This window comes from Topomyia yanbarensis, chromosome 2 (genome assembly GCF_030247195.1).
Source record: "Topomyia yanbarensis strain Yona2022 chromosome 2, ASM3024719v1, whole genome shotgun sequence".
NCBI lineage: Eukaryota > Metazoa > Arthropoda > Insecta > Diptera > Culicidae > Topomyia > Topomyia yanbarensis.
Genome location: NC_080671.1, coordinates 373,371,463 through 373,515,641, shown reverse-complemented (window position 1 = coordinate 373,515,641; position 144,179 = coordinate 373,371,463). Strand labels below are relative to the sequence as shown.

The 144,179-nt window shown below is 39.0% G+C and overlaps 1 protein-coding gene across 1 annotated transcript; it reads right to left on the bottom strand.

The window, feature by feature from the left end:
* Positions 1-49,253: 49,253 nt before the first annotated feature.
* On the bottom strand, positions 49,254-133,244 carry LOC131684570 (latrophilin Cirl). The gene is made up of 4 exons (XM_058967569.1): positions 132,536-133,244; positions 110,802-112,021; positions 49,465-52,647; positions 49,254-49,391 (listed from the first exon to the last, which is right to left on the bottom strand). The coding sequence occupies exons 3-4, from the start codon at positions 52,423-52,425 to the stop codon at positions 49,329-49,331; spliced, it is 3,024 nt and encodes a 1,007-aa protein (XP_058823552.1). The 5' UTR covers positions 52,426-52,647; positions 110,802-112,021; positions 132,536-133,244; the 3' UTR covers positions 49,254-49,328.
* Positions 133,245-144,179: the final 10,935 nt, after the last annotated feature.

The following is a 144,179-nucleotide window of genomic DNA, read 5'->3' as shown; positions in this document are numbered from 1 at the left end:
AGATTGCATAATTTGTTTGATGCTTCGCTTACGTTTCCAAGGCAACTTGTGTACGTTACGTTTCATATAGCAAGGTTAGTGGAAGTTATATTTCACACTCTTTTATATGGCTATCATGGTCACAAAAGCTCAATTTGGTTAATGGACGCAATCTAACGAAAAAATAATATGGGGGACTCAATCAAATCATTCTTGTCTTATAAGCTTGAGTTTGAGCTTGTGCGACCCTCCCTGGCTGCTACTCCGTTATCGATCTGGACTAGCTAAAATTGCACAGGGAATCAGTAGATAATTATGCTTGGGAATAGCGAAACATCCTTCAATGTACAACTCCTGGTAATCCTAAAGTGTCTTTTGATCAATACCGGCGCTGGCCAGGTCCGAACGTAGATCGCGGAAGGATAGGGAAGGAATGGTTAGTCCGATATACTGCTGCGCACTCCACAAGTATCACGGGAGGAGGATATTTGTTAGTAAGTATAGAAGTTGGATTCTACTTCTTCTTTACCGACGCCAGAGAGGTGACTTCATTTCTGGACTAGATATCGATCCATCAACTCATGGACCGGGGACCAACGGCATTACTTCCCTTGCGAAGGAAGACGTGACCACAGATTTTTTCACCTCTGAAAAATCTCAATGACCTTGGCTGGAATTGAACCCAGGCCACCTGGAATTAGTGGCGGTCACGCTTACCACTCAACCACCGGTGCCGTCTCAAATTATTTTTTTATATAATATCTTTCAAATGGCCCCAATACTGATTTTTTTAATTGTATTCTCTTAAATTTGAGCAAAAAACACGACATTTTAAAACAGCTGTAGAAAACCGAATGGGATTAATTGGGAATGTTTTCTTCGTGGAACAGTGAGAGGACACTCCAAATAATATTCTCCTTTTAACAGATTTACCCGACGTTGCCCGACAAGATACGTTTTCACTAACAAATATGTGGAAAATTGAAAAAAGTGAGCACTTTTTTAAAACCTACCCAAAAATGACAAAGAAAAGCTAAAATTGACCCCAATTGATTGCAGTTGCTGGAGTTTGAAATGAAAAGCACGATTTTGATTTATATATTGACTTTGGGTAATTAGATTTTGAGCAAATCTGAAAAATTGAAGGATAATGGCATTCAAGTTAATAAAATGTGTAAAAAAATTACCGATTTCAAATTATTGCATAAAAAATTATCAAACAAAAACAATTTTCTTTTTAAGCAAAACGTTAGAGTGTGTTTCGAAGAACAACTTAAGCTGAAAATATGGATAAATAAACAAAAACAATATTTTTTCTATTTTGGCCAGGATTTGAAGTTAGTTACGCCTCTACGCGTCGGTACCATCTGAAGGACAATATTTGTACTAGAACCCAAAATACTACCATGCAATTTTGGCCAAGTTTTTAAACAAATCCGCCACTGTGCACTGTGTAGTGTTCGTATCAGTCCAATGAATACTAGAAGACATCGTAGTCGAAATACTAGTATCTGTTTTGATGGTGAATTGCAAGTGCATTTTATTATTATTTTCATAGTTGAATTAAAAAAACATCTAACTTAAGTACATAAAAATCATTCGTTACCTATCATTAACGTACAATGTGGCTTAAAAACGTGCAATATAAATTTAAACATGAATTTCGTCTAGTTAGGGCGCTCAGGAATGGCGGATAACGTGGGTAGTACTACCCACACGAAAATAAGCGAGTTGGTTATTACCCACTCAAAACTTTTGACCAAACCTAAAATTTTAAATCTGCCGTGTACGTGTCTCGGGTACACAATGCGCGCGTTTGAGACGACGTATGACGAGGCGATGCCATTTGCAAGTAATGTGACGGTAATGCAAGCGTGTTTAATTTAAAAATGCGATAAATACCCAACAAGACATAAAATATGTGCTTATCTTACTACCAGCCTGGCCTGGTTACCCTACTGTCCACCGGAAAGGTAATAACCAATGCATGTCATCCAAAGTCGTTTGAAGTTGAAAATGTCAGATATTTTAATATCTTCCTTACAATCAGTTAAAAACTTTGAGATTTACTTCGAACCAATCAATTGCCTTCGAACCATTCAATTATATTCAAATACAGAATATGCTAGCAAAAAGCAACAATCCAAACACCGGTGTTATCGGCTTATATTGAAGGAATTGTATATGTCATGTAGCCAGTGATGTACCAAATCGGGTTTTTATAATTTTTGGGAAAAAACCCAAGGTTTTTTCCCGGTTAAAAGGGTTTTTTCGCGGGAAGATTGGGTTTTTTGCAATTTTGTGATATATTAGTAATTGAACATTAATGTATTGTTATCACTTTTATTTTATTTATGAGCATTGTTGTCATAAAGTTTTGCATGTATATGAATTCTGAATGGTTTTCCTCGATTGAATCATTGCTATAGCGGTGATCCAACATTTCTTTCCAAATATGGTGGTTGAATAAGTGTTAACACTTTTGAACACGTTTTGGGCTAAGTCGATTGCGTTTCTTACTGTGAATTCACCTAAACGTACTAAACATTTTTTTACTGTTGCTGATGTAGTTGATTCCGAAAGAATTCGGATTACGATTTGTGAGAGTTCTGATTATGGTTCATACTAATAACGACTGTCAAGGCCACTCGCTTTCTGCATATTACTCACTTTTACTTTTCACCGAACTAAATAGGTATTTTCTAAATTGTGTATGAATACCTACCTCATTTCGCTAAAAGTATAGCAACTCCTAAAATGAGTAACAAGCAGAATAAAAGTAGTTTGGGCATCACATGATTATTCTAATTTTCACTAGTTTGAGTTACAATGACTATTGTTTCCAGTATTATATGAAACAACTTGAAATATGGAATGGACCGAAATTAAAGTAACAGAAACAGAAAATGCTTCGTAAAACCCGTTATAAATATATTAGAATGTGAAAATTGGATTTAAACTTCAAGTTTGAAAATCGGCCAGGAGCTTTTCGATTATGTCCCACAGAATTAAAAACGATAAAAAAGTATATCCGGCTCTTAAAAAGGACTTTTCTTTATACAACTTTTAATCTTGAATGTAACGTTGTACGGAATTTCCCGTGAGCGAATTATACTGGATGTTCATCCTTGCCGACTTTTTCGGGTGAGAATATTCTAAGCGATTCTCATGCTCAAGGATCTCTGTCCGATTTGTACGCTTGATGTTTATATTCGATTTTTATATGCTAAGATATCTGGAGTGGGTTCTACAAAGTTATGTTTTATCCTTGCGACTTTTATTTTTGGTCTCTCAAATGTAAATGCAAGATTCTTTAACCTTTCGGAAGTCGCGCAAATGGCCCACTGAACGAGCAGCCGCTAGATTTTCAGAGCAGCGTGTACTCAGTGCACTAGCGCGACTGCCGAAAGGTTAAAAACATTAAATGAACATCATACATTCGATAAAACGAAAAAACCCATAATTCGTCCGGGTTAAAATGATTTGGAAAAAAACCCGGTTAAAACCCAAAAATAAAAACCCGGGAAGATGGAATTTTTCCCATCGGTACATCACTGCATGTAGCCTCATTCCGCATTACGACATACCACCTTTTCGAACGAATGTAATTTGCATTCTCATTAACGACAGCAAAATCAAATATAGCAGTGCGATTCGATTGTTAAGGGGTCGGTCAAAAAATCATCTGTCGTGATTCAGAAAAGCTTTTCAAATTTCGAGTCTAATGACGAGCTGTATTGCTAGCCGATGTAACTGTAATGTAATACATATTTCATTTCAGAGATCTGGAAGATAAATACTCTTTCTGAAAATTTAAACCTCTTGTTGAAGTTTTTCTGCAACCACAAAAAGTAAGAGAATTTATCTTACTTACTTTAACTTGTTCTGACAGCTGTTTACCGAACCATTTAGGATAATCATCACAGCGCACTTCTGGCACGCAAAAAACCGCACCCGGCCTCACTCAAAACACTTTACAAGTAATCTACCCCATCCTAACTTTTCTCTTTGTTTCTGTCCCATTCCGGGCGCAAACTTTATTATTCAAACCCGGAATGTGATCCCTCGGATGCGCGTATTACGAGACTCGCAGAAAGAAGGAATATCCTCCATCATCACCGATCGGGTAATTCCTCATTCATTTTACATTCACTGCCTTTACCATCAGGTAATATTTTTTTTATACCGGCAGTCGACCCTAAACCAACTAGAACTATAAACGCAGAAACCAGTCGTGAGTGCGGGAAACATTTCAAAATCAGACTACACCGAACGAATTTTCCCAGCCATTTCACGACTGGGGATAGTGACTAACCGACTGGTTTGTCACTGCTAAAATGCTCTGTTGACGGAGCTAAGACAGCTGAGACAGGTTGATAACAAGGTTCTGTGCTTAGCTAACATATCTGCTACCCAACGAAATTCAGACTGAAATGCGAAGCAATGGCAGATATTTTAGACATCCGCCAGTCTGACGATCTATCCGATTGTTGGCATCATGTCCATCTCTAAATAGAGTGATATAAGTTTGAAAATTAGGATTTCGTCCGCCGAAAACCATTCCAGCAAACTCGCCTTCTCACGGCCACCGCGTAGCATGCCATTTTTGTGGCCACAGGGGCGATAGATGAATAGGGATGTTCAAATCTAATTGAATTGGCTTCTAATCCTATCCCAGTGCGGTGCAGTCTATGAAATCCTCTAGAAACCAAATAACTATGGAATACTACATAAAAGTGTTAGCCAACAATAGATTCCATTGAAAAAATAAATTGTTTAAGTTAAGAATAATGTGAAAATGTGACAGAGAACTACCACAATTTCTCAAGTTTCGAATGCAATCGCAAAACATCTTCTTCGGTATAGATCAATAAGATGGCCTCAATTCCTTGAACTCAACCAAGAAATGTGAATTGAATTCAAAAATGATATGATTTAGTGGGCATCGCAGTGGCGTAGGGTCAACACTCCCCCACCCCTTACCAACTAATATAATTTAATATGCGGAAAAATTTAAACTTGCAGTGATAAAATAAAATTAAATATTATAACGATTGTTTTTCAAGAGTATTGTCTGATGAGCATTTTTGGAAAAAAATTCATTTGAACATCACAATGGCTTTCGGACACTGAAAGAATATATTCGTAAATTTGCCACGAATAGGTTTCGTTTAGAAAACTCTCATAAAATGTACTATAATTAAAATTAATATAATTTTCGTACGCATGATGAATAATTCGTAGTTCTACAGAAACTTTTATTTTCATTACGAGTTTTTCGTACAAAACACGAAACGACTTTCGTAGGTTTATTACGAATCTGTTTCATTAATCAAACGAATTTTAATTCACGAAAATCTTTATAATATTTACGAGCATCTTTCGTAATATGAGCGATTTTTCCGAGGAATCTCCAAAATAATTAGCGCTGAACGAATTTATCCGTAAATCTGCTAAAAATAGATATGATGCTTTCATTTCGTGAACTAAAAACCTGTAAGTGTACATTTCACGAATGCTTCGTTAGTCGTACGATTTCATTTTCGTTCACCGAACAAAACTTTCGTATATTTATCCATCAGATCTTTAAGGGTCGAAGTTTGACAATGCCGATTTTTTTTATATTAAAGAAATCGATCTGACAAAATAATTTGTTTCAAAAAACTCATCATTATGAAAGATGTCTATGGCAAATTGTTGCTATTAACGAATTAGATTCTTAATCAACCCAAGAAATTTGTTTGACACCAATCACGGATTTTGCTAAAGAATCCCCATAATATTAATAAAAAAAGTTTCTACGAGAGTGCATGTAACTTTCGCAAGCATTTTCCGTAAATATCACGAACAAAAAAATCGATTTTTTGCGCCTGGTAAAAAAAATCTGGAAGACACCGCAATGTGATTCTCAGGCGATGCAGCTTTCTTGCCTGTTTCACTCTACTTCTCCTGTTAGCTCTGGAAGAGAGCAATCCTTGTTCGGCTTATCCTGCACAGCGAGAGTGGCTGGTGCTTTCGGATTTTGTAGTTAGCCGGGGGAGTAAAATTTTCAAACCTATCAAAATCGACAAAACGGTTTACAATCGCGAAAAATTTACAGCTCAATGAGTAAAGCTCAGAACAGTGGTGTGCTTTATGCTTTGCCAAATCAAAGCACTAAACAGTGAATGTGAGTCAATTTTATTAATCGATACCTCGATGAGTTACAAAAAGAGGAGTTTATGCTTGTCCCATTTGAACTTAACAGGTATGTCTGGTTTGAACGTACACTCGTGTTTCAGTAAAAATTTCCGGGTGAAAGCCTCGATATACTGGCGATAGCAAAAGGAGTGCTTTAGCCAATGTGTGGCTTTGAGCCTAAGACTGAAAGACTTAAGAGACTAAAATATATCAGCGAACGGAGTATAATGGACTTTGCCCTTGCTGTGTCAAGCGAATCTGTGGCACAGTGGATATTTGTTTCTCCGCCAATTGTGGAATCCGAATGATGATCATGGTTCTAATTTGCTTAAGGTGATTAAGGGCCTAAGTTTTTGGAATCTTCTAATTGTTGTACAGTGAGTCCTAGAGATGAAAATCATAGCGCTCCAGTCGACAATAGTTAGAATAGTTAATCTCCACACGAGATAATTATTAGGGTGTCCCAAAATGACATCATGTTAAAAATGTCATCGAGTTCACTTCTTAAATGAAAGGTTAGGGTATTAGGACCACTTTCTTCTTCGGAGTGAGTTTGCTAAAACGCTTCCTACTGGTGGCGAATTTTGATTTTTTGAAAAATGGGCCGATTTTGGATAAAATTTCAAATTTATGCCTGTTGAAGTGGCCCTGAACTGTCTTAGATTTTTTTCAGAATTTTTTTTTTTTCTGGAGATCCAAACGGAGAAGTTTGGTTAGTTAGTTTGGACAAATTTTGAATTATAAGAGCGGCTTAAAACTTAGTAAAAAGTGAAATTATTGGTGTTTTTCAGTATTTTTTCTTGAAAATTGGGTATCTACAAAATTTTAAAAGTACAGAAAGCACTTTATATAGTTGAGCCGAATACAAGGGCGTAATTTTGCTGAAGAAAGTGTATAGCTACGGTCAATGGGGTATAACTTATTTAAGTACGCACCAGGGTTCGAGCCCCAACCCCGCACATAGGGTTAGAAATTTTCATAAGAGATTTTTCTAACCCGAAGAGGCGAATGACCTTAAGGTTAAAACCTCTATAATCGAAATAAAAAAAAGTATGGTGCTATTGACATTGACGTATGACTTATATCCAAGATAACATCTCGCGATATGTGTTGTCACACTCAATCTGACTGTTGGTTGCATAGGGAGGAAAAACGTCTATTCGACATATTTTAATGATTTTAAAAGAGTTCGTACAGGGACTTTCGAACCAATAAGGCGCTATAAAGTATAGTGCAAAGTTTGCTAATCCGCGTTTAAGGTTATCTTATGCGTTCTCCGCCTCTTCGAGGTTTTCGCTTTTTTTCTATTGTTTCGTGTGTGCGCAAAAACAACCGTTATTTGGCATATAGATCAGTAGAGAAGCAGTGTTTCTTTACTTGTGAGCTGCCAGGATACAGTTATACAAGTTAAGTAGTGCTATTATATTACATTACTCATTCTTGTCTCTCATACCATTCTGCACTGGGCAATAGACCCGGTCAAAAATGACTTCCCCTGACAATGACATCTAAAGGTGAGATGCGCGTCGAAAAAAATCGACTCTCCGACTGAGTTTATTCCCATGTCGAACCCTTCGTGATCTTCTTCCGGGTCAAAGACAAAAAAATTAAATCTATTGGAGAATCCTCGAGTTCTGATGGAACGATATTTGGCCGTTATAGAATTATCGAAAATTCACCCTGATAAGCTTCATGGCAATCTTACTGGCTATGGGTCTTTTACGAAGGAGTATAGAGTTTATATACCATGTTGGAATACATAGGGTCGTCTCCAATTCGAGATTGAATCCCGTGGATCCGTTGACACACGGAGTCGATTGATTTAAATAATTCATGCTTCAGCCGGTGAAGATACTGAACTACAAAAGATTGCAATCACCATCACTTGCAGCTGACGGGGAAAGGACATATGGTCGGTGTTAAATCAGACCGGACTAAGTGGCGTTGTATTGATTCCGAGAAAAACGAGTTTAATATCTGAATCGCAGCATCATTTACATTATAATTCGAAAATAAAATTGCCAACTTCATGCTAATTGTAACATATTACAATTCTGACAAATGTGGAACGTAGTTGAAAAAATTCTTTATCCAATGCTATTATTTTTTTACATCTTTATATTATGCAACTTAGTCCAGTCTAACTTAACACCGATCATATATGTACACTCGGACCTTCACCGCCTATCTCCTCTTAGACAAGGTACGTCTACCTGTTTGCCTTTTTGTGCCGCATGTCGTGAACTTTTCCAGATATGCTAGAGAGAAAGAGCTACACCACCGGCCACTACTAATATCTTCACCAGTTTGTCTATCGACAAATGCGACTCCGATGAACTCCAGGGGGAAACAACTTCTGCTGTGCTTAGAAACAATAAAAACCTGTTTTAATCCACCTAGTGGTGTAATTGTGCGTTTCTCATTTCTCTAAACTATGAGTCTATGGATGGTTATGTTCGTTTCAATTATGGAAATATCTAATACATTCTTAGTACACTTTACACCTACACACAACGGTTCGCCAGCCACGAACCTGATGAGCTAGGTGAAACACTTGAAACAAAAAATATGCTTTATTAGCCTAATCAGCATTAGTTCAGTGTGGTCTTCCTGCTAACTACGAACGAACCACTCCCCAGCTTAATTAGGGATGCCTTGTGTTGTAGCGGCGGTATAAAGATGATGGGGTTGAGAGGGGGAGAGGTATGAGTGATGGATGGGGTGGTGGTCTGAGGGGGGTGCAATGCAGGGTTGCCAAAATTAAATCTGTATTTTTGTCCTGAAAAATCTTTTCATCTGTATTTACTTTTCGAAAAATCCAATCAGCTTAGTCGTTTAACCTTTTGTTGGATTATCTATCGAAGATATTAATTCCTATGGTTTAAATCAGTTAAGCAAGGACTTGAACTTTATCGATGTGCACAATGGAAAAATAATTTTCTTCTTCCTTTAATATCTTTTGTTGATATAAAATTATGTACACTAAGTCGACCAATGTAGCTGTCGACTTTTCGTACAACAAATTGAGGATTAACAAAGTCACAGAGCATTACAATTAACGTTTGTGGGAGTAGAATGCAGCCACAGCCAGGCGTTTGCTGGTTGCTAACCTGAGTGTATTACATACCTTCACCTTTCTGAGTGTGCGACCAAAAGTGAAGATATATTTTAATATAGAGGGCTAAGCTGAGAGAGATAGAAAAGAAGTATTACTGAAACTGAAAATAATATTTCTAAAAATAGTTTTTGTTTTCATTTCTCAAAAATCTGTGTATCTGTACTTGCACACAAAAATCTGTGTATCTGTACATACAGATTCTTGACTGAAAAATCTGTAAAAATGCAGATTTTTCTTTGTATTTTTGGTAACCCTGATGCAATGAGGGATGATCTAAGGGGAATTTAAATTGATGGTGACCAATGAAGGGAGGGGGTGTAACCCTCTCTTGTTAACACTCAGAAACCTTATGTCAATCGAAAAAAAAAATTGGCCGGATTAGGTTGACGATTTTTAGAGTGATTGCATACCCTTTCTATATGAGAAAGGCAAAAATTGCTGTGTGGTCGCACTCTTAAACCTTTCTTAAACTTTCATAGCAGTTTACGGGAGCGTTATACCACCGACGAACCGACGTGCCACATGGAACAAAAAATTCGTCAGATGTTGTACTAATTGTTTAAACTAAAATACGTTATTACACTAGTGGCATCTGTATAATGGTTCGCGTGGTAGTCCTCGTCGATAACACAACAGTACGCAAAAACCAAGGTATATCGACGTTGTAACAGGTATGCTAGAACGAACAAACTTTCTTTTAGCATGTTGAAGATCGTTTTTCCAGCTTTTTATTATCCTATGTATGTACTATTTAACAGAACTGCCTGTTACAAGCAAAAATGTAACAGAATACATGCATTTTCAATCAGTTCTGAATACTATTTTGATGCATATTACCACTACATAGGTAGCTGAGGGAATCGCACACCTTCTGTAATATCAATATACTTATCGAGAAGCCTGCCTGGATTCAGACATGGCGGAGCGATCTGTCGTAATTTGAGAGTAGTGATCGCTTCGTTTCAAAACAATCGTTATTTTGTATGGGACACTTTTCGAATGCCTCTGCCATGTCGGTTCGTCGGTGGTTATACTGTTCATTTGAAACTAAGTTTGAGCGATTTGATTCAGCTAACTATGAGAAAAGTGAGTTTAGAAAATACATACACACACATAAAGACATTTGTCGATCTCGACGAACTGAGTCGAATGAGATATCACACACGGCCCTCCGGGCCGGGATTAGGTTGTCGAGTTTTAGAGTGATTGCATATACTTTCTATATGAGAAAAGCAAAAAGGAGAAACATTTCCTCTCCTACTCTTCATTGTAACAGGTGTCTCTTCAAGGTCCTCCAAGAATAACAGATTGAGGAAGTACTGGTGCAAAACCGAAACAAGTAGACCCAGAACCCGATCAGAACATCAGAACAGAAAGCTATCAAATTTATATCTCATGTAGATATTTATTAGCCACTGTGTTATCTTTATAATATCCCAATCAGCACGTTCGGTCGCAGTCGATGTAATGCACTTATTGTTTCTTATATTATGACACACAAGAACTGTATATCCTGGGACGCTATGACGTAGTACCTTTGCGTAAAAATATCCGAAACAATGAAAGCGTCATATTAGCCCAGACTTTATGACGCAAAACTTCTTTGACACATCTCAATATTAGTGTGCGTCATAAGATCCCGGACATTACGACGCAGGACTACTTTAGAACGTAGTGACACAAAAAAAGTCATAACGCATTCTTGCTTACGGATCTTATGATACACTCTTGTATGTACATCATAATGCCCCGCACGTTATGACGCTCACTGTTTTGGGACGTAAGGACGTATGACCTAGGACGTTATGACGCAGTATCTGTACGTCATAATATCCGAAACTACGTGTGCGTCACAGTGTTCAAGATATCCGTTGCGACATAAACTCCAAAAACGACAGTGTGCCATGACGTCCGCGACATTATGACGCACGACGGGAGTACCCTTATGCGATATAATGTCCCGGACTTTGTGATACACCACACTTCGGACGTTTAACCTCGGACATTATGACACGGTGCCTACAACCGCAGATCCAACCGGATCGTTACTAATGCCGCCTCCGTTCGAAATGAATCTGAGTCAGGCTCCAACTCAAACCGCTTTCCAAATGTATGAACTGACAGCGGTTTGTGCAAAAACCCCACCCAGTCTCAGGTTCAAGCGAAAACGGTATAAGATGGCTCGTACCCCGGTTGACACCACTGGGAGGAAACGGATAAGTTTTGTATCAGAGGTGAATGGCGACATAGTATGACCTCATGTTGCACAATAATACAGCTTTGTCAACCGAATAAAACGATACAAACAACCAAGTGAAAATAAGGACATATGACCAATACCAACCTGTTGAAATCTTTATCGATTGTCATCAAATAAACTGAAAGGAGGCATCCCTAACACAAGAGCCAATGCTAAATTCATCCAACAAAGAACAAATATAGGAAGGGTAGTGCGTTTGTTGTTCAGTCTCTACCACCCCAGGTTTGCTCAATTTCCTCGAATGACAATGATAAGGACACAAAGTTTATCCGTCTATAGCAAAACTGCGTTTTGCCCTTTATCCCACTCCCCCAAACGACAACGGAATGCTTTCTATCTTTCTAATAGAGACAGCGGTAGACACATTTCGGAGATGAAATTCAAACTTTCGGTCGACTGTGGTTTTGGTCGTTTTTCTCTATCTCTGTTTCAATTTTACAATAAATACATTCCGACCGGTTTCCGAAACGCTCTACTTTTGCCGGGAGGAAGAACTGCAAAAATTTGAATCTTTCCCATGGCGGTAAGCGCAGGGAGGGGGCAAATGCTTTCAGGAAGTCACAGATTAGACACCGCCCCCCCCCCTCCGCCTTGGCACAGGATAAAAAGAACAACACACTGCATCGACTGCTCCGGGGTACGTTGAAAGGGAACCGAGACCAGTACGATGGGAAAGCTCAGGTACACAGTCATGTATTGAGACATTTATTAGAGGGGCTGCAGAAGTAGCAATCCGAAACCCTCGGTATCAGCAGCACAATCAGGGTCATTATAATAAGAAGATATGTCAGAGGCATTTAGAGCGATTTCTTTAATGTCGTCCTTCTTGGTATCCGCTTTCGGCTTTAGGTTCTGCTTACCGCTTTCGTTGTTCGACACAAAAAAATAACATTTCACAATGTATATCTATACACAGTTTTTCGCTTACTTTATTTTGCTTTCTTAAGGTCTCTTCATTTTTTAATTACTTTACACAACGAACAATCATTAGTCAGGAATCTTTTGCCAATCAGTCTACCGCATGTGTGAGTTTTTGCGTGTGGTTTTTAGTGTGTCACTAGAAACAAAATTTCCCGTTCGCTGATTAGCAAAAACGTACGCATGGCTGTTAATCATTCCGGTGATGGTTAGCTGTCAATTTCCATAGTTAACTACAACTAGTATGTTACAAATAAAACTTGAGTGGTTTTTCTTCATTTTGCTTATTTCTCGGTTTAAAAAACAACAACATTTCGACTTCGCATCAATTTGTTCTCTTGCTTCTCGGCTTATCGGTAGGTTTTTATATTTAATACAATTAAAAGTCACTGTCTCACTACAATAAAGGAAGCTACTCATTAGTTTCATTTCTTGCCTATTCTACACGTTTTCGTATAAAAAAAACTAATTATAAAAACAAAAGAATCAATAAAATATAAATTCATATAAAATATATTCGTTAATAAAAATATAAAAACCCTATTTATGTAACACATATTAATAGTACAGAAGTGAGTTGTTCTTGCCTGTGTTTCTACGCGTGTGAGGAGGACTGTTTGTAAGCTTGTGTGTGTTCCGTGGAAAGTAGTACCCAATCGAGCGAGTCCCGATCGATTACACCACGTATAGCAGCCGTTTGTTGCTTTATTTGCTTCGTTTCCTATCATTTTTTGCGGTTTCTTTTCATATGACTTTTTACACTGCCGTGAATGTGATGCTTCTTGTTTATTTTACAATATACTCATATCCATGTCCTGCAGTTTTATTTTTTGTCTTTCGCTTTCCGGCTGAGAATATTAATCCTTTTTCATCTACCACGCCTGTGTGTGTACTTATATGGTTGTTTATTTGTTTGACTTCTAGAACGTGTACATATAAAAAAGTTGATTTCTCCCCCTATTACACATGTTCTTGTTGACTCATTTATGGCTTTCTTGTGATATTATGAGCATGTGGGTATACATACGAACGATTTTTCATTATTGTTTGCAAGTGGCATATTTCAATGGAACGCTCCTTGTTCATCAATCACAAATAAATTAACATTTTTTTGCCGTGCTTCTTCCCGCTTATAATTTGTTACTGCTGTCGCTGCTGGCTATCGGAGGATGTCTGGAGCCGGGGAAAAATGGGAAACAATTGTTTCATTAGTGATCACTCAATCATGCAGGTTATCTAGGCGTCTGTCTCCAGTCGCCCTTCCAGTCCTGTTTGACTGACGAACACTTTAGCTGTACACTACGCCAATTAGAAGACTGGTGGTGGAGAATCGGACAGGGAAATGTGATACTAACCCGCAACCAATAAACCAACATGTACCGTCAGAATGAATCGATATCATGACATAAATCCCACCCTGGCCCCAATCATGCTTGTGTATGTGTGACTGATTGTCCCCCGCTTGCCGCACTGAGCAATAGAGGGGCAATCCGCTATGACTGTGTGCGAAAGAATGTGGGGTTCGTATTGACTGTGCTGTGGCTTAGCACGGATGAATTATTAAACTTGGCTGGCTGGCACAAAAATCGTGTGGCTATCTATCCGTTTGTACACAACTGCGGCATTATTTGAATGCTGAAATTCGAACCCTTTGGTTTGGAAAACATGGCCTCCCCCACTATTCATCGGAGGCCAAAAAGCTGACAACCAGCCGCCGGATGGGACTCATGTGTGCTTAAGTTTTTGTTACTACAAAGTTTACGAGAAAGTTTTTGTTTGAAATGGTGAAAGGTCTGCTGTTGTGAGGAGCAAAAAGAACTACACAGGGTTTTTTTTGTTTGTTTTGTTGATACAAAGCTGAGTGGCCCACATCGAAGAGTCTCACCGTAAGAATATGAAACTTGGCAATCGATTCATCGACGTGCTCTGAATATGCCAACAAAAGACGTTGGGGACTGGTTCTATTTAGGAAAAATCAACGTTATTACAATTCCAAGTTTTGCTCAGGCATAAGACTAGCAAATCGTACATCTGCTAAGAATAAGAAATTTCCAGATAGGATTAAACGGACGTTTGCGGTTAAGTATCATCTTCTCCCAATAGAAAGTTAGCAAGACAGTTACTTTTCTACGATTATTGCAGTACTTTCCTTTATATTGAAATTATAAGTTTTAACAGTTCGAACGTTTCTTCATATATTTGCTTGTGCGAAGAAAGGTTTTAAGAGGAATTGGAATTTGCCGCAATACAATTCAAAATTTGTTTTTATGCTTTATTAAAATTCTCTCATTTCATATTTGATGGGTGGACTACACATGCTCTCATTTTATATTTGATGGGATTTTGTCCAGGGGTGCCAGGTAAAATATGTGCGCAGCGTACACTGCTGGCCAATAAAATAGGGGTCTTCTAGATTATTTTGTTTTTCTCTCAATTACACATACCAAGATACAGCAGTCTCAATCACACCTACCGCACACACAAGCCTTGATATCTGTCAAGTTACTAGTGGGTTGTTGGTGCTGATTATATTTGCAATCTTTGTCAAGACGCGAAACAAGACTGCCGCAGGCTTTTTTGTGTGGTCAATTAATAGGTCTGTGAAATATATTAACTGGTTATTATTTTACTCAACACCATTATATGTTTAATTTGGTGAAGTTTGTATTCTGCATGCTAATAAATGTATTTAAATGTTGAATAGGTCAAAGATTTGTTATAGAATGGGTCGAGCATCTCACTGTACTCGAGTGGATCGAGTTTTGCTAAGAAATTTTGTTGAAGAAGATAAGACGTACAAATAAATCGCGGATACACTTTGGTATTCCGAAAACTTCCTTACAAATGCCTTAAAACCTTTGAAAAAAGAAACACGCAAAAAACCCAAGAAAACATCTACAGCAGCTGACCATTGTATTGCATTATTGGCGAAATCTAATCCATTCGCGTCATCCAGGACTATTACAGCACAAATTGGAAATGTGGTAAGTCCGAGAACAGTTCGCCGTAGGCTGTAAAACTCCAATCTTCCAGAAAGAATTGCAAAAAAGGTTCCACTGTTGCGAAGCAAAAGACTTCGCAGAAATATGCAATTTACTTTTCAACACCGTTAATGGGCCTGGTTCAGAAGGAATCAAAAAATGGCGACATATTCTTCGGAGAGACGAATCAAAGATAAAACTGTTTTCCTCCGATGCACAACGAAACGTTAGACGTCCAAAGTGCAAAAAGTTTTATCTGCGACACACGCAAAACATGGTAAAGCACGGAGGCGAGAACAATGAGGTTTGGGGCTACTTTTCGTAGAATGACGCAGGTCCTATTTTTCGCAACACCACTATAATGGCAAGATACGAATGCAAGGGTAAAGGATGGACATCCTAAAGGATGTCATGCAGTGCTATGCCAAAGATAACGTGCCTTTATATTGCAGTTTCAGCAAGATATTGATCGAAAACACACCGAAATATGTAAAGGAATGATGTCGGGATAATAAAGTGACTATAATTTCGGACCCTACCAATCTCCTGTCATCAATCCCGTAGAAAATCTACGGAATGTACTTAAAAAGAAGTTATCCGGTCAAAATTTCAGAAATAAGGGTCGTTTGTGGGAAGCAGCGTAAAAGGAATGGTACACTATGCCAACGGAAACTTATCAGCGTTTGAATGGCTCAATGCCAAGGCGAATGGATTAAATTTGGTTGAATAAGGGAGGTTACACAGGCTACTAGTTGTTAAAAATATTAAAGTCTTAAAATCATTGGATTTGAAAATTTTCAATGCAATGGATTACAATACACCTACTTTATTGACCAGGTACTTTTTTGGATTTCATGGAGAAGAGAAAGTTTACAAATTAAAGTATTCTTTTTCATATTTACGACTGTGCCTAACTATAAAATATTGGAATAAAAAAATAGTTTTAGAGAAAACTCAAAATTTCATGTATTTTTATCTCACACCTATTTTATTGTCCAGCAGTGTATGTCAATGATTAGCACACGAGACATGCGAAGCTTGCCTTATATTCTCTTTTTGCGGTGAAGTAACCAAAAAACGGGGCCCAAAGTGCTGGACTTGAAACTTTTCCGATTTTTCTTCAGTGTTCGGTTAACCGGGCACACTAGACGTTTTTGCCAGAATTTTGGAGATTTGTTCAGACTGTCAGAGCTCGATGCTTCCGTGTAGCGTGGTATGCATCGAATTTACTCTATGAGAATCTGTCCTGAGTTTCGTTAAATTCGTTGATAAATATCAATTTCGAGTTTAGAACGAGCCTTCGACGGATCTGGCGAACAAGTAGAATAATTCAAAAATTGAGTTTTGAAACAAGGTACATAAATAGAATAAAAAAAGAAGAAGATTGTCAGAATTATGGTGATGATCTATTACAGGGTTGTTACGGAAGACGATTCGCGCGAGATTTTTCGCTGATCTCAAACCAAATAATTATTGCCTATACATCTTCCAACAGGTAATGATTTTTTTTTTGAAAACAACTATAAGAAAGTTCTTATGTTTTACACCAAGCGACATAACTCTACAAAATGAACCGGATGAGCTTTGTTTAACAATTCTCGGAGGTTTGTTTATATGGGAGATACGTAGGTTCGAATGCAACAGATGAACATCCGGTGCACTCAAACTCACGCAACTGACGAAGTAAACAAACCACCGAGAATTGGGTTCTTTACTGACACAGTTGAACGCGACTGTTCATTCTTGACAGTTCGCTTGTGCTGTTTACATGGACTTAAAAAATTCTATGCGATTTGCAAGCAAATCTACCCGGATGGAATTTTACAATAGCATTTACCCTACATACAATCATAAAACAATAGATATTATAGTTATTACTGTTTCAATATTGTTCGACGCAGAGTTCGCGCGGTAGATTTACAGTAAAATTTCATGTAACAATCAATTTTACTGTTCGGCAAGGAACTGATACAGAAAATTCACATTAAAATTTACTGTTTTCGAGGAAAAATGTTTGGAGAAAAATTGTTTTTTTTTTAATGTTAAGATACATAACCACTCCCCTTTTTATTGTAAAACTCGATTTTACATTGAAATTTGCTGTAGAAACGTTAAAGTTTATTGTTTTTGTATTGTAGCATAACACTAGAATATACTGTAAATTATTGTAAAATTACGTGCACAACATTTTTCTAAGTCCATATAAATGTATTAGTGAACTGCCAAGAAACGTGAAATTTACTGTGTTAGTAAAGAACACAGTTGAATACTTTACGCTGACGTCACAAATGAACTTGATTGTCCATTTTTGACAGTTCGCTTGCACTGTTAACATGTACACCAAAAAAATATGAATATCATCGTTGGCGTAATTGCAAACATGACACAATTTAATAAAATTTAAAACACGAAACGAAAACGTAAACGTTTACGTAAAACGTAAAACTATGTCATTTTTTATGCTCGCATATGTCAGGGTCAGGAAACGTAAATTTACTCGTTTTTCTAGGTGCGTGATTTTTTTTTGCGATTTGCTTCGAGCGAATCTAGTCGTCCACAAAAGTTTTCTAAGACCATGTAAACAGTACTAGTCAACTGTCAAGAAAAGTGAGGCTAACTGTGTCAATAAAGAACCTTATAAAGTTTAGTCTATTACTAAACCAATCGTGTCTTGTTACTTGAAAATATTTCGAACTTCAGAGTCATTTTGAAACATTTCAATCCCAAATATTTCGACAACATGTTATAATTGTTGCATTAACGAATATAATTTGGATCAAATCGGATACCCGTTTAATTTTGCTAAGTTATGTTGTTAATCTATGCAAATCGCATTCGATCCACCATAACACAGATTAAGAGTAATTAACAACAATAATATGCGCAACAATATATGGGCTACGCAAATTCTGATTGCCGCCTGCTTACACAGTAACCCTAACTAAAATGTTTTAATTATGTATTTTTTCAGCGACTTGAAGACTTTCTACGTCGAAAAATCTACAAAATTGTAACTGTAATGTTTATCAAAATACTAATTGATAATTCCAAGAAAATTGTAAGCTTTAGGTGCACTTTTAGTTTGAAATATGCAAAATAGGCCCGACAAATTCATGCATTGCGGTATTTTTAAGATCCAAGGGTAATCATATTCGACATCATAAATATTTCAAGACCGCTCCATATTAGAGGTCCCACAGATTTTGATAAACTTTTTGCAACTACAATTTTGTAAATTGAAGTCTCAGTTTATAAAATATGCGCTAAAAAAAGGTTGTTTCATTTTTCATAAAAACAAAAACTTACGTTAAAAATTTCAATTGTGAGGAACCCATTTTTTATTTTGTCAGCTAAAACATGAAGAAAGAAAACATTTTGAATGTTTTTGCATATCGGTAAAAAGTTTTCCTAACAATAACTTTATCCATGTTTTAATTCCACACTAATTGACTAACAGAATATGATTCTAAGAATCATTTTAAATCAAAATGCATTTAACAAATATCTTCCAAAATGCTATAGTTGTCGAGATGTTTGGAATTTTGCTCCAACAAAACCAATTAAACCGTGTAATTATGCCCTTTTTAAAAGTTATTCTCGTTACCCCATCATAAAATGTCAACAGTCTAATGTTCATCGTTTTAAAGACTTAAAAGAAACTTTTTCAGTGTATTTGTATTTGGATCATGCATTCGATAAAAAAGTTTTCCTAACAACGACTATTAACATATTTTTATATGACGTACTATTTGCAGTCAAAAATACAATTTTTTTTTAATATGATTCTAAACGCCATTTCAAATCAAAACGTACATAACAAAAAATTTCGGAAATGTTAGAGCTCTCGAGATATTTTAAATTTTGTTATAACAACACAATTATTTTGATTATTAGTACCTTTTCATAAGTTATTCGCGTTTCTCCACCAACAAAAGGTTTTTCAAAAGGCTCATGACATTTTCGGTAACTTTCCCTTTGACATCAAAGCGATATCGTAAACGATTTGAAAGCTACATGAAAACAACCTAAATATAATTGATCATCAGACCCTATGGCTGAATAATATTTTAATTGCTTTCGTGTAGCCTTCAAAATGGTTTACAATATCACCTGAAAAACCTATCGTTGTTGGTCGTAATAAAACAAAATAATTGTTTTGGTAAAACAAAATTTGAAATATCTCGAGAACTACTAAATTTCAGAAAAAAAATTTGCGAGCATTTTGATTCGAAATGGTGTTTAAAATTTCAAAAGATTGAATTGAATTTTTGAATGCAAATAGAATGAATTATAAAAATATGACAAGAGCTGTCGTTAGGAAAGCTTTTTTTTTATTGAAAGCTTATCCATGATACACTGAACAAGTTTCTTTAAAACGATAGATTGTAGATATTTTATGAGGGAAACGCGACTAACTTTTAAAAAGGGCATAATTACACGAATCAATTGTTTTTGTTGGATCAAAATTTCAAATATCTTGACAACTATCGCATTTTGGAAGATTTTTGTTAAATGCATTTTGATTCAAAATGATACTTAGAATCATATTCTGTAATAAAGTTACAGTTTTGAATGTCAATTGGTACATATAAAATTTAAAAAAGTTATCGTTAGAAAAAAATCTTTATCGATATGTTCTTTTCTCTTTAGATTTTTGTTGACAAAATAAAAAAAATTAAAAAATGGTGTTTACTACAAACTAAATATTTAAAATAAATTTTCGTTTCTGTGAAAAAGACACATTTTTCAGTGATTTTTTTTTGTACAAAAGTATTCATTCCCTGAAACTCGTTCTCAGATAGTTTTTCGGCTTAAAATACAATAATCGAACAAAAAAATGTTGATGAAATGTTGAAAGCAATGTACGCAGAATCGTCTGGGCCCTTTTGAAAAATTGCTCTTGTATCAAAATTCTGCAAGTACCAGAGAAAATCACGGAGATTCATAAACAGAACACAACTGCAAAGTTTCATTACCTCATTTCGTTGTGTAGTAGTATAGTAAAACATGCCATGAAGCTGGTTGAAGCCTTCTACATCCTTATATTTATTATCCATTATCACGCAGGAAATTGTGGTCAAATATCCACGAAAACATTTCCGAATAAGTGTTTAGCCCTCACATTCTGCTTATCACTATGATACGGAAACGTAACTAGTAACAGTGCGAACAGAAAGGTCTGGCCTTCTTCTGAATGTTTGTCTCACAATCGAATCCATTTGATCGTGTTTTTTGATTTCTTTGTATTTGCATTTCTTTGTATTTGTAGCTGCCGGCAATCGAGTATAGAGTACTTGATAATTTGTAACTGTATTAGTGTGTTCAACGATTTGTTTTCCTCCACCTGTCATAGGTGGAGAAAAACAATTCGAAAATAGCTTTTCGGAATAAGTTTTAGAGCGACATAGAACATTTCAACACCATTATAAATACTATAGACGAGCTACTTCAAACGCTTAAATTAGCTGACAGTTTTATATATGACAGCTGAAGGAAAACAAACTCTCAATTAGTGTGTGTGTGAAATAGAACTCCATTAGGGTGCTTACCAGCCCCCTGCTAGGCAGCCATTTTGTCCTGGCCAACATCTGCCTTTGTTCAAATCAAAACAACCCAATGCTATTGCACAGGCGACATGGGCCTAGATGCGGCTAGGCCCACATATGTTGACTACTGTCAAAGTCTGTATATCTCCATAGAGGATGACAGGAGTGACACCCTCCTGGTGCTTACAGAGAGGCGGCAAAAAGATGAGCTGGCGCTGGAACTGATATTAGAATGCGAGAAACCTGCTTGCTGCTAAGACAAGACGTAATAATCGGCTTCTTATTTTTTCCTTCGACATTCTTCTTTCCGCACATTTTCATCCTGCCAAAATCTTCTGAACAGTGTTGCTATTTTTATTAATAAAAAGGGAGTCTTGTTAATCTATTTTATGCCGACAATATTTTATATCATGAATCCACTATATTGATGAAGGGAACCGATTTTCCATGTCATGGGTGTTTAGTAAGGTTTGATGAAGCCATTTTCTGAATAATTTTAGATTCTAGTGTGGTTTCTGTCGTATTTTTTGTTAAAGTTAATTAACCACGTATACGGTAAATGCATGATAATCATTTGTTTCGCTTTACCGCACAATTTCAGTTCAATTTAGTCATTTTTACTTTTTTAACGATAATAATTTTATTTGTCAAAAGTAATGACAATCTTTACCTATAAATATAGCAACACTGCCAAACATAATTTGAATATCCCTGCAGTAACATTGCGTACGGTGCAAAAAGTCAGAATCAACCAATCAGGAGCTGGACCATTCTGACGTAAAATTGGAACAAAAACGCCCCCCCCCCCCCTATTGTCACGTCTTGTCTTAGGCTTGCTACAAATCAAAGGGATGATGTCAGAGTGAAATCTGAGCAGATCTGCACCGACTGCCTGCTTTTACTCTGACAGCCTCCATTTGATATGCTGCAAGCAGATTTCTCGCATTCTAATGTCAGTTCCAGCGCCAGCTCAGCTTCTCTGTAATTACCCTTAGACGATTTTGAAACGCTGTGAACAGAACTTGCAGATTAGCCAAGCTTTTTTAAAGCACAAAGTTGATAAGGGCTAAAACACCAAACTAGCCCCTAACTTCTTCGATTTGGCAATATAGAAATTCCGTGCTGAACTAAATCAAATGCGGCTCTCAAGCCGGTATATACTGTGTCTGTTTAGAGGTGTCGGTGCATTACCACGTAAACACAACGAGCTAAGCTCGAAGATGTTAGTGGATACAAAAAAAACAAAATACGAATTTAACTACTGCAATCAGTAATGCATGAAAAAATGGTTCCCATTTCGTGCCGTAAACTCATGTTTCCACGGTACCAAAACAGGGCCTTGAACGAAAATAATGTATTTTAGAATTGGGTTAAAATTTCTTTCTGTAACACCCGCATAACGCTTTTATTTGTGGAGTTATCTTTTTTGTGAACTTCAGTCCCGGTTTTCGGTGTGTCATTCATAGTAAAAACTCGCAACATAGTCAGCCGATCTTCGTAATATTTGAGAGATTAAAGCAGAATAGATAGAAGCATCAGTTGTCTTCTTTGGATTGTTTATACTATTAATAAGTTTCAAGATATTAAATCTCAAACTTTAAAAATCGTTTTTCTCGAAATGTACTAAATGGCGCTTGTCATAAGATAGCACAACAGCGACGATCTGTTATACTTTCATTATCCAGTTCCCATTAGCACGTTACTCCGCGTAAAAATCTGACAGTAAGGTCAATAATAACATACCACGATAACGCGAAGATAAATTACGAAATCAGAATAAAGCTGTTAATATCATGAAAACTAGTCCCCTTATTCCACGTGTCAATTTCGATAGTAAGCTCAAGAATAAAATATCAGGATACCGCACAAATAAATTACAAAAATCGTGACTTAAAGGGTGTCCCACATTAAATCGCATCACGGACAAAACGCTGTAGAAAATAACCCATTGAGTATTTTCTCTTAAAAATTTAAGTAGAAGCAGTTTAGAGTGTATTGTTTACATTGTATTTTTATCGCTGTCAGTTTTTCGAAAATTGGAAAAAATGGCATCACATGAAAAGCAACATTGCGAATTGATTTTGCGCAAGCACCTGGAAAATCCTCCACTTTCTCATCGGTACATCGGAAAACAGCTCGGAATCGCACAGTCAACGGTGAGTCGTGTGATTAAACATTACTACCAAACTCTGGCCATCGAACGGAAGGAGAATTCGGTCAGAATGGATGTTCTATTGGTAATCAGGATCACAAACGTTTAAGCGGAATCCCAATCTATACGCGAAGGGAGGTCTTAGCGGAATGAACTTTATATATGTTTTCTACCATTTAATTCCACTATGTTTGTTTATAATTAAATGCACTTGCATTTAACTATTTAACACATACCTGGTATTTCGATTACTACTTGTAATTTTCTTCAGTGTTTGTGTCAGTCTATAGGAAATAAGGGGTTGCTAAGTCTTTCATCTAGGAAAATAGGTAATATTTCGAAGAGCCATGGATATCCGTTACCTTGGTCTCGATTTAGCAAGATTTCTAGGCTTTCAGCTACGTCTAATTTGCAAGGATTGGAGATTTGACGTTGAATTTTAATATCTTCTATGGTTAGGTTATGTTTTTCTGAAAAAGCGTGTTGCGCTACCTTTGATTTGAAGTGAGATGGTGAATCTTTATCAGATTCCCTAGAAGCTTTTGCTATTTCTGCAATATGCTCCTTGAACCGTATTTCTAGTGTTCTTTTGGCTTGTCCAATATAAACTTTATCGCAATAGGAACATGATATTTTGTATACCCCCGATTTGCTCAGTGTTTCTATCGGATCCTTTGTGGATCCTAACATTGATTTTAGTTGGTAGTTTCGACTACTGAAAACTAGGTCTAAACCAAACAATCCCAATATTTTGGTCAGGGGCCAAAAAGTTGAATCTGTCTAAGTCTTTCGTTCGACTCGGAGAACTAAGGACCGGGAGGGACTGCATACGTACAAAGTGCAGAAGGCTCCAAACCGTGACGATGTTTAGGAAGCCTCATTGTCTCATCATGGATGACGTGACGTAAAGGCGGTCTTCCGACAGCTTCCGGGGCTACAGCTCTTCACCGCCCAGCACAGGTTTGATGTTCCGTAGGAAGTAAGGAAACAGAAATTTTCATAATTTACCAATAAATACATAATGTAGCAGCGATCTGCTTATGTCGCAAACGTTCGTGACTACTGAGACTGTAAACGGGAAGATCTACCTCAAGGAGTGTTTACAGAAGCGTCTGCTTTCTCTGTTGAAACGACACGAGGGCACTACGATCTTCTGGCCGGATCAAGCTTCGTGCAACTATTCAAATGTTGTCCTGAAGTGGAACGGAGTCACTTTCGTACTCAAGGACATGAGGCCCCCCACACCTTCAAAAAATACTGGCCAATTATGAAGCAGGCTCTAAGAAAGCATCCTAAGGAGGTGAAACCTGAGGAAGATATGAAGAAAAATTGGGATTCCGTACAGAAGAAGCTGTAGCCAGATGATGTACAGAACCTAATGAGTGAAGTTAAGCGTAAGGTGCGAGTGTACGGTTATGGTATTGAAGTTGAAATAAAAAAATATGCCAAATGCTTACTAAGACTATCAGCACCGGTGCGTAAGCAAATGCGTGTGTATTTTGATTACGCTAAACGATAATAATATATTTAGACACCCGTTTTCGCACCGGTCGTTGGTAAATGGGTTGCCAAAATAATAATCTGTTTTCACACCGGTAGCTGTTATTATAGTAACGTTACATTTTTTTGCAATCATGCAATAAAAAATCGTTCTTTTTTTTAATTATTTGGATTTAATTCAGTGAAAAAAAATTGACTAGAGAGAAAATATATTTATTTATTGAATTCAACAAAACCGTTTCAGTAACAAGTATCGTTCTCTTTTCCAAAAATTATTTTATTGAAATGGTTGCAAATTTATTCAAACTGGAAATGTTCATTGAAATTAAAAGTTAATTGTTGTTTCAATGCAAAAAATGTGTGTACCATTAATTTTGCCGTTTGAAGCAATAAACATTGTATAATTGAATTCAATAAGACATTTTTTTGTTCAAATATGCTAAAATTTTCTATGTAATAACAATTCTGAGAAATTTGATGGGTTCGAGACGGACGACGATTTCTGTGAACTAAGGTTTGCCCGGCAGTTATTGTCTGAAGCACATACTACGACGGCTCCTAATCAGGAGTGCAATGAAGAGGATCATGTGTATAATATGCAAACAGACTTGCGGTGGAATAAGTTTTTCGGCCATTCAACGATTGTTTTGCAGAACCAGTTTTATGTATTACGAAGGCTTTGAAGATGATAATACTATACTGAAAAGCCAGAGAGAAAGTTGGGTTTTACTAAATTTTGCGTAAGCCATCTGACATACATCTTTCGGACGCTACAGTCAAATTTATTCGCATGGGAGAAAATTTGCGCGTTATTCTATGTGAGAATCCACCATATCTCAGATAATAGATGTTTAGACAGATTTTGTAGATAGTATAGTTGGCCCTCTCGAAATGGAAACATTACTGTACAACTTGGGCAGAACAGTATACAGTAAAACAAAAATAATGAAGTGGTAGCATTTTAAGCGTGGCTTCAATAATGATATTAATTTGCTGAAGTAAACTGCGTTGTTTTTCGAGGTTGATACACGGAGCACGTTGATTCATCATATCATCTAATTTAGAACTAGAATCAAGAATCAGTAGCGACTGGCTCAAATAGCACGTTCCCCATGTTAATCGGAGATTTGTGGTTAAAAGACAATTATCAAAATACACGTTGAGGGGAAGTTCCAAACCAATATTCACCAAACACGGTGTGCTCGTGAACAAAAGGAGTTTCATCAACTCTTTCGTGACTGCTGTGAACTGCGCTGAACCAACAATAGTTTCTTAGGAATTTCTTCTCAATGTGGATTATGACCCATCCCAAAAGTTGTTTTTCTTTTACTATTAATATATGACATCCAAGTCAGATTGCATGTGTAAAAATATAACTATCATTTTTAAGCAAGCAACAACTAGCCGGCGCTACTATCGGCTATCGGTATATGGACTTTGCGTGCCGTGCACCCAGTAAAGTTCAATCGGAAATGAGCCGGAATTCTGTCTGGTTCTAATTCGTATTCCGGCTGCAGTGACACAACCGATTCTAACAAGAATCAGTTGTGTTTTGGGGGCAGATCACTCTAGTAATGTATAACGAATTTGCATCAAATTAGAAAAAAAATGCATTTAATTTCCATTTTTGCATCAACTTTGCACTCTCTCGCAGAAAAGTGTGTTTAACAAACGCTGATTCACTTTTTTCGACGTTTGTTGAATGTAAGGCTAATTTTTTGTACGGTTTTGACGTCTTACACGCAACGCAAAATACATTATGAATTTCTATTTCGATGGAAAGAAATGCATTTAATTTAGCTGATTTTTAAAAATGCATCATAAGTGATCTGCCCCTAGGTTGTGTTACTGGATCCGAACTGCAAATGAGAACTAGCCAACATTCCGACTGATTTTCCGACTAAGCTGAACTCCGTAGTATTCCGGCGCCAATAACACAACCAATTCTAATTAGAAACGGTTTTATTGCTGGAGGTAAAATACTAACTACAACTACATCTACTTCAAGACATAAACATTTAGTGCGTACCCCGTGGCAAATTGGTACACCCGAATTTGTGGCAATTTGATACAGTATATTAACTGAATTCAACATTTTGTTGTCGATACGGTAATTCCAAAGATGGAATCAAATAATGAGTTATTGTTTAAAATTATAAATTTGATTCCAATTTATCAGTATGGCAAAAGAAATAACACGGAATCTTTATTTCAAACAACGGTCCTGTGGGGTAGTGCAAAATTTCTAGCGCCACCGATAACAATTACACGGAATCTTTATTTCAAACAACGGTCCTGTGGGGTAGTGCAAAATTTCTACCGCCAGCGATAAGAATCTTTTTATAATTCGAGGTAGCGTACTGTATCATATGGTGAACACTTGTGTCTCCAATTTTAACTCAAACAATTTGAAATACTATTAGAGCTTCGTCTGTCAAATGCATGAGCATCACTTTTTACGATGCGATGAGCTGAAGCGACAATTATGTAATGTAATGTTCAGATTTGCTCTTTTGAATACCATCGATGTATTTCCCATATCAGTCTTCGAATTGTTATGTCTGTTTGTCTGTGCTGAGAACGAACCGAAGGATCTTCTGACGTTTGGCATGGCCAGACACGGGTCATAATCATAGGTAAATTAAACAGTCGAACGTTCGAACATTTTTGAACGTGACGTATGCTGCTTACCAACTTGGTCATCAAACCCACATCCATGCATCCACAGTTGGTATAAAATTCTCGGAGTAAGTCAAAAACTATGGTAACTAATAACGAAAGTGGTTATCCTTGAATTATAAGACATTTCTACATTGTTCGACGTAGAATACTTCTAGTAAATTTATAATAAACGTGTTGCAACAATCAATTTTATTTTCCAACAATTAACTATAAAGTTAATTAACATTTCGTGTTACTGTTACTAAGAGCAATATAAGAAATGTTAAAATGTATTTAAAATACCAACAACCGCCCAATCCCGTCCTCCCCTTATTTACAGACTAAGTGAATTGAATTTCATGTGCATTCACGTTCATGCATTTCACTATACTGCCTATGATCAGTCAGTCCTATTAAGATACGAAATCCCATAGAAAACGGGGCAAACATGCGATCATGGGTAGTATACCACAACATAATATTATCCCTCGAAAATATAATGAACCACCGGATGAAACTAGATGGTGATGATGTAACAGGTGTGATCTGTGTCCGGCCATGCGTACCTATTAGCCACTAAATCCAGCGTTTCTTTTTAGGTATCCTTTTCTGAACCAAGCCCTACAGAGTGTGTGGCAAACTATTATCGTCGTGATCTTTCATTTACTGCTGGTCCGGAATTAAAAACATTTGCGCGAGAACAAATCACGCTTTTTCTTTCTTGAATCTAAGTTTCCACAGTCCCCACAATCACCACCATTTGTTCGCAGCGATTTTCACGGGTTGGAATCACAGACAGAACATCAATTTAAAAGCCACCTTATCGCTACCACCTCCTATGAAACCATAGCCATCATGATTATTTTCATCGCATTCCTTTGTCTTGCTAATGTCCTAATAATCAACATAGCATCCGTTGATTTCACAGTGACAAAAGCCACTTCTTGGTGTATTCCTACTCATAAAATTAATTGGCAATATTTGTTTATCCGCAAAAATTGAACGAAATAATCGAAAGCTTGAAGGTCTCGTTGGATACTGTCATTAGCCTTCGTATTGGCCTCCAAAGATAAAAGATTCAAAACCAATGAAATTCCGCTTCTTGATAGCATCTTTGCCCCTGGGCTGAAATTTTCATTATTGGATAATCCTGCTGGTTCGACACGTCAATATCTTTAATTCCATTAGTTTAAGAGAGATTCAAGCTTCGCTACAAAAGCCTTTTGGCTTTTTGATTTGTCCCATCAATCGAATCCTGGGACACATCATGCCCAGCTTGACATAATGCTCCATCGTCCAGTTCAATCCAAGCTGCTTCGATGCACTCATTTTTACTTCCACGCAGGAAACATACAGCATAATCAAAAATATGTGTTATTGAATACAAACAAATACTGTTCATTGCTTCAAACAACAAAATAATTATTGTGAATCGAGGTTTGAAAATATATTTTCATTAAAACAACAATAAACTTTTAATTTCAAGAATTTTGTTTTAATTTCTGTAAACTTTAAAAAAATCTTATTGAATTCAATCAATTAATTTTCTTGTTTCACAACCAATAATTTTGTTTATTGAGCTCAATCCATAATTTTATTTAAAATAAAAATCTTCCGCAAGTCGAATCAAAATTTACGCAGAACACTTCTACATAACATTTATCGCGAGATCCTATTTTTTACATTTTCCTTTGTTTTGCCTCCTTTCTGCGAATAGCAACGTTGGCGCCGGTTGGAAGAAGTTACCAAATATAGACACTCGCTGTAAACCGAAACGATAAGTTTCCATTTCCCAACCTGTTTACCAACCGCCGATGCGGTGTCGTGTTATGATGACGGTTAGTAAATTGCTTATACCCACGCCCGGTGCTGATAGTCTAATGGGTTATATTTTATAGTCTGAAAGTTTTAAAAGGACCGTCCCACTAGGTAATTTTCAACAGTGTTTTTTTCCGTGATGCAATTTGATGTGGGACACCCCTTAGGTCCTGAAATCATGGACATGAATAACATTATTCTACACTTAAATAATATATCACGATAACATAGATAGAAATTACGAAAATCGTAACAAACATTCTCAAATCATGAACATTGCTTATTCTCGGCTCTTTTAGTCGATATAGCTAATACAAATCAGTGTATTTTCACATTATAAACCATAATCTAAAAAAATCTAAACATATGCAGGACACAACCACGGTAACCGTATCATACAATTGAGTGTAGCGCCAAGTGTTTTGGGCGTGAACACAAATAGTTTCTTGAATACGAGGTTTATTATTCGTGATTTCGGGAGCGTGGCCACTATATTCATAAACGGATCATTTTCCGTAATCGCGATATTTTCATGAATTTCATGAAACACTTTTTTCGTGTGAAAAATATTGAAAAAAGAATTTTCTACTTAATAGTAGTTCCATAAGAGGTATTTTTAACACCAGGAAAGTAATCGTATGCACCGCCGCAAAAGCTATGAAATCTAGGCGAATAAAATTTCATCTTTTTCAAACACGGTTCTGAAATATTAACCTTCAATATTCAGTTAAATATTCAGCTGCTGAGATCCATCCAGCTTCAATAATGAAATTAATTTTACAGCAATATCATGACGTATAGTCCGTTCGATCAGCAAGCAACGAATGCCAGTACTAGAAAAGAAATGTGTATAGCTTTTGAAATCGTGAACTACGAAGCCTATTCTACAAAATTTACTAAATTGCTCCGATGCCAAAAATAATTTTAAACTTTTTTTGGAATTTGTTTTATCAGTGTAGCTCCATCCAATTAGCTCGCTTTCTACAATCAAAATTGTTTCAAGTTGTAGTGAGAAATAAATATAATTATTGCATAACCAATTGGTAGTACTTGAAATGGCCGTAACAAAAACTACGGAAATTGCACAGATCATGTTTATAAAGAGAGTCATTTTGGCAAATTACGATTGATTTTTCTCGGTACAAAGTGGAATAAATTTGTCCTAAATCAGTAAATCTAGGAACCTTTTTGTAATAGTTCTGTGCCACAGAACTGTATACACGAGTATTGCAGATCCTACAGCTCACGGTATGTGTATACGAATATTGAAGCCCGAATTTCAGATGAAATAATCCTCAGCCCAAACTATAAGAAAATTCCATCCAAAAAGTTAATTGATCGAGCGTCAGCAACTAAACTGCCAGATCAAACTGAACCCGTTACGGAATAACAAAGAGATAAGAACTTTGTAACCATAATGATGTACCAATAATTGAATGTCAATACAAAAAGCAAACAACTCCAAAGGGAGTACGGTACGATCGAACCACATTCGATCGTTATGCAGAATATGGCTGATTGTATTACCCCCTCTGCCCGACAGTATACCAAAGGGCCCATATTCTAAAACTGTATCGAACGGTAATGAAATTTGCCCGAATTAAACAAAGATTTGCCAACTTTCGAACTACCTGAATGTAGAAGCATTCCACATTCGGCACCATACACAGCTAGCATCCAGTATACCGGTGTTTCTAACCACGAGTGTAATCGAAATCGTGTTTCCCACTTGAACCTGTCAATAAAATAGATGATCACGCAAGCGTAAATACAAACAACGGCTCAGGAATTTGGCTTCAGCAGAACGCAGTGCAGTACAGACAGTTTGTACCATCGCCAGACACCCCAGCAGCACAGCTCAGCACAGTCAGTGTGCCCCCAAATTTCCACCGATCCGAAAAATTACAACCGGTCACCGGTCGGTGTCGAGGCGAAGAACACCATGTTTCTACCGTTCGGTTGACACTCTCCCATCCTGCTTCAGCAGGACACGCGCCGAACGGCTGGCGGGAAAGGATATGTAGCTTGGTGCAACATTGTGTGTAGTTGCTTCACCACCGATAAAATTATGTTCCTCACGAGGTACATACCCAAAAAGTTGCAGCAACAGCAGCAGCGAGCAGTTCAGTTTCCCAACGACGGCGATGATGGTTACGATGAGGATAACGATGATGAAAAGAAGCAGGGAGCAAAATTGGCAAGAATACTGCGCGTTTCTTGTGCTCGGTTGAACAACCCCTCCCCGCAAGCGTATGAGCACATTTCACTTATATTGAGAAGCAGGAGCAAATTTCCATTATTATTAGTTAAATCATGTGTATAAATGTCATGTCCCTATAAATGCATTGCTTAAGTTCTGTTGCAGGTGTCCCTTCTTGTCGCTTGGCGAAAGAAGGGCACTTACAGCATTCTACCACCTCCCATGTTACAGCCTTCTGTTTCGGATGAGGGGGAGAAGGTGGTATATTCGCTATTCGCCTATTTCTCGTTTGAAACACATGTAGCTATTTTGTACCGGATATATCTCAAAGGGGAAGCGGGCCTGGTGCACTGGTGAGGTTCGTTATTGTTTCCTAGTAGAGTGGTGTGGTGTTCAGCTGGGTGAGTTGGTAAGTTTGATGCAATAAAAAATTGTTCCTGGGAAATGATACTCCGGGACGCGGCATAACGCTGTGGCCTTGATGAGAGATGTGGAGGAACTGGGAGAAAGTTAGGGATAGAAATCGCACTTTATACACACAGTACACAACACATACCGGTAAGTTGGGGGTAAAATGTATCCTGCTTGGGGGTTCTAGCCATTTCCGGAAATGAATTAAACGATTGACAATCACACAACACACACGTTCATCGCATGCACCCTCTATGGATTATTTTAAATACAGTAAAACCGTGAAAATCTTTGCAGAGAACCCCCTTGAGGAAAATTTATACGAAATAAATAGAAATGGTTGAGACGTTAAATTTAGAAACTAAAAAAGAGTATTTTACCTGCATTTATGTAAAAATAGAAAACAGTATTTTGCTAATGTCCCGATATGGTCAGCTCATAGCACACCAAGAGACTGATAAAATTTATTCAACACTGTGGCAGGCTACGGCATTCAAATAACAGTATTAGTGCAACTAGTGGAACTGTTTGTGGAACACCCTGTCTAGATGTTAGGCTGCTTCATTCCAAAAATATAAACCTTCTAGTGTAATTTATTTCGAATGATGGCAATAGCGATTTCGGGTACTTAATCTAAGTGATATGCCAAGGCAATGTTTTTGTTTGATGCGGAACGTTAGAAGCAAGCGATGGTTGAAGAGTTAGAGTCAATAAAGATCCAAAAAATCTGGACTCTACCCCCGGTTCGCAACAAAACGCTGCTTGAAACATCATGTTCGATATGGATAGAAACGTATTGTAGTTGAAGATCAGCCTTGAATGCGAAACCGACAAGCAGACAGTTTTTGCACAACAGGTGCAGGCAAACCACTGTTCGACGTAGCTATAAAGTAATGGAAAATCAAAAGCGCCTACCCATATTGCGATATACTTGCAGACATGTTGACTCAACGAGAACTAGTAGAAAATGGTTTACTCGGATTGAATCAGACAGCCAGTTACCGAATTCTTAATCTGCACTACAAACTGAACCAACCAGGATTTGACAGATGTGTAAAGGCATTGCAAAAGTGCTTAGATATAAGCATTCGAGAACTATCTAGATATATGGAGATTACGTATACGAAATGAGAACTAGTGCGAGATTATTTCACCAGATTTAATCTTCTTTTCCAAATACACCACGCGATTTAGTCAGTACTTTCTCATCTCGATCTGATCAGACGCTAAAATTAAGCTGCTTGTTAATAGTGCAATTGTTGCAAGCGAGCAAATCGTTCCTACCTACAGTTTACTGTCTACATTTATCGCGCAATTGATATAAGCAAGCAACGCTATGGAAAAACAGCAGTCGCCCCAAGCCAGCGTAAACAATAAAGCACCGATTCATGATGAGTGAAGGTCAACAGCAAAATCTTCGGTACAAATATTTTAAATATTGCCCAATTCGCTCCAGTGATCGCAGAAGTGGCCTAGATTTACGGAAGTCGTCGTCATCCAATTTCACCATACACGTAATGCTGTACTGATAACGTTCAAAATGCTGGCCCTGGCAGAAAGATTATGTCAAACGTCAAGAGTGACGTTTTTGGATTTTTGAAATTCTACTTGGTTACTGAGATATAACGAAAAATCTAATGATAAATTGTTAGTATTTTGTTTGAAATCGCTGTATCTTGGGATTGGCACAAGTTATATTGAAGTTTTAGATGCCTTTCTTTATGGAAATATTTGACAAACACAATGGCATAAAAAGTTTCACAATAAAAATATAAGTATAGCGAGAAAAATTAAGTTTTAGTTTTAAACTGGAATTGTTGCATATTTTATAGTACCGTCGTGCGGGGCTACTTTGGATATGGGGGGCTACTTTGCACACTTTAGTTTTTCAATATTTACTAACAGACGCGCTTTTATTAGTTTTATTATACCTTTGACATTTGTAGAGCCATGTCTTTTAAACATGTTGCATATGCCTTTTGTCATTTTTCTTAACACTGTTTACCAAAACAAACAAACCACTTCAAGGGTCCATAAAAGTGATTGGAGGCTCGTAAAATAAGACTGCTCAACAAAACAGAAAATCTTAAGTGTACCGAGACCACATACTGTTTTTCGGAAAGAAAAAAAAGATGAAAAATTGCGTTTTTCGTTTGTTTCTAGTGTGTAAGGATCGGTTTTTATGATCATTTGAAGATTTTTGCGTCTTTAAAAAAGTTGTTTTTAATATCATTATCAACAACTTTACCGAAGATACCAAGCCTCTAAATAATGTTTTGAGCACTTTAACAAAAGCACTGTTTTGAGCGACTTAGTGGAAATATTAAACACTTTTACCGTTGTCTTCCGTTTTAATTCCACTATGCTGAACAAAATGCAAAATTGCACTTTTCTGTTACAGATACGTATTTCGGCTACGACTTGCAGAACAGAACACGTAACAGAAAAGTGCAATTTTGCATTTTGTTCATCATAGTGGAATTAAAACGGAAGACAACGGTAAAAGTGTTTAATGTTTTGAGTTTGTTCTCCGTAATTACGTCCAAGAGAATTAATTACCAAAATTGTTTTTTTCAAGAGATGCTCTGTATTATGTTGTATAATTTCTTTGAAGACATTGAACCTCCAAAGTTGGTGGTTGCGAAATAATGTGATCTTGGCCGTGAAAAAACTGGTTTCGAACCTTTATTTCAGAATTCTTGACATAAAAAGTGCATAACTTGAGAACGTGGCCTTGTGTACTAATTACGCCATCAATTTAGCACTCAAATATACGTCATAAATAGCCCCTTATTTCACTTATTTTTATTTTGCGAAATTTTCAATCTTACCGTGTGGCTATTTTAATAATTGATAATTCAAAAAATCTTTAAATGCTCTTAAAAACCTATTCTGACATACTAGAAATAAACTGATATTGCCATTTTTCATCATTTTCCTCCTTTCTATACGAAAAACAAGTTTTTCTGACAAGTAACGTTGTAAATGTTAAATTAAAATGAATCCCTTATTTTAGAAAATGCGATAAATGCGTGATGCTTTATTGTTGAAAAAGCCTCTGATATCAGCATAAATTAATTATATTTCAATGAAAGTAAATAAAACTGGTTAATTTTTATTTTTTTTTTCGAATTCACGAAGTGTGCAAAGTAGCCCCCAGTTAGTCCACAAAAAATATTTTTGAGCGCTATACGAACAACTTTTTTATGTGTGAACCAATTCTGCTCATATTTGGCATAAATAATACATACACAATGACGATAAATCTGTGCTGATATGATACAAATCCATCGATTATTAAAGGAGTTATAATTTGTCAAAATTAAAAAAATTGATAAAAAGTGCGCAAAGAAACCCCGCACGACGGTACTCTAACCAATTTACTATTTTTTTATGGATTCCTAGACTGATTTCCTTCAAAATACATTTCACTAATCGTTTCTAGAACAAATTAGGCCGAATATATGAATAAAAGTAAATAATTGATGCATTATTTGTCTAGAAAATTTGCTATGCTCAAGCGTGACGCGCCATATATATTATGTCATCAATATACACTTATGACCCGTGTGAGTGTGAAATTTGTTTACATGTTCAGCGAAAACTCTCAATATAGTCAACCGATCTTCGCAATAATTCTCAAATCACGCAGTGTACATATAAAGTACAGACTTCCATGGGCCAGATCTTTAAGGGACCATTCATGAATTACGTAACGCGTTTAAGCGGGGGGAGTGTACGGGGTTTGACAATTAGTGACATATTGTGACAAATGGGGGAGGGGAGTAAACTAGAACGTTACGTAACATGTTTTTACCGAAGAAAAAAAAATTAAAAGGATTTGTTACGTGATAGGAAGAATTTGTTACGTAGTAGGGGAGAGGGGGATAGATAAATTTGTGACCATTTGTTACATGGGGGGAGGGGGGAGTTGATTTGGGAAATTTTTGCGTTACGTAATTTATGAATAGTCCCAAACAAGAAGACACAATACCGTCAATCATGTACCAAAACCTCCAACGAAACAACATCAACTGCAAGCAAACCCAACACACAGCCCTCATCAACATCAACTAAATCACAAACAACCGTAGTTGCTGCTCAGGACAATGAATTCCGGAGCAACAAAATCTAAGCATAGCATTTCAGACTATTGGGATGGATCTAATATCTGCAAATCAACAGTTAATATCACCAACGATGAAGTAAATGTCAAAAAACACGGATACACAACCGTAGGTCCCACAATTAATCTAAGCTAATCAATTGTGAGAACTTATACACATAAACGAAAACCATAAACCGAGAAAAATGGGACAAAGTGATCACCAAACAACAGCAGGCGATGCAGCAAATGGATCTCCGATAAGATGATTTTACGCGAACTAGCAAATCGCATACACATGAACCGAGGGACATACAATTAAATACAATTTATTTTTTTTATATATATGTAAGCACATATTAAAAGATCCACGGCTCAACTAAGCTAACGCATTGAACCCTGTCAAATAGGCAAAATAAAATAAATTCCAATTTTAGCGCAATTGAGTCATTAAGCTGTATATAGTTTTCCGTTTCATTCGATAAATTTTAGGTCCAATATACATAATATAACATTATTTAAAAAAAATCGTAATATGTAAAAACTTTTTTTTTGTTTTTTTTTTAAATGAACCTTATGTAAACATAGACAACCATATATAGTAAAACTGCGGTTGTTTTCATCTGGCCTATCAAGACAACACCCAAAATGAAAAAAAACCATACATTGAATGGAGTTTATGTCAAATAAAAATAACCCTGCGGGAAAACCGAGAAAACATGTATTCATTTTTTTTCTGACATTTCACTTGTCGTGAAATTCGACATGTCAAATGCTTCTGATAGTGTCAAATTAAGACTGTCAACATATTTCTTTATTTTAAATTTAAATTTTGTTTTCACGTTTCCTGAGTTGCAAAAAAAACATTGTTGAAATCACGAAAATCAGCTTTATCGATATATGTAATAAAAAACGCTTTTAATCCACCTAACAGTGTGATGGGACATTTCTTATAACTCTTATCACTCTCTTCGGATATTATATCATTTGAGAACATTTAGAACTTGATGCTTCGCGATGTTTTTGATAACACATACTACATGGGATAGTGGCAGGACTCAGAGAATCGCTCAAATCAGCATAGGACAACATCAGTGCTAGAAATCTCAAACCAAATCAATAGGAAAGCGAAAAAATGGCCCATAAAATAGACATACCATCGAATTATTGTTAATGCTCTGTTAATAAAATATCTAAATTGTGGTGGGAAAACAGAATTTTCCTAAAAAGGTTATTTATTAATCATTCGCATGTATGAAAAAAGCCTTATATTTACATTTGGGAGTATCGCCCTTTTCACAAAAAAGCGTTGAAATGAAATCGCAGCTCCTGATATCACGCTATCTCTGAAGTGCATGCGTGCATAGTTCCAAATTTTACTTCGACATCGACTTTTTCTAAAGGTGACTTGTCAGTAGTATCCTTGATTTGAATTATTATCGCTAATCCTAATGCCAAAGAACAAATAAAAACCTCTCGAAAACGAACCGTTTGGGAAAATCAACATCATTACTGAAATTTTCATTTTCACGAAACTTTTCGATAACCTTCCGTCACTTGCGTTAATGCACTGGGTGCACAGTGCTCTGAAAATCTAGCAAAATCGTCTTAGGGCACCAGCGGGTCTAATTCAGAGCTATCTGCGCGGCGAGTTAAATCTGTAAAGAACACTAAAAATTAATTTCTATTCCATAATTTTCAGTTCAGCAATTCGAGAGATCGTGCTCACCGCAAGCCATGAAAAATAGACTACGTTGTTAAGCGATGGTCACTATTTATTAAAAAATCACGGTTAAATAAAAAATTAAACTATTAAAATATTTCAAATAGTTTATAATTTTCACAAACATATTAGGAAAAATTGTTTAATAAGCTTTCGTAATATTGTGTAGGAAAAAAGCTGAAAACTTCAGTATTTTTCTATCTGCAACATATAAACCCTTAAGTATACCAATTAATTGGTATACGAATTGGAATAGGTTCGCCAAATTTTGGAAGAAGTCTATAAAATAACCCCTTGACAGCTACCTAAAAATTGTTGTAGTTCGATGCAATAAAAAAATCATATTTGGCAATTCATATTTGGCTGATAAAATTGGGGTGTCAATGTATTATAATAGATATTCAGCATTCGAAGAAGTTTCTTTCGAGTGTAGAACGACTTTGTTTCTACTTACTTGAAGTCGGCGGCGTAGCCAGAAATTCGGTTTGGTGGGGGTTTGGTGAAAATCGATCTTACTGTCCAAACGGCATAATTCCGAAACCATAAATTTTAAAGTTTTAAAATTATGCAGAATTATTTTCCAGAAAATAGTAACAAGGTTCGTGTCTTTAGCGAATTTGTTGAGACTTTATTGTAGTCATGAATATTAACCTGAGAAAATTCACCATAAATACTTCTTGGACGATATACCGTCAAAATTATTTTATCAAATGATGCGCTGTTTAAAGTTTATAAAACTCATTGAAGATACTAAACCTCCGAAATTGGCGGTTTCAAAATGATGCTATCTTGACCTTAAATTACTGTTTTTAAACATTTGACCTATACATATAATTGGTCATACAACAAAAATCAAATGCTCATCAAAATTGATCAGAACCTGCTAGAGTCGAATGGAAATCGTCATTTTTCATAAATTTCTCTCTACATTCGGAAAGTATTATCCTCGATCTTAATCATATTACGTTTTCGTCTCAACTCGACGCATTCCCAAAATATAAACCTGTTTTAATCCACCTAGTGGTGCAATTGTGCTTTTCTCATTTGTCCAGACTACGATTCCATGGCTGGTTATCTTCATTACAATGGTGGAAATGAATATTACATGTTCAGTACGATTTGCACATACATACAATCGATCGACAGCCACGATCTTGAGATACTATGTGATATTGAAACATCGCTTGAAACCAGCGGCGGATCATGGAGAAAGATCCGGGAGGTCCAGGTCTTGCCGAAAATTTTCAACTTGTTAAGAAATTTGAAACTAGTTTTAATTTTAAAGTAGCAACCCCTCACTGCATACCCCCCCCTCGGGCCGGTATAATTGAAGATTTTTAGAGTGATTGCATAACCTTTCTATATGAGAAAGGCAAAAATGTACCAAAGTCTAAAAAAGTCAATTTTTGTCAAACATCTCAATGTTTCATGCATTTTAAATTCATTTGGCATCAAAAATACAAATTTGATTTTGAATTTTTTTCATTTCAGTTTATATGGGAATTTGCTGCGTGATTGCACTCTTCAACTCGTAACCCCGGAACCGGAAGTCCAATCAATAAAAAAAATTCAATTGCAGCCGATGGGAAGGTTGTACCTTTCATTTGAGACTAACTTTGTGCAAATCGGTCCAGCCATCTCTGAGAAACAGAGGTCACATTTTTTTCCACATACACACATAGACACACATACATACACACACACAGACATTTTCCGATCTCGACGAACTTTAGAGTGAATGAGAAAGGCAAAAACATTTTTAGCAAATGTTGAAAGTTATGCATTTTTTTTGGTGAGCAGTTCTATGTTTCATTAAATCAATTTTAACTTCGCTTCCTACTAAATAAAGACCCTTATTACATTACATCTCTACAAAAACGAGCTCAATTTGAAAATAAATCTGAGGATTATGATTGATTACAGAACTCTGGAATTTTCTATTGGAATGTTTTCAGGCAGGAATTTGATATTGATGCAATTGGACAACTGTGAAATCAAAACCAATAGATCAGTTACATATCAGGACCCCATTCCGACAATTTATCAAACGTCCTCATGATGTCTACAACAACAGGTTATCAATCTACGGATCAGATAATTGTTATTGAAATATAGAATTAAATCAGTCAGAATCAATAGATTTTCAACTTCAATCCAATTTTTTTTGTTGGGTGTGGTGGAGGGGGGGGGCGTGTTGTATGGTGGTAAACCCCAAAACCTTCTCGTGGCTACGCCGTTGCTTGTAGTTATTTATTTCGCTTTTCATTTTCCGATATTTTTCAGATCGATCCGATGGTTATAACTTAGAAAAATTGCAGTCAGAAGGTTCGTACAAATGAACATTTTTGCACTGATAAGTTATCAAGTTCCTTCCAGACAACTTGGAAGTGTTCGGTGATTATTTCTAGCGGTTGTAGATAGAAAAATGAAATACAAAATTCGTTTTATTGAAATAATGTTTGGCTTATTTCAATGGATTATTACTATATTGAACAATAAATAGGCGACAAAGAGTAATCCACAAACAACAAGCCATAACTTTTAAAGTATTCAAAATAGATATTTGAAGTATTCAGTAAAGTTATTCGTAAAAGTAAGAGCTACACATTTGCTGAAGGCATCATTTCGATATACTCACTCCCAAGAAAATTTGTGAAAATATCTCACTCATAGGGGGATTAATCAGCAAAAGCACAATACTAAAAGAAAGGGCATATTGCCTCCATTAAATTCTCCGAAGATACTATTGACCTAGAATAAGCCGTTTTGGCGTTAATAATAGATTACATGTTTTTGGTCATATTTCTGGCAATGGGAAATGATAAAAATCTTTCGTCCGCATTTAATGTTAAATATCTCTTTTGATAATAGTCCGATTTCAACAATCTATAGCTTGTTCGAAAGGTATTCGTTAAAGTTGTCTAAAAACATATAAATTGTTAATCTATATTGTCAATTCCGGCAGATAATTAAAAAAAACTGCAAAAAACGCCATTTTTACGCATTCAAACATTCATATCTTGGAAACTAAACATCAGAATCAAAAACAAATTAATAGCGTTCATACTGTTTTTTAGTTCTTTCATTTAAAATTGGTTTGGATAAGATCGGTTCAGCCATTGCTGAGAAACACGAATGAGAATTTGTCCGTTACATACACACACACACAGACACACACACACACACACACACACACACACACAGACATTGTCCCAAATCGTCGAGCTGAGTCGATTGGTATATAAGACTCGGCCCTCCGGGCCTCGGAAAAAATCTTGAAAGTTTGAGCGAATTCTATACATTTCTTTTATAAGAAATGTAAAAAAGATTTTTTTCTCATTTAATAACCCAATTGTCACACCAACACAATCACACGTGTATTCCACCAATAGCACTAGCAAGAAAACGATTATAGTTATTGCAGTGTTGCTAAACGTCCATAAATGCACCCCTCGTAGGAACTGTCAAAGTTTTTAATAAAATTCGATTATTTATTCGTTCGTCATTCTCGAAGTAAGCGGCTGTTTTATTCGTGATCTACGAAACGGTGTCATACTAGTGATTCCGACGCGAAAAAACGGAGCTACTACAGAAATCGATCGTAATGCGGAAGTACCAGTTAACGCAACCCTTGCTGCCTGCGTTTCAGACAAGAATTCTGAAAAAAACGATTCGTTCGCGCAGGCGGAAGCTTAGTTTGTACCGGCGAACATTGATCAAGGACGCACCAGACTATAATCGACCAGACCGTCGTATACAACATTACGGATCTTGTTACAAACCCAACAGAAGAGCACGTATATAAAGCGGTCGAAGAGCCTTCAATTGCCCGTCTCCATTCTCGCCTCAAGGCAAGAAAGAGCGGTAACTCGGATCCTTGGTATTGACTTGGGATTATTTCTTTCCAGCGTTAACTTTAAACCTCATTTTTTGAAAACTATGCACGTGCACGATTACAAAACAAAAATAGGAAAGCTATGCAAAGAAGTAAAACAATGTTTTTCGATAAGTTAATTCTGCACGGGTTGAACTAAAAAAAATTATTGAAAAATCTCATTTTACCGCAGAAGTACTTTATTTAAAAAATAATGGCTAAAATACCTAAAATTTGAATTTTTTTTATCACCATAATAGTCTACACTGTACAGAAAAGCTTTCCGAATAAGGTATTTCAGTCTTTTTTTCCGGTAACATTACGGACTGAATCTTGCACGAAGTTTGTGTTGTCCGCGGTGAGCAACGTGAGATTGTTTATAAATCCGCAAATTTTATTTATTTTGCCAATCCAAAAAACTTTTTTTGTTGAATAAATATATGTTCAACAATACGCAAAAGATCGTTTCTCTTGTTGTTTTGATGTTCAAAAAATCCTTTAACCCTCAACAGGCAAGCTAAAATTGTGACTTCAAGAACCATCGCTCCTAAGATCCAATGAAATCAAATGCCTTTTTTGTCGTTTTATCAGACAGAAAATCGAAAGCCCGAAAACGCTCGATCATTTGTAATTCAAATTACGAGTCCATTGAAAGTAGAGAACTGTAAATAGCTTTTTAGCCTTTTTGAGGCTTTTCTATGCGCCACTGATAAGGATACCCCCTTAAATGCATTCTGACCATAAGAAACGGAATTGTTGGATAATTGACGGAAATAACACACAATATAGGGGAGTGGGCGTAGCGTATTGGTAAATCAATTGCCTTGTACGCAGCGCACCTGGGTTCGAGTCCCGACCCCGCACATAGGGTTAGAAATTTTTCCTAAGAGATTTTTCTAACCCGAAGAGGCGAATGACCTTAAGGTTAAAACCTCTATAATTGAAATAAAAAAAAACACACACACAATAACAGATGCATGTTGTGGTTGCATCCGAAACCGACCGAAGCACTTTAGAACTTCGAAGCTAAATATCTGCTCTAACCGCAGAAATTCGTCATTTCAAAACAAATCCTAATATTTCCCGGATCCGATCATAAACCAGAAGCAAACACAACGCAATGACGGAAAAAATAAGCTGTTGCCGTCACCAAAAGTTTGCGTGGCGATCTCTTAAATACCGTAACACATGTACTGCCGTTCGACGCATAATTGTCCCATATCAATTATTGTTAATTTTTACTTTTGTTGCATTAAACAGTCCTTTTTGAAGAATATTTTCAGAAAACACATCCAAATCATACAGTTTTTTCGATGACTCCGCGAAAAAATACCAAGTCTGTCCCATTGTTTAAATTCTATGCATAATTGTCCCACTTGTTAGTGGCCCATAAAAAGTATGCAATTAAAAAATAATTACGTAGCGTTTAGTTAAGAAGTACATTACGCTAGATGTCGGGTTCTGAAAAAATTGGTGGAATAATGTTCATTAAAAAAGAGATGGACGTGGTAATATTAATTACAGCAGTGACATCAATCCTCAAAAGCTATTCATAACTATCGACGCTTGCATAACATGGCGAACACATGTGTAAAATCTCCCGATCGTGATCGTGGTGGGACTGATATGCGTAGAATTTTCAGGTTTTTATTTGATTTCTCAGCATAACAGTCCCACTTAACATTTTTCATAAAAACTAACGTTAATTGGATTTTTTTAATAAAAAACTGAATCTACTATATTGGAAGCGATTGCTATGAACGTAATTCTAGACAATAACGCCTTATTTGTGGCGTCGCATCTCTCCAGATTTTGTAATACAATTTTCATCTTCAACCGCGTTTTTCTCAATTACCAGTTTTGCAACTGATGTCAGTGCAGCAACCATTGTGCAATTTTTCAGATTCAAGCAACCTTTACGAAGCTTGACTATCATTACTCCGCGCATGCAGTTCGGCATGTGACACGCCAGCCAAAGGACCGAAAGTATTCGGCGATAGGGAGTACGTAGCCTCTATTTGTCGGTCAGGGATTCTATTCTATTCTATTTTAACCCTTACACAGTCAATATTAAAAAGCATCCTGGAAAACAATGCAGATATTCTTTAGTGTTTTTCTTGTCAATATTAATATTTGAAGCATATTTTCATACGTCGCAAATATTAAAACGGCCAGACCTACTGTACAGAGTTGGGTTTGAAGAGGTTTCAAAAATAGACGGTAATTAAATTATTCATTTAATGAATAATTTAATTAACGAACTGTTTTGAATCTTAAAGGAGGAAGAAACGAGGACAACCGTACCAACCGTTTCAGTTTGAAGGGGATATAATAAATCGTTGGGAGTGACTTTGCTAAGGTTAATGTCACTCCTTTGGTCCTTTGGGATGGGAAAGAGGTATTTACACCTTGCCCTGGCTAATAACTCTAGGTTACTCGCTCCCAATGCTGCGGTCAGGGATGTGGCCAAAAAGTTGAATCTGTACAAGTTTTTTGATCAGAGAGCCAAGGCATGCGTATAAAGTGCAGAAGACTCCAAATCGTGACGAACCGGAAAATACGATGGAAAAGTCACAGGCCCGGAAACTGCATACCCAGATGCTGACGAAACCTCATTGTCTCATCATGGATGATGAGATTTACGTTAAGGCTGACTTCCGGCAGCTTCAGGGGCTACAATTCTTCATCGTCCAGCACAAGTTTGATGCTCCGGAGATATAAAGGAAGCAGAAACTATCCAAAAAGGCCAATAAATACATGATTTGGCAAACGATCTGCACATGTGGCAAACGAAGTGAGCAACTTGTGACTGTGGGGACTGTAAACGGGGAGATCTACTTCAAGGAGTGTCTACAGAAGCGTCTGCTTCGTCTATTGAAGTGACACGAGGGCTCTACGATCTTCCGCAGGATTTAGCTTTGTGCCACCATTCAAATGTTGTTCTGGAGTAGTACGACGCCAGCGGGGTTATTTTCATTTCCAAGAACATGAACCCTTACAACGCACCGGAACTAAAGTCCATCGAAAAATACTGGGCAATTATGAAGCGGGCATTACGGTAGCATCCCAAGGAGGTCAAATCTGAGGAATACATGAAGAAAAAGTAGGTTTCCGTACAGAAGAAGCTGCAGTCCGATGGAATTAAGCGAAAGATGCGAGCGTATGGTTATGATATTAAAGTTGAATGAAATAAATATACTAACAGCTTACTAATGGGTTATATAGCATTGTCTGAAAGTTTGAAAAGAATCGGTCTAATTTTCTACAGTGTTTTTTTTTCCATGATGCAATTTGATATGGCGTACCCTTTAAATCGGGGGCAAAGCTGTACACAATGTTTCCCACACATACTACCAAGCTTTCAATTCTTATACATGCTCAAATAAAGTTTCGTTAGTCTAAGGCATCAGTTATGCTTATTTGTGGCTATTGTGCGATAATAATACTGTGTACTGACAAGTATAAATAGTTTTATAAATACTAATATAAAACAGCTATCTATTCTCAATGCTAATTTTCATCAATTAAGCATTAAATATGCTAATATACAACAAAAAGCATCTGAAATGTCAATTTAAAGTTGCTTGACTGCAAATACTTATGCTTGATGGTTACTTCGGTGTGAATATGAATATCAAGAAGAAAATCCGGCGGAATGCCCTCTGTCATTTGAAGCCTGCATTCTATTGCAACCAAGACATATGTGAATGTTCCCAAGAAAACAAAAACCCTTCAGTCACACCATCATGTCACCGTGTAAGATTTTTAGTGTGACTGTGGTAGCACAAAGCGGCCATACACCCCCCCCCCCCCCCTCTACCTGCGGGAACTGTCAAAGTATGAAGAGAAACAATATCTTAATTAAAAAATGGTTGTTAATTCCTTCGGTATACTCAAAGCAACCGGTAATTTTTCTTTGTGATCTCAGAAACTCTCCTTGCAATATTTACTAATAGGTGAATAAGTTAAAATATCTAATCTAAATCGAAACTGGCACACCAAAATTTGAGAATCATTAATATGTAACATCTCAAACATATTTATATACTGAACCAAATCGCCTATCACCTTAGATGATTATCTATAACATTATATTATATCATCGTTATTTTTTAATGAATTGAACTTTAACACTGCTGGGAAATTGCCAAATCATAAACATTAACTGTTTTACACCTTTTCCCCCTTGCACCTTAAGCACAATAGCCGCGCGCGCTATTCAAACTGAAGAACAAAACTCCTCTTTGTACCAGCCACTCGCACCGCACTTGAAAAGGACGGATGCAGACCCTGGAAAAGTAAGGCGGGTTTATCCTTTGGACCGATTTGAAAGCTATTAGAGTGCTTGGCCCTATTCTGAGCTTAGACGAAAGACGTTTTCTGTTTCCTTCGGGATAAAGTATTTCGGATCTTTCCAACACGCTAGAGAACACTCGCACACACCCTACATGTTCAACATGTTACAGGTTTTATCACGCTGCAAGAGGGAAACGACGGAAGATGACAGTTTTTGCACGGCTAAGTGACAATAAAGAACCGGGGATAAAATTCTTGCTCCTCTGTCATTGTACCCTCGGAACTGAAACACCTTTCGGTATGCAACCGGAATAACAGGATTACGGTGCGGGCAAAGCATGCCTCGTCATGAGGGATGGGTTCGGTTTTGCGTCGCGTTCACCGAGGCGTGACATAGCACGGGTGGACGCCGCCGAATGGACGTTTATTATGCGAAAATACGATTATTATTAATCGGGGATGAAGATCTCCTGCCACGAGACTGCGTATATCCGGCTCTAAATCGCCCCTCTTTTTGTACGGTATGTGCAGTGCAATCACTCAGCTCAGCCTATGATGTCGATATGGATAATAACGATTCGAGTTTGCCTGCTTGCATGAAGCAGGATAAAACAATGAGATATTCCAAAGCGAACCGCATTCTTTGATCATTTACATAAACAGCCTCCGGAGAGAGGCTCCGATGGAGATTGCAATTTTCCAAGTATAAAGTTGCACCCGATAGCTAGCTGCAAGCTGTGGTGATTTTGATGTGAATGCAAACGTGCGGTTGTTGTCGAAGCTTCATACTGCCTTCAAGCTCAACAATAAAAAAGTGGGACTCGGAAACAACAAATTGAATAATTGATAACCCAATTGATTGGCTTACGTTTAGATATGTTGATAGTTCGCTGAGATGAATAACTATATTTGTTCTTGATTCTTCAACGTTGAAGGTTAACCTATGGAAATGGATTACACAAGCGAATATGAATAAGCTTTTATTATATTTTATATAGATTCGAGTAACAACACTGTGTTCAACCGAAATATAACAATCGATTATTCCCCTAAAACGGACGCATAACTTTAAGCTACAATCCCCTTAAACATTTCAAATGAAAAATTAAACGAGTCAGTTACTGTCGAAGCTGTTTAGCTGTACCCCTCGCATAGCAGCGAAGCATGGAAACATTCACTTAAAGGTCCCTGATAGCTACCTTCAGCACACGTTTCCGTCCTAAATTCTGAATGCGCTAGGGAGCTAGCCTGCAGGAAAAGCTTTCCACCCTATCCCGAAAAGGACAATTCGATTACGTTGATCCGCATCAAGCTTCCGCAGCGAGCGAAAAAAGGAGCAAACCGCTCGTTAAATTTGCGTCCTACTGAAAATCTGAACCTGGCCAAGCCTAGCCTAAATGTAATTCAGGGAAAAAAATTACCCCCGAACAGTTCCCCGCGGACTGGTGTGTTGGAGCTTTGTTCCTCTCCGCAAGCGGTATTTTCTTCTGACTACAGCCACGCTTCGCACAGTACGACGATGAATGAATCTTTGGCTGTACAATGTGTATGATGTGACAACCTGGAATTGTATTTTTGTAGTTACAAGGATTTCTCACGATACTACACAAAACCTTTCTGTCCCTTCCACTATAACAAACAACCAATAGCTAGTCATCGACCAGGTTGAGCAGGGGGCGCAGTCTTACCATAGGATCATTCCACGCGGGAGGTTTAACCAAGGCTACTACCATAAAAAATCAATCGCATGGAAAAATTTAATTTTCCTGCTGGGCGAATGTTTGTAATATCTTTCTCTCGGTTGCGCTGCTGCTCCCCGTTGTTGTAACACGGGCACGGTGGGATCAGCAGCAAAGCAGCTGGGAATGAAAGAATAATGTCCTGCTTCTGTGATGCTCGGTCAGAAGATGTGGTCCGTTACCGTCAATGTCTCATTTGCCATTGTCGAGTTTGAGCTTGGCATGTCCGAGCAATTTGTTATTGGTGGGGTTACTCCGGTGGGCAGACAATCGTAACGGCGGATACGAGTGCGTCTATATGTTTCTCATCCACTCCGAAGAGGGAGAAGCGGAAACTGCATGTGGGGGTTGGGGGATATTTTTTCCCTTATTTATTGGGGAAAAGTAATTTCTCATCATTATATATTTTCGACTCTCCAGCAGTGGCCATTGTCAAGAGCTGCTCGTACAGTGGAACTCGAGTACGCCAGTCTGTGTTTTTTACCATGACAAAGCAGTTAGATTTCCGCAGCTTTTGTTGGCAGCTATTGAAAGCGGCTGATTGAAATAAAGTGCTTGCGCTGGGGTAGGCTTTAGCCTGGCACATTCCATGCTTTCCAAGCGATTTGTCGAGCCTTCTGCGAGAAAATCACTGACTCATATAATTGATTGTTGAAGCAAGTAGCGGATGTGGAGCGGATCAAATTTTTTCGGCATTAAATCCTCAGTATTAAATCTGGCTATAGAAACTGGGCCCAGTTACGGCATCGACCGACACCAATAAAAATCGGCTTATGGCGCGGCGGAAAATATTTTTTACGATGATAGCAAAACATGTTGCGTCGATAATCGTTTGGATTATCCGCAGAAAGCACAATTTACGTATGTTGCAATTTTGATAGATGGATTTTCGAAATATGTCTTATTCAATTTCTTGTACACCTAGATGACGTCATTTGCAAAAAGAACCATCCCTACCTCCTCCTATTCGCACACGTATACCGTACTCAGGTAGGCATAAATCTTACATTCTGAAATCGCATTCAAATCACAACCCAGTAACATCAATCATTCTGTCAATTGCCATCCACCGCTGGTAAAACAAATCACATTCTCGCATAATCCACGTGAGATTTCCAGAAAGGAATTCGAAAGAAACCATTTCCCTAATTCAACAACTAAGGTATGAACGATATGGAAATATTACATAGCACACGACACACGTGTAAAGGAAGGATTCAGGCAAGAAGAAAATAACGGATAAGTTAAACCCTCATCTCTCATCAACAGTGGCCCAGTAGCACGTCACCGGAAACTCATGTCTTCCTATTATACTAAGTATTCTTCACGTTCCAATAGGAATTGTATCGTACACAATAACAACGTGAGTTACCACACTCTTATTTTTTTCGTTTCTCTCTTGAGCTTCAAACAGCAATCAATCCAGGGGATTTTGAGCATTCCCCCAATCTGTACACAATTTTTTTTTTCAACGGAAAATTCTATATAGTCTAAGCACATCCTAAACATCCTCTGACTCACGCTCGCTACAGATTCCTCTTACCGCTACTTCCGATGCTTACGCCACTGATACTGCCCCTACCGCCTGCGCCACCCATTCCGCCACCGCCTACACTACCACCATCGGCCAGGTGGTGATGCTGATGCAGATGATGGTGCAGGTGATGATGATGGTGGTGATGCAGCAGCGGTATACTGCTCGCACTGATGGCCGCACTGGACGAGGTGGACGTGGCGGTTCCCGTTTCGGTTAGACTGTACACGGCCATCTCGGCACCGCCGCTGCTGCCACTGCTGCTACCACCTATACTGGCACCGCCACCACCACCGATCCCGTGCCCAACGCCACTACCGGTGGTGGTCGCGATTATAGATGTTGATGATGTGGTTTGTAAGGTAGTAGCAGTAGCTTGCTGCGGCTGCTGATTTGCTGAACGTAATAAATTGATTTGATTATTATTATTAGCGCGATATGTCAAAGCGTGACTATTAGTGGCATTTACATTGTTATTGAGCCGCTCCTGTACGGCCAACCGATGGTGGGTGGCAGTTTCGTAGCCTACACCGAGTGGTCCACCAGGACCCCCGGCTGGTGCCAGATTGTTGAACGTAGTCGTAACCAAATTGTTATTGTTGTGATGATTGTGGTGCCCCGGACGCATCAGGTGACCACCATCAGCAGCCATCAGTCCGGCTGCACTGTTGTACTGCTGCTGCTGCTGCTGATGCTGGTGGATGTTCACATCCAGATGATCGGTAGCGCCACCAGCCCCCAGATGGTGATGCTGGTTCGAGCCGATAAGACCGTGGTGCTGCAGATGATTGGGCAAATGCAAATCGGCCGCATTGTTATTGGCCGGTTGGTGGTGTCTCCGACCGTTGCGGACTTTGGAAAACACTCCGTTAAACAATTTCAGCGCAAACAGTGCTATCACGACTATAACGACGCAGATTGCTATGCTGATGTAGATTAATATTTTGATATCGTCGTCGATGATGGACAGCAGCGAAAGTTGCGTTTCGTCTATGGCATCTATCAGCAGAGCGAAGTTAGTCAAGTGGTTGCACATACACACCGTGTGGGTGGTGTTGGTGTACTCAACGTAGCAGCCGTCCTCTGACCACGCGTGGTCGATATAGTTCCAGAAAACACACGCTGGATTGGAGACATTCTTTGTCCGCAAATGTTTCAAAATCATGCGTATAGGTTGGGAAAGTTGAATATGGCGTCCCTTGCCCAGGCTGGCAGAAATCACTTTACTGTTGAGCAGTCGTTGCCGAGGCGTCGGAGAAACATCATTCTTCCCGGAACCAGCAGCAGCAGTAGAGTCATCCTGTTCCAACTTGTTTTGGTCCACTCGCGGCTGCTGAATGTTGCTAAATTGTGGCCTCAGTATCTGCTCCAACCGATCGAAGGCTACAAACACTATCCGCACTAAGCCGCCTTCGCTATTCTCAATCAGTGCAGCTTTGGGCAACTCGATCAGATCGTCACTGACCTGCCACCGTTCTTGGCTAGAATCGGGGAAAACTTCGTTCTTGACAAAGTTGCGCGTCTCAAGGACCCGTATCGAAAGAAGGATGTTTTTTACTTTCTGAACTACGTGCCGCTCCCGCAAAATGGTGTCGGCCAATAGGAAGGCATTGTCCTCTAGGCCCGTTAGCAGTGACGTTGCCACACGCATTTGATCTTCCACACTTAAATCCAGCCAGCTGGCGTGTTGTGATTGATCCAACAGATTGCTTCCTGTCTTTACCACACTATTCAACAACTCGTACACTAGCGCTTCCCGCTGTCGCTGATCGGGGATTGTTTCGATGTCGAAATGCATCTTCTGAGACATCGTTTGAATGATCTTAGTTGCAACTAGCATATCTCCGCCGTACAACGTTTTACTACTCGTCACCTGCGATAAATCGTTCGCAATCGATATCAGCGACGAATCCTGCTGGTTGACTCGAATCTCTAGGTTGTTGAGCCACAGCGATCGACATTGTGTCAGATCCGGCTGATATGAGTACCATGTGGCCACAGCACCACCTGCACCATTCCTACCGCTAAGATTGCTATTAAAACTAATATCACTTTTGTTATTATCATCTAGAAATGATTGTTGCTGTTGCTGCTCGTGCTGCAAATGCAAACGCTGCTCAGGCGTCAGTGATCCTATTGCTACGCATCGCCACTTGGCGATACCAGTGGCCCCACCGGGACAGGGCTGAACGTTGGCCTCGCCAACACGTGTCACATTCCAAAACAAGTTGCGTGCCGTCGTTGGACCACACGCATGACTCACATCAAGCACATTGTTCACAGCATTGTTGCTATCGATGGTACCACTTATGCTATTACTATTACTATTGCTACCACTATTACTACTACCACTACTGCTGCTGCTGCTGCTGGGTGAGTCGTGATTATCATTCTTCTTACTGCTAGTGCTTCCACCTATTGAAACATTGCTTTCGCCGTAGCTCTTGCTACCGTCGCCACTATCTCTATCTCTATTAGCGTTGGATAATACTGCCGTTTGCGTCGGAAAATAGTCCTCATCCTCACCAAAATCTTCATCGTCTTCTGGAGCACCATCACTTTTATCAGCGGCAGTTTTCGGCTGCTTTTTGCTTCCACTACCACCGCCGCCGCCCCCGGCTGCATCGCTAATCTGCTTGATGATCGCCAGATCATCGTTCACACTTTTGTTGTCAAATCCTTTGTTGCGAAACGATGGTGGAGATTGCTGGTTAACTATCAGCGTCTGCTGCTTATACGGCGTCGTTGGTTTCACCTTCACTGTCGTCACCGAGCTGGTCGTTGCCACCGAGGTTGCCCCAAAGCCTGCTAGCGGATCGGAGAAATTCAGTTTACTGAGCACCGGATTCCGTACGGTCGATGTACTCCACACGATTGGCTGTGACGTCTTCAACCATGGTGGACTTGGCCGATTGGTGGTCGTAGATGACTGAGCCGCCGAGACACACTGATAATGCGCTTCCAGATACTTGTGCGTGCCGGGGCAAGGATCACCAAACATATTGGTCGAAGCAAGCACCGAACAATTCTGCTTCTGGGCACACTTTGAGTGCAGAACCCGTAAACTCTTCGGAGACATGCAATTCACGCTCCAATCCACGTTCCCGTGATCGTTGCAAATTGTGATAGAAAACCGCCCGTAGTTGGCACGGATCAAACTGATCAAATCCCCATTTTCGCACTCGATCATTAGCGTTTTGCCCTCGCATGCGTACGCCGTTTCGTATTTCGGAGCTGTGGCGAAATTGAGCGACGGGAGCGTGATCAAAAGTAACGCCACACTGCTCCAAACGCTCCAGTGGAAACAGCTGGCTGCCGGTGCCCGAAACCTTCGTCGTCTTCTGCTACGATTGCTATTACAACTACCTCTACTTCTAGTGCTGCTCTCCATCCTACCAAATACTGACTTTAGTTGCAGTGGTCGAATCATTGCTATCTGGCTGCTCGCGTAGATTCTTTCCACTTGTGCTGTTCTAGTTCTGCCCCCGCCGCTTGCGGATGCATATCATTCCCACTCGGTGCTAATCCGGTTCGGGATATTACAGTGCTGTCGTTTGCCCGACTGGGGCTTCTGCTGTTGTTTTTGTTGTAGGTTGTAGTAATGTTGCTGCTGCTGTCCTTGGCGCAAACTGTTTCGGTGATTGCAAATTATCTGTGAGAAGAGAAAGCAGAAAAAAGAATTTATTAATCTACGGCAAATGCTAGACAGTACAGTAGTTAAAATAGGATTCATTGGAATGTATAAAGAATCGTCGATTATGTGTTTTCTTTCCAAATATCATTCGACTGATTTGCAGGAAGTTTGCTGCGGATACTAAATGATAAAACCTCTATCGGAAACAATTATGGACGTAATTGAGGTTATTTTGTAGGGGAGTTACTTATGATAGCGTTTGGTGTTTACAAGTCCCTTTAGTATTTTAATCTATTATTGGCGAAGCAAAGATATGCATGCGAAAGAGTACTGTACGTTAAAAACAAACATCAGCAAATAAAATATAAATTCACCTAAAGTAAGTCTATTGTTTGATTGAATAGTTAAGCATGTTTTGTCTCGTGATTTTTCATTAAACCCGCCATGACAACTATGACGCGCACAATCACACTATCCTCAATCTAAATCTTTTATATGTTTCCAATCAAATTAGCCAAAGTTGGTTTTGCGAAAACTCGCAATAATCAGTCGAAATAGAAAAACTGACACTGGAGACGCATGGTAATTTTTATATCAAGGAGGCATGAGTTTTTTTTCGAGAGTTGTCGTACTGGAGCTACAGAGCTAAGGTCTCGGCAGGGCTCCACTTCAAAATCACTCACTACAATTGCAGAAGAGACGGGAAATGCCGCCATGGAACGTGTGAAACGAGCAGATCGGTGTAGAATCTGCCGTTTCAAAAATGTAGCGTTAGCAGTGTTTGCGCCTTAGCTAAAGGCAATATTAAAAGTGCTCGAATCATTTATCTAGTTCATGGGTGGTGGGTATTGAGGAGGAAAGTGGGTGAAACAGAGGTGAACAGGAAACCTAGTACAGAAGATAAATAATAACGGGAAAACTGTAAAAGGGAAAATAAAAATCAAGAGAGAACCGGAAACTCTGAAATTGAAAACCGGAAACCCTTGAGTGATAGAAGAAAGAAGAATTAGTTAAAAGGATAAGTTTCTTGGTCGGTCAGGAGAATCAACTCGATCTTTCCCTTTTGGACCGCCGAGTAGAAAAGTTAGATGAACAGTTGTAAAAAGCAGTGAGGAAAATCATAGTATAATTGAAGTACGTGTGCAGTTAAAAAGTGAAAAAGGAATATAATGTTTTAAAATTGGTTTGATTTCAGATTAAAAATATAATTAAAATGCTTTACAAAAAATCGTGAGTCATGCAGTGAAATGTATTTTAAAAAAAGTAAATATATTTAAAACTAATAAAACCTACGGATTAATTTAAATAAAATTATTCTAGAGAGCAGTAAGGTTAAAAAAGTGAGTCGTTAGAAAAAATAGACTGTGAAAGGAGTTGTGATAATAACAGGTAAATGTGTAGCAATGAAATCGTGTGTCAGGTTCTTATGCAGTTTGTATTTTATACAGCCACATTCCGGTGGCGAAGCCATCTTGGGGTTTTACCGCTGCGGGATCGAAACCCGGAAAATCGAGCGAGTGCGATTTTGATCATTTTCCGTCCATGCAGGATCAAATCGCCAGTGGTATCCGGCTTAGGTTGCCCTGGGTGTACCTATCGCCTCGTGGTTGCGTACCACTATAGGTATATTCGGAGAGCGTTGGTCATCGGTTAAAGTTACTCGGCCCACGGGCATCACACGCTACACGTGATAGCCAGATTCGTGGCATGGTCCTCTAGGGGAAAGACTACCAACGCCAGAGTAATCAGCCCGGCTCACGTCCCGAAATCGGAGGCCCTCCGTATGATACCACCCCGTTAGCTCAGCTCGGCAAGGAAATCACGCCGATAGGCATCGAGCGTTCGATCACAACCCAGAATACCCCACCGTAAGTGAATTTCCACCATCATCGCAACTCACTACCGTTTGCTACCTGTGGGCGAACATTGTCGACGCATCGTTAGCAGCAACTGTCGGTCTCGCAGAGATCGGCTTTCTCGTCGGCCAGCATCGTGGTAGCTAAACCACCCACAAGGGGGTGGTCGGCAGGCACCGAATCGTCGTCTTCAAATCCTGTAAGTACGCGAACCTTTGACATACACCATAACACCAGCTACGAGTAGGGAAATCTTGTTTGTTAACAAGTAGGGGAAGAGAAAAGGATTAGGGAAGTAGGAAGACTCACGTAGAACAAACACAAAAGGGGAGTGACGTCACGAGCAGGGACTGGGTAACAGTTAGCTCTTGCAGGAGGCAGAGCAGGGGATTGTAAATAACCTTTTCGAAAAAAAAAACAAACGAAGTCTCGCCAATTTTTAAATTTATTAAAACGTACTTTTCATTTTCATTAGTATTTAATTCTTTTTTTATTTACCTTCAATAAACTAGTATTTTCCTCTAAGTAATTTCTTTTAATTAAAATCAATTGGATGAACAACTAGAAAGATAGAATCAGTAAGTGATTGGGAGCATTTGGGAAGTTATTGGGATTCGACTTGGGAACATTGTTTGTGTCGTTGGGAAGGAAGTTGAGGTGGTTTTTTCGTTGGTGGGTCAAGACATCGCTAGCTGGGCATTTTTGACCGGAGTTCTTGGCAGACGACTCCGTCGTCTGGCGCGAAGCCGAGAATTTAAGGACCCCTAACCAGAGCCCCCTTACACGTGTTGACTAATTGATATGAGCGTCATTTTTTGTCCGAATGAAGGCATGGGCTTAGGCTGCTAAGACCGAAGGTAGATATTTCCGGACATGACTGATGCATTATCACACGAACATGAGTGTTTGTAGGTTCCCGCTCGAGACCGCTTTTATAAGTTAATAGTGCTAAAACATTCACTTAATCATCGGGGGGTTTTCATGTTTGCGAGACCGCGGGCTTCGGTGGGCGTTGATGATCGCGAAGTTCTAAAGCGTTTGTATTTTAACGTGCTGAACTCTAGAAGATAGTGAGATTCCCCATATCACTAGGGTTCCCAGTCATATCACCACGGAACGTGTTATCTAGTAGATATGGCCGTCATTTTTTATTCTAATTGGTCCACGTGAAGGCATGGACCTAGGCTGCTAGGACCGAGGGTAGGGACTTCCGGACATGACCTATTTATGATAGCGCGAGCACGGGCGTTAGTAGATCTGCGCTTAAGATCACGCTTATAACTTTATAAATCCTAAGACGATCACTTAATCACAGGGGTGTTATCATGTTTGCGAGATCGCGAGTGTAGATGGGCGAGGATGATCGCAAAGCGCTCAAGCGTTTTGATGTTAACGTATTTGTCGCGTGTGCTAGTGTGCATGAAACTTGGCGTGCATAAATTCAATTTTAAAATAGTTTCTCTATTTGCATATTCGTAATATCACAAAAGCTTCCGGTCATTTCGCCTTGAAGCTTGTTGTCTAGTGTATATGAGCTAATTTTTAGAATGGTACTACTGAAAGCATGGACCTAGGCCGCTAGCATCGACGCTAGGAGTCTTCCGAACGTGACAGATTCACGATTGCCCGTTTATATAACCGTATTTGAGTTTTTATGTTTGCGAGAACACGGGTGTTGGTTTGTCTGGCCGATCACAATTGTATGTTCGCGTTTGTGACCAATGTTGAATTATCGCGCAGAGCTTGAGCGTTTGAATGTTAACGAGTTTGGTCGCAGTCGTGCTACCGACCAGCGACCAGCTCAATCGTTCCGGCCCGGCGTTCGGAGGTCTGAACCCCCTTCTCAGGCGAGTACTTTCTTCCAATGATCGTCCGATCTCCGAAAAAAAAAATTAGCTTGCGGTGCGCCAGGTACGCGAACGATGAGTTCTTTGACCATTGGGTTGTTTGAACGAAGCTTCCATTCGTATACACCATTGCGGTTATCTCAAGCAATCTATGCTGCGCTGCCATTACCGGGACGAACGTTATACCACACTACAGAAGCCCCCGAGCACTCCAACACAGTCGTGCTAACAGTCAGCGACTAGCTTACTCGTCCCGGTCCTGGGCTTCCGACTCCATTATCAGGTGAATATTTTGCTTGAGATGATCATCCGCTCCCTGAAAACGATTTAGTTAGCAGCACATCGCCGGGTACAACACATGATTTTCTGTCAGTCTACTACCAGAACGTCCGTGGAATGAGAACAAAAATTCCAACATTCTTCCTCGTCCTCTCCTCCTGCGACTACGACATCATTGTCTTCGCCGAAACTTGGCTACGTGATGATATATTAAAGTCCGAGCTTACGACGAACTGCGCTATTTAAAGATGCGATCGTAGGTGGTGGTGGCCTTCCTATTGCGATAAAGAAACATCTAACTGGGACTGTACTAAAAATGCCTGAATATGAATGTTTGGAACAAGTTGTCGTACACGTTTCAGTGCCCGGTCGATCGTTATATGTTTGTTGCATTCATTTAACAGTGCAGTGCTCCTGACTTGTACAACGTTCATTCCTCTGCAGTCCAAAGCATTCTGGAAAAAGCTGTAGCTTATTATAGGTGATTACAATCTGGATTTTTGATGACGATTATAAATGCTACCTTCCTGAAAATGCAACATCGGAACAAGAGAGGACCATCACACAAAACTTTGGTCGCTGGTGGTTCTTAATTTTTTTACTCTCTTAGCAACGCATCCTCGATATAACTTTTGTCAACGATACGGCCTCCGACTTCTATACTCATGGTAGATCCTCACCATAAACCCTTCGTTTTAAGGAGACGCGCGTTTTGGCGACAACGATGCTTTTGATACTACTAATGACGACCTCAACTTTGAGTTTACACGATGAAATCCCGAGAAAATCTCAACGGCCATTGGTGCAATCAATTTGTGTGACAATGTGGACAGGAATGATTAAGATCAGGCAGTTGCTGCGTTGTACGAGGCCATATATGGGATCTTCGCCGAAATGTTCCCAAAAACGTGTCAGTAGAAAAGCTGATTAAAAGTTTCCGTTGTGAAACATCGAGCTTGGTCGCCTACACAACATTCTCTGGAACCATTGAAATCGGTAGCTGTTGCACAGAACCGACAAAAACAATCTCCGTGAAATGGAACTGCAATATGAAACAGCCCGGAACATTGCATACGGTGAGTACCTTGAGGAAGTTCAATGTAACCTCCGAAACACTTCCTCGACATTCTGGAAGTTTATGAAGAGCCGTTCCTGAGATATTCCAGAACAAACAAAAGCTTACAGTCTGTAGCCGAATCGGTGGATCTTTTTGCGGATCGCTTCCGAAATGTATTTACCAGGCTTTCTATCTATCCATCGCAACAGTACCTTGATACAATGCCAATGAATAATATCAGCGTCCACGATCTAACATAAGGGCTGTCGATGTATTAAGCGCTCGGTCTATCGTGAACCCCTTAAAACAACAGAATTGACGAATGTCAACACAATTTCGTATTGAGCGCTTCAAACTTGATGATGTACACAAGTTTTTTTTAGTTCCAGCTGTCGAGAAGCGCCAACAAGTGGGTTCAATACAGCTTGATTTCGCGAAAGCGTTCGACAAGGTGCCCCACAACATTGCTGCAGCGACTAGGATTTCCACCATGGATAATCAGATGGCTGCATTATTAGCTCTCCGAACGATCTGCTTTTGTTAGAATTGACACCACACGCTCAACCGCATTTGATATGCGAACCGGTGTCTCTCAAGGAAGTCGCCTAGGGCCACTTATTTTTCGCTTATTCATCAATGACCTCTGCACCCGCATCAATTCTGGACATCTACTCCGCGTTGAAAATATGAAAATCTTTCGTTCGATTGGCTCGGCACTCAACTTTGCTGATCCAAAATGATATAACCAATATTGAGGAGTGATGTCAATAGAACATGAGACACGTGTATTCTGCCCATACTCGCATAACAGTCCCATTTTCATAATTTTTTATTAGCTTCACGAATAACGTTTATTTTTACTATACTTCAAGAAATCACTATAGACATCGCGAGTATGTTCGGTGAAATACAAAAAAAAATACCAAACCATGTTTGTCCCATATGAAAAGTACCCGCATTCGCATATCGGTCCCATAGTTCTTTTGCAATGATGGCTGTAGTGTAGCTTAGTTATTTTTATGCCAACGGGATTTATTGTACGGTAAAAAAAACAAATTGAAATAATAATATATTACATAGCATTGCTGTTGAGAGATTTTCGACCATCTCAAACGGCTGATCCATAAATGACGTAGCTCTATATGCCCGATCAGAAACACATAACAAAAATATTTCAAGACTATATCTCGAGCTGTTACTTGTTATAATTTTCTGTTATTTTAACTACTAACGAGACCAGATTTATAACACAGCTTATTACGAAAATTGCATTCTGTTATAATCATGTTATTGCATTCTGATCGGGTGGGGGAGGGAGGGGTTTTGTATTTAGTGAAGATGTGTGACGACAGGGGGTAGGGGGTCATGTCATGCTACTTAGCTTTTTTAAAGGGGAAGGGGGGTTGACCTAATGTCACCACAATCTTACCCGTTTCATCTAACATAATCCTTTTTTTTTAATTTTTTACGGGGACAAGGTGGTTACCGTCAAGCTTCGTAATTACCGGGGGGTATTTAGAGGTTTGTGACGAAATTCTACGATGGGGGAGGGGGGTGTTAAAAATCACTCAAAAAATGCTACGTCATTTATGAATGGTCCCTCATCAGAAACGAAATGATCGCGGGGATTCGTAAGATCATGGTAGAATCTTCTTTTTATTCTAATGATTCCTACTCGATATATCTTTTCTTTTTTTTTAGAGTTGTCCTACTGGAGCTGTAGAGCTAGGTTCTCGGAAGGGCTCCCTGTCAGAATCACATACTACAATTTGCAGACGAGACAGGCAATGTCGCCCAGTAAAACACTGCTTTAGGCCAATTGTAGCGGGCCGTGCTTCTGAATGTGATAATCATTATACGGTTCAGGTATGTGCGGGCGCAGGGACTCGGGATCACGTGTATCATTGCGAAGGACTCGAACATTTGTACGTTAACGTGCTCGATCGCGTGTGCGTTTGTATGTCGCGTGTGCTAACGTGTATGTAACTTCGCATGTATAAATTCTATTTTATAACCGTGTGCTTTTCACATATTCGCGTGTGTTCTAGACGCGAACCATGAATCTGATACTTATTTTTTTGTGTACGGTTCAGATTCCAGAAGAAAGTGGGTTCTTCCATATCATTAGAGTTCCCAGACATGTCGCCGTAGAACGTGTGGTCTAGTGGATATGAGCTTTATTTTTTTGATTGGTCCAACTGAATGTATGGACCTAAATTGCTAGAATGAAGGCTAAAGATTTCCGGACGTAACCGATTCATGATCGCGCGCGTTTGCGGGTTCGCGTTTGAGACCGCGTTTGTAACTTCGTAAGTACTAAAGGATTCACATAATAACCGGAGTTTTATCAAGTTTGCGCGATTGCGGGCATAGGTGTGCGTGGATGATCGTGAAGGGCTTAAGCGTTCGTATGTTGACGTGTTTGTCGCGTGTATGTGCGTGTGCTTCGCGCGTATAAATTTGATTTTGAAACCCTGCGGCCATTCACATATTCGCGGACTGTCATTCATTTAGTTTTCGATGTACAGATCACATTCTGACCGGGAATGAGTTACCCCATATCACTAGAGTTCCCGGTCATGTCACCATGGAACGTTTTGTCTAGTGGATATGATAGTTATTTTATTCTTAATTTTTCAATTTCATTTTTTTTATTAATTAACATGGACCTAGACTGTTGGTACCAAGGATAGAGACTTCCGGACAATCCCGATTCATGATGGCGCGAGTACGGGAGTTTGTAGATTGAAGCTTGAGATCGCGTTGGTAAGTTTGTGAGTACTGAGACGTTCACCTTATCACCGGGGTATACTCATGTTCGTGACTTCGTAGGCGTAGGTTGCTTGGAAAATCGCGAGGGGCTCTAACGTTTGTACGCTGACGTGATTTTGTAATATATTTGCGTGTTCTTGAATGGTCGCGCGAACCGTGAGTCTGATATTAAATTTTCGGTGTGCCATTAGAATTCTGGCAGAGAGTGGGATCCCTTATATCGATAGGGTTCCCAGTCATGTCGCCATGAGACGTGTTGTCTAATAGGTATGGGCGTATTTTCTTGATTGGTCCAGCTGAAGGCATGGACCTAGGCTTCTAGGATCAAGGATAGACTTCCGGTCGTGACCGATTCGTAAACGCGTGCGCGAGGGCATTTTTGTAGTTTCCCGCTTGAGACCGCGTTTGAGAATGTGTGAGTGATTCGCGTGTGTTCTAGAATGATCGCGCGCGAACCGTGAATTTGATACTTAATTTTTCGTGTACGGTTCAGATTCTAGAAGAAAGTAGGTTCTTCCATATCACTAGAGTTCCCGGTCATATCGCCACGGAACGTGTTGTCCAGTGGATTATGAGAGCTTTCTTTTTAATTGATTCAATTGAAGACATGGACCTAGACTTTTGGATTCGATGATAGAGACTTCCGGACGTGATCGATTCCTGATCGCGCGAGTGCGGGATGTTATCATGTCTGCGAGAACGCGCGTGTAGGCTGCGTGAATGATCGTGAACGGCTCACGCATTTGTATGTTTGATTGTCGCGTGTATGTGATCTCGGGTGTATACATTCGAATTTTAAGTCGCCATGGAACGTGTAGTTTAGTGGATATGAGCATCATCTTTTTGATTGGTCCACCTGAAGGTATTGGACTTATGCTACTAGGACCGAGAATAGGGGTTTCAAGATGAAACCGATTCATGATCGCGCGAACACGGGCGGTGGTTCACTCTTGAGACAGCCTTTTTGAATTTATAAGTGCTAAACCGTTCACTTAGTCACCCGTGTGTTATCCTGTTTGCGAGATCGTGGGTGTGGTTGAACGTGGATGATCGCGAAAGACTCGAGCGTTTGTATGTTGACATTTTTGTATGTAACTTCACGTGGATACATTATTTTTATAAGCATATGGCCATTCGCATGTTCGCGTGTTATTCAATGGTCGCACGTGGACGTCTTGTCCAGTTTTTGTTTCTATTGGTCCAATTGAAAGGCTGCTTTTGGGTTTGGGCTGCTAGGATCAAGGGTAGAGACTTGCGGACGTGACCAATTCATGATTACGCGAGCGGTTGGTTGACGGTGGCGACCGCGTTGGCTAATTTTTAGGTACAAATGTTGACTTAATTACCGGGGTGTTTGAATGTTGGCGAGATCGCGGGTGTTCGCAGTTTTGACCAGGTTTGTGTTATCCTGAAGGCCACGCTGGTACTTTGGAATAAGAAATTGTGAGTGTATATGAGATAATAAGCAATTTGTGATAGTGAGTGTTAGCATGGATCTAATTGAGAATATAGCAATAAAAGAAGGGTGCCTCCAGAGAGAATTGGGCCCTAAACCCACATTGTATATTATGTGACGATGGCAGAGGATAATAAAGGTCGCCAAGTTAAGTACTAAAATTGATCACAATGTAACTTAACTAAAAAGAAAATAATCGTATCCCAAGTTTATGTGATATAATCACTGTAATACTGCTTTGGTGGAAAAGCCCCCGGACCACGTCAAGGTACAGGATCATGCCGAGGGTGATTCCTACTCGATATATCTTTTCGTAAAAATAATATATCTGTACGAAGAAATATCTTATCTACTTGAGGAGTGAAAATCTTTCATACTTGGAGTTTCGGAGGTGGTTCTAACAGCGGATTATCACCATCAGGAACATTTCAAATGGTTTGTCTGTTATCCACTTAACAAAAAGATGCAAAATATTTCAAAGTTTTCGGCTGGATAATTTTTTTTTTTTTGAGGTCGCTAGCCGTGCATTGAAGAATGCCTAAAACTCTGAACTAGGCCCCGTCGAGTCCAGTCCGTCATTTGTCCGTCTCGTCCTGTCGTGTCTGGGGCTTCCAGGTTACATGCATTCACCAGACGAGACTAGCTTATGTCAGCTTAATTGTGCACTGGTTTCGTAGAATCGAGGCGATCATCGAAATGATAGATCCTACGAGTGAATGCACTTGGCCCAGTCACCTGTCGAGCATTTGTATATTTGCGTGTGTGAATGTTTACGTGTGTATGGGAAGTGTTGCATGTTGAGATATGTGTGTTACCTGTAAATAATATGTTAATACAAATATGCATGATGTTAAAGTAAGACATGTGTAATATGCTACTTACAGTTTGTTGTTCGTTCCTACTTATCTGATTCAATTGAGTATGAAAGTACATCTCAATTTTTCTAAAACCTGGCGACGTCTGATGGCAGCGAATAGTCATTGTTGACAGCAATGTTGCCCTTTTATGTTAAATTATCTCGGAGAAGTCATCAGAGGAATATGACGCATGAGATCGAAAATAAATAAAATAAAATAAAGAGTAGAGTTAATACTGTTATTGAATATTAATTGAACAACACATGTACCATGCAATACTTGGAATCGTCCAAATGCCAGAAAATGATATATATTTACCATTAACGACAATTAACTCCGTTAGAAGTTTCTCATGCTATGCTGGACGGGAATGGATCATTGACGTGCATCGGTAAATCAGTCGTACCTTCATTTATCCAATCCGAATGAATCGAATCGAATGCACGAATTGAACACCAGTAAAAAATGACCAACGAATCCCAAGAAGGATCACCCACTATTCCATCATATAAGTCAGTTCTGCATCCATTCCCTGGTCCACATGTCACAAATACTCAGACGCCCACATACACAGATAGACACACGGCTAGCACACAACTGTACACTAGTACCAAAAACCACAATTATTACAACACAACTAATAGGGTTCTACTGTTATTTTTTTTATGCGCCTGTGCACGTTGCCGAGGTCGGCCGATAAATCGACACACAATGACTTCCACTGCGAGCCGTGCTCACAAAGACTGCCGTTAAGCTATTGAACAATGTCTGCAAACACAGCCCACAGAAAAAGTCAATCCACGGCGACCCGCCAATCGGCCACGCCAGTGTGCACAGGCTCTTAGTTGACTGTTAGTTTGGACTGGTGCAGAGTATGAAAAAACACAAAACATAAAAAAGGTCCATAAACCCTCTCGGTCTCCTCGATGCACCACTATCGAGGCGCAATGCAATAACCATCCGAAAGCAGGTGTCTGCTCAAATATGCTTGAAGATGTTTGCAATACCGTCAAACCCGTCAACCTAGGAGAGGGTTTTCGGCTAGATAAAATTCAAAGAAAATTATTCAACGCGAAAAAATTCCGGGATCGAACCAAATTCACAAAAATATTCACACTAACAGGAACACTATCCTACAGTTTATTTCATCAAGAGTAGTTAGAGTCAATGAACAGTAGTTACAACAGGAACACTTCTTTTATAATACGTCCATTCAAACTAAATCATATAATATCAATCAATAGATAAGAAAAACAAAACTAGTAGCAGGTGGGACTGATACGTGAGTAAATTGGAGTTTGTCGACAAAAGTACTCGCATATGAGTCCCATATAGCATTTTCCGTCAGTTTACACCAAAATAAAAAAAAAATCTCAACTTTATTATTTATGTGAAACAGAAATATTCATGTAGTATATTCAACAATACCGGTATTTACAATTCTTCCTAGCCGTGACATAGAAAGTAAACAAAAATATTTAATCATCTTATTCCCAACATGGTGATTTTTCATATGGAACTGATATGCGAGTACCGGCAGTGTAACGACAGTAAAAGTGTCCTTAGAAGGAGTGGTAAATGTTTTTTTACTTATCTACAGTTTACACTCGCGTTAGGGTAAATTAAATTAATTGGGGATTACACATAAACTGATCAAGATTGGAACTATTTGAAAAATATGCGACACGGCATATTAAAATTAAAACATCATAGATTGCAATATTTAACATATTTTAATCTAACTTCCGTTGTTACTTATAGCTAAAAGTATTTCTAAAACATTGAACGTCCCGAAACAAAACTATTTCTATTTGTGATACATTATGTCATCTCGAGTAAGCTTTTGCTGAACAATATATGGTCGGTGTTAAGTCAGACCGGACTAAGTCGTAAAAAATCAAAAAATGAGATAATGATAGCACTGGATGAAGAACTTCTTCATCTACATTAGACTTTTGCCAGATATGAAATATGTGACAGTAAGCAGGAGTTATGGCTAAAACTAATTTCCGGTTATAATGTAAAGGATGCTGCGATTCAAACTTTAAACTCGTTTTACTCGAAATTAATAAATTGTCACTTAGTCCGCTCTGACTTAACACCGACCATATTATGATAAAACGCTCGAAAATTACAGTTTCATATATCTCAATGTGAGCAAAAAACCTGTATATTTTCATTTAAATCGATTAGAAATAATACGGACAATATCATGAATTAGGTTTTAAACAAAATATGATCATACTTTATTGAAACGCACTACAAATGATCATGCTTGAGACTACAGTTTCTGCTATTCACCCCTAGAGGAGCTATTTTAGGTAGCATTTTGTTATGAAGAAAATCTGAATTCAGGAGTCATAGTTGTTTTGAGAAAAAAACCCTCTAGTTTGCTTATGGCACGTTTTGATCTCTCGATATATTTCATAGAGATTTAAGCATTATAATCTATTAAAACAGTTCCAAATGTATTTTCTACCCTTTTGGAATACAAGTCATATTCGATTATCCGCAGTCTCGATTATCCGTAACTCGATTATCCATAGAAAATGACTCGATTATCCGTAGTCCGAAGAAATTGTTTTAATTGTACGCATATTATTTTTTCTAAAGTTACATTACACATCTATAATTGTAATTGATACCAACTACAGTTTCTGAAAGAATATCTTCTAAAAAATTTTGAAATGTTCATAGAAATACAGACATTTTACTTAATTAGCATATAATTTTGAATTCGATGCGATGACTTACATATTTTCGTACACCAATCGACTACAATTGATACTAGCTACAGTTTTTGTAAAACCAGAATTTTGTGTTCTCACAAAATATTCACAAAATACGTAAAAATACAGAAATTTCGCATTACATTACAAAAAACTTTTTTTTCTATCCCAATATTTAAACACAAAAATCGATAAAAATTGATATCAGCTACATTTCCTGGAAGCACAAAATTTTAAACTCGAAGATTACAAAAATTTGGGAAAATAAAGAGATTTACTAGCTTGGCTACAAACTACATTTTCCTATAGATGCCTGATTTTCTCTCTAATTTTTAGAATGAATACAATAACTGATTTTGTGAGTCCCAAAAATATTCTTGGGAATCAGTCTATTATCGCATCAGTTTGAAAAAAAATTGAAACTTTTTAAATGCTTTAAGAACATCGACATTTTAATTGTTAACACACTTACGCAAAGGCTTTCGCTTCAATTCTATCGTGTAACATAGGGGAATTAAATCAGAAGACTGTCTTAATTCTTAAATGTGGCTAACAAAATTGGGTCAAAAAGCTGACAAACTCTGTTGTAGAAAAATTCGGAAGCGGACAAACAAGGGGACTAATAAAATAGGATCTTCACTGTAGTCAGTACTTCGCACCGCTCTGAAAAGAACAGCGCTAATAATTCTTTACGAAGTAGATGCACTGAACTCCCTTTAAGCGACTAGGTAGAACGCCGAACAATGAAGATCCTGGATGATGTTTCCACCAAGCAAACAAGAGAAAAAAGTTTACTGTGCGACGATGTATAACAAACTGAATCATTTGATACGTTTGAACAAGCATATTTATAGCTAAAAATATCCAAGAACCAAGATTCAACTAATTTCTGATTGGCTCACCAAACAATATCTTTAGAGCGCATGATGACAATGATGATACTGCTGCTGACGCACGCTTTTTGGTGTCGTGCGCATAAAAAGTTATGCATTTTTGATATTCGTAACGTATGCAAAATTCATCCCCCTAAGAAATCCATGTTTCAAAATCGTCCAATGCTAGTTCTTTGTTGGACCAACGTTGGGGGACGCCCAGCAGGCATCAATTACTGGACTTGTATTGGATGGTTTTGAAACAATTTTTTGGGCTTCTCAGTGGAATCTAGAGGATTCCCAAAGTTTTTTTGTTGTATACACACCAGTGGTGCGTAATATCAAATTCAATTGTTATTTCTGTCTGAATTTACCGAAACCAGTATTAAGTTGACTGAAGTTTCACGCAGAGAACTTAGTTGTATGCTTCTTGATTATTAGACCAAACATAAGCATATTAATCCAAATTAATCGAAAACAATACTTTAAAATAAAATTAGTTGGCCTAATAACTTATTACATGTCTTACTTTCACTTTATAGAGTATACCATAAGTCAAACATTGATGCATGTACCTTAGATACTGTTTTTCAACATATAACAAATATATTTCATGAAGAAAAAAACATTTTTTTTGATTCGATTATTCGAAGCGAAATTTTTCTGCACCCTACGGATAATCGAATCTGGCCTCTACCAATAATTCATTTGAAATATGGTGAAGCGTTTAAAGATAGCTGAAAGTATAGTTCTAATCAAAATACTTTTTATTTCCATTCATGATAAGCACATTCCTAGCCATGTTCAAATTACTTCAGTCAATCAAACTGTTATTCTGGTTCCAATCACCACAAAATTTAAATTGCACCCTACAAATTATCGTAAGTTAGTTTTACCTTTTATCTAATACGTACTTTATATAATATTTTTATAATGTTTTACCAAAATGGAGATATGTGTCGACGAAACTGCAGGGAAAAAACAACAAATAGAGTGAGACCAAGATGATTTACCCTATTGTTAAACTATAAAAACATTCACGGCCCTATTCTGCGCGGCGTGTGACGTGAGACGACAAATCTCACCTCACTCTGAGTGACTTTTCTCACCCAATTCTGAAGAGTCACTTCGGGTGACGTGAGACGCCCATTTAACCGCAATGGAAAATCTCACCTCACCCGAGTCGACTCTCAGAATCGGGTGAGAAAAGTCACGTAAAGTGAGGTGAGATTAGTCGTCTCACGTCACACGCCGCGCCTAATAGGGCCCTCAAACACAAGCCCTGGTGTGACTTTCATATTAGTCATATTGCATCGTCCAACACCAATCCTTTCGTCGGTAATCCCGAATTTAGCACGCTGCAAATTCTCGACTGACAAGCATGGAAGCTTTTCTTTTAAAACTATACTTACGGCTGCTATGAATTGATGCAAAAGGAAACGCTATGCTATACCCTCATGTCTATAGAACCAATCCGTTTTTGTCTCATTGCTTACAACCTTATTCAAGGGATTAGCTGACCATTGTAATTTGTAAGTTAGTTGCCTGCAATTGAACGACAGAGATTATGACTCAACCAAAAACGATCCCGCAATCGGAATCAATATGTATTGATTTCTTTTTCAGTCATTTAGATTAAGGTTAATTTCCAGAACAGTTTTTGGAGCCCTTTGTTAATATAGTGTCATCCTAGATTGTTCTATTTGTGGCATATATTTATTGGGAATATTTGTTTTCCAGCTCTTGAAATTATTCCTAAAAGATTGCAAAAAACGTTGACGCAGTCTACTTCCGCCCTGAAGGAAAGTAGGGTTGAAATAACCCTCACCAGATACACCACTGACTGATTGTACTTTCTAGTGGAATTGTCGAGCAGGGAAAACACAATACAGAATACCGAAACATGACACCCGAGAGTAGGGAAAACGATGGAAGCACATTCAAAAGCTTGTCCCAAGATTGGATCGATCCATAACATACATACCGTACTGGTATGACTGAACAAAGTGGTGATGGTGATGCTGGCTGTGTAGCAACGATAAAAGCAAATCCGAGGAGAATCTATACGACTCCCAGATAAAATTGTGCTATCTCGCAAGGTAATTGATAGTAAAAATTGCTGTTCGATATCAGCTTAAACCATTCAGATCTTAATTAATCTCCTAATTGGTCCTTGGCAGCAGCGAATCCAATACGGTTACACGATACATACCGTGCAGCAGACACTGGGGAGACGTTTCTTTGCATTGCATACGGAACAAACAAAATCCAATTCAGAAAGCGTTCAAAATAAACGACCGACTAACTTGTTTCGAGCTATCCTCCTATGCTATACCTGCAGTGTGTATGCGCTGTTGGTGTAGACCCACATTACCTATTCTGTGTCAATTTGCAAATATTTAGGAAGCATTAAGTATCATTACCAAACTTTGCCGAGCTGTTTAAGTCGGCCACAACAACACGTCTTTCAGAGGTTCCCATTATGGCCCCTTCTTTTGTTCGATTCCCATTCAGCTCGGGCGAACGTTATAATCCACTCTGGCGAAGAAAAGAAATCATCATACATGGTTGGATGGAATGGCAAAGGCCGTTGTACACTTCACTCATATTGGCTGCCACATACAAGGTATATCTATATCATATACAATCATCAGTCGAATCCCTAGCGGATACAAAAGCGCAACCCAACCGAATAGCAAAACGCTCGCATGCATACCGGTTAATGACAGTAACGGGTAAAGTGGGGCAAGATTGCCATTTTGGAGGCTTCAGGTAATGTTTATCGTTTAAAATTATTGGCGGTACTAATTTTCTTTACCATTATGAGAAACACCCTTTAGTGATCAAAAACATTTGGATATCAGCAACATTCTCTTTGACTTGGACCAATTAATTTTCAAAATACAAAATTTTCTTGTGTATCTGTTACTTTCTGAAAAATTCGTGAACTAGGCCACTTTTTCAGCAATAAAATTAAAATTTTCATTCAAAAATTTGCCTCCATCCCTCATCATTACGTTACTACTACTTACTGTTGCCTCTTCAGGCGCGCTGTGCCTACTCCACGTTAAATGTCGATTGAGTTAGAGAGTAATCGGGATGAATAATTTATCTGGTCGCTCCGCTGGCAGCCATAGATGAGCGCACGAGAGCTCTTCGTCATGGCAGGTACAAACAGACAATTAAGCCTAGCCTATTGAATAAGTGAAAGATTAACTTTTGGCGGACGTGAGAATATAAAATCGGAATTGCAGAGTGATCCCTTGTAGCAACAGATTCAATGGTCTGCTGGTTTGTGTGCAAAGTGCGCAAAATAATGGGTGATGAAGAGTTTGTAGAGAAGCCAATTTTGTGGTTAGATATTGATTCTTTTGTTCCTAGTTACTTGTTTGTACTACAGCGGACGAAGACAACGGTCTGTTACGACCAGGCACTGTGATACCGAACATCAAACAAAACGAGCAGAATAATCTGAACTGTCAGTGAAATCCATGATTTGAGTGCCACAGAAATGAGTCGTAGAGAAACAATTCAGATCGAATTTCATTTTTTCAAACTCGATTCGAACATAAGAATTTTAAAATTGAAAAAGCCGATCCCAAATTTAAAAAATTGAAAATCCCGAATCATTTTCGTCGTGACTACGACTTACTTCACAATATGGGGGCCCTCTTCTCAAAATCTTTATAAATACCAAAGTTTATACACGATAAATAATACTTGTATAACGAAATCTTCAATTACATAGCCATTACCATAGAATTTCGACAAATGATATTGTATTGTTTTTGGAATGTTTTGTTTCGTCGGAATCAAGAAACTAGGAATACAGTGAAAATCCGTTTTGTCAGCCTCTAATTTTGTCAGCTTTTCGAGCTTTGTAATAAAATCGAATACTGTTTGATTCAATTAAGGACATGCTGAACAGAGTCACAAGGTGAAAGCTAAAAAGGCTGCCTTCGTTTCAGCTTCTTTTTAATTCATCGTAAAAATCAAAAAAATGCATTAACGCGCAAGACAAAATCGTTTGCAACTTAAATGTTTTATCTCAGATTGCTTAGAAATTGTATCACTGTATGTAAGCATGTTAGCACATGCAGATTAATAGATTCTCCTCGCGAAATTTTGATTCGTTTGGGAAATTTGTACCTTTTTATTTTTCAAAACAAATGAAACACGTGGTACAAAAAACCGTCAGCTGATTGCTGAGCGATACGCTTGTGTGCGTGCCATCTCCTATCCGTATAGTACGTTGTAGCCGCACACAGATGCTGAACGTAACCCAAACATAACCGAACCTTTGTTGTGATTTTGACATCGTTTTACCTTAAATATAAGCAACATCCCCGACTGTCGGCAATCCGGAGCTGAAGTTGCTTGTTTTACAAACCGAGCATTTCCAAATTAATTCAACAAACGATAAATCTATCATAAATTCTGGGCAGCCAGCTGGCCAGAGCAATGAGCACTTCTGAGAGGTGCTAAAATCGTATTAGTTATCGTGTGTGAATCCAGATTTGCGAAACTTTTTACCCTATCCCACTAACAAGAACTCTTTCCCGTGGCAAACGTCGAGATGCAGAGGTATGCACGGTCTCCATAACAACGTTTGTTACACTAACATTCCTTTCCTTCCCAGATGACTGTAAGGACATGGCCAGCGCCGTTATTGTCATTTCAAAGCATAGAACTCTCGAAACGTGCACATTGATAATGGATAATTACTCCCAGGCCCCATTCGTTGAATTTCTGTGCAATTTCGCTTGTTAGGGTCAATCACGGCATAGCAAATACGAATTGTACGGTCATCATGCTTCAAAATTTTGAAACTAACAGGAAGTAGAGGTTTTAAACATTACTAACTTTCAGTAAGCTTAACGGCATTACACAATGCACTATGAAGTCCTTTCCCTACAAGTATTTTTTTTTAATTTACTTAAAAAAAATATAAAACAATGATTCCGACAGTTTGCACCAATTTTGCTTTAAATTTCCAAGTAGGGTGATGAGGCCATTTTCGCCATGTTTCTATTATCAACCTACCCTTTTGAACCCGTTAGTTAGAGCAGTGACTGCCATCTTTATTCAACGCATTGAGTCAAATAGTAGCGCAACAATAGGGCCACTCGATTCGAGTTTTCGAGAATTCCACTGTTTTCAGCGTATTTGTGTTATTATATTGGTTCTTAAGAACGAAGCAAAGCTGTTGATGTCAATTTTGACGCATTCCATTGATTGTAGGCCGAGAAATTAATGAATTAGTGAGGCACCCTTCTTAGTATGGTGAAAATATGCCCTTTACCCTATGTATGACTTCTATAAACAACGCAAAAACTGATTTTCAGACAAGGCTCGCATATATTTTTGTGCTTCATTCATCGTTCGCTAGTCGAATGAGAAGCATGTTGATGTGCTTACTTCAACTTGAGTATTTCCATAGAGGGCCGCCTTGGGGAGATCTAATTTTTCCAGCATTTGTTGTACTTTTCTTGCACTTTTATTTGTTTACCCAGTGGTTTGCCCGTTTTTGCCTGTTTTAAAATTATCGGCATTGGGAAAAAGAGCTACTTTCAACCAAAAAACGTAAATATCTCCACATACTAGCGCTAGCAAGTTTCCGTCTTCGGCAAAGTAATGCAGTTTAACAAACAATGTTCTAATACATTTTTATAATGGAAACAATCTAGAAGAAAACTTAGGATGAAAAAAATGTTTTTAAGGGGCATTTCACAAGTAATGCCCTATATCTCAAAAAGCTTAAAAGCTAGAGAGTTCAGGTGTTCAGATAAAATATTTGTAATGAGTTTCTCCACCGTCCCGTTTAATTGGATTTTGTTGCCATGTCGAACGGAGGTATATAACAAACTTTGGTCGATTCAGACCGTTGGCAGTAAATCAGCTCGAAATAACTTCTACTGTCTATCGGCCCCCAAAACAAATGGACCCTTCTTTCACAGATATATTACGAATTCTTACCGGCCTTATTTTTTAATTTGAACATGCCCAAATTTGATTCATTTCCTTGGTGTGTGAAATGTTTAATATGTGCTCTGACGCTGGTGTGCGGGTTTAACCGTTATGTGTCCGACGCGGTACCCGGGAACCTTTTTAGGATTCAATTAATGAAATTCCCATGTTTAATCCATAGCTGGAAATTGAAACTTTGTAACATCTTAGAACTTCACTAGGTCAAGCTTTTGGGTTAATAATATTAATGATATAGTAAGGGGGAGTGAGGAGGGGCTCCTGAATTTTTTTACTACGTAACAGGCCGACGTGGGCACCCGGGTACCCACAAAACCAAGTCTAAAAGTGGAACTTATCCACTTTTAGACTTGGTAAAAATGAATCGGGTTACTTCATTCGGTTCCCGGCAATCCGGATTTTCGGAAGCGTGTTCCAGTGCTGGGATACTATTTGTGGATTTCAATGGAATACTAGCAATGTGGGTATTAAAATTCTTGGAATTGCATCAGTAGGCTGTATCTCGTGGTTTTGGAGCCATTTGGTGATTTTACCCCGAAACAGACAATCCGGAGCAGGTTCCGGTAGGGCCGTGAGTGGCCATTCTATTTCAATTCCATTTTCCAAATTGCCATAGGGTACCGTAACAATAAATAACAGACTTCCGAGACAATTTGAAGAGTTTTGATACTCTTATTGCTAGGACATTACTAAAATTTACAAATCATACCCTAGTACTGGAACATTACTCCTGAAAATCCGGATTACCAAGAACCAGATCGATTCATCCGGTTCAATTATACAGAATCAAAAAGTGGACTAGTTTCTGAATCCAAAACATCTAAGTGTCCAAATCGATTAAAGGAAGCCATAGTTATAAGCATTTCAATTTGTGGGTATCCGGGTACCCTCGTTGGCCTGTTAAAGGTGTTTTTGCTGAACACATAAGGTTAAATTTTGCATGCGCAAATGAATGTGGGTAAATGGGCTTGAGTCCAACATGTGATATAAACACGATACCTTACGACTCATTCATTGGATTGGTTTTGGATTTATAGAACTTTTTTATCAATTTTTGCAATGCCGATCGAAATATTTGAAGTTAAATTTGAGGTTAAATGAGAAAAGTGCGGTCAGTCGGCAATTGATTCATTGGACTTTTGTACATAATAAATAAGACTTTTGGTTAGCCATTCACGTTCAACTGACTACTTGAGTTATGGGAAGAATGAGGGTACAAGGTGCACACAAGTTCCATGTGGTCATTCTAGCTATCTGTAAGCGATTCTCTGAACTTTCGTAAGTGAAACACACTACTTTTGATTAGCTACATTCAGTCTGTTCCCGAGATCTTGAGACAAGTTTCACTGAAAACCAAAGATAAAGAGCTGGGGTAAAACCGATTAAAACATTCCGTGTGATCATTCTAACTATCTGAAATCGATTCCCTGTACATTTATAAGAAACACTACTTTTGGTCCGCCGCATAGGATCTGCTTCTGATTTGTTGAGTCAAGTTTAACTAGAAAGTCGAGGAGTAACAAATCACCCCCAAACTTTACAACTCTTGGAGAATCCTGGTCGGCCACCAGGAGACTCATCAGGTGCCTAAAATACGTTTTAGGGATATCACAACTGTTAGGAGTAAGAAAAGCCCCAGTAAATTTCGGAAAGAAAATTAATTAAGCATGCGTTGCGTTGCGTTGCGAAGCACTTTGCTATTCGTAGACTGCATACTAACGATTATCATGTTGCCTATCTGTAATTTAACTCATCTTGCTTGTGAGATAAATGAACGGGAATGAGCTTTATCTCTTTTGAATCAGTAAACCAATAGCATGAGAATCGTTATTGCCGGCCACGACCATCTTCACCGATACTTAGGATAGAGTAGGAAATGTTGATGTAATATCTACTTAAGAAAGGCCACCGACTCAGCGACGCTTCCATAGGTATTACGGAGTTGGATTGAGGGACAGGTATAGGTCTAGGATTCGCCACAAGCAGGCAATGCGACCACGAAATGAATGTTTTTATGCTGTGAGATAATTAGTCTCAGAATATACGATTACTCAGAGCAAAAAGATATTTAGTTATGTTTTTCTTGTGTTTAAACTCTGGATAGCCGGCCATCGAGAGTGATTTACCTTTTCCCTAAACTACAGCAATTTGAACTCCAAACATCCGGCCGTTACTAAAATCTTGGGAGTATTGCTAAAACTGCGAGCTAATCTGATATCTCTAATCGACAATCGGTACGATCGCGCGTAATGTGGACAAAAACTGTGTATAGTGCAAAATGATCGCGATATAGTATCAAGAATACCACGCTTAGTTTCCTAGTTGGTCGACAAAGAAATTTGTTCTGAGAGTCCTAAAAACTGTCAGCCCGACCGGCATCAACCGGCGGACACGCGTTCCCCACAATGCCATCAAATCAAAAAGCATTTAAAATTACATGCAACAAAATATGTGCAATTGGGGGAAAGAAAATTAATTAAGCATGGAAGACAAACTGGGGCTACAACTAAAAACTAGATTATTTTCGCGATCACAATCTGAAATAATTTTGAGTGGCCCAAAATAAGCACTGTATAACTGTACTGAAAAATTTACTTTATAATACGGGCAGAGTAGCTATTTCACTTGCACGTATTTATTATTAACCCAACTACTAGATAGTGGAGCAAGCAGGTTTATCACCAATAGATAAAAAGAATGATATTAAATTATTTAATAATTTTGTTCAAAATACTAAAAATACGCTTAAAAGATGCAAAATATAGAGAGTTTCTGCCACATGGAAACAAATCCTTTGTCGTTTTCATGAATATGAAACTAAAAATTTAATCATCTATAGAGATCATGATAATGATTCATCATATCATGATGAAAAAGACGAGCATCATGAACAATTACTGATTACTGAACATGGCTGCTAGATGCGTAACACATACCTGCAATTTTTTACATGTGAGAACCTGGTTGCCGTTATTTAGGGGCATTTATTCAATTGTTTTCCTTCAGGACATCATATTCAATGAGTCAAATTGAACAAACGTAATCTGAGTCTGCGTGACGAATGGATTTTTTTTTTGTTAAAGTCACGTAAATCAAAATAAATCAAAAAAGTAGTCGAAGTCTAAAAACTATAATTGGTTTCTAGACCCAAATCTAAGTGAATGTTATTGTAATTGGTGTCCAATCCAGGCTAAGTTTATTTTGATACACACTTATACCATAATTTGACACGATCAATATTACAATTCTGTTCTGAAGCTCACAAAAAACTTGTTTTGAGCATGAGAAAATTATCGTGAATTTTGAGAACCAATTTACAGAAAAATTTGGTTTAAAAATTACGAAACTTTTCATGGTGTTTGTGGCATTTAGAAGTGAAAATTAGTTTAAATATCAAAGCCATAAGCCATAAGCTTCTGAACCAGTTAACGGAGAAAAAATAGCAACGGTATTCGGGTTATGGAGTTGAAATTGATCTCAAAAGCCGATTAATTTTAGTAAATAAATTGCAATTTGAATGATTTACACATAGTTCATTTTAAATTTCATGAAAAAAAAATTCAGAAATTTATTTCAAGTTACCTGGAATCATAATCGTCATGAAACGCCTTAAATTATGCTCGACGACGAAAACAGAGTAACGCATATACTGCCTTACAAAGCAATAGTTCATGATATGATGCACATAATTTATGGTGTATTTTCATAACATGAAAAAACACTATATTCCGAAATTCATAAGTCAATTTTCTCATTTAGGGGAAAGGGTTTGTACCCGTGCACTTCCTATAACACGAAAGCAGGAACTAATTGTATCAATTCAAGGGTTCTGCCACCGAATGCCTCACGGCCTCAAGGCTAATTTATTCGGAGCTAGATAATAGTAATATCAACCTCCTAGTGGATACCAGCGCCACGTGTTTTTCATACTAATTACTAGAACAAGATTACAGTCAATAAGAACGAAAAAACAATGTGCTAAAACCAGAAAATGCAAAAGATGCAAGAAATAGAGAAGAGACTTTTGGTTTTTTTCGCAATTAATAATATACTGCATGTACAGCTACATGACGATACTCAGTACAATAAGGGGAATTATTATGATGAATATGATTTAACATGCTGCAAATTGGTGATTTGTTTTCTATCCTTCTCGCGAATGGTAGCTCTCAGCCCTCATACACGATTCATCAGTCTTCAGTCAGCTCAGACAAGACCATGCGTACTCCCTACGCACATTTAATACCATGTGGATTAGTTCCATAGCTGGAAAAATAAACCCTAAATAAACAAAGAAATTAGTTTACTCAGCCCCAAAGTTCGTATATAGCAAGTTCCTAGCATGCTTCAAATCAAAAACTGCGTCTGTGCTTGTATATGTGACAGTTTCTACGGCAAATGGTAGCGTCTACGTCATCAATACCATGTTTTATAGGCTATCTCCTCACCAACAGCTTTGACGCATGCTAGGACCTTGTTTAGAGGGACTTTGACTCATTCCAAAGGAATGCCAGCTAGATTGACATCACCCGGCGGATACGTGTTCCCTTACAACACCATAAAATCAAAGATTTTTAATCGCATACAATAAACTATGTGCAATTTTGAAAAATAATAAAATGAAGACTACTACTCTTTTGCAATATATATATATATATATATATATATATATATATATATATATATATATATATATATATATATATATATATATATATATATATATATATATATATATATATATATATATATATATATATATATATATATATATATATATATATATATATATATATATATATATATATATATATATATATATATATATATATATATATATATATATATATATATATATATATATATATATATATATATATATATATATATATATATATATATATATATATATATATATATATATATATATATATATATATATATATATATATATATATATATATATATATATATATATATATATATATATATATATATATATATATATATATATATATATATATATATATATATATATATATATATATATATATATATATATATATATATATATATATATATATATATATATATATATATATATATCATCAAAATGCAGTGGACAGTTAAATTTGAAATACCAAAGCGTTGTGTCAATTGCGATGTCATTTATTCAACTTTATTCTTTGCACATAACAGCACATTTTTCTTGGCTCTGGCACTTATTTTTGATGGGTGACCACATTTATATTTTTGTTTTATCGGCTTTTTGCTAAGACAACAGTCCTTCACAACATTGCAAATAGTCGCACGCGAGATTGGTTTGTCATCGAACACTTGAAGAGTTTCTTTTGTCCCCCAAAAACTGCCTGGAATTCCGCACAATCGAAATATATTGGGATATCGCCAAAGCGAAACTGAAGAAGACTGGAAATTGGATAAGGAAGCTATTTCATGGCCTATGACAGCAGTTGGTTGAGGTTGATCACCAACTTGTGCAGAAGTTAGGGGTGCGTATCAAACCCAAATCTCGAATTTTCATTAGGATGACGTTTTATTCTGAATCAAACCGAGGCTGAGATGCTTCCGATTAAAAGCCTCCCAGTTCTAGATTGACAGGACATTCAATGGAAAGTTTTAGTACTACCAGGAAGATTCACAGTATCAGCGAATTTATGTTGTGGCCAATGTGCGAAAAAAGCAGAATCATTAATCAACTACTTTATGTAACCATTTTCATACTCATTCGTTAACAGGTCAGCATATTGTAACGCTTTTGATGCCATTCACAGTTCTTTGGGGAATCAGAATAAATAATAGATATTTTCATTTATGTCAACCTCCGTTATCTCTGAAGGATTGGGCTCATCCAGTGTAATGAGTGATTCCTGATAGAGTGATCCTTAGTAACTATTCTACTATTTATGATTCTACTAAACCAAACATCTGGCTCATATACCATGAGCAACATAATAAAAAATCAATTAAAAAAGCAATCGACACCCACCCAACCTCGGTTGCTTCCAGAAACTTTCCTGCTCGACGGCGTTAAATATTTAAAAATCTCCAAACAAAGTGCTTCACTTCGTTCCGATGCTAATTTATAACGCTCTAAGTGAAAATCAATAATTCTACTTTAAAATTCATCCTGAAATGGTCGAAAAGTTCCTACTTCACCCATCTTCAACCCGAGCCCAATCCGCTGCCGACGGAGAAACGAAGGTGTGAAGCAATCGAAGCGTGTCCATTTTTCATAAGATTTACTCCGGAACGCCCACAGCCCAACACCAAAATCCGAATATAGATATATATAATCGGGAACAACCCAACGAACGATGGGATGTGAGAGCAACCGTACCAAAATTTCCGCAATCAAACTTTACGGATGAACTGAAAAAGTGACGGAATACCGATATTAGTTTGCATATATCGACTCCTGTTTCGGTCGGTTTTTTTTTTTCATTTTCAATGCGGTCTTTTCAACTCGGACGAATAGATTCACGTTTGATAACGATATAAATATTGATTACAGCGAAGTAGTGCACGTTGAAAGATGACACCACAACCGGAATTGGATTTCGTTTTTTTTGTGTATAATTCGTGCCACCCGCCGTTGCATTCAAACGTCCAAACATATTGAGGGATTGCTGCACATAGGCGGGGTCAATTGGTTGTGTATTTCGCTGCTCATACCACACCACTGGATAGGTTGGCAATTGTCAGGTTCGGTTCGATCCGGGTTTATTTTAAATCGAGCACTTGTCGTTCCGGGTGATGCAGATACCCCCTTTATGAAGCTGTCATCAGTTCGGTTTTAGTGAACTGCAAAATTTGACTGGGAAACGATAAGCCCAAAATGATGGGATGTCGAATGGGTGGGTTTGAATTCAGTTTGAGGTGACAATCGGGGCAATAAAATACCGTGTATTTTATGATGTGTGCAAAAACTGCCAGTCTGAGCTATCGTCCGCTGTTCGTAAGTTGGGGATAATTGGTTGAAAGTTGACACATCATGCGGCCAAGTTACGAAAAATGGGATCCATATTGTGTAAAGCTACAAGAGCACTGTCATAAATTCTGTATGGCCTCTCAACTCTACATTTTCAATTTTCTTGCAAGATTTGAACATTCATTTACATTTGCTGACGGTTTCGTACATCATATAGTTATTTGCAACTGACATTAGTAATTTTGAACGATTGAATCATAGTCGACATGGAGTTAGTTAGGATTTTTCGAACAATGAAATATCTCCAAAAATAATAACTCGGTTAAATTTTTTTTTCTTTGAATGAGAACTTTGGACCGTAAAGATGCATTGAGAGGGTACTTTACTGATTCCTTATTTAGAAAGTTTTCCCAAAGCAATTTTGTCCGTTTTGCCGGAGGATTCATTAGTTTGTGCTAGTTCTCGAGTAATCAACGAAACAAAATAGCATGAGTTTGATGGGGAACGGCACTATAGATACAAGTACAATCATACTCAGTTCGTTTTGAGTCTGTGGACGTGACAAATGCTCGAAAGCAATCGGAAATACATAGCAATAGCTCGGTCATACTTTTGCTAGTGGTTGGAGATTGAAATGAAAGAATCTATTAAACAAATGCCTGTGGCTATGGCTCTAACGAGTACTAGCACAGTACTGTTCGCCGACTGTACACGTGAGTGACCGTTTAATGAAGCAGGATTTAATATAATTTATTAATGACAGAACGGTTCTCTTCTGAATTATAACTGTACTTTATTTTGATGAAACTAGGGCTCCAGTCTCGCTGGACGTTCACCGAATCTTCAAACAGACAGCTTGTGATGAGTTGACGGACTATTACAGGTTGTCCACCGAAAATCACTTTCGCTGAACTCTCTTCCGGTCCATGTTCAGCCCACTTCTTAAAGTCGGCATGTTGTATACTTGATATAACACCTTGCTGATTTAGACTCGATACTCTTTCAATCGGAAATAGCTCAGAATCTGTTTGGTTTAGAATGAAACGTTATGTATTTGTTGTAGTTTCAAGTTTCAATATGCTGCTGGTCAACCTCATCAGCTGCATTGGCTAGCACTGGTTATTGAAATAGCATTCTTAACAATTTTTCGGTTTCGCTTTGATAATACCCCAAACAGAGCCGCAGCGTGCGGTTAGTCAGGTTAGCCCACGCCAAGGGCACCAACCTTAGAGGGGCGCTAAAATCAGACAGCAAAAATGTGCACAACTCTGCCAAAGGCGCCTGAAGACTAGCTACGGTCCTGTTAGTCCAGAATAAACAACGAACTAGACAAAGACTTCAAATTTCAACAAAAAATAGTGAAAATTGTTGCAAACTTTTTCCGCTCATTTCTCAGTTTTATAGAAACAAGGAGAACGGAAATAAGTTGAATCTCTGGTTGACATGTCACACAAACAACCGATCATGTAGACGATCCTTGTCGAAGAGGACGTAAGGCAGTCTCGCCCGGTGCGATTGTCCCTTGAAATCTTCGCTCACTGGAGCAAGGGATTATTGTAACAGCCAATCCCGTCCTTCAGTAGATCCACGCATGCCAAGTTCAAATCGGTAACTACACCATTGATCTCAACTTTGTGAGCGGGTATGTAAACGCGTTAGTTTTTCATGAATTTTTTTTATCGCCAGTAACGTCATTTGTTTGCTGTAGACAAAATAGCACAATTCTGAGGTTATCTAGGCGAGTTTTCGAGATATCTGGCAGAGCTGAATATTTCTGTATCTTGCGGAATATTGGAATACTTAGCGGATTATCTTTGATCCGAAAAAGATCGAATATGGTCGAATCCAGTTCAATGTGTTTGATTTTAAATGAAAGCACGGAGTCTTTGGCAGCGAATCTTGTTCGAAATCCATTTTAGGATCATTTGGGTCAATTCAGAAGTTTATTTATGCACGGTCCTAGAGCCAGACCCAAAGTGAAATCTGAAGAATAACAAGGAAGAAACAGAAATCATAAGGGATATTATTTGAAGAACAATCTGAATTTGATAGAAAAGATATCACACGATGTATAGCTGGATGAAACCTATTTTTTACAAACTGGAACAAAGAATATGTGAAAAACTTAATCAGCAATAGATAAAAGCATCTTTGTTTCATTTGCTTGTGCAAAAAAAATGAGCGGTGCAGTCTGAAATATAACCGAAATGCTGTGATGGTAATTCAAATCTAATGATATGCACCGTAATCAACAATCCACCAATCAGTTCCTAAAATTGTCTCTTCAGTATACTTGATATACGGTAGAGCGCCAATATTTATGGTCTTCCTGAAATTTTGAACCGGACACACCTTAAAAGTTTTGGCACCGCGAAAAAAAAGTTCCACTGCAACATTTGAGTGCAATCGAAAAACAATGTAGTGAAGAGTCGAGATCTGGTGTAATGTTAAAAAACGCCTTTGTGGTACAAGGAAAATTCTTGAATTGAGATGAGACTTGAGTTTAAAAATGCAGCTTTTATTTTATTATATGCCAAATGTTTTAGAAATCCATGAAATGTCGAAATTTGGAGTCAATTCGTTATACCCGTCACGCGTTGCTGCGACTTTCAATGAAATAGGAGTAAAGCACAATTTGTTCCCACGTGCCATCTGGCGGGCAAATAATTCCCAACCAATAGAATACAAACAAGCTCCAAAACAAAGATCTACTACGTATCCATTTTTACGGCAATCAGTTAAGCCGTTTGGGAGTTTATAAATTACATACATACAAACATTGATTTTTATATAGGGGGAACTGGGCCAATTCGGACCTAGTATAGGTTTATGAGCTATAGAACTGGAACGTGTCAACCGATTCACAAATAAATAGCCTGAAAGCCTGGTCAATTGCGCACATTTCTTTCTAAGGCGACTTTTTCCGATCGTTTCCGTATTGTGTATAAACGGTTCTGCGCAAAAAACATGAAAGATCCGAATTGCCCTAACCCTGCACCCATTTATCGATTTTTTTTTTAATATAAATGAATTCCTATTTTGGACTAAGTTATTCCTATTTGATTTTCACTAGGTTTCGAATTGTGAAAAGAAAAGTTCTCTTTGATATAGAAGACTTTGTAGTAAATCTATATATATATATATATATATATATATATATATATATATATATATATATATATATATATATATATATATATATATATATATATATATATATATATATATATATATATATATATATATATATATATATATATATATATATATATATATATATATATATATATATATATATATATATATATATATATATATATATATATATATATATATATATATATATATATATATATATATATATATATATATATATATATATATATATATATATATATATATATATATATATATATATATATATATATATATATATATATATATATATATATATATATATATATATATATATATATATATATATATATATATATATATATATATATATATATATATATATATATATATATATATATATATATATATATATATATATATATATATATATATATATATATATATATATATATATATATATATATATATATATATATATATATATATATATATATATATATATATATATATATATATATATATATATATATATATATATATATATATATATATATATATATATATATATAAGTCAATGATTTATGGACTCCCAAACGGCTTAACCGATTGCCGTCAAAATTTATACATAGTAGGCATTTGTTCTGGAGCGTGTTTGTGTGCTATTGGTTAAGGATTATCTGCCCGCCAGATGGCGCTTCGAAACAAATTGTGTTTTCCTCCTATTTCGTTGAAAGTCGCAGAAATGCGCGATGGGTATTAGCTAGTATACAATAAAAGGTAAGAGCTGGGCCAAATTACCTAAAAATAGATTATGATTATCTATATAAGTCAATGATTTATGGACTCCCAAACGGCTTAACCGATTGCCGTCAAAATTTATACATAGTAGGCATTTGTTCTGGAGCGTGTTTGTGTGCTATTGGTTAAGGATTATCTGCCCGCCAGATGGCGCTTCGAAACAAATTGTGTTTTCCTCCTATTTCGTTGAAAGTCGCAGAAATGTGCGATGGGTATTAGCTAGTATACAATAAAAGGTAAGAGCTGGGCCAAATTACCTAAAAATAGATTATGATTATCTATAACGTCGAATCTGTCTACCGATTTGCGAAAACTTATGTTTTCCTGAAAAATCGACCGACTGCGCACACTTTCCACTTAAACAGTTTTTCGCGATCGCGTAACAGATCGAATATGCGGCAAAAGGTCCGAATTGGACTAACTCACAAAACAGTGGATAGTTTCGCCCAAAATAAGATATTGTATAAAAGATATTATACGGCGGATCCAAAATCACGAAAATGCACTTGATTTAATTGTTTGTGCAAACAAAATCCTTGTTTTTTCGGTTTACACATTTTTCAACAAACGCTCAGAAACAACATCCACCCCTAGCGCAAGCACACGAAAACTGGGAACCGCAAAAATTTGTGAGATAAAACAGAGCTACATGACAGCCATGAAAATGATATATAAATTTTTAATAATATTACCACAGCTGAGAAACAGCTGGGGGTCACGTTTTTCTAATCGCACTTGAGACCAGGTTTATAAATAGGAGGTGATCACTTGATCACGAAGGGTTTTTTAAGTGTGCCAGATCTCAGGCGTAGTTATGCGTGGATGATCGCAATTGCATGCTCGCTGTATTATCGCGCAGGACTCGAGCGTTTCAATGTAAATGGGTTTGAATCCGTGGGGGTACGTCGAATGTATGTAACGTAAATTCATTTGTGCACCCGTGTAATCGCTTACATATTCGTGTTGAATGTTCGGATTTGAGTGTAAGGTTCAGCTCTAGGGAAGGGAGTAATTTTCACCATATAATTAGAGTATCCAGCTGGCGCCCTGAGACTTCTAGTGTACATGAGGGCGTTTTTTTGAGACCAAATGTAGAAGCTTCCAGACGTGACCGATTTATGTTCGCGTGAGAACGGGCATTGGATTAATCACATTTCAAACGGTTTTTATAAATTCGTAAGTGCCAACATATTGACTTGATCGACGAAGTGTGTCTATGTATGCAAGATCGCTGGCGCTTCTACTACGATAAAAGACAAATGGTTTAGTCAGCCTTCTTCCATCCAGCGCGGATAACGATCAAGGACAGCTCACAAATTAAACGGGAGAAATATACAGCGAATCAGCCTAGTTAAGTATATTTGCACTGTGCTATAGAAATCCACAAAAAAGTACCGTTGAGGAGTTTTCTCTGCGAAGTATCTGCACTACAATTGTCTTCAGGAGCCGCAAAACTAGACCGCCTTATAAGAAAAGTAGAGCACTGATCGAAGATCAAATGCGAATCAACGAATATATAGTTTTGTTGAGGCAGAATAGTGATTACACGCGTTTGGAACTTTCGGGACTCACACACGGACGACTCGTGGTGGCACAATCGAAAACGGGACGCCGACGGAATAGGGCTCGCAAGGAATAACTACGCACTACTAGCACAGCGGAAAACTTTTATTCACGGTCTGTTCCTCTCGACGGTTCAATTGCGAAAAAGTATTAGTAAAGTAAACTATTATAACTACAATTTAAACCTACGCTGTTTCAATTCAAATTTCTTGCCTTCTAATTTAGTGGCAAGTTTACTAACAGAACTGACTGCATTCGGTGTAACCTTCTCTACCGACAGTGTTGAGGACTGTCATGTTTATATAATTCAATTCCACCATATGCGAAATGCTGTACTGATAGAATTCAAGATTACTCTCCAAACAGAAATCTAGTGCTTTTCATATAAACATGTGAGTGTGACATCGTTAAATTAAATATCACCGGTTCCTTGAGGATGATGCAGTCGAGGTACGACTGCACGATCTGTCTTTGGAGATACCCGATATTTGTAAAATTATGTTGCAATATGAAAAAGTTCACTCCGTCCCAGCCTTCTCAACGGAGATTTATAATAATAAATTCGTTCATTTCACTGATATTAGGTGACAAAAAATAAACGCAGGAAGCACGGTTTCTCGCCGGCTGTCAAACTTCATGATCTTGTAAAACAAGTGCACTGGAGAACATTTTGAGGTTGTTGGTCAAAATGATCACACCCCGGAGTAAACCTAGTAGCTCCGACAAAGAGGACACTCAAGGTGCTTAGAGTTCTAAGGTGATTCGTCTTTGGCAGTAACTAGGTGAGAAGTGAGGTAAGCGTGCAGCAGACTGCGGGGAAGAAAAATGACAGCGAACAACTTTGTTTGCCCACTGAAATCCAAGCAAACATATGGAGAGAACTAGTGAACAATGTTGTTAGCTGTCGTCTCTAAAAGCAACATGGCCGATTGGCGTTTTTGAGAATCGTATCACCTGAGGATAAAAACTCCTTGAGGACACTTTTCGACCAGCTTTAAAACCCGTCTTGCGACATGCCAAACTTCATGATTTTACAAAACAAATGCATTGGATGATTTTAAAGGTTTTGCTTGAATTGGTCTCACTTCGGCATATCCCCAAAATTGGGTTGCACTGGAAAGGAGGATATTTTTTGACTCCTTCTAGAATCCCTCTTGCGACATATCAAACTTCATGATTTTTTAAAACAGGACATTTTGAAGGTTTTTTGGAATTTGCCACATTCCAGGATATTCCTGTAATTTGGTACCATCGGAAAGAAGAATTTTTTTCGTTCCGTTCTACATCGCATTTTGCAGCAATTGATATTTCATGATTTTGCAAACACTGAATTATATTTCGAGATCTTTCGTTTTTTTCTCTTTTCAGTCGGTTTTGAAACCCGTTTTGCGTCACTTGGCAAATATCACGACCATTTGGAATGCCAAATGATATGTATCGCTTTCGACAGGCTCCCGGAATACTGCGGGTGTGGCCAATTTGACTAGAAACCCAGAAAATTTCCTCCAGTGCAATTGTTTCACAAAATCAAGAAGTTTAACATGCCGCAAGACCGGTTTTATTGCCGATCGAAAAGTGTCTTCTTTGCCGAAGGAACCAGATTCTCGGAACACCCCGGGGTATGGTCAATTCGATCAAAATCCTTAGAATGTTTTCTGATGCATTTGTTTTACAAAATCATAGGGGTTTATGCGTCGCAAGACTGGTTTGCAAACCGGTATGAAAGTTTTTCGCTTTTAGGAAAGGGAGGCAACCCCAGCACTCCAAACAATAGTACTACAGAACTACGGAAAAATTGCGACGGCACGTAAAACTAGACAAATTTTATTTTTTTTTTTTCAAAAACTGCATCAAGATCGGTAGGAACGTGGTTGGGTACCGTTGTTTTGAAATTCAATATTTTCAATGAAATGGGAGTTACGGACGTAATATATATAAAGTTTCGATTACATTTGCCCGCTTTGCCATTAGAGGGATTGAGAGCATGTCGACTCCAAGTATTCCAGTCTTTCGATATGATGTCTTGGCAGATAGTTAATTCTTTCGAAATGATGTTCTGCAAGGGAACACCAAAAATACCTGTAACATAACGTGAACCAGACTGGTAACTATCTTGATTGTTTTTAACAATAATAATTACGTTATACAAATTATAGACCATGAGTAGCGTTGACGAGAAATACAATTTCAATTTTAGATTTTCAGTCATGGTCCGATTTTATCAGTTTTTGGCAGCCTATTGATCAAATTCGACAAACTTGAATGTTCATGAACTACAGACAATTTATTTGATTCGATGTGACCTTCATTATTCAACTTATCCGGCAAAGACAGTGGTGAAAATCAAATAGGAACAGCATGTTGCGTAACTGGTGCCCTGTGCATCAAATTTCTTCGAAAGCTGCAGGCTGACAGAATCGGGACATTCAAATCGAATGACTCACCGATTATCTATTGCTTGCAAATCTCTCGATTATTATTGCATCCACTTAGTCACAAACATTCAATCGTCAAGGCAGTTCATCGACCCGGTTAGGCATTTTATTGAAGAGAGCTGAAAGATCCTGTAAAATCACACCCGCGTCTGTCATCTGTGTGTAACTTCACACAGCATTTAGCAGTTAGTTCTCAACAGACCGCACATATTATTTTAATGCCTTAGTTCTAAAACTTCTAATTTGGAGCTACATTTCACATAGCAGTAAATACGGCAAACCCTAATAATCCTTTCGATTGCGACCCGAGAATGATTACGCTAGGCTCCGGCTAGAACCGGAGCTCGACCAGGAACGGACGGATTAATTCTATAAAATTAATATTCATTGCAATTAGGGAATGCGAGAGCTAGGAAAAAGGCACCTCACACTTGCTGCTAATACATCGACTGTCATAAAGCCTGTAACAGGCCAGAGCAACACACTTCTGCACAACCACCAAAACGTTGAACGATGAAGGCTACAAGTCTTTTACGGCAGGTTTTACGGTCCATTCCACCACACACAAACAGCAAACAACGGCTTATGAATGAGTAAGCGCAACAGAAAACGGTCGAAGGCATTCACAGAGTTGCCTCTTCTCGGACTCGGAGGCAATCTCACTCTCGATAGGAATGAGTGGATGGAGTGCCACTCTCCACTTTGTATAGTGTGCAGTTAGTTGTAGGTATTATGGATGGAGTGGAGTACAAAAGCCGAACCCCGATGGCCGTGGCACGCCAATCCAGCCGTCAGCTATAGCCAGTCAGCCAGTCCAATGAGTAACCAACCGGAGGAGGTACCGGAAAAAATGCTAAAGAGATCCATTAGAGTGTCCATTAGAGTGTGTGCCTTCTTATGTTGGGCTGCAAGGCGATTTTAAGACGACAACGACTACCAAGACTTTACACACTCAGACATTCTTTCTGAAATTCCATTCCCACTGCCGCATATATACATATAGCAGCAGGCAGAGTACCTGTACCATGTACATTGGAGGCGTGCAGTCACTGGCTGACTCGGAGGGTAAACAAATTGTCTTTTCCAGTTTGTAGAATTTAAATTCAATTTGCCCGGCTTTGAATGTGATTAATCTAGTGCCATAGAGTGACACTTTGGTCAATGCCACCGGTTGTTTGTGTTGAACTAGAAAATAAATCAACGAACAAAAATCGCATTAATGAATGCGTGTCGATGTTGTACGTGGATTGTTGTTCCATTCGAGTGGCTTGCGGTGATTTAGAGGACAATCCCCGACAAGATTGATATTTTGTACGAAGCTCTTACAATTGCACTTGTTTGCTATTATAGCTTGATATACTAAGTAAACAAAACGTTGTTAAACAACGGCGATTAAGGCATCAATTCTGAATAAATTTGAGTTAAGTTGACCTCTATCGCAATGATAGAATAATAAGGTACTAATTAATGATCTGTACAGAACGTGGAACTGCAAGTCAATCAAGTAGTAGTAGTAATAAAAATAAAGAAAAATCGAAGCTGTACAGTGGTAAAAACAACAGATTTTTTACATAAACTCGAACCGCGCAAACGCAACTATTTCGCAACATGAAAATTCCGCCTAACGTTTCAAACCAAGCCGTTCCCCAGAAATTCTATCCTGTCTATAAAAAGTGAAGACGAAAGTATTATTAACTGTCTGTAACTTGGACAGGAGCTATCCCAACTCGGCACAGTTTCTCTTTGAAATGTTTAGTATACATCCTGTGAATTACGCCCTGTTACGCCAGAACAGATAAGCTGTAAGTGAATTACCGTTTCAAGAAAGAAGGAATTCTCTTTTGAATACCATATCTGGCACGAAATCTACACCTGCGGAAAGCGTAGTGAACTTTTCATCACATCAAGCACAAACGATGGTGAAATTAACAACACTGACTGACTTCCAACACGTCTTTGTCACTTTTAGAGCAGTACAATGAACAACCGCTATTTAAGCCACAGACTTAAGCAACTTCGCTAAGAGCACACTGAAATGGTATGAGACTAATTAGCCCTTAAATGCGCAATGTTGTTTTAAAACATTGCGAAAACCATCTCAAAATTATCATAGTAACGTATTAAAACTGTTAGACAATTTTCAGAAAATTTGAAAAAAAAAAATGCTTTGCGCCTTAAGGGTTAGGTACAAATTGCTCGTCCCACCCAGCTTCCCTGAACTACGCATATTCGTTACCTATCGGATCAGGATGCAGCGGAAGCTCAGAAACCAACCAAAAGTAGAGTGCTTATGATACACATAGAAAATGAATGAAAAAGGTTGGTTGTCAATTTTACTAGGCCAATTTGCTGAACGTTATTAGTACTATGTTGTCGATATGTTGAAATTGAGTATAGGTGACTAGCGTACCTAAGCTCCACTTTTATCGTTTGTAGTTGGTCCATATCTGGATACATTGGTCTAAAACGGAGAGACATGTAGTTAATGGCTAATATTTTTTTTCCTTTTTTATTTCGACTATGTTAGTCACATTTTCTTTTTTATATTTTAACGACATTCATAGAGATTACTGGGTAGGGAAAATTATGAAAATTAGAGCCATAGTACTCAAGTGAGAGCAAGGATGTGAAGTAAACAGATCGGAAAACTAGAAGTGGCAGGGTCATTATAACAGGCTTAATATCGTACGGGCTTAATTTTTGTCTTCTGCTAATGAGGGTCGAGCTGGACAAAAATTAAGTCCGTACGATATTAAGCCTGTTCTAATGACAATGCCACTTCTAGTTTTCCGATCTGTTTACTTCACATCCTTGCTCTCACTTGAGTATTATGGCTCTAATTTTCATAACTTTCCCTACCCAGTAATCTCTAGCTAATTGAATGTCGTTAAAATGTAAAAAACTAATATTTAATAGTTTGCCGGAGTACCACATCGTATTGCTTAGACTCACTCATCTCAATAGATCACCACAGAAAATACAACGGTTTGCTTTGTTCTTCAGACATTGCACACATGATAAAAGTAATTGTCTTTATTGTTCCAAAGAAGCGCTTGAAGTGAGGAAAGTTTAAGTTATATAAGAAGTTGAATGCTTGATGACTATAACATTGCCAACGAGTATTTGCTGAAAAATAATTATTTAAAAATTAGTCCAATCAAAATGTTTCAGTAATGTACCACAGTTTCAAATTGAACACTTTAAAAGCTTGCCTGCCGGAATGATAGAATGCATTTTTAAAAGCTTCGAGTATTTGGTCTGGATTTAATAAACACCAGGCATTTTCATCCCTAGCAAAAAATCCCTTACAGGGATCGTCAAACGATGAGATAACATAGTTCTCACAAGCCTCCTATAAGATGCCTCCACGCAAGTCAAAGGCGCCGCCTGGATGATATTAGCGAACGGATCTCGGCGTCAAAACACTACCGTGCAAATAAATAGTTGATCGAAGATACGTTCCAAGACGACTTAAACTGGATTATTTTCTTCAAGCTATAACATTTTGTGCTATCATTACTAGTTGTTCATATTACGTGATGATAAGCTCAGTGACTTCCATCCCAACATATATAAATAGAGCTAAAATAACGAATTATATCTAAATACTGTTGCAATGAATAGTGATCCGGTCAATAACGTAGATAAGATTAGCTTTTGTATGCAATATACTCATTGCCAGCTGTTTGGAGTTCAAGTTTGCTATGGGTACTCTCGCTAGTCGACTGCCAGAGTTCAAAATGAACATGATCACAAAGAATCAACGAATGGAGCCTGGGAGTAACTTTCCATCTACAATGTACACGTTCCGAGAGCTCTAAATTTTGAAGTGTCGGCGCCGGCCACATCCTTACAGTCATCGGGGAGAGAAAAGAATGTTAGTATGGCAACCGTTATTATGGAGACCGTGTATACCTCTGCATATCCATGGTTGTCACGGGAAGAAGTTGTTAGTGGGAAGGGATAGGTTACTAAAATATGGATTTACTATGCAACTCTCAGAAGTTTTATCATATGGTTTTTGCTCTGGGCAGCCGGTTTCCGAGAAAGCGCAAAAAAAATATCGTTTGTTGTAGTAATACGGACATACTTGGTGCTTGAAATAAAAACTTAAACTCCGGATAGCCAACTATTGTGATGGTGGCTATCGCCCCGTTGGAATTATTATATGGGTCGGATTGGGATTAACTGCTACTAACCATTTCCTAAACAACTCTTATTAGTTAATCATCAGTGAAACATGATGAAATCAGTGTGCAACCCGCCTAAATTATCGTTACAACTCAACGCAATGCAATTCAACGTAGCTACAAATTCCTTGCAAGATCATGAATTTCTGTGCAAATTTATCAGAGAGCTCCACTTAACATGCGGTTCTGAACAGAGTAAAAAATATACATATTGTGCGGTTATTTGATTTTAATTTGAAGGAGAACATCAGATTTTCTCTTCCAGAAAAAATCTCTATACAAAATAACTCACATCCCCAATATTCAGATGACCACACATCATTTTTTGAGTAATTCTACTGGAGCGGTAGAGCAGCGCGCAATGATTCTGATTGTAACAATGAGTGTACGGTTCAGATGTGCGGGCGTAGGAATGAGCGTTTATTTGTTTGCTTTTGAGACCGCATGGATCAGATTATAAGTGCTATATCGTTCACTAAATTATCGTGTTGCGTTTACGTGTTTGCGAAAACTTGGTATGTTCGTCTTTGTGTAGAATCGCGAAGAGCCCGAGCGATTGTATGTTAACTTGTTCGATTAAGTAGGCGTTTGCTTGTCGTACGTGCTAGCGAGTACATAGCTTCGCGTGTATAAATTCGATCTTATAACTGATACTGAAATTCTTATAAATTGATAGTTAATTTTCAGTGTGTGGTTCAGATGCTAGAAGTGATTCAGTTTCCCCATAACACTAGAGTTCTGGATCATGTCGCCATGGGATGTGTCGTCTGGTGGATATGAGCGTCATTTTACTGCTTGTTCAATTGAAGATACGGACCTAGGCTGCTAGGACCGAGGGCGAGAACTTCCGGACGTGACCTATTCATAATCACGCGAACATGAGCTTTTGTAGTTCGACGCTTGAAACTGTGTTTGTGAATTTATAAGTGATAAAACGTTCACTTAATCACCGGGTTGCTATCATATTTGCGAAATCGCGTGCATGAGTTCGACTTGATAACCATGAGTCCGAATAGCCGCGTGTGTTCGTGGATGATCGTGCGGACCATGAATCTGATGCTTAATTTGGGTGTACGGTTCAGATACCAGAAGAGAATGAGTTCCCTCATATCACTAGAGTTCCCGATCATGTACAGGGTCTGCTTGTCTGCTGTCTATGAGCGATTTTTTTTAGAATTGTCCTACTGAAAGGATAGACCTATGCCACTAGCACCGACGCTAGAGGCTTCTGGACGTGACGGATTCATGATTGCGTAGGATAATAAATATTTATAAGTTTATAAATTCATATGTGTTGAAAAGTTCACCTAATCACAGGTGCGTCTTTATGTTTGCGAGATCGCGGTGTTAGCATTAAACTTAACCTGCTAGACACCGTTGAAGGGCCAAAATGGAGGAAGGTGTCCGCAAGGCATTCCGATTACTCGGTATAAATCAGTTCCCCCTATGGTCTACGAAAGTATTTAAGAATCCTCTTCCAATGATTAGATCTCATGAGTCAATCGCAAAGTAAGCGACTGTAGCGTAGAACAATCCCCATAAAATTGATAGAAAAGCCCGACTTTCATCTACGAAGTGTTAACAATAGGAAGTTGTCATTTCCACCCTTCCTACCCAAATCGTATCAATTGAATGCACTGACGACCTCTGCCAGTTCCCATACTTCACATACTGTCAATGGTAAATATAAGTAGACAGTGCACTGTAATGTTTGAGAATTTTATGATTCAGTGAATTTTACGAAAATCGCCGTAGTAATGTAGAGTATTAGTACCAGTAAAATTCCGTTTCCAGTTCCATGTCATGGTGTCCGGGTGATTCCAATTCTCAATTCTGTTATGTTGTCTGTGGGATATACATTACATTTTGAGTTTTCAATTATTGAATTGTTTTGTCATGTGTTATTAAATAACAAGGCTGAAAATGATTAACTTTGAATTAAGGGGGCATAAGTTTTCTTTTCCTAAAAAATAGGTTTCTTTTAATTGTATTTTTTTAAGCAATTAGGCGATTTTTCCAAAAAAAGCATTTTTGCTCAAATGGCCACCATTAGGCAATCCATTAGACGTTTCTTTGACAATTCAGCGGTGGGTGCTGTCAACAGGTCTACTCCTGCGAACAGAAAAACTCGTCCGACAAACATCTTTCGTTAGTCCGATTCGTTTGATGTTGGATCGAATCAACAATATTGTTGGACGTCGCACCCCTCGGAGTAACGTCAGAAGAAGTAAACAAGCAATAATCAGCTGATCAGAAACGTCACATGGATTGCCTAATTTTGCTTATCCCTCCACAAGGTTGAGAGGTTTGACGGTATTGCAAACATCATCAAGCAAGTTGCCTGCAGCAGTGCTACAGAACCTCTGACAGACAATTGCTTTAAGATGGTTATTGCATTACGCCTCGATAGTGGTGCATCAAGGAGACCGAGAGGGCTTATGCGCCTTTTTATGTTTTGTGTTTTCCACATGTTACTCATGTATACCAAAATAGTATCGGTCAATTTATACACTTTTAATCAAGCTATTTGTATCTTCTTTTCTTTATTCGGCATGTTATGATTCGTTTTATTTATGTACAAACACTCGTGCCGTTCGCGATAACACAAACCTGGTTACAAACGCGACCATGCAATTGCAATCATCTATAAACTTCTCAGCGCGGTCTCAAGCATTAACCCGCCACTCGCGCGATCATGAAACGGTCATGTCCGGAAGTCTAACCTCGGTTCTAGCAGTCTAGACTAATACCTTCAGTTGAACCAATCAAAAAATGACGCTCATATTCGCTAGACAACACGTTCCATGGAACTCTAGTGATATGGAGAAACTGACTCTCTTCTACCATCTGTAATATACACTAAAAATGCGACAAACACGTTGACATACGAACGCTTAAGCCTTTCGCGATCAACAACGCACACCTACCCCTGCGATCGCGCAAGCTTGGTAACACCCCGGTAATATGGTGAACGTTTTAGCAGTTACGAAGTTTCAAACGCGAACCTACAAATGTCCGTATCCGCGCGATCATGAATCGCTAACGTCCGAAGACCATTACCCTCTGTCCTAGCAACTTGCGCCCATACATTCAGCCGGACCAATAAAAAAATAAGGCTCATATCCACTAGACAATACGTTCCATGGCGACAAGACTGGGAACTCTACTCAAATGGAAGATCTCACTTTCTTCTAGCATCTGTGCCGTACACCAAAAAATAAATATTAGATTCACGGTCCACGCGCGATCATCCAAGAACACACGCGAATATGCGAAAGACACGCGATTATAATATATACATGCGAAGTTACATACACGTTAGCACACGCGACATACAAACGCACACGCGATTGAACATTAGAGTGCCCAGAAAAATGATGAATTTTTGAAAACTCAATCGGCCCACCCCTGAGTCGATTCCTAGTCCCACCAGGAGTACTTGCTCCAAATTTGAAGCAAATCGGACAAGTCTAGCTACCGGACCAACGTGCCTGAAGTTTGTATGGGATTTTTCGACAATTTACATGAAGAAAACCCACTAACTCGCATTGTCGCCGCTAGGTGGCACCGTATGCATAGTATTGTCATTATAAGTGAAAATAAGAAAGATCATTTAATTGTGTACAACCTTGTTGAAGACTGCTAGTCAATCCGGCTTTGTTAAAATAAGTTATTAAACTTTTAACGAAGTGATGTCTGAGTCAGTTTTGCATAGGGCCTATCAGTGCACGGTTGTGTATTGGTACTCGATTCCCGCCAACTATACATTTTTGTGAGATAATGGTTAGATTTAGCTGAATAGTATGTTCAGAAGAATTGTAGTACATAATACAAGTTATATTTTGGTTAGAAAATTTTAGTTCCACCTGTGACCGCATAGAGGGCGCCAGCACTAACTTTTCATAGAAGTGAAATAGCATATCGAGATGTTCGGAAGAATTATTTTAGAATGCTTGTTCTACAACTTTGTAGAAGACACCTAATCTCTATCTCTTTCCGGTGAAAAGTTAGTGTTGGCGCCCTCTATGCGGTAAAATGAGGAACTAAAATTTTCTAACCAAAGCATGACTCGTATTATTTACTATAAATCTTCTGAACATACTATTGACTTAAACCTAACCATTATGTCACAAAAATGTTTAGTTCGTGTGGATCAAGTACTGATACACAACCATGCACTGCTAGGCCCCATGCAAAACTGACTCAGACATCACTTCGTTAAAAGTTTAATAACTTCTTTTAACAAAGCCGGATTCACTAGCAGCCTTAGACAAAGTGGTAGGCAATTGAATGATCTTTCTTATTTTCACTTACAGTGATAATACTATGCATACAGTGCCACCTAGCGACGAAAGTGCGAGTTAGTGGGTTTTCTCCATGTAAATTGTCGAAAAATCCCATACAAACTTCAGACACGTTGGTCCGGTGGCTAGACTTGTCCGATTTGCTTCAAATTTGGAGCAAGAACTCCTGGTGGGACTAGGAATCGAATCAGGGGTGGGCCGATAGGGGTCATTTTTTTCCTGTCACTCTATTGAACATGTTATCGTACAAATGCTCGAGTCCTTCGCGATGGGATCACATTCAGAATTACGGCCCTCTGCAATTGGCCTTAAGCAGTGTTTTAGTGGGCCACATTGCCTGTCTCGTCTGCAATTGTAGTATGTGATTCTGACGGAGCGCCCTTCCGAGAACCTAGCTCTACAGCTCCACTACGACATGTCTCGAAAAAATGCCCACCATTTTGCTTATAATTTGATTTTTTTAAGGAATGAGTCGAGGACTAGGTAGTCTAATGTGCTTTAAGATCTTTTCGATTATTTTCTATTTTCGATAAACATACGAGCGCCAATTAATGGTACCGATTTGCATCTATTTTTGGCATTGGCAACTTCAAATAGCCGGAGGGGAGTGGTGAAGGGATGTTCAAATGCAAAAATAGACATTTTGCTTATATTCCAAAATATCTTAATTGCATTGTTTCAGATTATAAATTGCCTTTAAGATGCCGCTATCTTAAATTTTGGTCCCGCATCTTAGATTTTAAAATGATCCAAAATTCAATTTTTTTTTTGCTGTTATTGCCCCAAGCATTGTTCTCGTATGAGTTCCCTATCTGAATTACTTATCACAGTTGCAGACAAGACGAAAAATGACACCCACTTAAACACTGCCTTACCTTCCGGCAGTCGCGCTAGTACACTGAGTGGGACGCTGCTCTGAAAATCTAGCGAAACTGTCTCAGGGCCCCGCTGGTGCTAGTTCAGTGAGCCATTTGCGCGACTTGCGCAGAATGCCGTAATTAAAATTGTGATACTGAGTGTACGTTTTAGATGTGGGGAGGAAGTATTATTGATCGCGTGGCAACGAGCGTTTATATGTTCACACTTGAGATCGTGTTTTTAAATTAATGAGTACCAAAACGTTCACTTAATCACCGACGATGATCGCGAATGATTCAGACGCTTGTATGTTCACGGGTTTGAGCGCGTTGGCGTATGTGTTGCGTGTACAAAATTGATTGTATAGCCGTGAGATCATTTGCATATTTGCGTGGGTGCTTAAATGTTCGCGCGGACCGCGAGTCTGATATTTAAATTTCAGTGTATGGTTCAGATGCTAAGCGAAAGTGATTCCCATAGCCTTAAAGATCCCGACAATGCCGCCTCAAAATTTGCCTAGTATATATGAGCTGATTATGATTTTTTTTCAGAATGGTTCATTCAAAGGCATGGACCTGGGCTGCTAGAACCGAAGATAAGTTTCCGGACGTGACCGACACATGATCGCGTGGGAGCGCGCGTTTGTATAATCGCATTTGAGACCGCACTTATAAATTCGAGCACACGGGGGTAAATTTGTGTGGATGATCACTATTGCAGGTTTGTGTCTGTGACCAAGGTAGCATTATCGCGGAGAGCTTAAGCGATTGTACGTTAACTGGTTTGATCGCGAGGTGTGTGTCGCAAGTATAACCGTGTCATCGCTTGCATATTCATGCGAGCTTTGGAATGTCCATGCAGACCGCGGTTTTGACTGAGTTCGAGTATGAGAGAGATCAGATCTAGAAGCGAGTGAGTTTCAATAAAGTAGTTTGTTAATTTTTTGAGACGAAAATTGACGGCTGGACTGCTAGAACCAAATGTAGGGCCTTTCTTATATATTCGCAAGATTTAACACTAGAAATTGGACGCTTTTTGGTACCTGGGCACTGCGGAAAACACCCTGATGTGGCATACAATAAATCAATAGATCAAAACACTGACTGTTCGTAGTGAAATATATACCCAACATATTCATATGTTTGTCGAGATTTCAATTGCAAGTACGCATATGTGACCACAATTGTATTATCGCGAAGGAAACAAGTGTTCTCCCATCTCACCAGAGTCTCCAACTATGGCGCCCTGAGACTTATCGTCTAGTGTATATAAGTCCCGTATTTTGGATTGGAAGCTCCTGGACGAGTATGATACATGATCGTGTGAGGGCAGGCGCGTTTGCATGTTGGCACGTGAGACAGCGTTTAAAAAATCGTAAGTGCTATCACGTTGACTTATTCGCCGGGCCGTTAATATGATTGCGAGATTGTGTGCATAGATATGCGTGAATTATCGCGTTTGTAAGCGGTTTTGTATTATCGTGAAAGGATTCAGCGTTTGTATGTTTTTGTACACGTTCCTTTTTCAAAAGGACATTTGTATGTTGTATACGCCAGCGCGATTATGAGTTCGCGTATACTGATGTGTGCCTATAACCGTGTGACCGTTAGCATATTCCCGAGTGCTTGTGAGTGTCGCCAAAGAAGAAACAACAAAAGAAGCAGAAAATTAATCAGACTTTGGTTCAGTAAAGGTAAGATGGACGTACGAAGATCATCCGCAGAACTGTATAAAAATAATTGAAATAAAAGTTAAGAAAGTCAAAAATATACAGCACATTAGTATTCCGAACATCATACAAATATTACACACTACTGGCTGAACGTTGGTTTGGTCAGATGAGAGTAAGAAAAAGCATGCAACATCAAAAAGACCTACACAGCAAAAAAAATCTTGTAACTTTACGTCTTGCCAGATGCACATAAAAGGAGCGTCCCAATTCACATAAATTTACATTTTATTACATGTAAAAATGTGAGATGTTCGGCTTTTTCTAGGTCATTCAGTCTGAGTTTTACATCTACAGAGTCACAATATTCAATTTTACATGTCATAGCATGTAAAATCCTATTATAGGACAAAAAAATACGTCGCTGCGTTTTTTACGTCAAATGTAATTTTCATTTTTTCTAAGAGTGTAAATAAGCCCCCCTGGCCATCTCACTGCACTACTATCGAAGCGAATGGCAACCAACATATTAAAGCAACATTCTGTTAAAGCGACAATTAGGTTCAAAAGAATATGAATGGCTATTTTCCTCGCTAACGCAATAAATGATGACTTACGATTAAAGTAGTACTACTTGCTGATAATTGATGCACGAAGTTTATTCTAACTGCCACATGTTATATTGCTTGAAGATGTTTTCAATTTTGTCAACCTATTGGGAGTGGAACAATTGGCATAAGATAAATACGAAGAATCAAAAAGTGGGTAAAACGGAACGGCACAAAAAAATTAAATTTCTGGGAAACTTGGCACAAAAAATCCAAAAAAGGCAGTGCCTTTCATACATGTTCTTTCTCAATCTGATGTTGGACATGCAGAACTATACGCGATCTTTTCTCGGAGTGACAGTAGTTAGTGCATTTGTTTCGTACCGCCGATTGGACTTTTTCGGAGTGTACATACAGCTTTATCTCTCAATTAAAACTAAAAGGAAATATGCAAAAGTCAGTGTGATAAAGCGTTTCGTAGAACACAGCGTTGCAAATAGTGGCTTCGATGGTACATCTAATGAGAGGTGTCAACCCAACAACGCTTCAAATTTCCAATCAGACGAAAGAAAAAAAAATCTATTCCCGAGCAGTCGCAAAGGACCGAGCAGCCAGGGCCCAGGAGGCGCACTCCGACGGACAATTATTACCGGTGGTAGGCGAGGGGGAAGACTGTGCACTTATACACACCAAGTCATCGACTCGACCAAAGTAACAAATCGTACAACCTCAGCTCAGCAAAGTACCTGGGATTTCGAAGCCAGCTACAAAAGTGTTCGTTCGAGAGATGCGAGTACAAAACGAACTAGCGAAAAAAAAAGTCTCGGTCGTGGAGACCTTTGAATGCCTCTTGCCTCACACTTTTGTGGCTGCTGCTGCTGCTGCCGCTGATGTAGGTGCTGATGCTGATGCAAGCTTTCTTGTTCCTTTTCCCACTGGCTTAGTCGCATGCAAAGGTATGTGTGAACAGAGAGCCACTCGAAGCAGAAGGAGAAACAACGACAAAAAAAAACGACCCGACCGACCGCAAGCCACAGTTGCGCGACTCGACTCCCCATCATCAATGGAGATCTGTGATCATTCAAATGCAGCAGTTCCGATTAAAAGGCACATACCATGTCATGCAAAATAGAAACGGGGACCGACGCGTCGGGGCGGCCGCACACGCCAGGAATATCACGACTAACGATGATTGTATGCGGCGCAACCACCGTGCTGACTGACTTCTCGAGAAGGTTTTGATCGAGCTAATCAGTTTTAGTTACCAGTGCAATGTTTGATTAGTTGGAATCGTTGCGGTTTGATTAGCATGGGTACCTGTGCGCTTTGAAGTAAACTTCGATAAAATAGTGATGCAGCAGCTGGCTGGCTGGTTGGTTGGTAGGTTGGGCACGGCTCGGTGCATAGTTGCACACACTTACTTTTGCAGTTGGCGACACACCACATAAGGAGCACGATAGATCTGTGCATGACCTTTTCGGATTCGCATATTGCTTGAGAATTCAAACACGATATCGCAGATTAAATGTCAAGCATTGATTGGTTTCAGAACGCAATCTCAAGAATCTTGACGATCGTCTGATGTTTTGGGCCGGTACATTTTTTCTCGGGAACCTTTAGAAAAGTATCATATAAAGAATCCAAAACTCGAAAATTTATGCTCTTGAACAATTCTACCAAGATTGATCAACAAGCTGTGTTAAATATCATGACCGACCATCTTCGAATCAGATCAAGCTTTTTCCACAGGCAATCAGACCATTTTGACTGTGGGATATTTTTTTAGAAGGGGGTTTTACGTGCTCTACTTACAAATAATATTGTTAAAAAAACAGTGATAGTACAACAAAATTAGCTGACGATAGGTCCAGGGGTTCGCATTTCGATTTCGTCTCTTCAGAACCATGGCACTTGACTACTGCACCAGCCTCTCGACTTACGACACATCGTAAGCTGAGAGTCGTTCCGTGTGTTCACAAATAGTATTTCCAATTTTGAACTAGCGGCAGCCTGGTGCAGTAGTCAAGTGCGATGGTACTGAAGAGACGAAGTCGAAACGCAAACGACTTATGTAGTTACGTTATGTGCCTTTAAGCAACTCCTAACAGAGGAATATTGCATACCTGATAATGGCTTCAGAAAATTAAAAGATTTTTCAAACAATCAAACATTTCTGTAAGAAAATTTAATTACGAAAAAACCATTAATACAACCCACATCTTGTAGACAAATAAATCATTTACTTGATCTTCATGTATGACGACCGTTTGAGTAAAAAAAAAATTCCAGTTTTCAAAATTATGTTCGGTATCGAGGTCCAGATTAATTGGCGATGATCAGCTAACTATTGTTATATAGTGCTCTGCCAGTAGTGTTATCTTTGAAAATAAACCACCTATCTCATTTTATTTCAAATAAACAGTAGTCCTAATTTGATTATTTTCAAAATTGCACATGTGCTAACATTGCTTTGAACTGAGTAAACTAGTTTCTTTGTCTAGCATTTGGCCGACTAGAGAACCAATACATAGGGCATTTAATGTGCGTGGATTACGCATGGTTTTGTATGAGTAGAATAATGGCAGAGGAATCATGTAGGAGGATTGATAATTGAATAATGGAATGAAGAAAAAAAAATAGTAACATAAATCATCAATTCGATCTATCTAAATGTAACAATATATGGACTATCCGTCAAAAGCTTGGAATAATCGCGTCAATAAGTATTGCAACACCCATACTGAATATTGCAACACTTGGCATCACCTTAATATTCAGTAAATTCAGGATGCTATATCTCGACGTCCTCCTTTTTTTGCAAAGCAATTCTCTTCAGCAAAGTTGTTCTAAACACCAAAAGGGTTCAAGAGGTGAACATTTTGAGTCAGAATTTTATCATGTGAAGTTAAGTATTTTAACTTTTTTCATCTCGTTTCCATATTGACCCTCATAGTTCGTGTCTTCAGCAAAGTTATTCAAAAGGAAATAGCCGAGTGGATGATAATCCTTTATGTTCGGTATACTGTTACCACGTGGTGATAGTGTATATGTGTAGTAATGCATTTTGAACTTTTGCAAACCAGTGCTCCTGACTACCTAGAAAGTTCGTTGTTTCAAATAAATTTATAACAAAGCAAATGACATGCGGCTAGTGATTAGTTTTTTTCGAAACTCTGCCACCATGGGGCGGTAGTGTACATGTAAAACAATAAATTTTTGAACTTGTTATACTCAATTAGCTAATTCAATTCAGTGATTCAACGATTTTCAGGTTTGGTTCACCTCATTTTCTGGTAATTAAACCTTTTACGTTTAACAGATTTAAAACCTTCAGCCTTAATAGCCTTAATTGAATAAACAATTAATTTTTTTATTGTTTTGGTTTTTGATGTAAGTGCCAAGACCTTATTTAAGACTTTTTTGGTGGTATCGAACAGGGAAAAGAAATCGAAATGGCGAGTTGAGCGAAAGCAACTATGTGAAAAAGTCCCCCGGAGGCAGGATTTTAACCTGCAACCCTTGGGACTCAGGCCCAATACACAAACCCGTTATTTTATTCCTGGGATATGATGAATTCCCAAAAGAATGCGATAATCATGTTTGCTTTCTGGGACGTCATTATATCTCAGAGTTAGCATAAGGGTTTGTGCAGTGGACCGAATCCTAAAGGTTGCCGGTTCGAATCCTGCCTCTAGGGGGGATTTTTTCACATAATTGCTTTCACTTAACTTACAATTTCTATATGTTTTCCCCTTTGAATATCACCAAAAGCCTTAAAATTTACGTGTACAATATAACAATGTCTTTCTATTTTACTTACCCAAAGGCACGAGTTTCACTAGACAAATTAAGTTGTGAACGGCAGTAGGGGAGCCCGGGGCTAGTTGGCGGTTGGGGTAAGTTGGCGGAATCCCTTTTTTCTGTTTCTATTAGGCCTTCTTGTGTACCGCAAGTTATGTGAAACCCGTTATCCAATGTGGTTTTATTGCAAAACAATTTGTTTGGTGGAAGTTGTGGGTGATATGGTGTTTCCGAGCATACCAGGTAAATTTTCTAAATTTTAAATACTTTGCGTTATTTAGCGTGATTTTCAAACTACTTCCTGAATGATTATATTTTTCGAGAGCGCGTGAAAAGAGCTTTCAGTATCCGTATAAATATTACAACTATCCACAAACAAGTTATTTTTTTAATAGTTTTTAATAAAATATGCGGTTGGGGTAAGTTGGTGGTGCTGCACGCGGGGCAAGTACTATTTACAGTGTAAAAATGTCATCAAAAATTTTATTTCCGGAATTCACTCCAAAGTAAGAAAATCTTTTTCTTTTGTATCTCGCCAATGTAGGAGACATTTATTCTGGCCAATTGAATGAAGAATTTCGAAAATTTGCTTTGAGGTATGCGTCAAAGTCAAAATGCTGGGGTATTGAATCTGAAATGTAATAGCAAATGTCGGTTAATACACAGTTTTCTCGAAAAGACATTCAGCACGTTCCAGAAGGACCCTTGAAGTAATTGAATTTCCATTTGATTGCTTAATTTTTGGCGTATCATCACATACCGCCAACTTACCCCGGGGCCGAGGTAAGTTGGCGGGTTTTCCGCGTCACATATTTTTGTCTCTAAAAATGGAGACAATACATCAAACACTTTAAAAAAACAGAGATGTTGCCAACAGTCTGCCCTTCCATTCCGCGTGTTCTATTTTGCAAGATCTAATTACATCAAAGCAGTAAAAATTGAAAACTGAAAACACCGCCAACTAGCCCCGATCTCCCTTTTTTACATATACAGTAGCGCACATATAATTGTAGTGCACGTGGCCACGACCTGATGAACAACATTGCTGAAGACACGAACTTTGAGTTAAACATAACAACTTAATATCTTACTAGCCACGTAATGACAGAGTTTCGAACCAAATACATCACTATCATCAAAGTATCCGCCTTCAAAACAACTTCGGTGAAGACGCGAACATTCCAGGTGGTCCGGTGATGAAATGCATAGCTGAAGACGCCAATTTTTTAGTCTGCCAGGATCAATTGATAATGGAAAATTCATTATGTATGAACACAAGTTCCAGGTAGTTATAGAGTTCCGAACCAAACAGAACAAATCCACACGGTATTGTCCTTCTACACTTCACTGAGGGCGCGAGTTTTGTAAGAAATTAGGGTTACCAGACAAAATTTGTCCAATTTAGTTCAAAACTTTTGAAATTGTTTTTTCTCGAAAATTTGAAGGCAAAATATACTGAAACTTTTTCCATATTTCAAACAAACCATAGTTTAAAAAACAATTTTTAGTGGCATGGTGGCGCATTGATGACAAAATTTGTCTGACCTGTCATGATAGCGCATGAAAAATTTGCAATGCAAATAAAGCATCAATTAAAAACTTTTATGCATATCTATGACTTAATTTGGTGTAGCAACAATCGATGAGAAGCATTTTAAAGGAAATTGGTCAGGAAATCTTGAAAAAATAGTAATTTTTGGTTACAGTGTTACCAAATATGCAATGATTTCAGCTTAAAGGAAAAATGCATTTTGTTGCACAATACATGTATTTGTATTTTGAAAACTCTTATGCTATTATATTCCGCAGACATTTTTACATAGAAATCAAAAACTTCAATATAACTTGAGCCAATACACTGTTATGACTGGAAATGTTAGTTTTGTAAAAAGTAATAAGCATGTACTTTTTACAAAACTAACATTAGCCAATGCCATAGCCAATGGTCCAATTCGTTCTGGAGGTTTTAAATCTTAAAAATTTGAGATATGAAAGTCTTCTTATATCCTAGTGTTTTAAGGTAATGAGGAAATAAATCATGAAAGAATTTAGTTCTTAAATTCTCATTCCATAAATCCCGACATCACATTTGTGGCGTGATCTTATATAAAAGAATAAAGGCATTCCCAGATAATTTTTGCGAGTTCTTAAAATATATAAGTCCTAGGCACATTAATCCTTTGGTGTAACTGATCTGCGGAGCCAGTACTCCCAAATTCTTCTACCTGCTCTAATCTCATTATTTTTTAATTTGGATTATAGAGGTTTTAACCTTAGGATCATTTGCCTCTTTTATCGGGTTAGAAAAATTTTATTGAAAAAATCTCCCACCCTATGTGCGGGGTTAGGAGTCGAACCCAGGTGAGTTGCGTACAAAGCCTCCGAATTTCTTAATTCCCTTGAATCCATTTCATCTGAATCCATTCCCTTGAATTAGTTAGCTACATATGTTCTTGCTCTCAGAGTTTCGACATCATCGGATCTCAGCGTAAATAAAGTTGCAGTTAGTTATACGAATTGGACAAACAGTTGATAAATTTGATCATTGTTGTACATACTTATGTCCAAATATAGGTTTCCATTTTTAATAAAATTTAGAATATTTGCAGTATTTCTATTATTTTTTAAATTTTAAATAGATTTATTTAGTTTATTTTACAAGGCTCAAGGAACTAGCTTCATGGAGCCTATGATCCTTTATATATTATAAGATGCAAAAGACGAAAATAACAAGCGTTAATAGTGAAAGTTTATCCGATCCCGTAAGCGCGACTTGCTCGGAGATGTTTTTCCGTGGCGAGAAAACATTTGCCTCCACGCCAACTGTATCTTTGGCAGTGCTGCGAAATTTCAAAATCAGTTATCCATTTCGGATTGTATTTACCGAAATCAACATTCAGATTCACCCCTCCCATTCATTTACTTCCAAACTGACTTAAACTTCATGCAGAATCGAATGATTGAGTGCAGAGGAAATATAAATTCCTTCATAAACCAAAACATTCATTTGTTATTATGTGGATGGTTTGAAGGCTAAAGTTGGCATCTTCTGCATTTTCGAGCATAAGTAACCTGCGTAATGTATATCTGGTGCACTTTTGCTTAATAGTCCCTCTCAGAGCATAGAAACAAAATTTAGTTTGCTTCTGAAACCGAACATGTCCGAACTTGAATGCGCTGCGTCGGGACAACGAATGACGAGGGAAACGAACCAAATATTTCATTCATCGCAGCGGGCATGAATTGAATTTCGTTTCCTTTCAAGTTCACGCAGGGATGTCAATTTTTTTGAGCTCTGATCTTGGGGGTCATTCATATCTCTCTCGTCGTTGCATACGTCAGTGTCATCATCGTAGTTATTGCCTTGATGTTCGTGATCAGACTAACTGTTTTCCCTTACGGATGACGAGCGTGAACGCTGCTTCATTGATAGTAGTTTCCTCATTGATGGCATTACCTGTTGTTTTTGTGGAACTTTACTTGGTTGGAAATAGACTAAGCCATGTGATAATTGAGTTTGCAATTTCCACGCTACGTCAATGGTTGACATGTTCGGATGCAGCTCAAGAGCGAATCATGTGCCTGATCCACATTTCCCTTAGAAACGAAGCAAATTGATCGATTCGTTTGTCATAACTCTACGAGAAAATGCGCAAGAATCGGAACTAGCTGAAAAGAACTCAGGGGAAGTCTTCGGTCATGGTTTTGTATAACCAAGGAAGTGTGTCGAAAAGACAATTGAGTTATTCATCTTTATCAGGCGAGTATCCACATAGCCTTTTCAGTCTAGCAAGGGTTTCCTCTAAAAGCACAAATACCTCTTGTATGCTGCTACCACGAGTTTTTTTTATCCATGACCGCATTTAGTCATTTGGAATTTAAATCGCTGGAAGCGCCCGTAAAATCTAGTTGCCAAGCTCTCTTGGGAGGGATCCCTGCTCTTAGATTTGGGGTTACGATTTGTAACGATATCCAGGTAGACGCTTAAATGAACAAAGACAAAGTATTTGAAGAGTTTTTTTCATTAGGTCCAATCTGCAAATGAGAACCCTCTTTTTTCGCTTTCTCTTTCGATTATTGACGCGAAACCATAAAACTTTTTAAACATTTATCAGTATGTTTCGAAAGACAAAGGTTTTTACTAGCTTATTATGCGTACAGTTGACGGGAAATCAGAAAGATGAGCGAGTAATTCGCGGAAGAGAATGTAAACAAAGAGAGGCTCTCTTTTGCAGATTGGATCTATTAAAAAAAATCTTCATTTATGATTAAATAACGACGGCTCAAATTCGTTTGCCGACTCAAGCGCAACACGGCAAGGGTAGAGCGTTACATCTAACACCTCTTCCCAGTCAGTCCGTGCAACTGTTGGGCGATTTTCTCTATCAAGTACATGCAGATTTGTATCGTTTAAGTATTCGATTAATTTAGTGCCTCTCAAATTGATGTGCGAACTGCCCTAAATCATGTGATGGACAGTTGCATCACTGTGGATTTTGAGTGTAAGCCCATTTCGGTCACAGTACGATACAACCCTTCTGAAATCACCAGAGAATGCATTATGCGGTTAACCCTTGTGAAGGCAAGCTAAAATCCTAACATTAAAGGGCAAGCCGGGCCTCTCAGGCCCGTCTAAATTCAAGCTCCTTTTTGCCGTTCTCATAGGTTATGCAATCGGTCGAAATTTCGACTTTTTAACCGAGACCCGCAGGGCCAAATCTCTTATACCATTCGACTCAGTTCGTTGAGATCGTAAAATATCTGTATGTGTGCGTATGTTTGTATGTATGTATGGATGTATGTATGTGGCAAACAATCTCACCGATTTTTCTCAGAGGTGGCTGGACCGATTTGTACAAATTTAGTCTCAAATGAAAGATACAGCCTTCCCATCGGTCGCCATTGATTTTTTTTTGTTGATCCGACTTTCAGTTCTGGAGTTACGTGTTGAAGAGTACAATCACACGGCAAATTTCCATAGAAACTGATACCACCATGATGTCCAAATGATGCAATATATATTAAAATATGTACAACATTACTTGGCTTTGCATGTCTAGATCATTAATGACCAACCGAAGGCATTTCGACCACATTGGCCAACTATGGCGGTTCTTGATGCCCCGGGGGAACTTACCAAGTTCCTAAGATAAAGTCATACCTATTTCTCAGCGAATTCTTTACAGATTTTTACAAAACTTGGTTTCAAATGAAAGGTACAGCGTTCCCATTGGCTACTGTTGAATTTCTAATTGATTCGACTTCCGGTTCCGGAATTACAGGATGATGAGTACGAACATGCAGCAAATCCCGATTTCAGCGTATAAGGCGATGGATGTAAAAAGGTCAAATTTTTTTCCAAAAGGTGAGTACTCGGAAGATCACGTCGAATGTCGATTGGTTCTGAGCTCCATTTCGTTTGAACACGACTAATAAATGTTTCTGGGTTGCTATTAATTTCTTCTGATGCATAACCGGAGTGCATATTCAGATTTTTCTTCCGAGTCTGCATCAGATTCATCGACGGAAGCAATATCATACACACATTCTTCCTCGCTTTGCAAATCAGTTTCGGAATCGTCTGTTGAATTTGCTCGAATTTCTTCCATTATTTCAGATTCTTTGAGACGACTGAAAGCATGTGCATATCGTCTTATAGCCATTTCAACTTTTTGTTGCTTTTAGATCCTACAATTTGAATAATTACGACAACTATAACACAAAGAATAGACAACAAAAATAAACAATAACGACAGAGTTAGGTTATGTTGTATCCAAATAATTGTCAAGTAGACTACAGTGGGTGAAATAAAAGTATTTACCCAAAAAAATATGACACACGTCATTATCGTATGCTATTTTTACATTTCCTATAAAAGAAATGTATAGAATTCGCTCAAACTTTCAAGATTTTTTTTCTTATAAGAAAAGGTAAAAAAGATAAAATCAATAAAAACATGAAAAAATTCCTGCTAATATGAAGCTGAACTCATCAAAATGTTTTTTCAGATTAATATTAATGTATAAAACCCGTGGTATTCCTAGTAAATATTGCATGCACACCGGGCGTGCCAGGCCCGGCTTGCCTTTTTTTGCATGTAAAAAATTCAAACATAGCTGCGCATCACTCCATAGATGAAAATTTCACAATTCTTTATTTTTGTTATAGATTTCAAAGCTACTTATCAAAATTTCCATGCCCACATACACATTTTTTTGTAACTAAAAAATTGTAACGTGCCGGGCCTCTGGGACCCGGTTGCCTTTTTGAGGGTTAATAAGCCGAGCAATGGACGTATTTTCTGTTTATGTTGTTAACTGTCCTATCATATCGCAAGTGGTGAACTTGAATATAAGACATGCGTCAATAGCATCATTCGTAAGTACACATATGCGAAGATTGAGCTACATAGCTTTCCAACATAGAAGCTTCCTTTATGGAAATATAGTCTTTGAACCAAACCTCTGGAAGCTTTTCCTTTCTGTGCAAGGTGAGATATATTCATAGTTGTACTTTTACGCTGAAGATTAATTTGTGCTAGTGTAACCATGGATGATCAGAGCACTAAACATTTCATCGCCTGCAAGAATTGTACACTAACTAGAAGATAGCAAACTCGTGTAATCGACCATTGGGAACACAGAAATGGGTATAATGAACATGATATTTGAATCCCGCGGGACATAACTACCATAAACATTGGTCGATTTTCAATACTTGGACTGATATTTATAAAGGACTCCTTAATACATCCACAGTCTGAAGCAATTTAAAATAATCAATATCTTATTTGAGATGTGGCAGATTGCGTGAATTGCGTGCAATCGGCATTTTTAGTTTGGTGGGGAGTTGTGAAAAAGTAGGAGAAATGGAATATTGCGGTGATTTATTTTTATTAGGCCTATTATAGACGATAAATTTTAAGATATTTCGAAGCTAAAGATGAGTTCGAAAAGTGGACTGATTCGCAATAGATAGGTGACAATTGATTCACGCCAAACCACCTGAATTCGTAGCTGCGGCACCGGGTGACTAAAATTGTGGTAGAATCCTGTTCTTCGGATAAAATTGCTAATGAGAACGTCATGACAATAGAAACATTTAACAGTAGTTACCACATTTTTATCACTTATAGCTTAGCGGAGTTCACAACTCCCCACCGTCACTTTTAAAGTTTTTTATATATTTGGCGCAAATATTGCCAAGATCTACCTAGTCCATGGCTATTGTAAGATCAAGCCATTGTAGTAAAACGGTTAGTTTTGCTTTGCACATTTGGGTATATTTAAATATCTCCATCTGAAGATAGTGGAAATAAATATGAGAATTGCAACAACCCTAATTTAAATAACTATACCTCACCGATATGTGCATCACTCTCTACTACAAAAGTAAAAAATCAATTAATAGAACAGTAAAACAATCAACGGAATAGCTTGGAGCACATATGTCACTAAAATAGAATAGAATATCAGAAATTGCTAGCAAATGGATGTGCATCCATTGTTGTAGATACAGAAGTTATTGTGGTGACGTGCTTTCGAACACGAAGAATATTCCATATTCAATATCTCTCTCGTTCTGAGCGCTCTTGGCAAATATTGAATACAGCCAATTATAAAGTTTTCTTGCTTCCCATCGCAAACAAAGCAAAACCCAATTCCAAAAAGCTATAGATTTGTGTGCAATGCATCGAGTTACGGCTTTCAATCAATGTTTTGGGATGAAATACATCTGACGAACCAATCAAGCAGCCTCGTCAATTCAATTTCGCGGATCAACCGACGAACTGTTTCACCTTGCCGTTCTCGAGAAATCCATTATACGTATTCATAACCAAACAAATTAAAAAGTTTGTACGTAAACTTTGCCGGCACTCTTTGTTGTTCATCACCGTCATCGTTGCTCTCGCGTGCCTTTCGAAAGCCCTGGCGCAACTTTTCCCCGTACGCGTACGGGTACGTGATTGTCCTGGCGGCCGTTGGATTCAATACCTGGAAATATCTAACCATACATACACGGCGATTCCCAAACGACTTATTCGCTTTCGCCTGGCGGACAACACCAACGGGTAACGAAAAAAAAACAGCGAATGTCGGCACTAAAGGCAAATTTAAAATAAAAAAAAACGACTATACACCATACACGCGGCATACGAAAAAGAGAAGGGATGAGTGACCTAAATTTACCAGAAAAAAACTGAAATACCTGTTCCGATCGTTGAATCTCCATCGTTGCTACTGCTAGTGGTACTGGTTCTAAAATGTTGGCGGCTTGCATCTATTAGAGAGCGCCAACTGAATGGCGAATTGCGTTCGCTCATCAATCACGGCATCGCGAAATCCATGCCGAAGGATTACATAATTTCGAACGCTACGTTCTAGCTCTGGCTCCAATTTTGGGGTGGTGTTCCTCGATGAAAAACGGCCTTCTGTATCGCTGTCAGAAAAGTAATCCTATACCGTGAAACCAAAGTCGCGAAGCGAGCAGTCGAGTTGGACACAACACCGCACAACAACAACGGCAATAACAACAAAAATCAACTTTCTTTTGAGGTTACTTCTCATCACCATATATTAGTATAGGTAGCGCTAGTAGTACTATCATTTTCTCTTCTTCTACTTGTGCTTTTTCATTCACTGTTCAATCCACAGAGCGGGGACCACTCTCATCGTTGAATCAGAATATAACCGACGATGACGACGACCGACCGACGGTTTGTGAGTGTCACTTTCACACACATAAACTTGCCAAATTGGCCTTCCGCCGGGGCACCTTTGTCCCGGATACCGAATCGAACCGACCGCGAGTTGATACCAGCTCGCTAGATGAATCCCGTTTATGCCCCTCGAGGGAAATATAATATCCTTTCACACCTTCAACAATCTGTCTTGCTCTTTGTGTCACGGTTGGCTAAACAACGCTAATTTCTTCGGTTCTTGACGCTGCTGGTGACACGAAGAAGTCGACGACCGTTCGTCACTGGGACCATTTTCTCTTTCACCGTCGTGCCCTTTGGTGGAAAACCCGCTTTGCGTTTTCCAAGAATTTTTAGCACCTTTTATGTGTTAATCCATCACTTTATGCTCTCCGCTGCTACCGACAATGATGCTGTTCACTCATTCACTCTCCGGTTGCCCGAACCAAGCACTGACTGGTTGGTGTTGGTTTCGCTGGCACGGAACGCCCGTGTTGGTGTTGGTAAATCGGTTCCTCGAGACCACTCACAACATCTCGCAGAATGGCAGCCAAAGGGCATAATCGGCTCTCGGAACACTGGATGGCACTGCACTGTTGTACACGGAACGGACGACGGTGGTCGTCGCTTCTCCGATGGCACACACGGCGGTGGACCTAACGGGAATCTCACTCACTTTTTTTTGCTGTTGTTTTTGTTTTTGCACTCTGCTTCACTGCGGGACCAAAGCCTGGAAGAAACGGAACGGACAGAGAAGAACATGATTCGGTATTAGTGTCTTGCAAAATCTCGCTGTAGTTATGCGATTCGCGACCGGATCGCATGCTGCTAGGAAGGTAAACCAATGCAGCTCGTAAACTGTATACGTTTCATTTGTGCTGTTTCAATATTGCAAAATACTTTTTAGTCAGATGATAATATAATACAATTCGATATATAACTACAAATTGACGAAAAAATACAATTTTAAATGCTTCTTTTCGCGGGAGTTTACCGTAACTAATATTCAATTTCAAAGCTATTAATTTTCTTTGAAGTTTTATTCATCAACAGCAATGGTTTTTGTTCAAAAAGTATGGTAAAAATAGTTGTAAAATCACGTTTTATACTTTGCTATGCGTTGCGTACGTCATACTTCATAGATCGCAGACTGATGACTCTCATTCCCACACAGATTACTTGAGAAACAATGTTTGGGAATAAAAATTGTCCCAGTCCAAGCGACTTTCTGACCTGAGAGTCACCATTGCGGGCGAAGACTATCTTAAATGGAACTTGGGATATTAAAAATTGTTGATGTGGCACTTACTTAACGGAAGGCCTCGACTCCGAGCTAACTTACGTTTTATACTTTGAACTACAAACTCGCAATATTGAGATGCATTATTTGTGTGTTTCCAATGCATGCATCTTTTTTCGGAAAGATGTAACCGTCGTTCCCGCTCCGCAAAATAAATCAGATAAGTAGTATGATACGCTTCACAATATGTATTTTAAGCTTCTTGGAGAATGATTGAAGTTTCAGCACGTAAAAAGCTTTTTTTAAACAACTTAGATTCGTTTTTTTAGTGTTCTAATAGGACTGCAATTTATAGCTTAGGACATTTTTTTTTCTTTTTTTATTAAGCCCGTCTCTCATCCCCACACCAAAAGGCAGCCCCCTGGACACATCAGTTCTCAGCGACAAAAAAGGCAACACAAGAAGAAAGAAAAACTATTCGCGAAGACGCTGATGACAAAAAAGACAAAAAATATACGTGAAAGTAACCGGCACCATAAAGATTATAGAGTTAGAATACAAAGAAAATAACTGCATCGAGCACCCAGTGGAACGATGTTCCTTTTAACCCATTCATGCCCATGTTGTTTGTGGACAACAACGTTTTTAAATAACTATAACTTTTGATTGAGGCAAGATTTGCTCACAAAAACAAGCAAGGCTAATGAATGTGACTATTGCCTTCCATTTGAGTAATAACAGTTACAAGGATCAACTCTAGAACTGAAGTTATTGCAATTAGGCTGATTGGACTCCGATAGAGCAGTGCTGCCAGGGACAGTTTACGTTTACAACGGTAAATGATTTTTTCATATGTCTTCGTTATGGTGCGATATTATTAAAAACTGATAAAACTCATCAATTTAGACTGTCGTTGGCTACGTTTTACATGTAATTGGACTATTGTAAATATTCTTGGAGAATTGTATTGAGCATTTGAAGATAAAAATTGAACAGTTTCTAGCACTGCAAGGGAAGCACCTATCTTTATGAAAATACTTTTCGTGTTTCTTGATCTCACCGTTTTCAAGAAAAAATAGTTTTGAAACCCTACAAGCACTAGAAAAAAGTTGGGCATGAAAGGGTTAAGGGGCTGCTGCAGTATTTATTATAGATACGGAAATAAAATGAAATCGGACGAAATGGCAACTGTCTGCCAAGTAAACACCGGTCCACGGGAGGAGGACTAAAATTTACACTTGTTTGTCTCGAAGTATGTAACGTCAAGTCTTCTATTTTGATTAGTCCAATATATCCTGCTCCTGTAAACGCGTGCTAAGTTGTCAGTGATACAATTAAAACTTTGCATTGCTTCCGCTTCTGTCTTTTTTCGGTTCTCCTCTTGAGTCCCCTAAGTCTGAATGGAATCAATCGACTATTAAGCAAATCAGAGAGCGCTGGTAACCGTAATGTCCACGATACTAATTTCCCTGCAACTATTCTACCAGTTATTATTCCTGTTCTAGTATGTTTTAATGATTGTTTTGTTTTGTTAAAATTTTTAAATATTACGATTAAGTCATAGAGCACAGACATCCAAAAAAAATACTTTTGCCATTTGAACAAATATCCGCTAGAACAGCGATTCTCAACCTTGGGTCCGCGGACTCCAGGGGGCCGTGAAGTAGTTACCAGGGGACCGAGAAGAAGATTATTTATCTCGGAAGGAGCTTTTTTGCAACAGACTGAAAATAATCTTGGGATAGTGCACAAAATGGATGTTAAGCTGTTGGGGTCCGCAACAACCCTGAGTGATTACGAAGGGGTCCGTGGAACGAAATAGGTTGAGAACCGCTGCATTAGAACATTACGGCCCCCATACTGGCATATTCCAATATAACTATGACGGTCATTTGGACATTGTGTGGTCCACTGTGAATTCAGTATAACTCACGCTCTACACAGAATAACCACAAAACATCACAATTGCCTTTGGATGTGCCGTAATTTTTTACTCAACTTTTACGCTTGGGATGAACTTCTATTCGTTGTACCCAAATTGATGATGCTTCTCAGTTTTGCACGACCCGGAGGGAACTTGGCCTTAATCCTACTGCTCTATTATCGTTGTTACGTGATATTTTGTTATGGAATATTGGTTGTTTGAGGGCCCTTCATAAACAATGTCTCGCAGAAAAAAGAAAACAGTCCAAAATACATTTCTCTTTCAAGCATATTGCAAATTGTTGTTGGTTTTATTACCCCCGTGTTAAAACCGGCCTAAAATATTTGGTAAGCTTTTCCCAAACAATGCTGTCATTTATATGACTGTGTTCTGAACTGCGATGCACGACAATGTTAAAAAACAACAAATTCAAGTTAAAGAAAATAAGTAAATTAGACAATATGGTGAATTATTTTTCATTCCGATATACAGGGTGTTTGGTTCATGGTTAAGAATCTCTCGGGGGGTGATAGACTGCCATATTTGGAGAAAAAAATTGTTCTACACATACCATCAAATCTCAACCGTTACAGAGTTATTGAACTTTTAGTGTAAAAAACTTATTTGTCTTAAAATACCTCTAACTTTAAAAGTATACTTTGTATTTTAAATGTTTTAGTTTCATTCGAAAGGTGAGAAAATTTCGCATTGAGTGATGCCCTCACATGTTTCAGTTAATGAGTTTAAATAGCCTTTTCAAAGTAATTTATTGAAAATTAAACAATTTCAGACGATTTTTCGTTCATTTCTTGAAAATCCTAATAGTTAACCTCACCATTTTAATAATTCAGATTGTTAGTCTTGATGAACTGCTTAATTCGTTCTTTGACATGATACACTTATCTTTTCTTATTTTCATGATTTTGGGTTATTCAACTTGGATATTTTTATCTCATTTTCACTAGTACCAGCTCTAATTGAAAAATTATGGCACTTATTGTACTTTTTTTCTTTTTATTCGATAGCCATGAAAATTTTACAGTGAAAAATGCATTAATACCTTTCAGTTAAGTGAATTTAGTATTCTTTTTAAAGTAAATTAGTTTAAAGTTAGTGCTATTATTAGCATTTTCATTAATTTTCTTTAAATAGTAAAAAATAAACATCACCATTATTATCATGGAAATAATGTATCTCAGCAAGTTCTACAGTTCTTTCTTTGACTCCATTCTATTATCTCTTTTGGTTTCGACGCAAAATCGTTTTTATCATATCGTTTCATGTGGAAAAATAACGATTTCGAACCCACTACATTTGTGGCGAGCTCATGCTGTGTTAACTATTAAATAGCAGCAAAATGAAAAGAGCTTTAGACAAAGTGTCAAATAAAAAGTTATAGAAAACATTAAGGGGCATCAAATGAACAATAGTAACGATAAATTTTGTTGATTAATAATTAGAATAATTAAAAAACTCTCCAAAAAACACAAATTTTGAGTTATTTCGTTAGTAAAAAATCATTTAGTACACTTAACTAAAAGATATTTGTACATACTCTGATAGCACATTTTCTCAGCTTTCCAATGAAATCTTGTAAATAACGATATAAAGCATATTTTTTAGATTAGAGTCTTTTAAGCACTTGCAAGTCGGTTACAGGAAAAGTATAGTAATGAAATTACAAAGAAATGAGAAGAGATAGAAATATCACGTCCAAGAACAAATGATAAATCGTGCTAAAACCCAACTTTTGGATAATGGATATTGCTATAATCATACTTCATTATTTCGAGAAAATTAGCAAAAACCTCCTCAAAAACACTAACTTTTAACTACTTTACAGCTAAAAGGTAATTAAAACTAATTACTTAAAAGATATGGGAACACCATTAAATAGGAAATTTTCTCATCTTTCGAATGGAATTGAAATATTTAAAATACAAAGTACACTTTTAAAGTTAGAGGTATTTTAAGACAAATAAGTTTTTTACACAAAAAGTTCAATAACTCTGTAACGGTTGAGATTTGGTGGTATGTGTAGAACAATTTTTTTCTCCAAATATGGCAATCTATCACCCCCCGAGAGATTCTTAACCATGAACCAAACACCCTGTATGATTGCAGTAAAATAGCTTTTCTTCGTCATATGTTTCGTTCCATAGCGTGTGAGAACAATTTTGTCAACTTGTAGCCGATATGTTTCTGAACTTAGAGCTGTAACATGTTGGATAGTTGATAATTCAAGAGTACTTATTCAAAAGGTCCTAAGGGACATTGAGCTCAAACTGAGAAAAACGAGGCTGAAGTTTCATGGACCTAAAACAAATCTCTATTAGAGAACAAATATGTGTTTTGATGGAACAATAATGCCAATATAGTCTAAGGACTATACTCTTTTTTCTTTTTTTTTTCGAGAGTTGTCCTACTGGAGCTGTAGAGCTAGGTTCTCGGAAGGGCTCCCCGTCAGAATCACATACTACAATTTGCAGACGAGACAGGCAATATCTCCCAATAAAACACTGCATTAGGCCAATTGTTGCGGGCCGTGATTCTGAATGTGATATTCATTGTACGGTTCAGGTATGTGCGGACGTAGGGACTCGCGATCGCATGTATCATCGCGAAGGGTTCGAGCATTTGTACGTTAACGTGTTCGATCGCGTGTGCGTTTGTCTGTCGCGTGTGCTAACGTGTATGTAACCTCGCGTATATAAAATCTATTTTATAACCGTGTGCATTTTGCATATTCGCGTGTGTTCTTTGGATAATCGTGCGCGGACCGTGAATCTAATACTTTATATTTGGTGTACGGCTCAGATGCTAAATGAAAGTGAGATCTTCCATATCACGAATTCCCGGCGATGTCGCCGTAGAGCGTGTGGTCTAGTGGATATGAGCTTTATTTTTTTGATTGGTCCAACTGAATGTATGGACCTAAATTACTAGAATGAAGGCTAAAGATTTCCGGACGTGACCGATTCATGATCGCGCGCGTTTGCGGATTCGCGTTCGTAACTTCGTAAGTCCTAAAACGTTCACATAATTACCGGAGTGTTATCAAGTTTGCGCGATAGCGGGCATAGGTGTGCGTAGATGATCGCGAAGGGCTTAAGCGTTCGTATGTTGACGTGTTTGTCGCGTGTGCTCGCGTGTATGTGACTTCGCGTGTATAAATTCGATTTTGAAACCCTGCGGCCATTCATATATTCGCGGACCGTCATTCTGATATTTAGTTTGGTGTACGGATCACATTCTGACAGGGAGTGAGTTATCCCATATCACTAGAGTTCCCGGTCATGTCACCATGGAACGTTTTGTCAAATGGATATGGGAGCAATTTTTTTTAATTCTTCAATTTTATTTATTTTTTTTTAAATTAACATGGACCTAGACTGTTGGTACCGAGGATAGAGACTTCCGGACGATTCCGATTCATGATGGCGCGAACGCGGGAGTTTGTAGATTAACGCTTGAGATCGCGTTGGTAAGTTTATGAGCGCTGAGACGTTAACCTTATCACCGGGGTATAATCATGCTTGCGAGTTGGTGGGCGTAGGTTGTTTAGAAAATCGCGAGGGGTTCTAACGTGATTTTCTAACATATTTGCGTGTGTTGTGTGTTCTTGAATGGTCGCGCGAACCATGAGTCTGATATTAAATTTTCGGTGTGCGGCCAGAATTCTGGCAGAGAGTGGGATCCCTTATATCGATAAGCTTCCCGGTTATGTCGCCATGAGACGTGCCGCCCAATTGGTCCAGCTGAAGGCATGGACCCAGGCTTCTGGGATCAAGGGTAGACCTCCGGACGTGACCGATTCGTAATAGCGCGCGAGGGCATTTTTGTAGGTTCCCGCTTGAGACCGCGTTTGAGAATGTGTGAGTGTTAAGATGTTGGCTATCACCATCTTTGCTGACCCAGCTGAAGGCGAGAGTAGAATGGCAGTATAGGATTCGAAAAGAAGAGATAAAAGACAATATATGAGAGACGCAATAAATAAAACAGGTACAAGATACAGCTAGTTTTTTTATCGAGAGTTGTCCTACTGGAGCTGTAGAGCTAGGTTCTCGGAAGGGCTCCCCGTCAGAATCACATACTACAATTTGCAGACGAGACAGGCAATGTCGCCCAATAAAACACTGCAATAGGCCAATTGTAGCGGGCCGTGATTCTGAATGTGATATTCATTGTACGGTTCAGGCATGTGCGGGCGTAGGGACTCGCGATCGCGTCTATCATTGCGAAGGGCTCGAATATTTGTACGTTAATGTGCTCGATCGCGTGTGCGTTTGTATGTCGCGTGTGCTAACGTGTAACTTCGCGTGCATAAATTCTAATTCATAACCGTGTGCCTTTCGCATATTCGCGTGTGTTCTAGAATGATCGCGCGCGGACCGTGAATCTGATACTTAATTTTTTGTGTACGGTTCAGATTCCAAAAGAAAGTGGGTTCTTACATATCATTAGAGATCCCAATCATGTCGTCGTAGAACGCGTGGTCTAGTGGATATGAGCTTTATTTTTTTTTGATTGGTCCAACTGAATGTATGGACCTAAATTGCTAGAATAAAGGTTAAAGATTTCCGGACGTGACCGCGCATTTGCGGGTTGGCGTTTGAGATCGCGTTTGTAACTTCGTAAGTACTAAAACGTTCACACAATTGCCGCAGTGTTATCAAGTTTACGCGATCGCAGGCATAGGTGTGCGTAGATGATCGCGAAGGGCTTAAGCGTTCGTATGTTGACGTGTTTGTCCCATGTGCTCGCGTGTATGTGACTTCGCGTGTATAAATTCGATTTTGAAACCCTGCGGCGATTTATATATTCCGTCATTCTGATCTTTAGCTTCCGGTGTACGGATCACATTCTGACAGGGAGAGAGTTACCCCATATCACTAGAGTTTCCGGTCATGTCGCCATGGAACGTTTTGTCTAGTGGATATGGTAGTTATTTTTCAATTTTATTATTTTTTTAATAATTAACAAGGACCTAGATTGTTTGTACCGAGGATAGATACTTCCGGACGATCCCGATTCATGATGGCGCGAGCGCGGGAGTTTGTAGGTTGACACTTGAGATCGTGTTGGTAAGTTTATGAGTGCTGAGATTTTCACCTTATCACCGAGGTGTAATCATGTTTGCGAGTTCGTAGGTTGCTTGGAAAATCGCGAGGGGCTCTAACGTTTGTGCGCTGACGTGATTTTGTAACGTGTGTTCTTGAATGGTTGCGCGAACCGTGAGTCTGATATTAAATTTTCAGTGCGCGGTTTGAATTCTGGCAGAGAGTGGGATCGTTTATATCGATAGGGTTCCCGGTCATGTCGCCATGAGACGTGTTGTCTAATAGGTATGGGCGTATTTTCTTAATTGGTCCAGCTGAAGGCATGGACCTAGGCTTCTAGGATCAAGGATAGACTTTCGGACGTGACCGATTCGTAATCGCGTGCACGATGGCATTTTTGTAGGTTCCCGCTGAGACCGCGTTTGAGAATGTGTGAGTGTTAAGACGTTCACTATCACCATCGTTGTTGATTCAGCTGAAGGCGGGTGTAGAATGGTAGTATAGGACTCGAAAAGAAGAAATAAAAGACAATATATGAGAGACGTAATAGATTAGATAGGTACAAGATACAGCTGAAATTATGATCATCACATGAGACATACATTAGTACTTCAAACACTACTAATACTTGAATAGCCAATCACCACACATAGCACATCCTTTCTCAATTATCTATTTGTTACTGGTTGATTGTTGGTTATGAGCTGGTGAATAGAGGAAAGGTATAGAACAGACAAAAGGCTCATATCAGCCCTCCCGGCCTCCTCGACACACCACTATCGAGGCGTATTGTAATCAACATCTTGAAGCGGGCTTCTTATATAAATCAAATCCTCAGTAGTCATAATGTTTGGTGGATTATTAACATGAGAACTAATTAACCTCTAGTAGTAGAACTTGGTGCAAATAAAAACTAAAAAGAGCGAAGGTCCTTATATTTAGATAACTCTATTGAATATATTGTGGCTTGATGATATTTACAATACCGTCAATCCCATCAACCTGCGAGAGGGAGGTACAAGATACAGCTAAAGTTATGATCATAACATGAAAGACATACATTAGTACTTCAAATACTACTAATACTTGAATACCTAACCACCACACATAGCACATCCTTTCTCAATTATCTATTTGTTACTAGTTGATTGTTGATTATGAGCGGGTGAATAGAAGAAAGGTAAAGAACAGAAAAAAGGCTCCTATCAGCCCTCCCGGCCTCCTCGATACACCACTATCGAGGCGTATTGTAATCAACATCTTGAAGCGGGCTTCTTATATAAATAAAATCTTGCGTCATAATGATTGGTGGATTATTGACATAAGAACTAATTAACCTCTAGTAGTAGCACTTGGTGCAAATAGAAACCAAAAAGAGCGAAGGGTCCTTATATTTAGATAATTCTATTTAGCCTATTGTGGCCTGATGATGTTTACAATACCGTCAATCCTCCTGCGAGAGGGATAAAGAAATAGATATTAATAGATAATATAATAGATAAGATAATAGATAACACAGAAATAGATATTACATGCATCTAAACTACTTTTAGGTGTTTGGTGATGTGGTTCACGTGGATTGGATTTCTTCAAAAACTACGTGTTTCAGTTTATTAAGTTGATCTAGTTGAGCATTAACTAGTGGCTGAACAGTATGTTTAAAGAAGGTTCCATGCATAAGAGATTGTCATCTCTGTTTCTGAAAACAGCGAATCCGATTCGTTATAAACGAGTGTTACTCGCCATCTTCACGAGCCAGAGCGACAGAGCGATTTAAGAGATAAAAACACCCACCTTCAGTCTGATCATCTCTTATAGATGGCAGTCCATCGATCCGAATCGAATGACTCGATCACTATGCTCAAGATCAAATGAGTCCCCGAACAACCGAACCAGCATGTTCCCCCATTTGAAAGTAGAAACATCCATATCAGCCGCCCGCCAAAACACTCGATCGAATGATTATTAGTCATGAGATTCAGAGGTCAATGAACCAGCACTCGCTGGGATCTCCCACTCTTATCGACCAAGCAAGAGTACGCGCCCATTAGGCTCATCACCCAAGCCCAGGGGCTAAGGGACCATTCATAAATTACGTAACGCAAAAATTGCCCAAAATTGACTCCCCCCTCCCCCCATGTAACAAATTGTCACAAATTTAGTTATCCCCACCTCCCCTATTACGTAACAAATTCCTTGAAAAAAAATTTTTCTTCGTTGAAAACATGTTACGTAACGATCTAGCTTACTCCTATGACTATGTCACAATATGTAACAACTTCTCGAACCCCCTCCCCCCTAAAAGCGTTACGTAATTTATGAATGGTCCCTAAGGACTATACTCTTTAAGTAAATAATGTTAAAAACATGAAATGTTTAGTCCTAATCTAGTTTTAAGCGCTTTAGAAAATTATAGGACCTTTCACATACGTCTTTTTTTCGGGCCCAAGAATCATGCGACGCTGCACATAAGGCTTTTTTCAGCAAAGGTAGCTCTTACAACGAATATTGAATTTCTTCAAAGTTGTCGACAAAATGAGCACGGAAATACGATATTCTTCATTACTATGGTAAATAGTTGCACTGGATATAAAAGTCTTGCAGAAAAAATTGCGGGAAACTTTAGTTTGTATTAACAAACCATTGGCTGGAAGTGGTTAAAACCAACGAATGGCACTTTAGAATAACTAAGCTTTCCAATTATCATTTAATTATATTATACTTTCTAAATTCAACTTCGAAAATAAGTCGCATGCACAGAAGAAAATAATTTCTTTTATTTTGATGCTTAGGACGTTCTTACTAGGTAGGGGAATTGTGGGAAAAACCGACACTGTGGGTAAAACCGACACTGTGGGTAAAACCGACACCCCACAACTTTTCCTAAAAATCAAATTTTTATTCATTTCATAATGATACAATATTATTAGTACGTTTATGTAGAGCATTTGAAGAAAAATTGGATTTACGTTAGTGCGCCGAATGTCATAAAAATAACAAAACATTCGACAGCAGCGTTCATACTCGTCTGGATGTAAAATTTCGTTGGTAGATTTTAAGGTTTTAACCGAACGAAAGCTTTTCAAATCACCCCATTTTTCAGTACCTATTATTATCGGCCTGTCCTATGATCAACTAGGTGCATTAAAGACGAGTTTGAAAAATTCAATATTTTTAATTGCTTTTATAAAAAAATGTGCGCTGTTGGGGTAAAACCGACACCCTATGGTTAGGGTAAAACCGACACCCTGTTAAGATGGTTGTGTATAGTTGCGATTCATTTCAAAATACTGGGGATCTTTGTGACACTTCAATTAGCCTATTAGAACACTATAGTATTTGCAGAAATACACAGAAATACTTTTATTGTGTTTATTTCTTGTAAGTCTCTTTAAAAATCAAAAATTGGAATTTTTGCTTATCTGATTCTAACGAAGCTTTTGCTATTTCTGCAAAAAGGTCATCAAACCGAATTTCTAGTGTTCTCTTGGTTTGTCATAGACGAATTTTATCACAATGAGACAATGATATTATGTATACTCCAATAGATCGTTGATGATCAGAGTCCGAAAAATCAAATCTGAAAAAGATAGTTTTACTAAGAAGTGTGTGTGTGTGTCACTTATAAGTGAATGAATCCAATTAGCAGAACGTAGAACGCTTGAAAATCTTCTCTTATGAAATAAAATGACACTGGAGGTTGCAATGATGTGCGCAAGGATTATTTCGAAATACTCATATCAATAAATAATCCTATAGCATAAAATACTCTTATTTATAGTACTACGCTTTCGAACTTTCTTCCCCTCACTACATGATGAAGCAATAAAAAGCACATATTTACATCATACATACTCGCACTTTATTAATCACGCTTATATCTCATTTTTAATAAAGATAAAGATTTTAATAAAGTGGAGAGAAAATAAATTAAAGGGGGTGTCGATCTTACCCCTATGGGGTGTCGGTTTTACCCGCAGTGCTTACAAAAAGTCACTTTGTTTTCCAAGTTTTACAACCAATATTTTTTAATGAAATTAATTTTTTCAAGCGCTGAAAAAATTAAGTCTTGTTAAGAATTTTCTGAAGAAGAATTCTGCATAAAAATTATAATTTTATTGGTTTTGTGGCAACTTAGAAAAAGTGTTAAGCTTAAGGTGTCGGTTTTAATCATAATTCCCCTACCTATGTGCAGTGGGAAAAACACAGAATGAAATGAATCTTGCGTCGTCTTTGCATGGCGCCTATGAACAGTTGCAGAGGTTTTGAAATATTTCTCGTATATGTCCTTTGACTTTAAAAGGTCTTCAGTGCAAAATTTCAAAATATGATTATGAAAACTTTGCGACTTTTTATATAATGCTTGTTACTAGGTATAATGAGTCCTGGTTTTCGGTATTCGTTAGCTATGTTGTAATCACATGCTGTGCTGCAAATAACTCAGTTTGTTTACATTTGTCACTAAAGACCATTTTCAGCATTCTTGAATTGGTCGATGATATACAGCATTTTGTAGTGACATAATATTCAATACACAAAACAAAATAAATTGGTAACATATGCATGTTTTCATTCAGTTTGAATACGCGCTCGTCGAGGTGGAGGTGGTTGAACTATCGATTGTAACTGGTGCCATGATAGTTATTTTAAACTTTGATTAAAAAATTGGTTGCAATATTTCAATTTGAATTCAAAATGAATTGTGAATGTCATTCTAGTTGAACACGATACCTGTCGACACGGAGGGGGGGAATATTTATATTCGTTTCAAGTGAATCTTATATCTGTTCAATTATTTCTAGAGTTATATTATATATTTCCTGATTGTACATCGTATTATCATGATTTAATCTGTTCCACAATATTCTGCCACGTCACTCGGTCAGTTGCTGCTTGTCGCCAACCTCTCAGGTGCCCGATACTCGCCAGGTTCTGCTCCACTTGGTCCAGCCACCGAGAACGCTGCGCTCCTCTTTTCTTGTACCTGTCGGGTTGGAGCCGGACTTGGTGGGGTTGTTTTCCGGCATCCTTACAACATGCCCCGCCCACCGTACCCTTCCAGCTTGATTTACTTTCCGGATACTTGGCTCACCATACAGTCGCGCAAGTTCGTGGTTCATCCTTCTCCTCCACACGCCATCCTCCTGCACACCACCGAAGATCGTTCTCAGCACTCTTCTTTCGAAGACTTCGAGTGCTTGCAGATCCTCCTCGAGCATTGTCCACGTTTCGTGCCCGTAGAGAACCACTGGTCTAATCAGTGTGTTGTACATGGCGACTTTCGTGCGGTGGTGAAGCTTCCTGGATCTCAAAGTTTTGTGGAGCCCATAGTAAGCACAACTTCCAGAGATATTACGCCTTCTGATCTCCCGGCTGGTGTTATTGTCCGCAGTCACCAATGAGCCTAGATAGATGAACTCGTCAACCACCTCGAACTCGTCGCCGTCGATCGTAATACTACTGCCCAAGCGTTCCCTATCGCGATCGGTTCCGCCAGCATGCATGTACTTCGTCTTAGGGCCGATTTCTTCACCCTCGCTTAACTTTTAAACCAGGTTCACCAGTACGTTTAAACCTGGCTAAGCGAGGGTGAAGAAAACGGCCCTTAGACACATTAATCTTCAGTCCTACTCGTGCTGCTTCGCGCTTCAGTCGGGTATACAGATCTGCTACCGTCTCCTTGTTTTTACCGATTATGTCCACGTCGTCAGCGAAGCACACGAACTGTCCGGACCTCGTGAAAATCGTGCACCGCATGTTGAACCCCGCACTTCGCATTACACCGTCCAGCGCTATATTGAACAGCAAGCAGAGCAGCCCATCGCATTGTCTTAGTCCCCTGCGTGTTTCAAACGGACCCGAGAGGCCGCCCGAAATTTTGACACAACACCTTACACCATCCATCGTAGCCTTAATCAGTCTTGTCAGCTTCCCAGGGAAGCCGTTCTCGTGCATCATTTTCCATAGCTCCTCACAAGGTCCATATGCGGCTTTAAAGTCGATGAACAGGTGATGTGTCGGGACCTGGTATTCACGGCATTTTTAGAGGATTTGCCGTATAGTAAGGATTTGGTCGTTTGTTAATCTGCCGTTGATGAAACCGGCCTGATAACTCCCGACAAATCCATTTACCAGCGGTGATAGGCGCCGGAACAGAATCTGGGATAGCACTTTGTAAGCAGCATTTGTCACCGTGATCGCTCTGTAGTTTTCACAGTCCAATTTGTCGCCTTCCTTGTATATCGGAGTGATGACCCCTTCCTTCAACTCCTCCGGTAGCTGTTCCCTGTGCCAGACTCTTTCGATTATTCAGTACATGCATTCCGTCAGTTTCACCGGAACCACCTTGAAGAGTCCCGCTCCTAGACCATCCTTACCAGCTGCCTTGTTGTTGTTGAGCGGTTGAATAGCCTCGTTAACCTCATTCATAGTGGGCGCCGGTACATCCCCGTCGGATGCAACACTGACTTAATCGTCCTCCTCGAACGCCCGATTGTCCGCCTGCGCACCATTCAGATCTTCATTGTAGTACTGCCTCCACCTTTCGACCACCTCACGTTCGTCCGTCAAGATGCCACCTTCCTTATCTCTACACATTTCGGCCCGCGGCACAAAACCGTTGCAAGAGTCATTCAGCTTTTTGAAGAACGCCCGCGTTTTCTGAGAGCGATACAGCAGCTCCATCTCCTCTCTCTCAGACTTTTCCAGGCGGCGCTTTTTGTCCTGAAAAAGATGAGTCTGCTGTTTTCGCTTCCGTCGATATGACTCCACGTTATGACGAGTGGCTTTTTTAGAGTTAATCAATATTTTAATCTGACGGGTTAGTATTCTAAATTTATGTCGTATTATATTCTGATTCGCGGCTCAATGTATATTTTGGAAAAGTAGATAAGCAGAGTAGATATATGTACCGGTTCAGAACTATTGAAACATATGCCAACAATCGAAACAAATATATTGATCACCGTTGCGTTCGCGATCAATTTCAAAATATTTTGATTTTCGATGTTTCATGTGAGTTTATTCTTATTGGAACAGTGCATTGTTAAAATTTAAAATCTGATATTTAATCTTAGCTTAGGGTATTCGCGGAGCTAATTTGTAAGCTTTTTTTTATATAACTGCGTTTATTTAGGACCAAATGCGGTAGCTTAACGAGGCCGATAATTCATTTTTTTTAAAGGTACATGGCACGTGTTAGTGGGGGAAGAGATAGCCGTATTTAGGGGCGGCTTGCTCCCTTCTTATGTTAGTAAAGGAAAAAGGTAGCAATTGGGATACATATTATAAAATTTTGTAAATTGACATTGTCGTTGGCTGGTTGGTGATTGTGGCGGATATGCACACTTTATTGTAGTGGTTTCCAGCTTGTAATCGCAGGGGCGAGGGGAGGGTCGATATCTCGGATGATTATTGGCACTCCGATAGATGGATGGTTATCAAGAAGGGTATGCATCGTAGACTCGTGAAGCAATGCCATATTGTAGATACAGGTAGAGGTTGACGAGGTTCTACTGTGAATGAGAGGGGAAAATGTATTAAACTTGGACATCAATAATTTTTAAAAGGATGTAGATAAGAAGAATGTAGGGGTGGTCGTGGCTTGCCAGGACGTCCCGGACTGGCACATAGGGTGATCTACCCGAAGGAAATCTATTAGTTGGGACCTGACAACACAGTACTCTGCGCACAACCAAACAACACGCTCGATGTCGTGATAGCCGTTCTCACAAACACAATGATTGCTGTCAGCAAGCCGTATACGACGGAGATGCGTATCAAACGTGTAATAGTTGGACATGAGCCTTGACATCGTACGAATAAAGTCCCGGTTGATGCCCATTGGTCCATTAAGTTTGCCAACTATCGAGCGTCCTCTGACGAGAGATACTGAAAAATTCATTGAAGCAAATTGGTCTTTCATAAGTGTCGCCTTGGCTGAAGAGTCCGCCTTCTCATTGCCCGCAATAGAACAATGTGACGGGACCCAAACCAAGGTAATCTGGTAAGATTTTTTAGATAAAGTCCCGTATTTTCCCCAGGAAATACGGTGAGTGCTTTCCAGGCATCGCCGCACGGATGGCCTCAATGGAGTTGGGACTGTCCGAAACGATGAAGTAATGGGCTGTGGGCAGGGTTTCAATGATCCCGAGAGTAAATGGCTGCTAATTCTGGACGTAATTTGAAGCAGGATCATTTAGTTTGAATGAGGCAGCAAGATGTGGACCCGTCGAGAATTGATCCGTCAGTGTAGAACATTTTGCCACAGTCGATTTGATGGTATTTATTATAGAAAATATTTGGGACCACTTGTGGGCGAATGTGATCCGGGATTCCACAAATCTCTTCATCATGGATGTGTCGAAAAATACAGTTGGATCAGAAGATTAGCGTTATACGAAGATGAATTGATGTTCTGTGCCATGTAATCGAAGTACAAGGCCATGACTCGGGTCTAAGAATTAAGCTCGACAAGCCTTTCGCAATTTGCAATCACCAATGGGTTCAAAATATCGCATCGAATGAACAATCTATATGAGAGGTCCCAAAATCGATTTTTAGTGGAAGCCCGCCAGCACTTCTAAACTCATCGTATGGGTCGAGTGCATGCAACCCAAGGTAATACGCAAACAGCGATACTGGATTCCCTTTAGTTTGACGAAATGTATGCTCGCAGCGGAGCGAAAGCAGAAACATCCGTACTCCATCGCTGATAGTATCGTTGTTTGGTAGAGCCTGATTAGGTCTCCTGGGTGCCCACCATGTTCCGGTTACTGTTCGGAGAAAGTTGATCCTTTGTTGGCAGTTCTGTTTCAGATACCTAATGTGACATCCCCAGGTACCTTTAGAGTCAAACCAGAACCCGAGATATTTGAATGTTGAAGCCTGAGCAATAGTATTATCCATTACCTGAAGCTGAAGTTTCGTTGGTTCACGCTTCCTAGAAAATACCACTAGCTCAGTTTTTTTCGTAGAGAACTCGATACCCAGTTGGAGAGCCCAAACAGACAAACTGTCCAAGGGATCTTGCAGTGATCCTTGCAAGTCGACGGTTTTAGGACCTATAATAGAGACCACACCGTCATCTGCAAGCTGCCTTAGCGTGCAGGAATTGACAAGATATTCGTTTTAGGTTGAGTTTCTGATTGTAAAATGGGAGCACTTTGGATTTTTGGTGCCCCGGGGAGTGCTGGAAACTCCTTGTTGTATCTCAATTTCCCAAAACCAGGAGGTATTATCTTCGCATTTGTAGCAGCACTTCCAGTTGATGGATTATTTTTATTTTGTACCCTTGTTTGGGACAATCTCATACCCTTAAGTGGAAGTACGGGTGAGTTTGGATTAGGTCTTTTCCTAGTGTTTCCAAGTGGAGCCAAAGAATGCCCCTCGCAAGAGTCGTTAAAGGTGTTATCATCAGTTGCAACAGAACGTATGGGTTTTCGGGGATAAGTGGAACAGCTCTTTTAAGCCTTTCTGCCTGAGAGCGTCTGGAGCGATTTTAGGCGAATCGCTTCAGTTTATCCGCGCGAAGTTTGTACGTTGGGCTTGTCAAAATGTGCATGCGGATTCTCCCCACAGTAAATACACTTCTCAGCGGGCCTACTGCAAGAATCATCCGCATGGTGTTCCCCACATTTGCCGCAGCGTTGCTTGTTGCTACAGTAGGTGGCCGTGTGACCTAGCTGTTTGCAATTGGAACATTTAATGACCCGCGGTACAAACAGACGCACAGGTAGACGAGCTCTTCCCACTTCAATGTAGCTTGGGAGTGCAGATACGGCGAAGGTTACGCGAAATGAGTCTGATGGATAGCAATTCCCATCTTTGATGGACTAGTGTAATTGCTTGCACTCCAAAATCTTAACTGATTGAAGGTTAGGGTCCTTAAAGCAGCCAACCCCATCATTCTTCAGATCATCGACAGTTAGACCCGCATCACTTACCACACCGTCAATCTCCACATCACGAGAAGGAATGTAGACACGATACTCCACCGTAAAGAGGCTATTGCTAACGATATCATTGGCCTGTTTCAAGTCAGTATCGTCTACGCGCAGTTTATCTGTCTGTACCTTTATAATCTCGGTTACGGCCGAGTAACGTTTTGTCAGCTCCCGCGCAGCAGTTATGCTGTTTAGCAGTTTATTTTTGGGCCGAAAGCATACCGCCCAAGGACCAGCGGATCCATCTTGGTAAACCTTGACTCGTTGGGGCTGTGAGACAAATAGGTGTTCCTCTTCCCCAAAAGTTTCATCTTTGGAAGGAGGTCCCTCTCCTTGATCCATTTTGTTGCGGGAGCAACACGCTCGACCGCACTATTTAACTTAAATAAAAATAAAAAAATCAAAAGCGATAAAAAATCGATAAGAAAAGTATAAAACGAAACACTTCACCAGTTTGTTCCTGACGAGCTGGTAGGTGAATTGATCCTTCGTTTGTTTTATCCATCACCCGCGAGACCTTCACGCAGTAGAGAGCTGGTATAGCTGGTATAGCTAAACAAAGCCGTCTTTCAGGTAAGAAAACTGTTTAACACCGCACTACACTGCACTGCCTGACACAATTCTCGCCAAACATTCATAGTTCATAGCAATTAATGAAAGAGAAAACTTTTCTCTTTTGTTTACTACCAATATCTGTGATTAGCGAATAACGGTTTGCCCGGAATTTTCCTTCAAAGAGAATTTTGACAGTTGGCTTTTAAGCCGTAATCATATGTTTATCGAGAATTTAACGTTTATGTTTATACTCCAGCCCTTGCTGGGATAAACACCTTCACCGATATCGCCTAACTCAAGGTAATGTTACAACAAACAACTCGCGTGTGTAGCGAACGAGCGCTCGGTTACGAATGAAGGCTGAATTTTGTTTAGATCTTAAAATTATATCCGAGATTTGAAATCTAAGATTCGTTTAGATCTTGTAAAATTGATCCTAGAAATTGGAAGATACTAGATAAAAAAAACCAGAAGTCAATCGAATCGTGCTCAGGCTTCAAAGCTTCAGGCAAATTTTTCGAGGCTTTGAGTTTGGTCATCCACACAAAATCTAGGGGTATGGTAGAGTTTTCCAATTTTGAAAATCTTCGGGCTCGTAAAAAAAGGAAACCCGAAAATCTCTAGTTAAAATCTGATTTATGATTTTTGTTTTTGACATTACACTACATCAATGTAACCGTTGCTGCATCCATTCAAACTTGCGTGCTATCAGTTGAGCTACATCTCAAAAAAACGCGTGCAAATTTATCCAATTTCTCGCGTAGTTAGGATTAACATTGCACTACCTAGTTGCTTAGAACTCCCAAAAAAATTGTCTTCCATTTGGCGTAATGCTACTTGTCAGCGTGCCGATAGGATTGCAGAGTATTGCTAAGTGGATCTCAATCCGCCCCACGAGACAAATTTTGCATAAATCGAACGGAGTGACAACTGACTGCAAAGTAGACACCGCACTTTGGGAAGAGAACGCAATTTTGCGCCAGCTCGTCTTAGGGAGTTTGATGTCATGAACTTTAGTTTGTCTAATCCTTCGAAACATTTTTTTACCAGAGCGTTTGAGTGATTATTAAAGAAAAATCAAATTTAATCCGCTATTACCTTGTTCCTGTTCTTCTTTTTCGTCTCCTAAGTCCAAAGCGGATCAATCGACTATTAATAAGTGTAATAAAAGATGCTAACAGTATTGCTTGTGGCACTAAAAACTGTGTTCTAACCGCACTGCACACTTAAGGTTGCACAGAGAATGCGCGAAATTCGCAAGCGAAAAAAGCAGTTTTTTTCCACACCCTATGTCAGATCTTCATAAAAATCAATCAGCAGTACTGTAACAACATTCTACATACGCTGATTGATTTTTATGAAGATCTGACATACGGTGCGGAAAAAAACTGCTTTTTTCGCTTGCGAATTTTGCGCATTCTCTGTGCAACCTTAACATTCTTCTATCAAATTCTTCTCATAGACTGCTATCTCTATCACTTGAAATACATGTGTTTTGAAAGCTCGCAGTTTTAAGATCACTCGCACTTTGAAAGTGTGGAGCCCAGGTTAGTGGGAGTGCCCAAAATTGGGTCTTAATCGCTAATGCTTATTTCTCTACAACTGTGCTGTATGTTTCGGTGATCTTTTAAATGAATTTGATAATCCTTGCTCTAGTCTTTACTGGCATTGGTCATCGGCGGTTTTTACACTAAGTTTTATTACAGTTTTGTGTCACAGATTTCCAGTAATTTCGTGGAAATTTAAGATTTCTACAATTTTTTTGAAATTAACTGAAGAGTCACTAAACCTATCTTCTACGTCTACAAAACCTGAATTATGCTGACTGGATACAAACGTGTTGGAACGATTTGCGAACTACGATGGGGTGCCGATGAGGCGGCGTTTGGACCACGGATTGCAGCAATTGTCTGTACAACCACCTATCCTTCGCACAGCGAAAATTGGGTGGATGCGGTGTATTGGGCATGTCGTCAGAATGGCGGACGACAGCCCGGTAAAAATAGTTTTCGAAACTAATCTGTAAGGAGGTGGAGATATGCGCAATGAGTAAGAGGAATCGGTCAAGTTGAAACAGACCTGAGTAGTTTTCGTGTACCGCGACACCGATGACAAACAATCATAAATCGAGTGGATTGGCAAGCAGGTTCTTAATACATAAAAGATTAAAAACGGTTCTTCCATGTGATTACTGAAACAGGCGCCTATGTAACTTTGTTTTTTAAATAATCGTCCATTCAATATTTGACAAGCGCTAACTTTTTTGAGTAAATATATAATAGACATGTACAAAAAATATCAACTCGGTTCGAAAAGGTCAGGCTGCGTGCCTTTTTCGTAAATTTGGTTTATTCGCTAAACTGGAGATCCGTAAAAATGAAGAAGTAGGTACCTCTAAATTTATTTTAGAGATTGATTGATTTATCCGTGATACTAAAAGCTGACCGTTAAAGCTATTTCTCAGGTTAAGAAAGCTCCCAAACGAAGGACAAGAGTAATATAATATCCAACCAATACTAACCTTATCAAAACTCGAAATGTGTACAACTGTTAAAAAATATCCACTTAAATTGAAATCCTTTTCACCGGCACTAACTATTCTTTTGGAACTATTCACCGCAAAAAATATCCTCGGCCTTTCCGCTCTGTTCACTCATATCTCTATACATATTCTCGAACCATGGCAACACTTCCGTCGGGGGTACGAAACTATGCTGATGTACTCTGCTTACTCACACGCTCATTCATGGAGTGGACCCGCGATCGCACCAACACTGCAGCATAAAACGGGATCTCGTGAGAGCAACATTTATGCGCTGCTCGGGTACACACTCTTCGCACCACAGGAGCAGCATAGGCAATCAAACACACGGCACACACAAAAAAAAATTAAGGTGATGTGGTGAGCGACTTTTGCTTCTTATTATTTTTCGCCCCTTCCCTGCAATAAAACGACAACGGCGACGACGACGACCACGAAGAACTTGGCTGGTTTTCAATGGTCGCGACCAAACAAAGGGCCCACTTTTCCGACACAATTTATTACACTTTAGGGACACGTATTCGATTAATACCTATCGAAAATGACTGACGATAATCGTCTGCACTACTCTGTGATACACCTGGTACCGGAAGTGACACTATTTCACGATAGGATTCGACATTAAACTTGTACCACGACGGATCACCAGAAAACGCGACCGACAGCTCTGGCTAGTGGCTGGTTTTGGTTCGTTCGTACCGTTTCTGCTGTCGCTGCTTTTCTCTCTGCACTCATCGCAGCATAGCTCTCAGCGCTAACCAAGATGAACATATCGGAAGGTTGTGAATCTAGAAAACGATGAGTTGTGACTGTTCTAGCTAAGATGCAGACACTGATTGAAATGAGTGAAATGCTCTATTCAATTCTTTGCACTAAAAATGTAAATTTATTAAACAGATTGTAATTTGTAATTATCAAATAAAAGAATTTGAAAAATTGCTGCTTCCATCCGAGCGCTACCTATTTAAAATTTATTGATGTCCATAAGAATACATTACATGGCACTCACTCTCTTTAGGCCTCTTGTTATAGAAGTTCTCAACTATAATGAGTGCTGAAAGTGATGCCAACATAGAGCTTACTGTTTGATTTCAGCTTTTGGCTCACGACACGATACCATAATGAGCCAAATGACCCGAGGTAAAATGTACGCTCATTTCATACATTATTTGAAACCTTTCATTGGACTTAATCAACCTGATTTGGGTCCGTGGATCTATTGTCCCCTTTCTTAAGCGGGCCTTACACGTTCAATATTTTTGTCAATACTAGACAGTATTTACTAAAATAGTGTACGTGTAATGGAAAAAAGTTGTATTGACGATGTACATTTCAAATGGGATTGACGTATTGAAGCAATATCGTCAATGCTCGTATTGACAAAAATATTGAACGTGTAAGAGTCGCTTTATACTTTTAAGCGGAGCCTAGACGTGCAGATATATTGTCAATAAATCGATTATTGATCAATATATTGATCGTGCAAGGGTATCTTGAAAATATTGATCATGTACACATCAAAAGCGGACCCTACACGTGCAGAAATATTGTCAATAAATCGATTATTGATCAATATATTGATCGTGTAAGGGTATTTTGAAAATATTGATCATGTAGAAATCAAATGGGATTGACGTATTGAAGCAGTCTTGACAATATTTTTATTGACAATATTCTTGTCCCGTGTAGGGTCCGCTAAATGGGATTGACGTATTGAATTTTTATTGACAATATTGATCATGTAGAAATCTAATGGGATTGACGTATTGAATTTTTATTGACAATATTCTTGTCCGGTGTAGGGTCCGCTTTACAAAGACATTTTCTCCAAACTCGTTTGAGGAAGGCAATTACATTCTTCGGAATATTTTTGAAGTGTCGACATTGTTAGTTCACTAAGGTTGCATCACTTTTACTGCCATTGTTAGTGCACTAAGGTTGCATCTTGCATCACTTTTACTGCCTAAAAATCGCATTGATCCAAAATGTATGTAGTAGGTATGTAATTAGTCTGTTTCACTCAGAATCCAAACGCTTTATTATGTAGCAGCGCCTCTAGTAGTCAGCCTTGGATTTTTTTCGAAAACGATTTATTTTATCGACCGGAGGTTTGTGATTCCGAAACTGAACGATAAAAAGTGGCAGACGTGGAAAGGGCAGTGCGCGTTGAGAATTTGCTTTCTCGAGAAGATTTGTGGCAGGTTGTTACCGAAGAGATTCTAGGTGTGAAAAACGACAGGTGAAAAAATGTTAACCATAATGCGAAAGCAACTCTAGTAGTGAGATCATTACATGTAGCTGCTACGCACCCCCTAGATTGGCGGTAGAGCAGCTCCATCGGATGCTAGATGAGTTCACTAGAGAGCTGGCCGAACGAAGACCGGTAGTCATCAGAGAAGATTTCAATGCTTGGGCAGTAGCGTGGGAAGCAGACAGACCAACACAAGGGAGTATAGCCTGTTGGAAACTCCACCCAAGCTAGATGTTTTGCTATATGCAATGAGGGCACCAGCACAACTTGCCGCAGAAATGTACTGGGATCCATTATCGACGTTACCTTTTGTAGTTTGTCGTTAGTGACAAATATGAACTAGAGAGTTTGCCAAGACTACACGCATTGTGACCACCTGGCAATCCGGTACAGTTTTATTTATTTATTTATTTCCATTTTTCAGAACCCATGTTGGTCTACATGAAATTTAATGTTGTTGTATGGGAAAAGCCCATTTCAAGGTTCACTTCAGAAGCAGACCTCGAATGCGCGTAAAAACCCATAATCTTTTCGCATGTTTTTCCTACAATAACAATGAACTGACATTACAAATTAACAAAATTACATACAAGGTATACAGCATTTCAATAACATTACAGAAATATTTTCACATAATCTTATAAGCTAAGTCAATCTCCTAAGTCTATTCTTGAAAACATCACTAGAAACATAAAAATCGAAATGGTCATACACACTATTGAAAACATTACACATCGCCCTTATGGGTTCGTTCTGACCGTACTCGGTGCGCTGAAAGTCTAGTCTTAAAAAGTTACGTGGTCTAAGGTTTCTGGGGTACGTTAATGTTGATTTGTGAGAGAATATCTGGGGCATCCATTCGGCCAGTCAATATTTTCCCAACATATATCGCTCTGGATGTATTTCGCCTTTTTGCCAGAGTTTCTATATCGAGCAGACGACAGCGATCAATGTATGGTGGTAGCTCTGTTGGGTTACGCCACGGCAAAGTTCTAAGAGCAAAGCGGAGGAATCTTGCTTGTACTGCTTCAATTCTGTTAGTCCAAATGCTCATATAAGGACACCAAATGGCTGCGGAAGCTTCCAGGACAGACCGAACAGGTGAAAAATACAATGCCCGCAGACAATATGGATCAGTAAACTCGTTGGCGATTCTTATTATGAAGCCAAGGTTTCTATTTCCCTGTGCTATAACGTGAGAGTAATGGTTTCTGAATGTCAGTTGCGAGTCCAGGAGTACACCAAGGTCTCTGATAACTGACACTCTCTCTAGCAATTGGCCGGCGATGTTGTAGCTCCAGAGAATTGGATTTTTTCTGCGCGTGAAAGATATTATAGAGCATTTGGACACACTGAGAGCCAACAAGTTGCGATTACACCAGTTACAGAAAGCATCTAGATGTCGCTGAAGTTCGATGCAGTCCTCTATTGACCGCACAATGAGAAAGAGTTCGAGATCGTCAGCATATATGAGTTTGCACCCTGGGGGTATAACATAGCAGACGTCGTTGAAGAATAAAGAAAAAAGCAACGGTCCGAGATTGCTCCCTTGGGGTACACCCGACAAGTTGATGAAGCTATATGACACGTTACTTCCTAATTTCACAGACAGAGAACGATCTACGAGATATGATTTAAGCCATCCTGTAAAATTTGATGGAGCACCCAGTCGCTCGATCTTTGCCAGAAGAAGAGAGTGGTCTACACGATCGAAGGCAGCTTTAAGATCAGTGTATATAGTGTCTACTTGTGATCCATCTTCGATGTTTTTAATACAGTACGATGTAAATTGGGCTAGATTGGTGGTTGTTGACCTGCCTGCAAAAAAACCATGTTGGTCCTTCGATATGTATGCTTTGGTCTCACGAAAGAGCATATTTCCTACTAGGATCTCAAACAACTTTGATCCAGCGTAGAGCGAGGTTATACCACGATAGTTCGCAACATTTTGCTTATCACCTTTTTTAAAAACGGGAAACATTACTGATTTTTTCCAACACACGGGAAACACTGATTGCGACAGTGATTGGTTGAAGATTAGTCGGAAAGGTGTACACAATGCGCATTATTTCCAATTATAATGTAAAGGATGCTGCGATTCAAACTTTAAACGCGTTTTTCTCGAAATCATTGCACTGTCATTTAGTCCGGTCTGACCTAACACCGACCAAATCTATAAACGTATTAGTCAGAATTATGCCGGACCAAGCAGTAGCAAGAGGCGTTTTCTGGCTAGCGTATCATCTTCGATGCTGAGATACGGAGGCCCTGTCTGGGTTGCGCGGCCGGAGACAAAGCGGAATCGAGTATATAAAGCTGAGTAGTAGGCACAGGCTCATGGATATGCGGGTCGCGGGCGTGTGCAGGACTATCTCACCAGTCTGTCGCTGAAATGATCCCTATCGGCATCATCCTAGTGGAAGCAAACGAATGCTATAAGCGGAATGGGACCAAGGGAATACGGAAAATACTAAGGCTACAAGATTGGGACTCGTTGGAAAAAGGAAGGTGGACACAGACTCATATCACAGACTCTCGACCTGGGTAAATAGGAGGCATGGCGAAGTAACTTTCTATCTGACGCAGTTCCTGTCTGCTCATGGTTGTTTCAAACAGTACCTATACCATCGGTTCGGACGCGCGATATTACCCTTTCGTCCGGAGTGCATTAACGTCGAGGAAGCGCCGGAGCATATGGTGCTCGTCTGTCCTAGAATCGCAGCGGCGCGTGGAGAGGTGCCTTCGCTTAACGTAGAGAATATTGTGTTTGAGATGTGTCGAGACGAGGCCACATGAAATGCCGTCAGCAGAGTAGTGACACTAGGTTTGGTACAGTACCAGGCGAAACTGGAAGTACTCCGGAGTATACAGGGAGAACATTGTTCTGTATTCTCTTCTTCTCGTTTTTCTTCTGGTAAAACATCGGAATAATAAAGAGAAAGTATTTTTTGCTACTGTTTGCTTTAGAGCAGCGCTTCTCAATCTTTTATGTCCCGCGGACCTCTTTATAATCACCAATGGATATTGCGGATCCCCATCGGCTTAACATCCGTTTTGTGTACTATCCAAATATTATTTTCAGTCTGTTACAAAAAGCTCCTTCCAAATAAAATATCTTCGGGGACCTCTGGTAACCACTTTATAGCCCCCTATAGGTCCGCGTACCCCAGGTTAAGAATCGCTGCTCTAGAGTAACTTTCGTGTATTGGAAAAAACCTACTAATACTGCCGCAACTTCAGCTTGCAACACTCACTAGCAAGATATGGGTGAGTGGTTCAAGTCAAGTGTGGCCGTGAAGGGAAGCGAGCCAGGTCTTTTGGCTCCTTCAGATCGGTTCATGTCCCGATGGGATCCAGCGTGGGCGACGGTCGTATGTGGATCGGTTACGCAGCGAGAGTTTGTCAGCAAGCTGGCTCAACATGTACAGAGGGTGACTATGGGCTCAAGGAACGCTGGGAGCTACTGTTCGTCACGTTACTCCGGTCGATATTTCATCGAAAACGGATAAATAAGCAACAAGTTAGCAAACGCGAATTGGTAGCTTCAAGTCAGTGAAAATCCTACGAGGGTTGCTGTGAGTCAAGTTTTTCGGCATCTCCGGATCGGTTCACGTTCGACGTGTTCTAAAGTTGGCGACGGTTCCGGAGTCGATCTGTTACTCAGTAAGCGTTGACTAGCGACCTAACTCAACGTACGCAAGGGGGCCAACTGGCTCAAAGACAGCTGGGAGCTAATGGCAGCAACAATGGTTTAGCGGAGAAACGAGTATTAAGTAGTTTCACTTTGTTTAAAAGTTCTGCGAGGGTGGCTGAGAAGGGATGCGAGTCAAGTTTTTCGGCACCTCCGGATCGGTTCACACCTCGGCGGGTTCCGTCGTAGGATACAGTCCGAGGTTCGACCGGTTACGCAGCGAGGGTTGAGTAGCGTGCTAACTTGACGTACGCAGAGGTTTTTCAAGTATGCAGAGGGACCAACAAACTCAAGGACTAGTGGCAGTAACATTAATTCTGTGGGAGCTCCAGCGCAGCGTTTGATTTCCGGGGATTACAAACTACACCAACACGAAGATACCAGACCCGGCTTGATTCAATTCACCCAAAGTAGCCTTGTGAGTGTGGCCCTTGCGCTCATAATCAAAAATCTGTTCGCGGAATCGCTGCTCCATTGTTGGTCCATTTTGAAGCTTCCCCTCGATCCATTCTAACCGTCACTCAGTCATCGGATAGCTGTCGGGCAAATGGGTTAACTGTCCTCCATAAAAGCCCTGTCTTGTAGCCGAACTCGAAAGACTGCTGCTTGGTTGTTTCCTGCAGTAACTTTCTCTCTTAAAAATACGTTTATTTAGGCCCAAATGCTGTAGCTTAACGAGGCCGATAATTCATTTTTTTTTTTTATATTACATGTCACATGTTAGTGGGGGAAGGGAAAGCCGTATTTAGGGGCGGCTTGCTCCCCTCTTATGTAAGTAAAGGAAAAAGGTAGGAAGTGGGATACATATTGTGTAATTGACATCGTCGTTTGCTGATTGATCATTGTGGCGGATATGCACACTTTGTTGTAGTGTTGTAGTTTCCAGCCTGTAATCGCAGGGGCGAGGGGAGGGTCGATATTTCGGATAATTATTGGCACTCTATATCATCTGCATGTGCGGTATGTCATGATGTTCTGGATAGACGGTTATCAAGAAGAGTGTGCACCGAAGACTCGTGAAGCAATGCCATATTGTAGATACAGGGATAGGTTGGTGAGATTCTACTGTGAATGAGGGTAAAATGTATTAAACTTGGACATCAATGGTTTTCAAAAAGATATAGATAAGAAAAATATAGGGGTGGTCACGGCTTGCCAGGACGTCCCGGACTGGCACATAGGGTGATCTACCTCGGGCCCGAAGGGAATCTATTAGTTGGGACCTGGCAACACAGCACTCTGCGCACAGCCAAACAACATGCTCGATGTCGTGATAGCCGTTCTCACAAATACAATGATTATTTTCAGCAAGCCCTATACGACGGAGATGCGCGTCAAACGAGTAATGGTTGGACATGATCCTTGACATCGTACGAATAAAGTCCCGGTTCACATCCAACCCCTTAAACCAAGCATTCGTTGATACCTTCGGGATAATGGAATGTAGCCACCGTCCCAGATGCCCATTGCTCCATGAGGTTTGCCAACTATCGAGCGTCCTCTGACGAGAGATACTGAAAAATTCGTTGAAGCAAATTGGTCTTTCGTAAGTGTCGCCTTCTAATGCGCCCACCTTGGCTAAAGAGTCCGCCTTCTCATTGCCCGCAATAGAACAATGTGACGGGACCCAAACCAAGGTAATCTGGTAAGATTGTTCAGATAAAGCACTCAGATATTCCCGTATTTTCCCCAGGAAATACGGTGAGTGCTTTCCAGGCTTCGCCGCACGGATGGCCTCAATGGAGCTGAGACTATCCGAAACGATGAAGTAATGGTCTGAGGGCAGGGTGTCAATGATCCCGAGAGTATACTGAATGGCAGCTAATTCTGCGACGTAAATTGAAGCAGGATCATTGAGTTTGAATGAGGCAGCAAGATTTTCGTTGAAGATACCGAAGCCTGTGGACCCGTCGAGAATTGATCCGTCAGTGTAGAACATTTTGGCGCAGTCGACTTGATGGTATTTGTTATAGAAAATATTTGGGACCACTTGTGGGCGAATATGATCCGGAATTCCACAAATCTCTTCCTTCATGGATGTATCGAAAAATACAGTTGGATCAGAAGTATCTAAGAGATGAGCACGGTTGACGTTATATGTAGATGAATTGATGTTCTGTGCCATGTAATCGAAGTACAAGGACATGAATCGGGTCTGAGAATTAAGCTCGACAAGCCTTTCGCAATTTGCAATCACCAATGGGTTCAGAATATCGCATCGAATGAGCAATCGATATGAGAGGTCCCAGAATCGATTTTTCAGCGGAAGAACGCCCGCCAGCACTTCGAGACTCATCGTATGGGTCGAGTGCATGCAACCCAAGGCAATACGCAAGCAACGATACTGGATTCGCTCCAGTTTGATGAAGTGTATGTTCGCAGCGGAGCGAAAGCAGAAATTTCCGTACTCCAACACTGATAATATCGTTGTTTGGTACAACCTGATTAGGTCTCCTGGATGGGCACCCCACCATGTTCCAGTTATTGTACGGAAAAAGTTGATCCTTTGTTGGCACTTCTGTTTCAGATACCTAATGTGACATCCCCAGGTACCTTTAGAGTCGAACCATACCCCGAGATATTTGAATGTTGAAGCCTGAGCAATAGTTTGATCCATTAATTGAAGCTGTAGTTGTGCTGGTTCACGCTTTCTAGAAAATACGACTAGCTCAGTTTTCTCCGTGGAGCACACGATACCCAGTTGGAGAGCCCATGCAGACAAATTGTCCAAGGTATCTTGCAGTGGTCCTTGCAAGTCGACGGCTTTAGGACCTGTAATAGAGACCACACCGTCATCTGCAGGCTGCCTTAGCGTGCAGGAATTGACAAGACATTCGTCAATGTCATTCACGTAAAAATTGTAGAGGAGAGGGCTTAGACATGAGCCCTGGGGAAGGCCCATGTAGCTAAATCGTGATGTCGATAAATCGCCATGCGAGAAATGCATTTGTTTTTCAGACAACAGGTTTAGCAAAAAGTTATTTAAAATTGGCGAAAGACCATGCTGGTGCAACTTCTCATAAAGAATGTTGATCGAAACTGAATCGAAAGCCCCCTTAATATCCAAGAATACTGATGCCATCTGCTCTTTGTTAGCATATGCCATTTGAATTTCTGTTGAGAGCAACGCAAGGCAATCGTTCGTCCCTTTGCCTTTGCGGAAGCCAAATTGTGTATCTGACAGTAAGCCTTTTGTTTCGACCCAATTGTCGAGCCGAAACAGGATCATTTTCTCGAACAACTTCCGGATACAGGACAGCATTGCAATCGGACGATACGAATTGTGGTTGGAGGCTGGTTTTCCTGGTTTTTGGATGGCGATGACCCTCACCTGTCTCCAGTCATGTGGGACAATGTTACCCTCAAGAAACCTATTAAATAAATTCAACAAGCGTCTTTTGGCAGAGTCTGGCAGATTCTTCAATAAGTTGAATTTAATTCAATCTGGCCCCGGGGCTTTATTGTTACATGACAAGAGAGCAAGTGAGAACTCCACCATCGTAAACGGTGTTTCGTTCGCGGTATTGTAAGGCGACGCGGCGCGGTAGATTTTCTGTGCCGGGGCGGAATCCGGACAAACCTTCTTGGCGAAATCGAATATCCAACGGTTTGAATATTCCACGCTCTCGTTAGTACTGTTTCGGTTTCGCATACGTCGGGCCGTGCCCCAAAGAGTGCTCATCGATGTTTCTCTTGTTAACCCGTCGACAAACCGGCGCCAGTAACTGCGTTTCTTAGCTTTCATTAAATTTTTCATTCGCTTTTCTAATATCGCGTACACTCGATAACTAGCAACTAACCCGTCGTTCCGGAAGGTTTTATATGCGGCAGCTTTCTCCGCGTACACGTCTGAGCACTCTTTGTCCCACCACGGGTTGGGAGAACGTTTTTGGGTGTTCACGTCGGGTACTCGTTTCGTCTGAGTTTGAATCGCGCTATCGAGAATCGAGTTGGACAAAAACTTATATTCTTCCTCCGGGGGAAGTATCTGTGTTGAATCGATAGTTTTGGATATCTCAGCAGCGTAGCTCTTCCAATCAATGTTTCGTGTGAGGTCATAGGGAACATTGATTGGTGTCGATGGTCTTGAACCAGTGGTGATTGCAATTACAATTGGTAAGTGGTCACTACCGTGGGGATCAGATATTACCTTCCACTTGCAATCTAACCGTAGTGATGTCGAGCATAAAGATATGTCCAGTGCACTTGCTTGCGCAGGTGGTCTAGGAATTCGTGTCATTTCCCCTGTGTTCAGAATTGTCATATTGAAGTTGTCACAAAGGTCTTGAATTGTCGAAGATCGATTATCGTCGTATAGACAGCCCCACCCCGTACCGTGAGAGTTAAAGTCTCCAAGAAGCAGGCGGGGCGAGGGAAGGTGTTCAATCACGTTGGAGAATCTTCGATATCCCATCATGGCCCTAGGAGGAATGTAAATAGAAGCAATGCAAAGATCTTTGCCTTTGATTGTTGTTTGACAAGCGACAACTTCAATGCCTGGCGTCGAAGGGAGGTTGATTCGATTGAAGGAGTAGCACTTTTTGATCCCTAAAAGTACCCCCCCATATGAGTCTTCTCGATCCAAGCGGATAATGTTAAAATCGTGGAAGTTGAGGTTTATATTAAAAGCTAGCCATGTTTCACATAGGGAAAATGCATCACAATGATTGTAATTTAGCAAGTGTTTTAATGAATCAATTTTGGGGATAATACTTCTGCAGTTCCACTGTAAAACAGTGATCAGATCCCTGATTCCGTCTAATAAGTTAGCCATCGAAGGATACGATCGCTGTAAGGAGGGGCCATTGTTCAGTCAACTGTTTTAAAAATGTTCTTACTGTTGGTAGAATAGCAACCAGCAAGCTTTTCATAGGATCGGTAATGTTGAAAGCTGTGAATATCCAGTCCACAATGTCAGAAAATTTAAGGAATCCCGTTTTAGGTTGAGTTTCTGACTGTAAAATTGGAGCACTTGGGATTTTTGGTGCCCCGGGGAGTGCTGGGAACTCCTGGTTGTATCTCAATTTCCCAAAACCAGGAGGTATTATCTTCGGATTTGTACCAGCACTTCCAGTTGATGAATTATTTTTATTTTGTACCCTTGTTTGGGACAACCTAGGACCCTTACGAGGAAGTTCAGGTGAGTTTTGATTAGGTCTTTTCCTAGAGTTTCCAAGCGGAGCCAAAGAATGCCCCTCGCAAGGGTCGTTAGAGGCGTTATCGTCAGTTGGCAAGAGAGCGAATGGGTTTTCGGAGATAAGTGGAACAGCTCTTTTAAGCATTTCTGCGTAAGAGCGTCTGGAGCGATCTTTGGCGGATCGCTTCAGTTTATCCGCGCGAAGTTTGTACGTTGGGCATGTCAAAAGTGCATGCGGATTCTCCCCACAGTAAACACACTTCTCAGCGGGGCTACTGCAAGTATCATCCGCATGGCGTTCCCCACATTTACCGCACCGTTGCTTGTTGCTACAGTAGGTGGCCGTGTGACCTAGCTGCTTGCAATTGGAACAATTCATGACCCGCGGTACAAACAGGCGTACAGGTAGACGAGCTCCTCCCACTTCAACGTAGCTCGGAAGTGCAGATCCGGCGAAGGTTACGCGAAACGAGTCTGATGGATAGTAATTACCATCTTCGATGGACTTTGAGTGCAAGTGCTTGCACTCCAAAATCTTAACTGA

What these genes read in the sequence shown, in the direction of transcription:
- LOC131684570 (XM_058967569.1), bottom strand. Translation starts at nt 52,425, where the DNA reads ATGATTCGACCACTGCAACTAAAGTCAGTATTTGGTAGGATGGAGAGC. An exon ending in AGGAGCGGCTCAATAACAAT is followed by an intron (nt 49,392 to 49,464) that starts GTAAATGCCACT and finishes TATTACGTTCAG; the next exon opens with CAAATCAGCAGCCGCAGCAA.